The 134,692-nt window shown below is 34.9% G+C and overlaps 10 protein-coding genes, 1 non-coding gene and 2 pseudogenes across 18 annotated transcripts; 5 read left to right on the top strand and 8 right to left on the bottom strand.

The window, feature by feature from the left end:
• Positions 1-7,349: 7,349 nt before the first annotated feature.
• LOC115950180 (G-type lectin S-receptor-like serine/threonine-protein kinase LECRK3) lies at positions 7,350-9,862 on the top strand. Its single transcript, XM_031067420.1, has one exon. The coding sequence runs from the start codon at positions 7,412-7,414 to the stop codon at positions 9,860-9,862; it is 2,451 nt and encodes an 816-aa protein (XP_030923280.1). The 5' UTR covers positions 7,350-7,411.
• Positions 9,863-30,540: 20,678 nt separating this feature from the next.
• Positions 30,541-32,828, top strand: LOC115950179 (annotated as a pseudogene). The gene is made up of 2 exons (XR_004083046.1): positions 30,541-31,614; positions 31,936-32,828. The product of XR_004083046.1 is annotated as a G-type lectin S-receptor-like serine/threonine-protein kinase LECRK3 (transcript).
• A 14,806-nt stretch (positions 32,829-47,634) lies between these two features.
• LOC115950562 lies at positions 47,635-50,352 on the top strand (annotated as a pseudogene).
• A 7,920-nt stretch (positions 50,353-58,272) lies between these two features.
• On the top strand, positions 58,273-63,699 carry LOC115994108 (folate transporter 1, chloroplastic-like). Of its 2 annotated transcripts, none has more exons than XM_031118136.1 (11): positions 58,273-58,586; positions 58,708-58,784; positions 59,261-59,337; positions 59,614-59,707; positions 60,355-60,448; positions 60,951-61,024; positions 61,307-61,420; positions 62,317-62,388; positions 62,487-62,507; positions 62,701-62,768; positions 63,373-63,699. In XM_031118136.1, the coding sequence occupies exons 1-11, from the start codon at positions 58,439-58,441 to the stop codon at positions 63,503-63,505; spliced, it is 972 nt and encodes a 323-aa protein (XP_030973996.1). In that variant the 5' UTR covers positions 58,273-58,438; the 3' UTR covers positions 63,506-63,699. The 2 variants fall into 2 exon arrangements, with proteins under 2 accessions (XP_030973996.1, XP_030973997.1); XM_031118137.1 differs by having other exon boundaries at positions 58,274-58,586; positions 61,310-61,420.
• A 398-nt stretch (positions 63,700-64,097) lies between these two features.
• Positions 64,098-64,205, top strand: LOC115951118. Its single transcript, XR_004083243.1, has one exon. It is a non-coding gene; the product is annotated as a U6 spliceosomal RNA (small nuclear RNA).
• Positions 64,206-69,625: 5,420 nt separating this feature from the next.
• On the bottom strand, positions 69,626-70,135 carry LOC115950178. The gene has a single exon (XM_031067418.1). It carries the CDS (start codon positions 70,133-70,135, stop codon positions 69,626-69,628), a length of 510 nt encoding a protein of 169 aa, XP_030923278.1.
• Positions 70,136-70,806: 671 nt separating this feature from the next.
• Positions 70,807-71,304, bottom strand: LOC115950177 (uncharacterized mitochondrial protein AtMg00310-like). The gene has a single exon (XM_031067417.1). It carries the CDS (start codon positions 71,302-71,304, stop codon positions 70,807-70,809), a length of 498 nt encoding a protein of 165 aa, XP_030923277.1.
• Positions 71,305-74,039: 2,735 nt separating this feature from the next.
• Positions 74,040-75,179, bottom strand: LOC115950175. The gene has a single exon (XM_031067416.1). It carries the CDS (start codon positions 75,177-75,179, stop codon positions 74,040-74,042), a length of 1,140 nt encoding a protein of 379 aa, XP_030923276.1.
• A 344-nt stretch (positions 75,180-75,523) lies between these two features.
• LOC115950174 (pectinesterase 2-like) lies at positions 75,524-77,645 on the bottom strand. The gene is made up of 2 exons (XM_031067415.1): positions 77,450-77,645; positions 75,524-76,224 (listed from the first exon to the last, which is right to left on the bottom strand). Exons 1-2 carry the CDS (start codon positions 77,643-77,645, stop codon positions 75,524-75,526), a joined length of 897 nt encoding a protein of 298 aa, XP_030923275.1.
• A 940-nt stretch (positions 77,646-78,585) lies between these two features.
• Positions 78,586-81,037, bottom strand: LOC115949599 (epoxide hydrolase A-like). The gene is made up of 4 exons (XM_031066879.1): positions 80,606-81,037; positions 80,333-80,515; positions 79,629-79,870; positions 78,586-78,976 (listed from the first exon to the last, which is right to left on the bottom strand). The coding sequence occupies exons 1-4, from the start codon at positions 80,894-80,896 to the stop codon at positions 78,727-78,729; spliced, it is 966 nt and encodes a 321-aa protein (XP_030922739.1). The 5' UTR covers positions 80,897-81,037; the 3' UTR covers positions 78,586-78,726.
• A 1,071-nt stretch (positions 81,038-82,108) lies between these two features.
• Positions 82,109-84,821, bottom strand: LOC115993765 (epoxide hydrolase A-like). The gene is made up of 4 exons (XM_031117738.1): positions 83,845-84,821; positions 83,576-83,758; positions 83,196-83,437; positions 82,109-82,522 (listed from the first exon to the last, which is right to left on the bottom strand). The coding sequence occupies exons 1-4, from the start codon at positions 84,124-84,126 to the stop codon at positions 82,273-82,275; spliced, it is 957 nt and encodes a 318-aa protein (XP_030973598.1). The 5' UTR covers positions 84,127-84,821; the 3' UTR covers positions 82,109-82,272.
• Positions 84,822-94,385: 9,564 nt separating this feature from the next.
• On the bottom strand, positions 94,386-99,380 carry LOC115950665 (probable ubiquitin-conjugating enzyme E2 16). Its single transcript, XM_031067888.1, has 6 exons — positions 99,207-99,380; positions 98,934-99,037; positions 98,147-98,249; positions 97,954-98,017; positions 95,078-95,166; positions 94,386-94,840 (listed from the first exon to the last, which is right to left on the bottom strand). Exons 1-6 carry the CDS (start codon positions 99,234-99,236, stop codon positions 94,745-94,747), a joined length of 486 nt encoding a protein of 161 aa, XP_030923748.1. The 5' UTR covers positions 99,237-99,380; the 3' UTR covers positions 94,386-94,744.
• A 3,922-nt stretch (positions 99,381-103,302) lies between these two features.
• LOC115994300 (D-2-hydroxyglutarate dehydrogenase, mitochondrial-like) lies at positions 103,303-131,974 on the bottom strand. Of its 6 annotated transcripts, none has more exons than XM_031118388.1 (16): positions 131,777-131,974; positions 113,512-113,744; positions 112,865-112,966; positions 112,684-112,731; positions 111,652-111,722; positions 111,297-111,415; positions 110,885-110,980; positions 110,671-110,780; positions 109,882-109,962; positions 108,417-108,517; positions 107,722-107,830; positions 105,517-105,622; positions 105,065-105,150; positions 104,855-104,980; positions 104,634-104,735; positions 103,303-103,599 (listed from the first exon to the last, which is right to left on the bottom strand). In XM_031118388.1, exons 1-15 carry the CDS (start codon positions 131,898-131,900, stop codon positions 104,640-104,642), a joined length of 1,608 nt encoding a protein of 535 aa, XP_030974248.1. In that variant the 5' UTR covers positions 131,901-131,974; the 3' UTR covers positions 103,303-103,599; positions 104,634-104,639. The 6 variants fall into 6 exon arrangements, 5 of the variants coding, with proteins under 5 accessions (XP_030974248.1, XP_030974247.1, XP_030974246.1 ...); XM_031118387.1 differs by lacking the exon at positions 131,777-131,974 and adding an exon at positions 113,839-113,981; XM_031118386.1 differs by lacking the exons at positions 103,303-103,599; positions 104,634-104,735; positions 104,855-104,980; ... (10 more) ...; positions 112,865-112,966; positions 113,512-113,744 and adding exons at positions 122,745-122,872; positions 122,992-123,117; positions 123,202-123,287; ... (10 more) ...; positions 130,797-130,898; positions 131,444-131,679.
• Between the last annotated feature and the right edge of the window lie 2,718 nt (positions 131,975-134,692).

The raw sequence follows: 134,692 nt of genomic DNA, 5'->3' as shown, positions 1-134,692 counted from the left end.
CAGAACCAAGACCTTGCATGGTCCTCGGACTCAAGCCTATGGGGAAACCAAGTACAAAACATTATTATTATTAAAGTTTTGGACAGAACCAAGGCCTTGTATGGTCCTCGGACTCAAGCTTATGGGGAAACCAAGTACAAAACATTATTATTATTAAAGTTTTGGACAGAACTAAGGTCTTGCATGGTCCTCGGACCCAAGCCAGGGGGTAAGTATTACTTTTTATTGGTCTGCCTTATCATGCCAGGCACTTCCATTAAAGTTATGGCAATATCTTTTTATTATTAAGTATTTTGGTCTTAGTCGTCATTGATTTAGATGCTATATGATTGTGCCGAGCGGCGCTTACAAATTTATAAAAAACAAAGAGACAGAACATGCAAAGTGAAATAGAAACAAGTTTTATTAATATGAAAAATTATTACAATATACAAAGAGAGGCTTCAACCAGCCTATACAAAGAGAGGCTTCAACCAGCCTATACAAAAGAGGGGCTGCCGAAGCAGTACTAACATCCACAGTACAGATAAGCAAACGGTCAAGCGCCTTTTTAAACTCGTCTTCAAGGTCCCTCCGATCTCTGCCTCATAGCTGCTCATACTAAGAGAAGAACTCACTTTAAAAAAAAAACGAAGAAGAAGGAAATAGTAAGGAAGAAATCAATGAAGAAGATGGAGAACATGAGTAAGGAAGGAGGAGAAGAAGAGAGAAGAGATAAAAGAAAGAAAAAAGAGCAAAAGAGGGAGAAGCAGAAGCACTTAGCCCCTGCCTCAGCCCTGACTCCTAACACGCTGGTGCCATATTAGGTACGCTCGTGAGGAGCCGGGTGGTGCTGGTCTTGGTTGTTCTCGACTCAGTCACGCCGAGAATTCGACATGACGAGCCCCTGCTTCGGATTTTGGCTAAAAGAGAGGCGGGACAGATCTTAAGTCTGCGCCACCCTTGCCCTGACCGAGCCATTTCAAGTTTTGTCAGGATATGGTGTTTTGAGGAGGAGTGTGTCTCCTTCATCATTCGTTATGGAGGACGTGTACGGATATGATGTATAACAAACAGGCTAAGCAGATGCTAAAAGAGGCTACGGGTTTCAGATCTCAGAAGGAAGGGGAGGAGTCTGTACGAAAGTGATTGCCTCCTGCTTACCTTCTTATAGGAAGAACCAAACAGAGGGAATTAAACGCATTCAAAGTTTCCAAAAGAATCTGAAGAAAAAGAGGCGTCCATTCCACTTCCCCACCTTATCAGATGAGCCGCCGGACATAAATGAGCCTCGTAAAGGGGATTTACTAAAGGCGTTTCTGGGATAGTCAATCGGCAGGAGCAGATCACGAGCAGATTAAACGGACTCCCTTGAAAAACGGCTAACTTCGTGGACAGGCGGAAAACCGCTCACATAAATGCGAGGTCAAATTAAATGGGCCATATTGAGGGCCCGGGTTTGCCAAAACCCTCCTTTCCAACCCGGAAGTCGGACAGAAGGGTTTTGAGGGGCTATTGTGGGGCCCAACAATTCGTGGACCAGGCCCATTTATCCTTAGAGCGTCCGAAGGCCCAATCCGAGGAGAGCTGTGGCCCAAGCTCTACAACGTAGAGTACAAAACAATTTTTGGGAAGCAGCCGTGGACAGTTTAGTCCTCGGCAGATCCATAATCCCACCAGAATAAAGGGGCAAAACTAGAATAGGGACGAATTAGTAAGGAAATCCAGAATATCTTGGGGAAGTTATCCATACTACCCTTCTAGATAAGGCCCGACGCCTGACAGAGCCGTACTCTGCAACTTTATCAAACCATCCCCAACAATTCCGGGATTGGACTGATGGGACAAATGTCAATGTTCGTAAAGATTGACCCTACACGTGGACGAAGGGCAATGAATGCAAGCTAGTATAAAATAAGGAAGTAAGTAGATCTGGAGGAGGCCCCTTTTTCCACCTCCGAAAAAAGAGAGACTACATGGGAAAACATCTCAGGAACACCGGACTTCATGGAAGAAAGTCCGTCGTTGGGCAACCGAGAGAAGACCTCAACAGGTCCTCGGATCAACTCCGAGGAGCTCCATCCCACGGGGTACGACGCCTTAGGGCTTAAATGTTCATACCCAATTCCCTTTTTCTACGTAGATTCCTCTAAAGCCATGACCGGACAACGCCACTTGACCAACGGCTAGCTTTTCAAGCCCACTCTCTACAAATCATATTGTGAGGGATCTTTCGTACGCGAGCCCAACATCCTTATTGGGCCGCCAGAGAATTGTGTCCTTACAGTTTCATTTTCCAAGAACTTTGTCAAAGCCTTGCAAAAGAAATCAAAGTACATAACAAATTAAAAGAAGAAAAGTTAATATGGGGGATGTGCAAATTACGTAATTTTCTAAAAATAATTGAAAAAAAAAAAAAAAAAAAAAAGCTCTTACAAGTAAAAATCTACAATGTCAAAAAAAAAAAAAAAACACACACACACACTTATGTTTGGTTTAGAGAAATGGTTCCGGCATAGAGGTTGATAGGGAGAATTAGAAAGATTAAGAGGAGAGTGCTCATCACTATAGCGGGTTTTTATATTAGAACCACAAATATAAAGGCATGAACTTTAATTAAATCATCAACCTATTTGAGACTGTAATGTAAGGAGGGAAATCCAAACTTCAAATGGGAATATAACAAGAAAATTGTAAAAAAATGAGAAAAAATAATAAGAAAGTGAGATTGTTGTTGAGTTAGCAATAATCAAAGGAAATTAAATGAAAAAGAGATAAAAACATAGGTGTAGGAGGAAACTTAGTCTTGAACCCCAATCAGGTATTGTCCTTTTCGAGACTAAGTTTCCTCCCACAATAGGCATGGCAGAAATCCAAACTCGGACCAAGAAATGTCGGTGATCACCTGTTTATATGCAAGAAAAAAATCCTTTTTTATTTTATATTTTTTTAATTTTAATCTAACATAGAAAAATAAGTTATTCATTTTTTGAAATTAGGAATTATGTATTCATATCCAAATAAAATAAATTTTTTCCAAAACTCAATTTCCCCATAATTGATATCAACCACAATTTGTCAAAGAGCAACTATTAATTGACCAAGAATGTTAAAATGATTAAAAGCATCCAACCTAAATATAATTAGGATCATTTTTTAAAAAAATATTATGAAAAGAAAAAAAAAAAGTGAGAGAAATAAGTACCAAATTATTATAGCCACTAAATTTCTTTTTTTCTTCTCTTTCACCTTCACCTCTCTCTCACTCACTCACTCAATCTTGCTATTGATCCAGAGTCTAGATTCATACAGAATGAAAAATTAATTATCAAAATCATTTAGAATCAGTGAAGCTATAGAGAGAGAGAAAAAGAAAAAAAGAAAGGAAGTCATATAAAAAATAGATTCACATGATCAAACCTAAGGGTTAAAGGAAAAAAAAAAAGTGATAGACAATCATTTATAACCTACCCTGCTAGAGTTGAGACAAAAATTTTAATCCTAAAAGAACTCCTTTGGTGAGATTCAATACATTAACGAAAGAAACAATGTTTTATGGAACACCCCTTTTCTTTCTATTAAGAATTATTATAGGTCTCAGTTGATTCAGCAATTGGATCACTGGAGTTAATTCATTAAAACTTTAGAAATTAATATTGACAAACAATATCAAGAGCTTTCTAGTTCAAATGATTAACATTTCTTAGTGTTTTCAATGTACGCATCTAGGTTTAAATCCTACACATTTAATTACAGGATTATATTAAAAAATAATTAAAAAAGAACAATTAATAAGCTTTAGAGCATTAAAAAAAAAAAAAAAAAAAAAAAAAAAAAAAAAAAAAAAAACAAACAAACAAACAAACAAACAAAACAAAACAAAAAAGATGCAAAACACATTCTCTAAGTTTGACCATAATTAATTTCAGACTTATAATTTTATGCTTCTTAAGTTTCAAAATTGTTCATTCAAGGACTCCTGTTACCTTCTATTATCCTCCTTCCTTAAAAACATCCAAAACAAAGTTGTTTCGGTATTTTTAGAACATTAAAAAAAAAAAATTAAAAATTCCAGAAAAACAAATCACATGGATTGTTGAGAACCAAGTGAATCTGACAAATTTTTATTGGGAGACGTCGGGAAACAAAGAGCAAATTAAAGACTCAAAAGGTGTAAGTATTGGATGGAGAAGGCAAATCGAGTAAAAGAGCCAAAAAAGGGTTTTATATATTTATATTCTCAGAGTCAGATTTGAAGTCGGATTGCCGGCCTCCACATAAAGTGGCACACAAATAGTTAATTGCTATATTCTTACAAATAAGGACAAAGTTTAAACCTGTTAATATATAGGTGTAAATATACTTTTAGTCCTTATGTTTTGACTTTTTTTCATTTTGGTCCCTACATTTTAATTTTACCACTTTTAATCCCTAAATCAATTAACGCGTGTTATTTTCGTCTTTTCCGTCAGTCAACCGATGAAAATATCTAAAGTGGCTGACGGAAGAATTAAAATATTATAAAAAATGCCACATCAGCATCTAATTTTTTAAAAAATAATTTAATAATTTTAACTAAATAAAAAAAAAGAATTAAAAACAATAGAATACATAAATTTAGATCTAATTCATTTTGAATAAGAACATGATCACAGATTTAAACATCAACACAAAAACATAAAAGTACAAACCCAAAACCAAACACAAAGAACACAATAACAAACTAAAAGTGCATTTATGCCAATATTTTATTGTTCTTCATGTTCTTCTCCAAGAACATGGTTGCCCAGAAAATTAAAAAATTCAAGATTTCCTTCTATTTTCTTGCATTTTCTTAGCAACCAAACAGACAAAAACACCTACAAAACCATGATCAAACTCAGCAATGCTAACACAATCAACTAACAAAACCCAAACCATGGTCAGATCGAAAACACAAAACTAAAAATACCAAAACCCAAACCACAGTCAGATCAAAGCACAAAACCAAAAATACCAAAACCCAAACCAAAAATACCAAAACACAAGCCAATCCTCATCAATTTTAGATCTGATTTCCTCTAAACGATCCTAGCCAAAGAGAGAGATGATAAGATTTCGGCCATGGGTCTTTGGGCCTTCAACCATGGGTCTTTGGGTTTCAACCATGGGTCTCTGGGTCTTCAACCATGGGGTTCGGCCATGGGTCTTCAGCCATGAGATGGATCAGCCAAGAGAGAAGAGAGAAAGCCTAGGTTTGAGATGAGAGATGAGAGAAGAGAGAGCAAGAGAATGAGATGGGCCATGGGTCTTTGGGTCTTCAACCATGAGATTCGGCCATGAGTCTTTAGCTAAGAGATGGATCGGCCATGAGAGGAAAGAGAGCTCAGGCATGAGCCATGAGAGAAGAGAGAGTTTGAGATGGAAGAGAGAGTTTGAGATGAGAGAATAGTGTGTGGCCGTGTAGTTTGAGTTTGAGATGAGAGAATAGAGTTTGAGTTTAAGATAAAAAAAGAAAAAGTGTGTGGTCGGTTTGAGAATAGTGTTCAGGTTTGGATCTTATGTTAATTTTTTGGGTTTTTAAAATTTTTGGGTCGGTGTTCTTGTTCAAGAAACTTTTAGATCTTAATTCATGTGAATTTTGGTTTTTAATTCTGTTTTTAATTTTTTTTATTTAGTTAAAATTAATAAATTAATTTTTAAAATTTTTATGCTGATGTGGCATTTTTTATAATATTTTAATTCCTCTATCAACTACCTTAAATATTTCCGTCAGTTGACCGACGGAAAGGACGAAAATAACACGCATTAATTGGTTTAAGGACTAAAAGTAGTAAAATTAAAATGTAAAAACCAAAATGGAAAAAGACCAAAATGTAGGGATTAAAAGTACATTAGGTAAATGCACTTTTAATCCCTACATTTTTGGTCTATTTCTATTTTAGTCCATACTTTTTAATTTTACAATTTTTAGTCCTTAAAATAAAAAACGCGTTCCATTATAGTCATATTCTTTTCATTATTTTTTTGGTCATGTTCTTCGATCTTCATGAGAGTTCTTCTCCAAATATCAAGCTCTCAATTTTAATTTTAATTGAAAACAGTAAAAGACGTCTCAGCCCAAAAAAAAAAAAAAAAAAGTATTTCAATGCCAAAAGAGAGCCTACCCAAAAACATCAAATCCCTTCAACGCACAAAACCCATGACACCAAATTTTCTCCTACTCTTTGCCTCATCCACGAAAGAAAAAGAAAAGGCAAGAAACCCCAATATCAAGGCTAACAAGAAACAAGTCCCAGTATTCCACTCCAACCCATTTATCCAGCATCGTGGTGGAAGATTCCCATTGCGGCGGCGATCTCTGGTGGAAGATCCCAAGCTCTCTGTCTCTTCTCTCATGGCCGAAAACCCATGGTTGAAGACCCAAAACTCATGGCCGAAACCCATGGTTGGCTGAAATCTCATCCTCTTTCTCTCTCTAAACCCAGATCGATGGTGGCTGGGTGGGTCACCGTGGTTTGATCTAACCAGATCTAAAACTGATAAGGATTGGCTTGTGTTTTGGTGTATTTTATTGATGAGAATCAACTTTGGGTTTTGGTGTTTTTGGTTTTTTGTTTTTGGTCTGGACGTCGTTTGAATTTTGTTAGTTTATTGTGTTAGAATTGCTGAGTTTGATCATGGTTTTGTATGTGTTTTTGCCTGTTTTAATGCCCAGAAAATGCAAGAAAATAAAATAAAATCTTGAGTTTTTAATTTTTTGGGCAACCATATTCTGGGAAGAACAATCAATCGTTTTCTGGGGAAGAACATTAGAAAAATCTACATGTGCTTCCGAAAAAATAATGAAAAGAAAATTAGAAGTTTTTTGTTTTTAAAATTTTAAATTAAAATGCTGATTTGACATGTTTTAAATAGTAAATAATTTTTTTAATATTATTTTAATAGCCACGTCAATATTTATTGTGTCAATAATATACTCCATTTGTCACACTAGTAATTTCCATTAGTAAAATGATAGTAGAGACCAAAATGGTACACGTTTTTTATTTTAAGGACTAAAAACGGTAAAATAAAAATATAGGGACCAAAATAAAAATAGAGTCAAAATGTAGGAACTAAAAATGTATTTACATCTAATATTTATGTTAGATTTTATTCAAATTAAATTTTAATTATTATTTGATTTATAAACATATTTTTAATAATAATTTAAGAATACAAAAACTTTTTTTGAGAAAAAACTACAAAAACTTGAAAAATTAAACATGGAAGATATAATTAAAAAAATTGCATCTAACGATAAATTTATTTCACATCCAATAAAATGCAATCTTACAAATAATCGTGTTAACATTGTTCAGAATTGTGTGTAATAAACACAAAAGCGCTAGCAATTGCCAGTTAGCTGCCATAACTTAGAATCCTTAGTGGATGTAGGAAGCTTGTTGTCATGGTCGTTTGTTATCCTTCTCTCATGGCTTCCACATATACTGTTTTCTTTCTGCTCTCAATATCCTTTACATGTGGGGGAGCTCACCCTCAACATATGCAATGCAGTCATCCTATAAGCCTGGGCTCTTCACTTCTTATCCCCTCGTCATGGCCTTCCCCTTCTCGTCAATTTGCATTTGGATTCTATCCGGAAGGCAATGGTTTTATGGTTGGAATCTGGTTGGTGGGTATAGACAATAAAATCACAGTTGTGTGGACAGCAAACCGGGATGATCCTCCGGTCACCTCAAATGCAACAACATTGGATTTAACGAAGAGTGGTAAGCTTCTTTTGAAAACTGATGAGCAAGGAAAGGAGAAGCCTATCAGCATCAGTACAACGTCGGACTCTGCTTCTTTTGCCTGCATGTTTGATTCTGGCAATTTTGCTCTCTACAACAAAAGTGATTCCATCATTTGGGAAACTTTCAGATATCCAACTGATACTATTTTGAAAGGGCAGATTCTGCCCTTCGGTGGTCAATTGTTCTCTAGTGCATCGGAGACCAACCACTCAACTGGACGGTTTCGTCTGAAGATGCAGTATGATGGAAACCTTGTTCTAGAACCGGCAAACACGGTAGAAGATGCAAGTGAAGTTTACTGGGAATCTTCAACTGGTGGAGAGAGTAGAAATCTCCTTGTTCTCAAGGATGCAGGGCTTCTACAAATCATCAATAGTACTAGTGTAAGTGTTAAAAATTTTACTTCCTTAGATAGCAATAACAGCAAGACCATTTATCGTGCAACTCTCGATGTTGATGGAGTATTCCGGTTGTATTCACATGCCTTTGACGAGACTACTGGCAAACTAAAAGCATCAGAAACTCAGTGGTCAGCATTGGAGGACAAGGATATTTGCGAAGTGAATGGTTTCTGTGGTTTCAACAGCTTTTGCACACTCAATGACGACAAACCGTACTGTGCTTGTCTTCCTGGAACCGATTTTGTTGACGCGATTCATAAATCTCTCGGCCGCGTGAGAAACTTTACAGAAGAAGGCAGGTGCGGAGGTGGCAAAGATAACATCACTACTACACTAAATATGATGTGGATCAACGATATTCCATTCACATATGAACACACTTCAACGAAGGAAGAATGTCTCCGATCTTGCTTGGAAGACTGCAATTGTGAGGCAGCACTGTTCATTCCTAATTTGTATTCGCAAAAGAATTGCCGGAGATACAAGCTTCCACTGAGATATGTTAGAAGGGATACAAGCATGGATACCGTAGCTTTCTTCAAGGTGGGCAAAAGAAGCTGGAATGAAACCATCCCAGTGAAGCCTCCTGTCATCGTGTTCAAAAGCAAAAAGGTTATAGTACAAATTCTTGTTTTAATCTTAGCTTTTACTGCGTTCTCCTGTCTTGGTCTTGGAATTTCTGGTGTTTACATGTTCAAAATTCGAGTTCTAAGGTATAAAAGACTGAAAGAGAGTGAAATACTGGGCCTGACTAAGGGGCTTACTTTAAATTTGTTTTCATATGATGAGCTCAGAAGAGCAACAAATGGCTTCAAAGATGAGTTGGGTAAAGGTTCTTTCGGAACAGTATACAAAGGGGCTTTATACAAAGGTAAAAAACTTGTTGCAGTGAAGAGACTAGAGAAATTGGTGGAAGAAGGTGAAAGGGAGTTTCGTGCGGAGATGCAAGCAATAGGAAGAACCCACCACAAAAATTTGGTTCAATTGATAGGTTATTGTGCTGAGGGCTCAAAGAGGCTTCTTGTCTATGAATATATGAGCAATGGCTCCCTTGCCGATGTTCTTTTTAAGGGTGTAAGGCGTCCAGACTGGGATGAAAGGGTAAGAATAGCACTGGATGTTGCAAGAGGGATTCTCTATCTACATGAGGAGTGTAAGGCCCCGATTATTCATTGTGATATAAAACCCTCAAACATTTTGATGGATGATTTTTGGACTGCTAAAATCTCCGACTTTGGCTTGGCAAAATTGTTAATGCCAGATCAAACAAGAACCTTCACGATGGTCAGAGGAACTAGAGGGTATCTGGCACCTGAGTGGCAGAAGAACACCCCTATATCAGTGAAGGCGGATGTTTATAGTTATGGAATGGTACTTTTGGAGATTGTATGTTGCAGAAGGAACATGGATGTTAATGCATCAATACCAGAAGAAATTGTTCTTTCTACTTGGGTATATAAGTGCTTTGTTGCTAGAGAATTAGAAAAGATTGTGGGTAGTGACGAAGTAGATAAGAGAACCTTGGAGAATATGGTTAAGGTGGGACTATGGTGCATTCAGGATGAACCATTTCTTCGTCCTTCCATGAAGAGTGTTGTATTGATGTTGGAAGGGATAACCGACATATCTGTTCCTCCATGCCCAACTAATATCCCATGTAAACTTTCTCTATGTAAGGAAAATTCTATATCTATTTTAATGTAGTTTTCTTATTGTTTTATGTATATATTTTTTTCACTTTCCCATTCATGTAAGGGACTCGTGTGACAACATATGTAATTTATTTGATAACTCAAGTACTATCTTCTCCCATATGCATTCTCCAATTTTCTTTAATATTTATCTAGACATAAGACATGTGGCATACAAAAAATACGATGGTATTAAAAAACATATATAAAACACAAAATGCCAATTAAGTATCTATTAAAAATTAAAGGGACGCGAAGGCTCTAATTTAAATGTAAGGGGATCCTATTCCTAGAGAGATTAATTAGTGAAGACAACAACATTAGGGTATTTAGTACTAGACATATAACTATTACTAAATACCCTAATGTTGTTGCAGTTAGTTTTTGTGAGGTCTAATATTATAGTTGTTGCAGTTTGTTAAGGTTAGTTTCAAATGATTTAATTTGTTATATATTACAATTTTGATATGCGATTGTAAATTAATTAGTGTGCTCTACTTCTCTATTTAAAGGACGTGTTAAATTTATTTAGTAATACGAGACCAATTCTCTTAATTTTAGTTAGACTTTCTTAAATTTTAGCATTCTCTTTGTTCTAGTTTTTGTTTTGTTTTTGTCTTTAAAGGAGATGTAGGCTTATTTAATGACAATTAAATATTAATAAATGGAAGTGTATATTGCTAATTTTTCTTGTTTGATCATGTTTTCTTTATGTTATACAAATTATTTTCTTTTATTTTAATAGTTGAAGTGTTCAATTTTAAACATAAAGTTTACTTTTCTTTTTTTCTAAATATTAAATTTATAATATGGTATAATCTCCTACATGAATATGAAGAAAATGAAACTTTAAAGGCCTATTTAGATTGAGGGGAGAGGAAGAGGAAGTAGAGGGGAGTAGAGTAGAATTGGCTGAAAATAGACTAATTTTGGGCCAATTCTACTCTACTCTGTTCTACCCCTCCTCTCTGCTCCTCAATCCAAACGGACCATAAAGAATTCCACAATAGTGTGGGAAAATATCATAAATACCATAAACAACAAAATGAATACTTTAAAAAATATATATAAAAATGATTTCCAAATGAAATTACAAAATATCCACGTATCGTGCTGGATATTACCTAGTAAAATCTAACAGTGCTGGGTAGGAGTATCTAGTAAAATCTAAAAACGGCCTCAATAATTTAATTGCCAAAATATCTGTAAAGTATTGACAAAAGCAAAAATCTAAAACCTGAGTTGCGTAAAATACCAAACAACATAATAGTTAAGATTGATCTTATTCCAAAAGCAAAATTATAAGCGCTTCTTACGTGCACAACCTCAATGAAAGTCCCAAAATTTGTTACTCCTCATAATCTGATAAGGAGGTAAAAGGGGGAGAACTTGAAAACTCAGTAAGTAACCAAGTTTCTAGCTAGCCAAATCAAGCATAATACAAAAAAAGTAAACATTTCTTAATTTCTTTTAATCAAAGTTCCTTTTCACCAAGAAAAAGAAGAAAAAAGATAAAGAAAAAAAAAAAGAAAAAGAAAGGCCAAACAAGAGCCATGAGAGCTTGGGTTGATGCTGTTCCTATGATATGTAGAAGGGAGGAGAGCTGATTCGTTTCCAACACATATGGCCAAATTAAAACAGTGTGAAGCAACTCTTCTAACCAAGGTTGTCAAAATCGGGATCCTATGTAGGATCGTCGAAGGTAGGTGAGATCGTAAATCGTAGGATCGGATCGTGAATCGTAAGATCCTATATATTTTCAGATTTAAAGCAAAAAACACATTGATAATGACTTTGTATGTTGAATAATTACATAAATTATTAATTCATCCATAAAAAAACTTAGATTTGCATCATATGATGTAATGTGCATGTCATACATCGCTAAGTCTATACTAACAAAACAAATATATTTAAGTTTTGACTTAATGTATCTAAAAAGTTCAATAAATATTTAATTAGCAACCAAATACCAAAATATTTATCAAAACATAAGGAAAATATTTTTAGGTTCTAAGTTCCAAATTTGAAATCCAAAATAAGTTAGCAAATGGAAACTAGCTAACTACAATATGAAATCCAAAAGTAAAATGAATATTAAGATAAAGTGAATATTTAATTATTCCCATTCTAAGGTTTTTATAACCACCGTCCTAAATTCCTAATCATCATCATTCATTTCATCATCTATGTAGACATTATATATTTGTATACTAGAGTTGTAAAAGATATCAAGATACAATTTCACACTCAACTATTTAAGTTATACCACTCAGCAACAATTAAAGAGTATACTCAAAAAAATCAATCAATCTATATACAAATACAAGCATAAATGATAAAATTATATATATAAAAAAAATATTTTAGTAATATTAGAACACAAATTAGTATATTGATCAAACAAATTTAATAATATTATAGCTTAAAATGCAGCAAAGCCAAGCCAAATTCTTCATTTAGAAATGATGAAACATTCTTTCATTTTGATTACAAGTGAACTAGAAACTAGAAAACATTTGCTTAGGTTGACATAATTTTATAAAATAAAAAATAAAAAGTCATACCATCACAACATGAAAAAATAAAAATCCTTAAAGCTTCGTCAAAACAAAAAATTTATCCAAAAACAAAAAAATTATGTTTTTGGTATGATCGGTAGAATCCCATACGATCCTACGATCCTATACGATTCTACACGATCCTACGTACGATCCTACCATTTTTACGATACTAGTACGATTTTAATCGTTTTGGTGAGGTGGGATCGTAAAATCGTGCGATCCTACGATCCAGATCACGATTTTGACAACCATGCTTCTAACCTTCTTTTTCTACTGGCATATTAGGGTTTTCAAGCATGAAATATGTTGGAATTGGGGTAGAGAAAGCCGAATAGAAATGAGAAGGATGTCAACTTTTAAATTGATTTAGATGATGGTTCTCTAAACATGTACTGGGGCAGGGGGTTACTACTTACTAGGACAGTCAGTGGAAATTGGGCAATTGGATCGTCATTAACTAGCTCATTCAATTGTTGAGATACACTGCATACATTGTTTAGTGTCAAATAGATTGCTTGTCACATGGCAACTGACAACAAATACATGTTATTTTTATTAAACATGGAAGATGAGTTTAGATGTATCACATAAACATAACCAGCTAATTTTTCAAGGCAACAATGTCAAACATTTAATTATCAATGCAGTGTTACTGAGCTACTGTACTGGTAAAATAATGCTTGGCAATTTCAAAATCTGATCTTTGGTTTAGACTTGCTGGGGGAAATGATGAAGAACAAGAAGAGCGAGACTTTAATATCGAATGGTTTGTCAACATCAAGGGACGTGGCTGATGTTAATATATCTCACTTGAATTACTATTGGCATGTTATAGAGATTAGTTTTAGGTTCCTTCGTAGTTCAGGTATTCTTTGTTATAACTGCTTTCCTTATTTTCTTTCACTTAATTGCAAAAAATGCATCTAAAGCAAGTTATGTTCAGTTGTCCTTTCGATTTTTTAACACCTATTCTGAAACTGGTTTTTGAAGATGAATTCATTCATCTCATGGACTATTTTAAGAATGGCAAAACTACAATATTGGTCTCTCAAGTTTACCCTGTGTGCGCAATTGATTTCTTAAGTTTCAAGTGAGCATAATTGTTCTCTTAAGTTTTAGGACTGAGCGATATTAGTCCTTTTACTAACTACTTAGTGGTGTTACTTAGGTGCTAACGGAACAATGACTTAACATTTTTTTAATTAAAAAATTACAAATTAGTTTCCATATCAAATCAAATCTAAAGCAAACTGACCCAATTTAAATCAAATCTAAAATCACAATCCAGTTCCAAAAAAAGTCACATACGGTTTGTGATCTTGGATTCACAAACGCACAACAAAACTGTGCCCTTGGCGTACAATGGTCCTCGCAAGGAACTGTCCGAAGTTTCCAAATCCAACTATTGCAACTTTTAGCTTTGAACTATCATCAATAGGTTTGGAGATCTGACCTTTGTACTCATAGGGTTCAGTGACATCCTGAGACCTGAAAGTTTGAATCAAAACATGTGAATCAATAATTATAAATATGGTTTATGCAGCATGACTTCAATTCAAGAGACTTCTATTCCAATCTCTCTTGTGCCATCGTGCGTATGTGAATCCAAAAACAAACGTATGTGATTTTATTTGGAACTGGGTTGTGATTTTAGATATATTTGATTTAAACCGGGTTAGTTTGCTTTAGATTTAATCTAACATGGAAGCTAACTATTGTAATTTTTTTAATTAAAGAATGTCATATCATTAAAAAAAAATGTCAAGTCATTGTCCATTAGCCACCTAAGTAATACTACCAATGGCAATTAGTTAAAAGATTAATACAACTTATTTTAAAACTTAAGGAACCAATTGTGTTTACTTGAAACTTGAAGGACCAATTGTACATATAAGATAAACTTGATGGACCATAGTTTCACCTTTCGAGAATTATACCTTACATCAAGTTACAGTGGCTTGTTTCTGCTGCCAAGAATAACCTGGCCCCTAGTCATAACTGAATAAAAGGATGCCTGATTTACCTTCTATTGAACTAGTGTTAATTACCGCCTCTTGAAGAGTCACACGATTTTTGTCTAAATCTTGTGAGTTAATCGACTGTTTGGTTAGGGGTGTTGTCGCTCCAAGTCAGTATTAGTGCATTAATTAGTTTAATGTTTCCTCTGACTGCAGGGTCCTCTTTGGCACACGAATAAAATGAAATATATGAAAAAAAATTACATATCCATTAAGGTTGAGTGCCAAAAATGTAATTAAACCTTTCAAGTTTCTACTCATGGCCATGGGTCTTCTTTCAAAGTATTGTGTTATAAAACAATTTAGTGTTCCATGCTTGTTGATTGTGATATCTCACGCTAGATAGAGTACCAAGCTTCTAACTAGGAAGACCGAGGGTTACAATAAACATATAAATATTTACGCATTTTGGGAAAATCTTGATGGATTTTAGGATGGTTGAATTGTAATGAAATATGGATGGTATGATTTATTTATTTATTATTTAGTTTGAATAAATTGTGAGAATAACCAACCGGATATTTCATGAAGTGTACAAATGTTCTTCTGTAAGTAAACTTTTTAAACATTTGAAAAAATGGTTAACCTTTTGTATTGTTCACATCCACTATTATATATAAACTAGTCACAAAACCATGTGATGCATGAGAATAAATAATTATTTTGTATTGTAATATAATGTATAATTTTTTTGAAGATAATTTTTTTCTCCTTAAAAATTAAACAATTTCTATTTGGTTCAATTAGGTCTACTTCGGTTCAATTCATTCCACTCGGAAAACTTCAGTTCATTTTAGTCTAATTGGGCCTTAAATTGATTCATTTTGTAAGTTTTCTTTTCAAGTTTAGCTCAAAATTTCATTTTTTTTCTTAATTTTTGGGTTTAACAATATGCAATTTTATTATATTTGGGCTTAACTCTCTAGTTTTGAGTTAACAAAATACAAATAAAATACTAAAATAGACATTAAAAATTAGAAATATGAACCTTAAAAATGCAATAAAATTGATAAATATCCAAAAGTCTTATTCGGTTCACATTGGTTCTATTCAGTCCATTCTGTCATCTTCGATCCAATTTGGTCCTATTTAGTCCATTCTGTCCACTAAAGTTCTATTCGGTCCTTTCAAACATATTCAGTCCACATTGGCCCTATTTGGTCCACATTGGTCCTATTCAGTCATTTTGTCCCCTTTGATGCACTTTAGTCCTATTCGGGCCATTCAGTCCATATTGGTCCTCTTCGGTCCATTTTGTCCACTTTGGTTTTATTTGGTCCATTATGTCCACTTCGGTCCACTTAGGTCCATTCAGTCTTATTTAGTTCTATTCGGTCCATTCGTTCTTATTTGGTCCATTCGGTCCTATTATGTCCATTTGGTCCAATTTAGTCCATTCAAATCACTTTGGTTCATTTTGGTCCAGTCCGATCTATTTTTGTGTACTTACATGACGGGAAAAGACATATTTGGGTTGAAAACACCTAATCTAAATTCAAGTTTGTTAAAATATATATGAATTTCAAACTTGTAATATCTAAAATTTTAAGCATAATATTTATTGTTACTACGATTTTGTTAAATCACATTTGTGTGGGGCAAAAATAAACACCAAGGCCCAAATGCAAGCCCACTACGATTAATTTGTAGAGATGGGTGTAATGGACCGACACACAAGCTCCTTAACCCAATGGGCTGAAGTCAGAGAAAATGTCCTGATGGGAAGAAGTAAAAACTAACAAGTAAAAAAGAAATAAAAATGTGCATTGGTGTTTCCTCAGTTAGCCGAGGGAGCTTGTTACACTTTAGGAATTACAAGTTTGGGTGATTTCTCTCTAATTTCTAGTTCTGATCCCTATTCACTGGGATCTCTCCCCCTTTTATAGTGGCTACCCTTTCATCTTGACCCTCTACAAGAAGGGTGGTTGATTTCCCTTAGATACTTGTCTCATCTCACCTTCGAAGGAAATGCTAAGTGAGCTACAAGCTATCCTGGCATTATTTAGGTGTCATTTAACCTATGCGGAGGTGATGGGTGCTTCCTTGACAAGTTTCCCATTCTCTCTCCTTCCACACTAGCCACGATTGCCTCCCAGGCAGGGCCCCTCTCGCTTAGCTTGGGACAATCACATCTGAGGTGCTTCCTCAGGTTGTTAAGGGCCCTCGTCCAAACCCTTCTTTCAAGTTGTACCTGGTTTCCCAGCACATGATCTGCTTGCTAGGCTCATACGTTCCTCGAGTATGGTCCAGTAGGGATGCTATCCTTGAACCCCCTACAACATTAATGTAACATTTCAATCCACTTCAATATGGATAAATTTAAGTGAAAGTCTTTCTAAACATCAAGACTATGAATATACAAATGTAATCTTTAAGACAATTATTCATTTGTTTTAATGTCGTTATTGTTTAATGAATTGTATGAGGTTTATTATACATTTAAGTAAAATAAATTAATATATACATATTTCTATGTGTGTATAATTTTTATTTAAATAAATTATTTATTCTCATAAAAGAGATTATCATGATAATCAAAACTCATATCAAACTTATACTAAATATGTATAATTTATTCTCCAAATTTTATTGTAGAGAGAGAGAGAGAGAGAGAGAGAGAGAGAGTACTTGTTATGGGGAGCTAAAAAATACAACACCAAAACATATAAACCCAAAAAAGAGTTTTAAAAAATCACAATGATTTATTAATATAAAGTAAAGTTGCAAGAAAGAATAAAAAATAAAGAGAAAGAGAATAACCAATTTTTCAAGAGAGAATGTGAGAGAGACTAGTAAGAAATTTATAGGAATTGAAATAATATGAGAAGACAGAAAAAGTAAAAAAAAAAAAATGTAATAAATACGAAATTATCCAAGTCATGTTATGTAATAAATTAACATTATATTCTTATTTACTATTTTTATAACATCTATGAAATTAAAAAGAATAAAAAAAAGATAACAATTTAAAAACACAAGATTTAATCACATCAACCTAAAGTAGAGTTCTAAATTATACAAAAATTCATCAACCTAAAGTAGAGATGCAAGAAAAATATTTTTAAAAAATCCACCAAAAATGTGTGTGTGTGTGTGTGTGTGTGTGTGTGTGTGTGTGAGTGAGAGAGAGAGAACCTTTTATGTGTGAAAAAACTATGAATAGAATGAAAAAGAGAATTATAAATTTATAGTAAGAGGAGGGGAAAAAAAAAAACAAAAGACAAAGGAAAATAAAGGGATAGAGGAAAATTGATATTAAAGTAGATAGTAGTAGGGAGATGAAAATGTTAAAGGGATGAAAAAAGTTAGAAATAACATAACAATAAGTTGGGAAATTAATAAGAATAAAAAATAAGAGAGAGAATGTTAAAAATGGGTGGCTGATGTGGCTCAACAAAAGCGTAACAATAATAAATGATATACTTCAGTTTTTAGATATTGTTAATGGAAAAATTTTTGATGTTCCCAAATAGAATATAGGGTAGCCAAGCCGAAACTCGACGGTGAGCCCTTGAAATAAAGCCCAAAGGATTTCGTTGTTGTGTAAGTCCGCTCAAGCAAGAGATGAAGGCTGCACCATGACAAGAAGACAACAATAAAACCTAATAAACATATTACTGTTGTTAGTTTGTTATATTATTAGTCCTTTTTAGAGCATCATAGTTCAAATTAGTCCTCTAGTGGTATGGTATTATTTCCAGCGGTAGGATAATTTCAGGTTAATAAGTGTGTTTAGATGGTAAAAATCATTTTTTTTTTCCTTATTATTATTAAGTCAACATAAGGGAGAACTTCCATAGTTTTCAAAACATTATGGCCTTCATCATAATAATACTAAACAAGGATTAAAGGCTTTATAGTTACAAATAAAAGAGGAAAAAATGATGGAATGAAGGGAGAGAAAGCATGCCCAGCCGTGTGCATCGGTTGGTTAAGTTTGTTCCCTTAATCATGCACTTAAATGATCTTCCCCATGTAATGCCCTTTTAGTTTTTTGTCAAACATGAGTGAGTTCATGCCTTTCATAAGAATAACTTTAAGTATTAGCAATGTATGTCTTCAATGAGAATGATTTTAATATGAAGTCTTTGTGCCTTTTAAGAGAAAGGCCTTAGTATTGATGTCCATATGCCTTCCATGAGAAAGGGCTTTTGTAATGTGTTCTTGGAAAAGTATTTTGATATGTTTTGAGATGTGTAGAGATGGTGAGAAATATATATATATATATATATATATATACACATACATTAAGCATGTTGTCCAAAAAGATGAGGATGAGAACCCCATCTTTGACGAACGCATAGGAAGAGGTGTTCCCGACGGAGTCAATACCCTGATCTATACGATCATGAAACACTTCGTAGGTAAACCCAGCAATATCACATCTAGGATTTACGACTAGTTGAGTAACCTTAGATGCAAGAACCTTGGCGAATACAGGTAGTATGAAGATGTGTTCACCACCCGTGTCATGCATAGAAGCGATTGTAACTCTCCATTTTGGAAGGAGAAGTTCATCAATGGCTTACCTACATTATTTGGATAGAAGGTCAAAGAAACTCTTGCTAGCCCTTTAGGTGTCATAGATTATGATAACCTAACCTATGGAGACATCTTTAGCACAATCCGAAATGAAGGAATGAAGATGTGTAGAGATCTCAAAATCCAGAGCCAAGCCAATAAGAGCAAAGCCAAGTACGAAATAGGAAATTTTTGTACTCAATATGGCTTACCTTCAGTCATCCCCAAAAGAAAATCCAAACACAAAGGAGAAGAACCCTCTGAGAAATCCCTTTATAGCTGGAGGAAGCCTTGAATTCTTTCAGGAGATTGCGGGAATCACGGAGCGTGAAATGCTTTTACTCTGGGTGAATTTCTTTTTAGCCAAAAGTAAACAGTAAACTCAATGATTCTGTCAAGGTACTGTTTGGTGAACAGTAACGGTCACTGTTCATGAATAGTGTTCTGTCCCCTTGCTTTTCTGAATAGTGATTTTGCATAGTGTTCTAGTACTATGGGTGAACAGTAGTCTGTCGGCAACTTTGCTGGTGCGGGTACTGTTCTAAATAGTAACTGGGTTGTAAAGGTGGTTCTTAAGCTACTCTAGGGCTTTTGGAGCTGTTTTGGAATTGCTTAATCACTGAGGCAGGAGAGGGTTCTTACTTCTGATTCGGTGTCCTTAATCTCTTTCTGGAGATCTTGGACGGTTATCTCTTTCTTGGATTTGGTAAACCTATTGTAGATTTTCTCCAAATCAACTTTGGGTTCCTGGATCCTAGGTTTGGATGTACTAGCTTCCTTAACTAGGGTTTTGTGAAACTCACTGAGTTTTTGAGCTTTGGTGACTGGGTCTTTGATCTGTTCTATGAGATCTAAGAGCAGTTCTTCTTGCTTAGAAAGAACATTTATAATTTTGTTTCTACAACAACTATCTGTGCAGGCTAGGATTTCATCTATGCTACTAGAGGAACTAGAGGGGACTCTAAAGTCATCATTAATGTACACAATAGTATGACTGGAGAATGGATTGAAAATCTCATTCATGATGTTTTGGAATTCAGAAGGTGCATTCTTAAGACCAAAGGGCATTACATTCCATTCGTAATGGCCGAAGGGTGTGATGAAGGCTGTTTTGTACCTATCAAACTCTCTGATTTGTATCTGCCAAAAACCACTCTCCATGTCAAAATTATTGGAAAACCACTGCTTTACTAAGCCTATTAACTAAGTCTCTTTTGTTGGGGGATAGGATACCTTATCCATTCTAAGACCTTGTTAAGGGGCTTGTAGTTGATGACAAGTCTAGGGACACCTTTCTCAATCTCAACATTTTTTTGGACATAAAAGGCTGGGCAAAACCATGGTGACCTAGAGTTTCTGATAATTCCCTTTTTAAGAAGATCCTATATTTCAGCTTTGCAAGTATCCATAAGTTCTTGGCTCATTTGGATAGGTCTGGCTTTGGTATGGATGTTCTTTTCATGGAAATCTTTGACATAAGGTAGAGCAACTTCGTGTCTTTTCCTATGCCAAAAGGCTATTGGGAGATCAGAGCAGACTTCTTGCTTAAGTTTTTCTTCAAACTTTCTAATCTCTGCTTGGTAACTCTTGCAAGCTAATTGCTCATCAATCCTTTTGTAACCTAGTTCATTACTAAGGTACTTAAGGTGTTGGGTTTTGGCTTTGATGAGGTTAAGGGTCTTGGAGATAGAGACTTCTTGGAGATTGTTAATGTCTTTAGGCTCTGGGATCCTAAAAAACTTAAACCTAACTGGCTGGCCAAAAGGATGGGTAGTGATACCTTCACTATCCATGGTGAAAGGATACAACAGACACATGAAGGGGTTTCCTAAGATGACTTTGTCTATCATATTTTTGACAAGAACAAATGTGGTTTTGAAGCACGCATTGTCTTGGCAAACATGTGCTTTTGGGATTTTGAATTCAATTTGCATTTTTCCTCCATCCGATAGTAAGTTGTAAGTTATTGTTTATTTTTGAATCAAGTTGGTCGGTACAACCGCCATAGTTATCAATTATTTTGTGCATTATACATTATTTTAAGTATGTTATCTCTAACAAATATTATTTTGTTTTACATTTATTTTCTGATAGCACTTCCACTCCCATACTTGACATTCTTCATCTATTATTTCTTCTTAGTCTTTGTTTACTGTAATCTCTTTTGGTGGTAGGCTAAGCCTCCCATTTAAACTTCTGTCTATTATTCTGTTATTATTTGTTTAAGCTAATCAATTGTTTCCCAGTTATCTACTTTTCCATATCTCTGTTTTAGCCCAAAGTTTGTTGCAGATGTGTACTGTTGAGACGAGTAAGTCCAGATCTGTGTTGTTTGTAACCTAGTAAGTCCGAGAATATTCCAAGCTGTGAGAATTTGCCCAAAGTCCAAACAGTAATGCTCATTAAGCTAGGAGAGCGTTTAGGGTTTGAGCGGAAAAGGGTTAATAGGACGCTAGTAGGGAATAGAAGGCAATCAGAGGTTGCAATAAGCATGAGGAAAGGCATTAGTCCCATTGAGAACACCCTATTTCAGATCTAAAGGTTAGATCTAGGAATTTGGAGATAAAGGTAATTAGGATATAATTGTTTAATTTAAGCTTTTAATTCAGAATGATGAATAGGATGTTTAAAAGGAGTGATTCATCCTCTAGCATTAGATCTTGCAGTACAACCCTCCTTGAGATTCCTCAAGATGATGGAATGATAAACTCGGAGTCGTACCAACTATCAGATCTAGATCAGAAGTTAGGAGATTGAAACATACCTAAAGTACCCACAAACCAGGTCTATAAGTCATCATCGTGGTCCTTGAAAAAGACTTTCAAAACAGACTACCATGTTAGGACTATAGAACAAGTTTACAGCATCAACAAGGAGTATGAAACATGCTACTTATTATCCCCTACAACAATGAAAGCTCACAGGGAAAAAGATCATAAATTCCTCCATATTGGTTTAGTCCAAGTAGGAGTAAAACCACTGATCAGAGAAGGGTTGAACAACTCAATCCTTATGGCCCTTAGAGACACTCGTCATGTTAGATTTGATGATAGCCTCCTAGGTACCATGGAATCCAGTCTAAGTGGTGGACCAGTTCATTTCAACTGTTTCCCCAACCTCACTGTAGCACTTGACGACCCTCACATCTTGAAGGTCCTCACTCTCAACATCAAAACCCATGGAACTCTCATGTTACATGGAGCCAAACAACTTGCCCTTATTTATAGAGTGTATTATAAGTGCATGAGAACAAACATGTCTATCCATGCTATAGACAAAAGGAAGGCTGGTGAAACCACCCTTATCTAAACTCCAGACATTAGATTCACAGTTCAGGTACCCAGAACCCTGAAATGGTTTGAAGTCACTTTTCTAGCACATTGGACTATAGATAATGAAAATCATCATCTACAGATCCAAAACCCAGGCGACGGAACAGTTAGACTCAGCTTTGACCAGTCTAGGTACAGGACACCCCCTGAATATGTTGAACCCAGGCCCAGCTCTTCGACAGATCTGTACCAAGATCCCAGGTCTAGATCCTCATTAGATCTACGCCAACCTTTTAGGCAGCCAACTATCTTTCTTAAAGATAGACCTTCATCCCATTATAGTTCATCTAGAAACCTAGCTCACCTCTCTAGAAGAGACCTAGGACCAGAGCTCCAAGGTGTAAAAACCCATTCCTAAGTTAGTACCCCTTGTTACATAGCCAAGCAAGACTCAGTTGCTGATCAAGAAGAAGACAGCACTAGTCAAGAAGAAGACAGCACTAGTCAAGACGAAGACAGCACTAGTCAAGACAGCCAAAAGCCTCCTTCACCATCAAGAACTGATATGAGAAATCCTACTCAGCAAGAAACTGAATATGATTATCAACTCTTAGTGTTAAGGAAAAAGTTCACCCCCGATATGGATGCTCTAACCAAGGATTTTAACTCTTAAAGAAATAGAGCCAAGAGAGAAGCCTATAGAGCCAACCATCCCAGAGAACAAAAAGAGGAAGTTTTGGAGAAATGGAAACTATTCATGAAAGAGGTATCCAGTAATTATCCTTTCTTTGAATACTTTGAGAAACATTTCAAATGGCATAAAAAGCCTTGTGCCAAAGCCAAACTTCCAGCAGATCCTCACCAACCAACAAATACTAGGAATCCATCACAAGAAGTAGAGAAACCAGTCTCCCCTTCACCAAATATTACACTTAAAGTAAATGTCTTAGTAGCTCACATATCCTCTAGCAGTTCTAGTCAACCCTCCTCAGAAGATGAAAAGGAAAAAGACCAACTAGATGACCAGCTTCAAGATTCATCCCCGATCCTTCCTAAGAAAAGGATATCCAAATACAGAGGAAAAGAAACCTCTAAAGATTTCCATAGAAAGAAAATAGTTTCTAGACAATATAGAAAACAGAAGTTCAAAAACGATGATTTCTATAAGAAAGGAAACTCCAAGTCCATATAAAACCTCAAACCTAAAGCAAAAGGAAAATGCTTTAATTGTGGGAAAATAGGACATTTAAGAAAGAATGTCCAGGCAAATCCCCTACCAAATCCTTAATCAGTGAAGATATCTCCAAGATTTTAGAACTTAACCACCGAAAAAGTGAGTCCCCCAATAGTTCCATTAACCGAGAAATCTGTTAGATTTAACAAGCATCATCCTCTGAAACCTCTAGAGTCCCCTCTAGCTCCTCTAGTCGCACGGATGAAATCCTAGCTTGCAAAGATAGTTGTTGTAGGAACAAGACTATCAGTGTCCTTTCTAAGCAAGAAGAGCTGCTCTTAGATCTCATAGAACAGATCAAAGACCCAGTCACTAAAGCTTAAAAACTTAGTGAGTTCCACAAAACCCTAGTTAAGGAAGCCAGTACATCCAAACCTAGGATTCAAGAACCTAAAGTTGATTTGGAGAAAATCTACAATAAGTTTACCAAATCCAAGAAAGAGATAACCATCCAAGATATCCAAAAAGAGATTAAGGATACAAATCAGAAGTGAGAACCTTTAAGCAAGAATTAATCATCCTTAGGGTTGATCACAATCTTATAAACCAGAGAGTCAAACAGTTAGAAAACACTTCTCATCAAGGCAATGAGGAAGGCACCTCATTACAGAACCCTACTGCAGATATGGAACAAAAACCAACCAATGAATCGTTCTTGTGAACCATCAGTAGAATTAACTTCCAGAAATGGCACTCCAAAGTCAAGATTGTCATCAGTAGAGATTTTCAATTCAAGGTAGTAGCCTTAATAGATTCAGGTGCTGATCTCAATTGCATTCAAGAAGGAATCATTCCCTCTAAATACTTCCGAAAAACCAAAGAAATTTTAACTTCCACAAGTGGAAGAAAATGCAGATTGAATTCAAGATCCCAAAAGCACATGTTTGCCAAGACAATGCGTGCTTTAAAACCACATTTGTTCTTGTCAAAAATAAGACAGAAAGAGTCATCTTAGGAAACCCTTTCATGTGTCTGTTGTATCCTTTCATCACGGATAGTGAAGGAATCACTACCCACCCTTTTGGCCAACCAGTCAAGTTTAAATTTCTTAGGAGCCCAGAACCTAAAGACATCAACAATCTCCAAGAAGTTTCTATCTCCAAGACCCTTAACCTTGTCAATACCAAAATTTCTTTAGAAAATCTAAATCAAGAAAAGAACCTTGATCACTCTATATCCTCCATCCTCTTCACAAATGATGATTCTTTGAACCTCGATCAGTTTCATAAACCTTCATCATGTGTCATTTCATGCATCCAACATAAAAGTATTTGCCCCATGACATCTCATGATTTTAACAAAAATGTTTTAAAAAATAACCATTTTGTTAATACATGGCAGGAAGAAAAGCAAATAAATCATTTTTGTACCACTAGTAAGTGGAAAATGGCTTCTTCAAGCAAGAACAAAGGAAAAGCTCCTATCCAGGGTTTTCCTTATCAAAGGCATGAAGGCGCTTCTTTTGGATCAAAACCCAGGGAAGCAACATCCCTTCAAGAACGTGTTCCACTTAAAATAATATTTTCTAGTGGTAATGTGGCCATCACCTTACAAGAAGTTTTATCTAAGAATTTCCAATTTACAAATGGAGTGTACACAGAACTACCACCCTCCATCAAAATTATCCTTGATAACCTTCAAAGAGCCTTTACCCAAAGCAACCACCGCCTTTTTCAAAAAACCCTTAAAGCACTAGAAATACACCTAGTAAATCTTGAGGCAGAAATTGAAATAAGTCGAATTACCATTAGTCAACTCTTTGGCAAAGAGGATATCCATTCAATGGATAAAATGACTATTATGGGCATGGATTATGCTAGTTTAAGTCTTAAGACTCAAAACCAGCTAAAAAGTGTTGTTGCCAACTTGCCTACTGACATACAAGTTCGTATCTTGGGAAGCAAGGCTATGTCTGAATCATGTGACCTATGGTTCAAACATTTCAAAATCTTGGTCACCACCCATTTCCCAGTTTATGGTGAAGACTCAGATGATATTGATAATGCCTTCATCCAGTCAACCTGGGAAGAATACTTTGGAAGCAGCCACAGGGTCTATGAAAAGAAACATCCCTTCCCCGGCCTAATAATCAATTATGAAGATTGGTCCGTTGAAGAAGATCCAAGCTGGCTTTCACAAATGTTTGAATATGGCTTTATCAAGCTTATCAAGCTAACAAGCCATAATTAGATCAACCAATTTCCCCAGATTATACAACAGGTTGTTTCAGAAGTCAAAAGTCCTTTTGTCTCCATCAGATGCTAGAGTACTCTCCCACAATGGGACATTAACAATTGGATGATTGTCCAACCTACACACCATCTCATACTCATTAATGGGTACACCCACAATGGCCCCTGGTATGAAGGAGACTCTTATCTCTTTTATGAAGACCCAGATGCTCTTACTGATTGCTGGAGAAGTTACTTCAATAATGAGATTATAGATGTCACCAGTGAGCTATGGCAGAATTACCATTTTGTTGGAAATACTGGCAAAATTTCAATATTCACCACCAGACCATACTCCACAGCTCTCCATACCGAAAGAATAGATTACATTGAGCCCAAACAGTTAGTAACACAAAAAGCAGACTATGAACCTATCCTGTATTGCGGTTTTTGTAATCAATATGCTAAGTATCATGAGCATAATTGTGATTACGATCCTCCATGGGATCCCTTTGATGGATACCCATCTGGCCATGATACTGATTAAAGACTAAGAAGATAGAGCCAGAAGAAAAGAACTCTCCTGCCTCAGTGATTAAACAATTCCAGAACAGCTCCAAAAGCCCCAGAATAGCTCAAGAACCACCTTTGCAACCCGGTTACTATTCAGAATAGTACCTGCACCAGTAAAATTCTCGACAGACTATTGTTCATCCACAGTACCAGAACACTATGCAGAATCACTATTCAGAAAAGTAAGGGGATAGAACACTGTTCATGAACAGTGACCGTTACTATTCACCAAACAGTACCCTGACAGAATCATTGAGTTTACTGTTTACTTTCAGCTAAAAAGAAATTCACCCAGAGTAAAAGCATTTCACCTTCCGTGATTCTCGCAATCTCCTAAAAGAATCCAAGGCTTCCTCTAGCTATAAAGGGAACCCTTTGCTTCAGTCTTCAACAGGTCTTCTACCAAAAGCCAAATTGCAGTCTCTAGAACTCAGAAACCTCCCTTCTCTTTACTATTGTAAACAGATGGCTTTCTTAGTTTGTATCCAAGTTTACACTTGTAACGCTATAGTCTTAGCCTTCACAACTGTAACCTTTTATTTATACTTCCGCATTGTGACGGCCTCAGTCGGCCCTCACCCCCCCGTCTGTAACTTACCCCCCTTTTGGTATCAGAGCCAAGTTTTGGCCGATAGTAAGTTGTAAATTACTGTTTATTTTTTAATCAAGTTGGCCTATACAACCGCCATAGTTATCCATTATTTTGTGCATTATACATTATTTTGAGAATGTTATCTCTAACAAACATTATTTTGTTTTACATCTATTTTCAGATAACACTTCCACTCCCATACATGACATTCTTCATCTACTATTTCTTCTCAGTCTTTATTTACTGTGATCTCTTTTGGTGGTAGGCTGAGCCTCCCATTTAAACTTCTGTCTATTATTCTGTTATTATTTGTTTAAGCTAATCAATTGTTTCCCAGTTATCTGCCTTTCCATATCTCTATTTTTAGCCTAAAGTTTGTTGCAGATGTGTACTATTGAGAAGTATCAATCCGGTTCTGTGTTTACCTGTTGCCCAGTGAGTCTAAATACCAGAGTTGAGTTTTGAACCTGAGCCAAACAGTAATTCCCATCAAGCCAGGAGATAGTAAGTTGTAAGTTACTGTTTATTTTTGAATCAAATTGGCCGGTACAACCGCCATAGTTATCCATTATTTTGTGCATTATACATTATTTTGAGTATGTTATCTCTAACAAACATTATTTTGTTTTACATCTATTTTCTAATAGCACTTCCACTCCCATACTTGACATTCTTCATCTATTATTTCATATATATATATATATATATATATATTGTGAGATATGGTGTTTGTAATATGTATAGGAATAATATATAGATACTTTGTTGGACATGGATCTTGTATATGTATACTTTGTGAGATATGGAGTTTAAAGATATATGAGAAGTATGCATGGGTATTTTGTGAGGAATGTGTTTGTAAATATATGGGAGTGTGAGATAGATAATATGAAGGTTGAATATAGTAAGTACATGAGATTATTTGTGTTATGGGTTATGTTGTTTTCTAAGAAGGGATATTTTGTATGAGAAATAAAGAATAAGATAGAGATGTGTTTTTGGGCAACAAAAATGATGAAGTTTCAAAATAATGGAGTGTGGGAAAGATGGGTAATGGGTAATGGATAATGATGTGTTGTAATATGTGTGTTGTGTTGTTATCTATGAAGAGGGATTTTGTAAGAGAGATGGGGGAGTATGAAAATGTGTATATGGCAGCAAAATGAGTGAGTTTTCAGAATAAGGGGGTGAGAGAGGTATGGATCCCCCCTTTTGTGTGTAGCTTGGTCCTTTTATATAGAGCCAAGCATGTAACTAGATCAGAACTTAGTTGAAGGGAAAAATAGCAAATAAGGAAAAATCTTTGACAAAGTAAGTGGTTTCATTAGAGGGATTTTGTTTTTTAACCAAAAGAAGAAAGTTAGAGGCTTTAAGGTTGATGTTATAGCTGTAACAGCTGTCAATCACAGCTGTTACAGCTGAAAGATGTCATTTGGGCTTGGAGGAAAAAAATATTTGGCATTAAAGTCATGGTTTGGCCTAAAATGGCAAGATAATCTTTATGGGATCCTTTTGTTTCTGACAGGCAGTTGCTAGGATTGGGCATTAATGGGCAAATGACATCATTTTAGGACGTATGTCAACCTGCTGGATCTTCTACAGCTTCTATTGGAACTGTTATAGCTTCTGCAGAAGCTGTTTGCAGCTTCCGTTGGAGCTGTTACAGCTTGTGCAGAAGCTATTGCAACTTCCGCTGGAGCTATTATTGGTATTTTCGACTAAGTTTCCTCTCTTGAAAAATTATATGTTTAGTCCATATATAATTTTGGTAAGTAATAGACTAGTTGGTTGATGTTTGATGAAGTCTTAGAGATGTAAATATGGTCTTTTTGTATTTTAACCAAATCTTGGAGAGTAAGGAGAGCATTTAATGCTAGATATGAGATACTAATGTATATTTAGCCATATGCTTGGAATTGATTTATATGAAAATAATAATATAATTAATATGAAATGTCATAATTATATTTTAAAACTCATATTATATGACATTAATTTTTATGTAAAAAGCATGGGGAGTTTTATCATTTTAAGTGTTATGTGATACAAGAGGCTTACCAAATGTTACCTATTGCATACTAACCCGTCAGAGTTCAAGGAATTGGGGAAGACATACCAAGCAACATGCTTTCCTTTATCAACTTTGAACCACTGGAACTTTGCTGAACATACTTCTTGGTCTTCCAAACCACGACTCCCAAATTTCCCCCGATGAGACTCATGAGCTTGGATCATGAGCCAAAAATGAGATGTTGTACCATGAGCTCGAACTATGGGCCTTGATGAGATTATATCACCATGAGTTTTGGACCATGGGCTTCGGCATCATTTTTGTGAATATGGACTCTTTTGGGCTTTAAAATAGATTTTTCCCAAAATCCATGATAGTTTTGACGTGGTGCGGGTCGCCAATGAAATGAAGCCGTGTGGTGTGGAAAATTTGTCCTCAACAGATATATATATATATATATATATATATATATATATATAAGATATATATAGATATAGAAATATTAATCCTCTTTGATCTAATATATTTTATGGTTCTTCATGCTTATTTAAATATTTAATAAAATGTTATATAGGATTTATGGATTATTGTTATGCTTTAAGTAATGCTTTACTTAGTTCTTCCGCAAGCAAATACTAAGGAACATAAACATATTGCTACCAAGTCTTTAGACATTGTGTTTTCATTCTTTCTTCTTTTCTCTTTTTTTTTTTTTTTTTTTTTTTTTTTTCTCTTTTAATTTTCGTGAATGATAGAAAATCCTAATGAATATACTTAAAAGGTAATGTAATTTTTTTGCAATAAATAAATATTTGAATATCTTGATCAAACACACACATTATGCCTTTATATAATAATAAATAATAAATAAATAAAATTTCGTGTTTATATATATAAATAAATAAAGTCATCAAATTTTCTGAATGAAATTACAATGATCAAATTTTGTGGAATTCTAATTGCAGGTAATTAATTGATTGATGACCTACCACTAGCTTGGTCTTTTGTGGAATTCTAATGGCAGGTAATTAAGTGATTGATCATAGTAATTTCATTCTGAATAAACCTAGCACTAGCTTGGTCTTTTGTGGAATTCTAATGGCAGGTAATTAAGTGATTGATCATAATAATTTCATTCAGAAAATTTGATGCTAATGTTAGGCATGGGGACTATACAGCACAGATGAAAAGTAAGTCAAGTCTGGTCTAGTGTATGGGGCAGCTGCCACCAATAAATGAAGTTGGTTAGAAAATTCTTTCATTCTGCGTAAACTTGGGGGCTTTAATTCGGTTAATGGGTGGCTTTAGGATATATACATTAATCATCTATTTTATATTTTAGAAAACTTTTTATAAAAAATAGAAAAAACTGTTAATCACTTTTTCAATTCACCTAACCAACCCCGCTTCTCATATCTCTTTCCCTCACTCTGTCTCATGGGTTCTATATCAGTTCTCTTCTTAGTATTCATGTTTCTACTTGCCGTTGATGTAAAAGCCCAACAAAACCATTCCAATGTGATACCCTTAGGTTCTTGGCTTTCCCCCATTGCTAACGTACTTCCTGGCTCTCCCCTTCTGGCCTTTTCACTTTTGGTTTCTACCCACAAGGCCGCAAAGGCTTTGCTATTGGAATATGGATGCATAGTCAACCAAAGAACACTATTGTCTGGACTGCAAATCCAGATGACCCGCCTGTCTCCTCAAAGCTACATTGAACTTAACAAGCGATGGTATGCTGCTCCTTTGCACTGAGCAAGGTGACGAACATTTCATAGCTAACTTTCTAGATGAAGAGGGCCCAGAACCTGCTGATTCAGCTTCTATGCATGATTCTGGTAATTTTGTTCTCTACAATAACTCTTCTCATGTTATTTGGCAAAGTTTTGATAACCCAACTGACAACATATTAGGAGGTCAAAACTTGTCCAAAGGAGACGAGTTGGTGTCTAGGTCAGACCACTCAAGTAGACGTTATTGTCTCAAGATGAAGACCAATGGAAACCTCGTTTCCTCCCCTGTAAACAGTACAGATGGTTCACAAAATGCCTATTGGTACGTGGACACTTTCGATTTCTCTGGTGTTAAGCTCAGTCTTAACGAAAGGGGTTTTCTACGCTTAACCACTTACAGTTCCAGCTTAGTCATTTTGGCGAATAATTCTTACCCTGGCAAGAAAGAGACTAGTACTATTATCTATCGTGCAATACTTGATTCTGACGGAATTTTTAAGTTGTATTCACACCACTTTTGGGGCAATAGTAATACTAGCTCAAATGTGTCCTTGGAATGGTCATCTTTGCATGATCAATGTGAAGTCAGAGGTTTTTGTGGCTTGAATAGTTACTGCACGGGCACTGGCTCCAAAGCAGAATGTCACTGTTATCCTGGATTTCATTTCTTGAACCCCAAAAATAAGTGGTTGGGCTGTTACAACAACTTCAGTGAAGATGGTTGCAGCAAAGGTCCAGTGATACACTACAACATTACTGCTTCACCGAATATATCTTGGGGTGATTTTCCTTATTCAGTGCAACTTATAAATCCGGAAAACTGTTACAAGTCTTGCCTTGGAGACTGTAATTGTGGGGCTGCTTTTTATTTCTACGTGGATGGCACTTGCAATAAATTCAAGCTTCCACTTAGATATGGTAGAAGTCAAAATTTATCAGTTATAGCTTTCTTTAAGGTGATTCAGAGAAATGGTGGAAGTTTAGATGATCACAATCCAGTTTTCCTAAAGGATAGCAAAAAAAAAATCATTTTGATTCTTTCCCTAACTTTGGGTTCCATTGCATTGCTGTGTTCTGTAATTGCAATATCTTGTTTCTTCATATATAGGCATCAAGTTCATAGGTACAGAGAGCTGTCTCCGGAAAATGTGAATGTGGAATTTGCTGAAAATTTTACTTTGCATTCGTTTTCTTCATGGTTTTAAAAACCGAACCGGACATAGAACCGTTTTTTTTGAAATTTCCGATTCAACCCCGGTTTTTGACCGGTTTTTGGCCGGTTTTCCGGTTGTTGACCGGTTATTGACCGGTTTTGAGGTATTTAACCGGACCGGATTGACTCCCGGTTCCCGGTTGAACCGGTCGGACCGGCCGGTCCGGTCCGGTTTTTAAAACAGTGGTTTTCTTACAATGAGCTTGAGAACGCAACAGACGGATTCAAGGAAGTGTTAGGTGAGGGTTCTTTTGGATCAGTTTATAAAGGGTATATATCCGAAGCTAACAAAACTATTGTTGTTAAGAGACTAGAGAAATTTGTGGAAGAAGGGGAAAGGGAGTTTCAAGCTGAAATGACTACCATTGGACGAACTCATCATAGAAACTTAGTTCAGTTGCTTGGTTTCTGTATTGAGGGATCTAGGAAGCTTCTTGTTTATGAATACATTAGCGGTTCACTTGCAGATCTTCTCTTCAAGGCTAAGAAGCGCCCCCTTTGGAAGGAAAGAGTGAGAATCACACTAGAAGTGGCTAGGGGGGTCTTCTATCTACATCAAGAGTGCGAGGTCCATATCATCCATTGCAATCTAAAACCTCAAAATATACTCATGGATGATACTTGGACCGCAAAGATCTCAGATTTTGGATTGGCGAGGCTATCTGTGCCGAATCAAACAAGAATTTCAATGGGCATTGAAGGGACAAGTGAGTACTCTGCACCTGAATGGCAGAAAAATTCCCCGATATCAGTAAAAGCTGACATTTATAGTTTGGCGTGCTGCTTTTGGAGATTGTATGTTGCAGAGGCAGCATAGAAGTAAATGTTTTAACAACAGATGAGATACTTCTTTCTAACTGGGTATATAATTGCTTTGTGGCTGGACAGTTGGATAAGCTTGTGGAAGATGAAAATGTAGACATGAAGACACTAGAAAGAATGGTGAAGGTCGGCTTGTGGTGCATTCAAGAAGATCCAGCTTTGCGTCCTCCCATGAAGAATGTAATCTTGATGTTAGAGGGGACAATGGATGTAGCGGTCCCTCCATTTCCTAAATTGCAAGTTTTTGTAATTTAAAATTATGCTCAAAATATAATCTTATAGATCATATAATAAATAATATCCAATTGACATAAAATTTAACATGTGTATTAAGAGTTTAAAGAACATGCAATTCAATGGTTAGATTTTCAAAATATATTGTAATATTTATTTTATTGAGTGTGTTAGGTTCTAAAGTGTAGGACTTTATGTATTTAGAATTCTAATTTGTATTATTGGCAAACCATGATCAAAACAATGTGTTTAGAAGTGTTTAAAGCTAGCTCAAAGTTGTATGTCAATGTAAAGTTGGAATCGAGTGTAAAGCAGAAAGCACTATGGCTTTCGGCCTGGCTCGATCGATCGAAGTTTAGACTCGACTGATCGAAGCTCGAGCAGATTGCTTTTCTGCAGATTTTTCCAACTCAGCCCTAGTTGTTTTTAAAACGTTTTTAGGGTTTCTTATTTGTCTTAAGTATAAAAGGTAAACCCTAGCCACGTTTTAGTGTTGCTCATATTGCGGTTTGTGTAAATCTCTTGTGAGATCTAGAGGAGCTTTCCTTTACACAAACTTAGGGTTTTCAAGGAGAAGAAATTCTCTACACCTTGATGATCAAAACAGTTGCTGCCATTAAAGCTTAAAGAATACACAAGCGGGGGTGCTTGTAGCTGGTGGGAATCCAAGAAAGAAGGAGTCCGTGGATTCGGAACTTACACATGGTCTTGTCAGTAAGTTCTACTGGTTGGTAGCATTAGGAAGTCAAGCGGGGGTGCTTGTAAGTCCTTTTGTATGAACTTCGATTCTTTCTGATAGTGGATTCAAGTATACCTTGAGGATAGCTAGGTCAAATCCTCCCCAGGTTTTTACCAGTTTGGTTTCCTGGATGATCATATCATTGTCTTATTTATTTTCCGCTGCTATGCATGATATGATTGTTTGATTGTGATAACCTAGACTTGTAATTGGACTAAGTAACAACTTGACTAATTAAATAGGTTTAATCAATTGTTTAAGGGGTCTAAAAATTGTCAGAGTGAGTTTGTAACCTTATGCTACAACCAATTTTGTAACTAAACTTTATCCTTATTTAAATTAAGAAGGGGCCAACAATTTTAAAGTAGAGGAATTTAGCAACAAAAATAAATAAATAAGTAGGGCAGGGCATATTTGAATCTTGTATGCCTTTAAGTAGACATTTATTTAATAAATTTAATCACACACATATTGCCCTAATCCTTAAAAGAGAAAACCCCAAAGTACTACAGAATTAAGGCCAATCTCATCTCCGAAGTGCTAGCAAACAAGTTGAAGAGGTCCTCATTTGGGTGACAAGTGACTCTCAAAGCATTTTTGTCCTAGTGCGTTTGGTTTTTGACAACATATCGATGGCTTACAAACTATTTTACACAGTGAGGAATGTTAGGAACCTAAATGGTCTTTCTAATGGGATGGATGAGGATTGTAAGAAAATGCATGGAAATTGTAAAGGAATTGACTTAATTCAAAGTAGTCATCCTTCATAGAGAAATATTAAGAGATAGAGAAAATGTATTAAGCTTAACATAATTTAATTTACATGACATGATTTAATTGGACTAACTAATATATCTAACAATTTTATGTGGAACTTAATGGCCACTTCATTAACAGAGATGAGGGAAATGGCTTGAATAAAAATGATATATAATGGTATCGATCAAAATTTTCAAACATTAGACGATAAAATCAAAATTACTTCAAACTTTAAGGATTTAAGTTAAAATTTAGTGAAAATTAAAATAAAATAGTGCTAATTTTTTTTTTTTTTTTTAAATATGAACAAAGCAACATATCACATTAAAACTTAATAGTTTTCAACTAAAATGACATTTAATCGACACCTCATTAACTATATAACAGAAAGGACTCTTTTCCAAACACCCTCTCCCCTTCTTCTCCTTCTTTCCCTCCCTTCTTTATCTACTTTTTCTCATCTACTAATTTTTTAATGGCTTTCTCATGTTTTCTTGTTCTTTCTTCTCCCTGTCATTTCATTTTATATCTACTTTCTATTATCTCTTATTCTTGTTTTCTCTCATTTCATTTCAATCTTTAGGAAATTTTTTTATAAGAAATATGATAAGCTTTCAATAGACTGATTAACATTCATTAGACTGGGTTGAGACCCAAAACATTTACATCACAAAGGATTTGACAAGCAATTGCAGGTATCTTCCACCCAAACTGTATAACCAAAAATTTCCTCGGCATGCCTAGCCAGAAGATAAGCAGTTGTGTTGCCTTCCTTGCGGGTGAACGAAGAGTTCCAAGCACTAAATTTAGGTGTCCAAGATTTGACACTTGCAATGAGATGCTGAACTTGAACTGGGGCAGGGCCGGGGCTATCAAGAGCATTCATAATCACCTGAGTCGCCTTCAAGGATGATATCTCTAAGACTGCATTTGTTTCAGGTGTAAATGGAATTGGGAAAATATTTTACACTCTTGTGCGTATTTGGGTGCACATGTAAAATAAAGTCAAACTAAAAATAAAAAAGTTAGACTGTAAAATATGCCCCCTGACCTGTAAAATAGATTACACATCTATTTTACCTTCAAACAATTTTCAGACTCACACAAGCCAAGAGAGAGAGAGAGAGAGAGAGAGAGAGAGAGAGAGAGCTACTCACACCAAGCCCATGCCGAGAAGGAAGGAAAGGGTATCACCGGTGAAGCCCTGAACCAGCCCCCAACCCATGACCTTGTTGTCATGCTCGAAGCTCGTCGTTGTTGCTGCCTGAAGCTTGTCGTCACCGCCGCTCTGTAGCTCATCTCCTCCACCTCTCGATCTCGTCGCCGCCGCCTCTAGATCGACCCCCCTTGATCGGATCTCTATTTCTTTCTCAATCTAGATCTCTCTTTCCCTCAGTCTCTCACTATTTCTTCCTCCCTCTCTCAGTTTCACCGAGTTTGAGAGTTTAACGATTGGTTTTATTTTGATTTTTGTTTCTTTAAGTTTATATATTGAAATTTTCAATTATAAAATTTGTTTGGAAGTTGAGAAAATGTGAGAAATGTAGAAAAATAGCATTTTCAGAATGTTACCAAACACCTGAAAATATTTTCCAATACAATTTTTAGGATGCAACCAAACACTTAAAAATATTTTCCTTTCTTAAAAATATTTTCACCGGAAAATATTTCACACTCGGAAAATAATTTATATGTTGCCAGACACAACCTAAGTCCCAGCTCCCAAGCAAAAATTGTGCCAATCTTAGCAGCCTTTGCTTCGGTCCCAGCAACAATCTTTTGGAATCTACTTTTTCTTATCTGTTACCCTATTACTGTATTTGGTGAATATGAATCTCTCTTATTCTTTTTTTCCTCTCTCCTTTCATTTCATCTTTTTGGGAGTCTCCTTTTTCTCTTTTTTGATCCACCCTACCATTTACGTTTAATTATTGTTTTCTCTCATTTTATTTCAATATTTTAGAATCTACTTTTTCATATCTATTACCCGATTACACTCTATTTGGTGAGATGAAAATAGGGTAGATGGAAAACATAGAAAAGAATCGTGGTAAAAAATAAATAAATAAATTTTTAAAAAAAAAAAAAAAACCATGGGTGTGTAGACAATCGATTTTGCACAAATGATTTAATCAAGGAAGATGACTGGAATGACCATTTATATACCCAAAAATCATGATTGCATTACATACATTAATTTGTTCATTGCATATCATAAAAATGGTCTTAAGGTTCTAACGGTCACAAAGGTATGCCCAATTTTCAAATCGGACCGTCGGATTAAAAGATATCGCATGATCAAGTTTGTACGGTCAACATGCATTGTGTTTAGGTAGAGTCAACCATGCATGATTAATTTAAATTGATTCTAATTGGTTAAACAATTAAAATTAATTAAATAATTTTGTGATTGGTTGATAATTAGTGTCAAAAATAGAATTGCTTGCATGGGAATAAAATGGATAATTAGATAACAATAAAATTGTGGATAATCTAGATTTTATCAAAATTTATTTTAGAGTATTTATCTACAAGATAATTGTTGCTAAAAAGACCTGAATTATCCATAAAAGAGTTTAATTTTTAGAATACGAATTAAAAGCACGTCTAAGTGCAAGTCCCGGATCAAGAAAACCTAAAAAAGGAGTCCAAAACGCGCCTGAACTCGAAAGTGCGATTGGCATCCAAGAGTGCCAATCGGCACTTTCAAAGTGCCGATTCTCCCGAATGGCACCTATTAGGGTTTTGGCCCGATGGTCTTCAAGTGATGATAAAACACATCCTTTTTTACTTTTTACCAGAAGGACGTGTCCCGGTTCGTATTCTAATCGTCTAAACTATTTTTTTGAGTCTTCTAGCCTCTATAAATAAAGACCGGATCTCAAAATTCAACACACTTTTTCACGCTCTCAAATTTTCTCATCTTTCTGACCCCCCTTTCTGATATTCTCTCTCTTACGTTAAAGAGATTCTAGAGGCTTTAGTCTTAAGAATTTCTTTTTTGTAAGCAAGGATTTTTAGGTTTCAAAGACAATTGCACAAATTTCTTTGAACCCTAAAATATTCTCTTGAGAAAAAGAGCACGTCCATGCAAGAGGTAGCTTTTCTTTTCTTTTCTTCTTCTATCTCTTTTAATTTTATGATGCATGAATAAATATGTGTTTAGTTTGATTTTCCAATGTTCATCTCATATGTTGTCAATATTTTCTTTATTAGAATATGTTCATGATGCTTTTATTGTTAAGATCTATTTTTTTATTTCAAAAATCTGCTTGTGATCATATCTTTTCTTAATCAAAAAAACTGATATGCATCTTCATTAGATGCAGATCTGAATTTTTCTCAATCAAAAAACTAATTTACATCTTCATTAGATGCAGATCTGAATTTTTCTTAATCAAAAAACTGATTTGCATCTTCATTAGATGAAGATCTGAATTTTTCTCAAATAAAAAAACTGATTTGCATCTTCATTAGATGCAAATCTAAATTTTTCTTCAATCAAAAACTGATTTGTATCTTCCATAGATACAAATCTAAATTTTTCTTATTTAAAAAAATGATCTATGTGTTCTTTAGATGTAGATCTGATTTTTTTAACATGGCAGATTTTGAAATCAAAAAGGTGATCATGAATGGTTTTGTTTGTTTTGTTTGATGCATGTAGCATAGAATTATCTCATGAATATAGCCCTCTTCTCAAAAAAAAAATCTTTTTCTTATTTTTGCACATATAAAAACAGATCAATTTTTTTTTTTTATAAGCCAAAAACCAAATTTTTTAGTTCTCAAAAATAGATCTAATTTTGTTAAAACCAAAAGATTTTGTTTATTTAATAAACACAGATCTGACTTTTCTTTACCAAAAACCATTTTGTCTATACATAAAAAAATAAAAAACAGATTTGATTTTTTCTAAACCCAAATCAATTTTTTTTTTTTTATCACAACACAGATCTGAATTTTTTTAACAAAGAAGAGGATGCATTCATAAATAAACTTATGTGATTTAGTTTTGTTCATATGTGCAACATATCACTCATGTCAGCATAAAGGGGTACATTGGTCACAAGAGTCTAGAAGACCAGACTCTGTCTGGGCAGAATGGGTGCCTAACACCTTCCCATTTCGTAACTTAGCCTCCAAATTTAGTGTCTTTGGATAGATAGACCTAGGCTTTATCTTTGTTTTTATTTTGGGTAGTTTGTAACTAGGACCAAAGCCATGTAATGTTCAATTTATCAAACATGTATTCTTTTTTGTTCAATCAATGAGAATGGAACAATTCAGTCATGTATTTTTTATTTAGTTTTTTCTTTTTTTTATATAAAAAAATAAGTGGTGACTCCACACCACTTACCCAAAAAGAGAGGTGTCTTGAAAAAGCTCTCAAAAATCTCTTTTTTTTAAAGGCGCTTTTGCGGTCTCTCACAGGGTGTTCTATTGCTTGGTTCTCTAGAAAAAAGGAAAAGAAAATGGGGATCCAAATAGTTTCTACCTTGACTCATAGTTGTCAAAACGTGAATCATATTGTGAATGGATTTTTTATTTTTTATTTTTTATCTTGTATCGTAAGAGACACAGACACTTAATAATAATTATAAAAAAATTTATGTGTATAATATATATATATATATATATATATATATAAAGGGTATATTCATTATAAGTTTTGAATATATCCAACTAATGACTAATTTATTCATCACTTATGCAATAATATATAACAAGCTAACTAAATAAATCAAACTAGCATGTGTTTATAACATATATATTCAAATTAATTAAACTCAAATGTGATAATATGTTACAAATGATCCAAAATAACAATTTATTTTCATCATCTTGCCTAATCAACTCCTGGGCACGAGTGTGCCTCTAAGGGCAACGCACTCATGTCCGACTTGCATGAATACGGTGTGCAGCCGTTGTCACGGCTGCACGCACATCTATCATGAGTCTTTTTTTTTTTTTTTCCAATTTTCAACTCGGGCCAATTTGGTCCAAAACGAGACGAAACAGCCCCAAATCGATCTGATTCAGGCCGAAATATGTGTTTTTTTATTTTTTAAAAAGAAGAAGAAAAAAGATTGCATTAAAACCCCAATTCAAAAATGAGATTTGGAAGAAAGTATAAAAATGATTAATTCTGAAACAATTTTTGTTGTGCTCCCTGCATTAGTGTATGTCAGTGTGTGTTCGTGTGGGTGCATGTCTAACTGTCTTTGTGGATGAACATACATATGCATACACAAAATTTTTTATCTAAATGATATTTAGTATTGAATGATAAACATTTCTTAATATATGATTTCATTTTTTTTCAAATATAAGCTCTATTTTAAATTTCTCAAGAGGCCGCATGTGCCATCCAAACTAGTGACGGATGAGCAGTCTTGTACAAAAATGTCATAAATAATTTTCTAATACATCCAAAACTTCAGATTCCCGATCTTCAATAATGCAAAGTAAAAATCTCAAGTTGGTCCAGTGGGGCTGCTGTTTGTCACTGATCAATGAAAGTAAGTCAAGTCTACTGGGGCTATTGCCACTAATAAATGAAATTGGTTAGAAATTTCTTTCATTCTGAGTGAACTTGGGGGGCCTTTCTAATTCGAAAAGTATGATAAATCGCTTTAGTATTTCATTTCAAATTTTTAATTCACTTAACCACCCCTCCTCCTGTTTTCTCTCTCTCTCACTCTTTCTAGAGGTGGCAAAGTAAGCCCAAACCCATTTGCCCACCCAAACCCACCCACTCTAATTGAACCCAAACCCACTCAATTATTAGTTGGATTAAATGGGCATCAACTCAATTAGACCCAGTGATTATTGGGTTTTAACTAAAAACCCATTGAACCCCATTTAACCCAAAAACAATATAACCAAATTCAATCCAACCTTTCCCATTAAAAAAAAAAAAAAAAAAAAAAACCCACGACGTTTTAGTTTTCTTTTCCTTCATTTTCTCGGCCTCCAAACACTTCTCTCTCTCTCCGTCACACTAAACTTCCCAATCTCCAGTGACAAATGCGCTTCCGGTGAAGAATACACTAGAGTGGTCGACATGCGCTGCACGTTTTTAGCACAATAAGAGGACTGGTCTCGCTAGCTTTCGAAGCACAGGTCCTTGCGACCTTGCGTGGCAGGCTATAAACCCAGGGTTCTTGTATCACCTCACCTTGGGCCGAAACCCTAGATTTGGTGTCGGAATGGTTGGAGTTTGGGGTTTTAGGGTATTTAAAGAGCTTTGAAGGTGGCGAGGGGTTTGAGATTGGGGATAGGGATTGGAAATTGGGGGATCTGATAGTGAGGGATTTGCGGGATTTGGAGGCGGAATGAGAGGCCACAGCAGAGTCGATTACGGCCCATAAATTAGTGTCGTCGAGGTCCCTATCATCGGCGACAGAGTGAGGAACTATGGAGGCCATTTTTTTGGATTTGTCAAGCTTCAGCGTCGAAGTGGAAAAGGCAACCAAACATAGACAACGACAATAGTATAGTTTTTGGATTTGTGTTTCGACCCACATTATATCTCAAACACCATTACTAGGTGTGAATTTTTTTTTCTTTTTAAATTTGGGTAATTTAAGAATGGAGTAATTGATAAGGATGCATTCATTTTTCTCTTTTTTTGGTTCAGAAGAATTTCTATTCGTTTCAAGGACAGTTGCTTTCGAAATTCCAAGAAAGTTTTGAGCTTGAAATGACATTTCTTTGTATTTGTTGCACTGTTTGGTTGCCAAGAAAGTGAGAGAAAATAGAAAAGATAAGAAAATATTTTTATTTGGATTTTTAATATAATTGCTGATATGGATGTGCTTATGTGGAACTTTTTAATCCCAAGAATGGATACTAGAGAGAGTGGAAAAGGGAATACAAGATAGTGTTGGGATTTTCACTTTAATGACTTTTTGGTAATTTTGATAATTGGGTAATTGGGTGAGTTGGGGTTTACCCATAATAATTGGGTTAGGTTGGATTTGGGTTAGAAGCAATTAGTTTAATGGGTTTTAATGGGTAAATGATTTTTATATACCCACCTCAATTATGCCCACTCCAAACCCACCCATTTGACACCCCTAGTATGAGGGAGAGAGGAGGATGAGAAGTTCATAGCAAAAGGTGTTGGCATATCAACAAGACATTTATTTCTGAAATATATATATATATATATCCTTTCTTCCCTAGACAAGACTTATATATATATATATATATATATATATCTGTGGGGGGAAAAAGACTAATAGGCCCGTTTGAATATCTATACTGGGCCAGGGGCCCAGTCCATGGAAAAACCCCTCCTCGACCACGAAAAAATCCTACTGGGATGGATAAAGCCGAGGGCAAAAGAGGTAACAGACCATCAATGGCAAAATTCCAGACCGTTCCACAGGGCAGGGAAAGCACGAAAGTGGAGAAAGACGACAGATAGAACGAATGCGTACAAAGGAAGGCAACCTTTATTGTACTCAGTGCCTTGTGCTTGACATAGCCATGCTTTTTTGTCCTTACAACCATTCCCAATAACTGGAGGTAAGGGCAGATTGGACAAGTACCTACCCTGGGGACCCCAGTCAGGAGGAGAAAAACGACTATAAAAGGGGAGTAAAGAGGAACAAGATGGGAGGAGGCCAACAGAGGGGAGGCACCAGAAAAAGCTCCTCGGATCCTGCCGAGGATCAAATCTTCTCTATTAAACTCGGCCCAAGAGAGATACTGTGTTGGTCATTGTTCATACATTAAAACCCAGCTCTTTGGCCCACACTCTACAAAATTCATTGTATTAGGCTCCCTGGTCTAAGGATCCATGCATCCTGGGCTTGGCCTGAAAAATGTGTCCCTACAATATCCTTTCTTCCCTAGACAAGACAAGTTAAGAGAGTAAGTTACAATATTTCATTTACCATTTTTATTTCTATTTTCTAATATCCTGCCAAGTTTAAAATTTTATTATCTACTATTGCTCTAAAATTAGTATATATGTTTATCATTATATGAAAAAATATGCTTAGCAATATATAAAAATTATAAATAAAAATTTATTTATAATTTATTAATAAACGTATCCCACCGCACCCGCACCATACTTTTCAAAAATTGCCGAGTTGCAATACCGCACCTAAATCCACACCCGAACTCAAATCTACACCCGTGCTTCCTAGATCAACTCTATCTAAGTCAATATTATCATCATGTTCATCATTTTGCAAACTTATTTTTTCATTGAAATTTTCTTCATCATCATCAACATTTACTATTTGCTATTATTCTTTTATTTTAATAATTATATATATATATATATATATATATTTCTTCTTGGCATTCTAGTTTCTTTGAAATGGAGTGTGCAGAAAATGTTAGTTAAAAAAAAGTCATCAAGTTATGAAATGAAGTGTTGAAGATGTGTCCATAAAATTATTTTCTCTCCCTTATGTTTTTTTCAAAGTAGATATTATGAGAGAGTAAAGAACAAGAAAAACAGGTAGAATTTCAGTCAAAAATGAGGAAAAAAATGAAATCCGATATCATGGGCAATAATTATAAAATTGACCAAAGCATCTTGAACACGTAACAAATAAAGGTGGACCTTGGAACCATAGAAGTCAATTAAACTCAAATGTGATAATATGTTACAAATGATCCAAAGCAACAATTTATTTTCATCATCTTGCCTAATCAATTCTTGGGAAGCATGAGTGTGCCTCAAGGGCGGCACACTCGCGTCCAACTCGCACGGACACAGCGTGCGGCCATCAATGCGACTACACACGCGTCTGTCACGAGTCTTTTTTTCCTGATTTCTGATTAGGCCCAATATGGGCCAATTCAATCCAAAACGGGCCAAAACAACCCCAAATCGATCCAATTCGGGCTGAAATATGTGTTTTTTTATTAAAAAAGAAAAAGAAAAAAAATATTGCATTAAAGCCCCAATTCAAAAATGAGATCTTTAAGAAAGTATAAAAATAATTAATTCTGAAACAATTTTCAATGTGCTCCCTACATTAGTGTATGTCAGTGTGTGTTCGTGTGGGTGCGTGTTTGACTGTCTTTGTGGATGAACATACATATGCATGCACAAAAATTTATATAGATACTGTGAATGTGTATGAGGGGGAGAGGAGGATGAGAAGTTCATAGCAAAAGGTATTGGCATATCAACAAGACATTTATTTCTGGAAAAAAAAAAAAAAAAACCCTTTCTTCCCTTGACAAAACAAGTTAAGAGGGTAAGTTACAGTATTTCATTTAACATTTTTATTTCTATTTTCTAATATCTTACCCAGTTTAAAATTTCCCTATGTTATTATCTATTATTACTCTTAAATTGGTATATATTTATCATTATATGAAAAACTATGCTTAGCGATATATAAAAAATATAAATAAAAAAATATATTTATAATTTATTAATAAATGTATCCCACCACACCCACACCATACTTTTCAAAAATTGCCAAGTTGCAGCACCGCACCTGCATCCACACCCGAACTCAAATTTACACCTGTGCTTCCTAGATCAACTCTATCTAAGTCAATGTTATCATCATGTTCATCATTTTGCAAACTTATTTTTTCATTGAAATTTTCTTCATCATCATCGACATTTACTATTTCCTATTATTCTTTTATTTTAATAATTATATAATTTTATATATATATATATATATATATATATTTATATATATATATATTTCTTCTTGGCATTCTAGTTTCTTTGAAATTGAGTGTGCAGAAAATGTCAGTTACAAAAAAGTCATCAAGTTATGAAATGAAGTGTTGAAGATGTGTCCATAAAATTATTTTCTCTCCCTTATGTTTTTTCCAAAGTAGATATTATGAGAGAGTAAAGAACAAGAAAAACATGTGGAATTTCAGTCAAAAATGAGGAAAAAAAGAAATCCGATGTCATGGGCAATAATTATAAAATTGACTAGAGCATCTTGAACGCGTAACAAATAAAGGTGGACCTTGGAACTGTAGAAGTCAATTAAACTCAAATGTGATAATATGTTACAAATGATCCAAAATAACAATTTATTTTCATCATCTTGCCTAATCAATTCTTGGAAAGCACGAGTGTGCCTCTAGGGGTGGCACACTCACGACCAACTCGCACAGACACAGCGTGTGGCCGTCAATGCGGCTGCACATGCGTTCATCATGAGTCTTTTTTTCTTGATTTTCGATTTGGCCCGATACGGGCCGATTCGGTCCAAAATGGGCCAAAACAACCCCAAATCGATCCAATTCGGGTTGAAATATGTGTTTTTTTATTAAAAAAGAAAAAGAAAAAAAATTGCATTAAAGCCCCAATTCAAAAATGAGATCTGGAAGAAAGTATAAAAATAATTAATTCTGAAACAATTTTCGATGTGCTCCCTGCATTAGTGTATGTCAGTGTGTGTTCGTGTGGGTGCGTGTCTGACTGTCTTTGTGGATGAACATACATATGCATGCACAAAAATTTATATAGATACTGTGAGTGTGTATGAGGGGGAGAGGAGGATGAGAAGTTCATAGCAAAAGGTATTGGCATATCAACAAGACATTTATTTGTGAAAAAAAAAATATATATATATATATCCTTTCTTCCCTTGACAAGACAAGTTAAGAGGGTAAGTTACAGTATTTCATTTAACATTTTTATTTCTATTTTCTAATATCTTACCAAGTTTAAAATTTCCCTATATTATTATCTACTATTACTCTTAAATTGGTATATATTTATCATTATAAAAAAATATATATGCTTAGCAATATATATAAAAAATATATATATATATATATTAATTTATTAATAAACGAATCCCGCCGCCCCCGCACCCTACTTTTTCAAAAATTGTCAAGTCATCACACCGCACCCGCATCCACACCTGAACCCGAATCTGCACCCGTGCTTCCTAGATCAACTCTATCTAAGTCAATGTTATCATCATGTCCATCATTTTGCAAACTTATTTCTTCATTGAAATTTTCTTCATCATCGTCAACATTTACTATTTCCTTTTATTCTTTTATTTTAATAATTTAATATATATATATATATATATATATATATTTCTTCTTGGCATTCTAGTTTCTTTGAAATTGAGTGTGCAGAAAATGTCAGTTACAAAAAAGTCATCATGTTATAAAATGAAGTGTCCAAGATGTGTCCTAAAAATTATATTCTCCCCTTATGTTTTTTTTTTTTTTTTTTTTCAAAGTAGATATTATGAGAGAGTAAAGAACAAGAAAAACAGGTGGAATTTTAGTCAAAAATGAGGAAAGAAATGAAATCCGGTATCGTGGGCAATAATTATAAAATTGACCAGAGCATCTTAAATGCGTAACAAATAAAGGTGGACCTTGGAACCGTAGATGTCAATTAAACTCAAATGTGATAATATGTTACAAATGACCCAAAATAACAATTTATTTTCATCATATTCATCATCTTGCCTAATCAATTCCTGGAAAGCGTGAGTGTGCCTCCAAGGGCGGCGCACTCGCATCCGACTCACACGGACGCAGCTACACGCGCGTCCATCACAAGTCTTCTTTTTTTTTTCGATTTTCGATTAGTCCCAATACGGGCCGATTCGGTCCAAAACGGGCTGAAACAGCCCTAAATCAATCCAATTCGGACGAAATATGTGTTTTTTTTTTTTTTTTTTAAGAAGAAAAAGATTGCAGTAAAACCCTGTTGAGGTATAAAATATTACAAGTAATGAAATCCAAAACTAATGGGCCCTCAAAGATAAGAAAGGCCCAATCTGTGAGCCAAGGCCCATTAATCAGAGCAAAAAGAAGCATTAAAGAGAGTCACTAAACCTCAAAAAGATAGGGAAAAGAGAGACACTGTGAGGGATCCTGTGATAAGTACTTGAGGATACACTTGGATTCAAAGGGATTCAAACCTCACAATTCTTCGAAGCCTACAAAGAACTTTCTAAGTCTGTGACTTTTGAACTTATTTGAACCTCGTGACATATCCCAGTGAGAAATAGGGTCCAATGTACTAAAAATTCAATATATGACATATCACTTTATTTTCTGAGGATCCCAGACGTCCTTATTTGCACCTTTTAAATAATTATTTATTGTTCCTCAGTCACTTATTTTACAATATGTATATGTTTGCATGTATGAATGTGTATGTGTTGTAAGGCCCATGTTTTGTGCACAAATTGGTTCATAATCAGCCTAATATAGCTGCGGTGAACCAAGCCCAGTCCACCAACAAACAAATATAAAACTTTTTGGAGGCCCAAGATACTCGTTATCACTTGGGCCTGGGTACTAACCAAAATAGGAACCCATAAACCCCAATTCAAAAATGAGATCTGGAAGAAAGTATAAAAATAATTAATTCTAAAACAATTTTTGTTATGCTCCCTGCATTAGTGTATGTCAGTGTGTGTTCGTGTGGGTGCGTGTCCGACTGTCTTTGTGGATGAACATACATATGCATGCACAAAAATTTACATAGATATTGTGAGTGTGTATGAGGGGGAGAGGAGGATGAGAAGTTCATAGCAGAAGGTGTTGGCATATCAACAAGACATTTATTTCTGAAAAAATATCCTTTCTTCCTTTAACAAGACAAGTTAAGAGGGTAAGTTATAGTATTTCATTTGACATTTTTATTTCTATTTTCTAATATATTGCCAAGTTTAAAATTTTCCCACATTATTATCTACTATTGCTCTTAAATTGGTATATGTTTATCATTATATATATGAAAAAAATATGCTTAGCAATATATAAAAAATATAAATAAAAATATATTTAACAATTTATTAATAAACGTATCCCGCCGCATCCGCACCCTACTTTTTCAAAAATTGCCAAGTCTCTGCACCACACCCGCATCCACACCCAAACCCAAATCCACACCTGTGCTTCCTAGAACAACTCTATCTAAAGTCAATGTTATCATCATGTTGATCACTTTGCAAACTTATTTCTTCATTGAAATTTTCTTCTTCATCATCAACATTTACCATTTACTATTTCCTTTTATTCTTTTATTTTAATAATTTAATATATATATATATATATATATTTCTTCTTGGCATTCTAGTTTCTTTGAAATTGAGTGTGCAGAAAATACCAGTTACAAAAAAGTCATCAAGTGATGAAATGAAGTGTCCAAGATGTGTCCTTAAAATTAATATTCTCTCCCCCTTTTCTTTTTTTCAAAGTAGATAGAGAGTAAAGAACAAGAAAAACGGGTGGAATTTCACGTTATCGTGGGCAATAATTATAAAATTGACCAGAGGATCTTGAACGCGTAACAAATAAAGGTGGACCTTAGAACCATAGAAGTCACGTTCACGTTTCAAAACTCCAATGTTTTACAAAAAAATTTATTGCTATATCTTTCACAAATAATTACTAGTAATTTAGTTGATGCAGGAAGCTCGTTGTTAACTTGTTATGGTCCTTTGTTATCCTTCTCTCATGGCTTCCATATATATTGTTTTCTTTCTACTCTCTATATCCTTTACACGTGGAGGAGCTCAGCCTCAACAAAATCAATGTAGGCATAGAATAAGCCTGGGCTCTTCACTTCATCCCACAACTCCCACCAGGTCATGGCCTTCCCCTTCTGGTCAATTTGCATTTGGATTCTACCAGCTAGGCAATGGTTTTATGGTTGGAATCTGGTTGGTGGGTATAGACGATAACACAGTTGTGTGGACAGCAAACCGTGATGATCCTCCGGTCACCTCAAATGCAACGACACTGGATTTGACACAGAGTGGTAAGCTTCTTTTGACAACTGATGAGCAGGGAGAGGAGAAGATTATCAGCGCTACGATGTCAGAGTCTGCTTCTTATGCCTGCATGTTTGATTCTGGCAATTTTGTTCTCTACAACAAAAATGATTCCATCATTTGGGAGACTTTCAGATATCCAACTGATACTATTTTGGGAGGGCAGATTCTGTCCTCCGGTTGTCAATTGCTCTCTAGTTTGTCAGATACCAACCACTCAACTGGACGGTATCGTCTGAAGATGCAAATAGATGGAAACCTTGTTGTATACCCCGTAAACACTTTAGACATTGTAACTGAAGTTTACTGGGCTTCTGGAACTAATGGATATACCCTTAAGTATCGCCTTTATCTCAGTCATACAGGGCTTCTACAAATCATCAATAGCACTAGCATGAACAATGTTCAACATTTGAGTTCATCATTGGAAGGCAATAGCACCAACACCATTTATCGTGCAACTCTAGATGTTAATGGATTTTTCCAGTTGTACTCACATGCCTTTGACAATACTGGCAAACCAAATTCATCAGTAATTGAGTGGTCAGCATTGGAGGACAAGGATCTTTGCAAAGTGAATGGTTTCTGTGGCTTCAACAGCTTTTGCACACTCAATGACAACCAACCGTATTGTGTTTGTCTTCCTGGAACCGATTTTGTTGATGAGAATCATACATCTCTCAGCTGTGAGAGAAACTTTTTAGAAGTAAGGTGTGGAGCTGGCAAAGATCATGTAGCATCATATAACATCATTACCACAGTGAATATGATGTGGAAAGATATTCCTTACACATATGAACCCATGTCGACGAAGGAAGAATGTGACAAGTCATGCTTGGAAGACTGCAATTGTGATGTAGCACTGTTCATTAATTCATATTGCCAGAGACAAAAGCTTCCACCGAGATATGTTAGAAGGGATACAAGCCAGAATACCGTAGCTTTCTTCAAGGTGGGCTGAAGAAGCTGGAATGAAACTATTCCCAGCCCAGTGAAGCCTTCTGTCTACATGTTCACCAGCAAAAAAGTTATAGTTCACATCCTTGCTTTAATTTTAGCTTTTGCTACATTCTCCTGTCTTGCCCTTGGAATTTCTGGCCTTTACATGTTCAAAATTCGAGTTCTAAGGTATAAAAGGCTGAAAGAGAATGAAACATTAGACCTGACTAAAGGGCTTGCTTTAAATCTGTTTTCATATGATGAGCTCAGAAGAGCAACCCGTGGCTTCAAAGATGAGTTGGGTAAGGGTTCTTTTGGAACAGTATACAAAGGAGCTTTGTACAAAGGTAAAAAACTTGTTGCGGTGAAGAGACTAGAAAAATTGGTGGAAGAAAGTGAAAAGGAGTTCCAAGCAGAGATGCGAGCAATAGGGAGAACTCACCACAAAAATTTGGTTCAATTGCTAGGTTATTGTGCTGAGGGCTCTAAGAGGCTACTTGTCTATGAGTATATGAGCAATGGCTCCCTTGCGGATGTTCTTTTTAAGGGTATAAGGCGTCCAGACTGGGATGAAAGAGTAAGAATAGCATTGGATGTTGCTAGAGGAATTCTCTATCTACATGAGGAGTGTAAGGCCCCTATTATTCATTGTGATATAAAGCCCTCAAACATTTTGATGGATGATTTTTGGACTGCCAAAATCTCCGACTTTGGCTTGGCAAAATTGTTAATGCCAGATCAAATAAGGACCTTCATGATGGTCAGAGGGACTAGAGGGTATATGGCACTTGAGTGGCAGAAGAACACCCCTATATCAATGAAGGCAGATGTTTATAGTTATGGAATGGTGCTTTTGGAGATTGTATGTTGCAGAAGGAACATGGATGTTAATGCATCAATACTTGAAGAAATTATTCTTTCCACTTGGGTATATAAATGCTTTGTTGCTAGAGAACTAGATAAGATTGTGGGTGGTGAAGAAGTAGATAAGAGAACCTTGGAGAATATGGTTAAGGTGGGACTATGGTGCATTCAAGATGAACCATTTCTTCGTCCTTCCATGAAGAGTGTTGTATTGATGTTGGAAGGGATAACCGACATATCTGTTCCTCCATGCCCAGCTAATATCCCCATGTAAACTTTCTCTATGTAAGGAAAATTCTATATCTATTTTAATATAGTTTTCTTATTGTTTTAAGTATTTTTTTCTTTCCCTATAAAGTAAGGGACTTACATGAAAACATATGCAGTTTACTCGTTAGTCCTATCAGTATGATCCCCTCCCATTTAAATTATCTAATTTCCTTCAATTTTTATCTAGATATAAGACACGTGGCACATAAAAAAAAAAAAAAAAAACTGTATAATGGTCTTGAAAACCCATATAAACCACACAAAATCAATTAAATGTTATGAGTCTCACATCTAGCTAAAAAATTAGGAAAATGAAGGATTTAAATGGAAGGGAATTTTATCCCAAGAGGAGTTAATTAGAAAAGGCAGTCATTTTAACTTTTTTCCATCATTAAGATTATAAAGAACATTTATCACTTTCCATTTGTCTTGATGGAAAACCTTTTTTATGTTGGGAAATGACTCATTTTTAGAAAACATTTTCTGAAAAAATGATTCATTTTCCTATGTTTAGTAGAAACCTTAAAAATGTGCTGGAAAACATTTTCTAATGCTTGGAATAGTCAAAATGTCAGTAATATTTCTTGCATAATTGAAAATATGTAGATCACCTATATTGTGTAAACCAACTACACAATCAATATAAAATAGTTCATAGACATTATAAATTAAACTACAAAAATCAACCATTCTACTCATAATTAAAAATAACCACATTCTTCATTCAAAATAATTTAAGATGCCAAGCCAAATAAACATCACAAGTAGGCAAATCCAAATTCACAACTTCAAGTTGAGTTAAACATTACTATGAATAAATTTTTGGGTCAATTGTAAGAAACCAACCTAAACTAGTCATTGGCACCTTTTCCAGATTTATATAATATTAGTAGGACAAGGGATGCTTCGGTCTCTGAGGTTATGCACCATGCAAATGGGAGAATATTTTGGGACTTACAGTTTCGTCGTTTAGTGAATGATTAAGAGTCACAATCTTTAGATTCGTTTATGGTTTGATCTATTCCACAAAGGTGCAGGGTGTTGGTTCTAAAAAACTTTGTTGGAAGCCAACCAGTGGTTGAGGTTTCGAGGTGAGTGGGTATTATCATTCTTTATCCCCTTCTACTGTCATTTCTTTCCCATGGAAAATGGTGTGGCAATCGAAGGTTCCTCCTCAGGTAGCTTTTTTCTCTTGGACTGCTGCTTTAGGCAAGATTCTAACTACAGATAATCTTCAGAAGAGGCATTTTGTTGTTCTTGAGTGGTGTTATATGTACAAAAGGTATGGGGAATCTATAGATCATCTCCTCCTTCACTGTCCTATAGCATATGAGATGTGGAGTATGGTCTTTTGCTTGTTTGGTATTTGTTGGATGATGCAGCAAAGGGTAGTGGATTTGTTGGATTGTTGGTCATGCAATTGCAGGCGACATCGTAATATAGCTATATGGAGGATTGTGCCACATTTTTTGATGTGCTGTATCTGGCGGGAACTGAATACTAAAAGTTTTGAGGGATGCGAATGGTCCATTCTTGAGTTTAAGTCTTTTTTCTTTTTTACTCTTCTCGAATAGTGTTTAGTTTTACCTTCTTTTTCTTGTCTTTCCCTTCCTGTTTTGCTTGATCATTGTAATTTGGTTTCTTGATGTTTTTGCCTCTTTAGTACATTTCCTATGTACTGGGCTGTGTTCTTTTTAATAAAATTTATATGTTACTTATCAAAAAAAACTAGTAATTGGCACCTTGCATTCTAAATTTTGAAAACGGTTATTTATGGTGTATTGCAGAAGCAGTTATGTAAAATAGATAAAGTAATGTTTTGGTATTCTAAAGCAGTGAGTTTTTGCAAAACCAGATGTAAATGCTTTAATTAAACTAAGTTAATCAAATAGAACTCTACCTGTCTGCCATCCAAATAAAGGCTAAAGCTAAAGGCCATGTGACACGTGACCCCATAAAATTAAAAAGAAAAATTTACCCTTACATCCAACAATGATGCCTAAATAACAAAAATAACCTCACAAACATAACATTTGGTACAAAATAGCCACCTAGAAAACTTTGTAATTAATTAATAATTTCCTAACTAGCCAGATTATGCATAATACAAAAATGTAAACATTTTTCCAATGCAGTGTAAGATTCATAAGCTTTGCAACATCATTTCAATAAATCAATGGTTTTCAATGAAGTAACAACTAGGAAATTTCTTTGGATTCAAAAGTCATAATTACACTAAGTTCATATACTAAATAATCTAGCAATTATGGTCACGCTAAATCCCCATGACCAAGCCCAAAATCAAGCTTGTGATATGTTGAGCCAACGTTCCCCCGTGGCAGGGTCCATAGAACAATCAGATAGTGTAATAGATTCTAAAACATATACAATATCTTTCAATTTATATTCAATATCACATTTGGAATGACAAAAGCTCAATAAAAGATTTCATACAACTCTTCACAATCTCACACATGCTTTTGAAAAATGCAGAATTTTTGAAAAAGTCAGTTTATTAAATTTTTTATAATATTTGAGTAAGGAATCAAATACAATTATTTTCATAAAATCAAGAAGCAAAAATTATTTTGAAGAAAAATTATAGCTTTCTAAATAAAACATTTATTTCTAACAATTTTATGATAATCAGGGAAAAGATCACTTACCTCAAAGTGGCGCCTACTCCAAAACTCCTTTCAAAATTTTAGCATTCTCCAAACTTGACCTAAAATCAATTAGACATCAATTTAATTACTCAGAGTGTGTCCAAAATACTTTACTTTATTATTCTAAGATCTTCTCAGTGATATATGATCATTCTTGAAATTTCCCAAGATAATAAATATTGATTCTTGATGCGAAGACCTAGCCAAATCTACTAATATTCAATCCCCAAATCACAAAGAAACATTAAAAAAAAAATCAAGACATGTCTAAATCTACAAAATTGCAATTAAACTCCCTTCTAAATGGTTGTCTACTGCTTGAAAATCCAAAAAAGTTAAACCAAAATAATAATCATTAGATCAATAGTAAAAATAGATTTCTAAGGTACTTACCTTAATAATCTCAAGAACCTTCAAGCCTCTTTCTCTAAAATTATTAGGTAGTCTTCTCTCTAGGGTTATCTACTTTTTTTTTTTTTTTTTTTTTTGGATAAATAATAAGTTTTATTGATATCAAAAAGGAACACCCTAGTACACAAGGAGTGTACAAGGGATCAACATATCAAATACAAAAATTGCAAGAATCTAGGAAATCAATAAAAGAAGGGAATGATTGTTTTTGCAAAGCAAACAACCAATCCAATAAAGTTCTAAAAAAGAATAGCTTGAGGTCCAGAATAAATCTCTCAAAATCTTCAAAACATTTACTATTTCTCTCCCTCCAAAGACATCACATTAAGCAATGAGGAATGATGGACCATCTATAACCATTTCAATGATGACCAAAGCTACCTTGCCAACACCCTAACAGCCCCAAAACAGTATGCGGCATAACCCAAGTTACTCCAAATAAACCCAAAACCATAGACCATAGATCCATAGAAATAGGACAGTGAAGGAAGAGATGGTCAACCGATTCACCATTACTCTTGCACATGTAGCACCAATCCAATATCCACACCTTCCTTTTTTGTAAATTATCAATCGTCAAGCATTTCCCTAAGGCAACAGTCCATACAAAGAAAGCTACTCTAGAAGGAATCTTCTGTTTCAAAATACTTCTCCAAGGAAAACCATAGATAGTAAGGCCAACTAAAATTCTACAATAATCATTCACCATGAACCCCTTATCTTTGCTAGGTATCCAACACATCTTATCCTCACCAAACCCCCTTATTGAAGAACCATTTATGGTTTCCATGAAGCTTGACATAGCCTCTAATTCCCGAACATGCACACCCCTTAAGAAGCGCACATAGCTTGACATAGCTTCAATAACAACTAATGAGTCTAAGGATGGCAAGGATTTATAATTTCGAGTAATATATATTACTAACCCCAATGTCAAAATTACTAAGTGGACCCTTAAATTTTTTTTTCTTTTTCTTTTTTATTTGGTTATCACACAACCCCACCCTTTACCACTCGGAGTCATCATTTCCTTTTTCTTTTGAGCCAATGAAGAAAAATACATCAAAGTACCCAGCAGAAAATTCAAAATTCTTACAGTCATAACAACTCAAGCAAAATAAGCAGTGAGATGCTCAGGGTTACTTCATGTCAAAGTGCTAATCAAAGATCCTTCCAAAAGCAAAGTGTAAGCATGTGAGGACCTTAAGATAGTTTTTCTTTTTTTATCATTAAATCTTCCACTTCACCTACTTATCCTTCAGCAATATTTCTAAGCTAAATCCCACTATTAACCTACCTCTTTATACAAAGTATTTTTGGTTCCCAAATTCATGCCAAGGACCACAAAAATATATCTTTTCACATTGGAAGAGGCATTTATAACTTTAGTGGGCCAAGCAACAAGAAAGTTGATGTATATCCGTTTATGTTCAGCATTAGGTCCGTCACAGAAGCACTCACCCAGCCCCTTCCTCAATGAGTCACAAGCAAGCTATCCCACATTACATGGGAACAATGGTTTTTCTTTATGATAATACTAAAAGCTAGAAAAAGCTTATAATGTTGAAACTGGCAACTTATTTCTATAAATTCAAGCAACAAACCTCTCTATACTACCAGGTAGGGATTATACCCTCAAATTTACAATACCAACAACCACCGATATTTCACATTCAATTAATAGAGTTGGCAACAAACATCTAATCTTTACGCATTCAAAATTACAACCACCAATTCATAAACAAACAAATAGGAAAAATTTATGATCTTTTATTTCTTTGCATGTTAACAAAGATAAGAAATAAAAATTATGATCTTTTATTTCTTTCCATGTTAGTTAAAGATCCAAGTTTGAGACAAAGTGCTGAGGGCAGTGAGGGGTTCATTTGACAATATCTCAACAACAGATATGCCTGCTAAAAGCATCTCCTTCAGTCAACATAGTTCACATTGCTTTTGTCTATGAAGCATCCATTTAAAAGGAAAAGTAAAATAATTCTCAAACATTATCAAAAATCAAAGCATATTAGAAGTTTTCAAGAGCTGATATTTCCTTTCAAGCATTCTATCAAACACGTCCAGGACATATTCATTTACTGCAATTCTTCAATATATAATTCAGCAAGACGAGACCACTACATTCAGTAGAGCTACAAATAAGAAAGTGAAAGACAGAACAAAATGGACAATTCTTGCAAATACAAAAACAAAGTATAAAGAGGCACTATCTTCTTAAATATTATATGAAGTAAATTCACCATCAAGAATATCACCAGAGAAATTTTTACCTGAACGCCGCTGATCTATTCGTTCTTGCGGTAGGTATCTTCGTCTTTGTGATGGAGCTGCTGCGGCTGAGGCGGATCAGCGAGGAGAGAGAGAGAGAGAGGAATGAGAGAGCTTGCTCGGAAGAGAAAGAGGGAGATTGTTTGCCGCCAAAACTTTCCACTTTCGGAGCTAGTATGAAATCAAATTATTATTAAGTTTTGGGCCTAATTTCGAAATCAAGGGTTCGGTCCGAAGCAAAATAGAAAATACCCAACTCTTTTACAACATCACGAGTTTTCAAATCCGTCAAATTGACCAATGACATTGATCTATATAAATGGGTCACGTGATTTTTCCGTTCATAAGAATTATAAAAATTAATATATCAAGTGTCAATTTGGAGAATATGAAAATTTCAAAGAATTATAAAGAAAAATTGAAACTTTAGGGGTGTTTTTGCAATTGCTCCAAAACCAAGAAGAGTTTTTGCATTTTGGCCTAATTATTTTTTATTATAACTTATAAACCTAGTTTTAATAAACAAATTACATTTTTCTACCTTAAACTATAACCTTGATTTCACTTAACCTTCTAAATTATGATATGCACAATTGACCCCCAAAATTATAACATCATTTCAATGTCACCCTATCGTTTGTTTGGAGTTAAGTATGAAAAAATTTACCATTGAAATATCAATTTATTCATCTTGCAAAAATGGATTGACAAATAAATTAGTCTTTTAATATTAAAATCAATCAAAATTAACAGCAATAAAAATAAAAATAAATAAGTTAGAGCTAAGTGTAATGCATTTCTAAAATTTGGGGGAAGGGGGGCAGTTAGAGTTAAGTGTCTTTCAAAATTTTAGGGGGATTAAGTGTAATCAAGGTGATAGTTTAAGGTAAAAAACATATAATGTCAATAAGCTACAAGACTCTTACTATGAATCACAATATTATCAATAATCAATCATAATAAAATATTTTTCAAAAAACATTTCCATCCAAACAAATACAATGAGATGAATTTAGAACATAATAAAAATAAAATGTTTATGATTGGTGTTGGCATTTCATTTAGGGGTATTTTTTAAAATATTTTTTTTGGCATAATTTAATAGTTGGGGTAGAAAATTTTGAACATGGATGTCTCCCATTAAAAACACCAAAAAATGACAAATAGTTGAACTACATTGCTCTTGGTTAGAAGATTATAATTCTAGGTATCAGATTTGATATATGTGATGTATAATGTGATTCAAAACCCTATTTTCCTTTCTCCAATATATAAATGAATAATAATAATAATAAAATAAAAAAGAATAGGGGATTTAATTTTTCATTTTGAATATTTTAATGGAGGGCCTAATGGCAAAAACACTCTTTACGATTTCATTTCTTCCTTATCACACCATAAGGTTTTTTTATTTGTCAATTTATCAATTCTTCCTTTTTTATTTTTCCTTATCATTTTTGTTATTATAAACAAAACAAAAAAAAAAAAAAATGTAACCATCACATGATTAATGATGCAATTTAGTTGGTGAATTTTCTTTAACTTAGTCTGGTGATTTTTTAATCTATAAGAGTTAACAAAAATTACTCACTTTGACGAATATGAAAGCCCCAGTAGCATGCTTTTACAATTGAGAGCATTTGCACGAAACAAGGTGTAGGGATAGGGGCCTAAAATTATCTATTGGGCCTTGGGTCTTGGCCGAAAGCATTGATTGGTCCGAGACCAAATAAACAATAATGAGAGTGTTAAGTTCAGAGTCCTATAAGTACCATGCGAGTGTAAAGGTGATCCGAGGAGGATTGTCTCCTTGGATAAATGAATTGTAGATCAAATGTATATTTTATCACTCAAAATGATCTTCCAGGAAATTCCATTAAGAGGAATGTTCATCATGAACATACTGGAAGAATGAGAACTTAGAAATATTTTAGGGAAAGCTGCTACCACTACATTAAATGCTTTGCAGCTAACTCTTTGGCTGCATTAATGTGGAGAAAACTCCTGAATAGTGCTGTTTTGGCTACCCCAACTCACAGAGAGCCTGAGGAGATGTCTGATAGGACAAATACTCAAGTAGTGGCTTAAATGATAAAAAAAATGTAGGACCAAGATCGTTGAAAGGGGACTATATAATGTAAGAGACTCTCTATGAAGGGTGGATCGAGAAATCAAAAGAGGAACACTGTAACAATCAGGAACCAACTGTGTAATCAAACTTGTAAGAAATATATAAGAACTGACTTCCTTGGACTTTGCCGAGGAGGATTTTCTTTGGATCTATTCAGTCTACTTCCCTGTTTCTGTCAATTGAGTTTACTTTATTTGTTGTCCAACTCATTTTAACCCAATTTTCCCATCCACTTTCTACAAATTCATTGTTTTGCACTTTTTGGATCTAGGTCCATCCATCATCCAGGCTAGGGATTCAAATAACTCAATTTTACACATTCAAGCCCCAAAGTCACCAGCTAAAGATAAGTAAATATATAAAGTTGTTAAAGTAATCGTGCTGGCATTATTTATTTTAGTTTTATTTATTTATTTATATATATATATATATTTTATATACCCCGATGATAAAAAGAAAGTGGACAATGGATGTGTGAAGAAAATAAACAATTAAAATATTTTAATGAAATAGATTTTTTTTAATTAAAAAAAAAAAAAACCCTGATTGTGTAAGAAAAAAGAAAGAAAGAAAGAAAAGTTGTAAGCCCTTAATGTCTTAATGTCTAACGCCTAACCTCAATGTAAATCGTTAGTTCCCGAGTTTTTGGGACCCTAAACGGTGGCAAACGACCGCCGAGGCCGAGCAAGTCACTGAAAAGTGAAAAGGCACAATACGCTAGTATTGTAACTACTGTTTCATCAAAATGCCCATAAAATCACCAAATTTCCCTTATTGTTAGTCCAAACAAAAAACAAATGTCACAATCGCAGCCACAGCCACAGCCACAATCTAAATCGAAGTCGGAACAGTGGCAATGGGAGAACGCCACCGCCGGAGCCGCTGCCGGATTCGCCACTGTCGCCGCCATGCACCCCCTCGACGTCGTCCGTACTAGGTTTCAAGGTACTATCCTCTACTTTGTTTTATTTATATTTGTTAATGTTTTTGATTTGAGGTTATGAAGTTGTTTGAATCGAATTGGTTTGGTTTTGTGTTTGTGTTTTTTTTTTTTTTTTTTTTGCAGTTAACGATGGACGAGTTTCGACTCTTCCAAGTTACAAGAACACGGCTCACGCTATTTTCACCATTGCTCGCTTGGAGGTTATGTTTGGTTTTATAGTTACTTTTTAGGCACTTAATACTTTATTTTAATATGATTATAGTCATTGTTCAAACTTGACCATGCTTAGGTACATTTACAATTTTTCCTTCCATTTGTTCTTTATAAGAATCATACAGAACCTAAGTTATCTTGGAAATGCATCTTAATTTTATTGCTAGGTGCTACCTTGTTTTGTTGATGTGGGCAAAATGTAACAGATTTCTATTCATAGAAAAAGAAAAAAAAATTATTACAGATTTCTATCTACATATTACTGGGTTTGCCTAGTTCACTTCCCGTGTTAGAACTTAGGTTTGGTGCTCGGCACCGTTACAACTATGACTTATTTTATTTCCTTCAATTATGAGCCTGGTGTTTTGATTTATGATTTATCATTAGTACTTTATTTGAATTAAAACACTTATTTCTATTTTATACTATTTTCTTGATAGGAATGTTATTGCTTTGTGTTCAGGGTCTCAGAGGGCTTTATGCAGGCTTCAATCCTGCAGTTATTGGGTCAACTGTTTCATGGGGTTTATATTTCTTCTTGTAAGTACCAATGCTTTGGTTGTCTGAGATTTGAGTGTTTAGATTTTTCTAGTCCTTTACGTGGCCAATGCCTGTTTGAAACACGTAGAGTTTTAGCAGGTAGACAGTCAAATGTAAAACTTGTTGTCACACCTTATATACATTTAATAAACTTGTATTCACACCCTAAAATTGTAAGTACCAATGCTTTCACTTGTAATTTATGATTTAATTTTTTGAATAATTTTTTACTTTCATTTTTAAATTTATTAACAAAAAATTTTGTTTTATTTGTAGCTATGATAGAGCAAAACAAAGGCATTCTAAAAACAAGGAAGGGAAGCTTAGTCCTGGTCTTCATCTTGCTTCTGCTGCAGAAGCTGGAGCTTTGGTGAGTTATGCAAACTTCTAATATATGATTGGGAAGACTAACATAGGATATCAATTTTTTTTTTGGTTAAACACATTTTGACGGCTGTTCATCAAAAAGTGTTGTACAAACCTGTTGTCATTACCTGCTTTACTTGTATCTGGCACATGATACCCATTTTAGCCCACATGTCCTATTAATGCTTTTATTTCCAAATCTTTGCACTTGTTTAGCCTGGGGTGTGGCAGGATAGAGGAATTTATCAATATTGAAATTATGTAATTAATAATTGGAGATTAGAAATGAAATTTGTGGTCTGTAAACTGTGTAGAAATGAAAGAAGTACAGTTTATTGGGTACACAGTAACAACCATGAGGGGTATTATAATCAGCTGGAAATCACGCCTCATGAAGCAGAGGTCATTGGTTTGAATCCCCCTCCCTGTCCTTCCATACTCGGGGTTGAAGTGTTGGCATTGGCTCATTTTGAATTGTTATTGTTTTATTAATTGTTGTCACATTATCACTCCATATCCTGGTTGCTTTAGTTTCTAAGTGTTTAATGAGAAGAGAATACCTTATTCCTTACCTATGGCATTTTTATGAGGTAGATACAGGTGTTACGTTTGGTTTTCTTGCTGATGATTCCAAATATGTGGCTTTGCCAGGTTTGTTTGTGCACGAATCCTATTTGGCTTGTAAAAACAAGATTGCAGCTGCAGACACCTCTTCATCAAACTCAACTATATTCTGGGCTTTATGGTCTGCTCTGCATCTTACATTAAATTGCTAATAATCTGCACTCTCAGATATCGCTTTTCCTTGTGAGTCATATCAACTTTGGCTCTAAGTTGTAGCATCACATTAAACTTAACTATTTTCTCTTGTGCCATATAATTTCTTTTTTTTGAAGAAACATCAAAGCTTAGACTTATTCCAATCCCACCCTGCACCTTAATCATCTCAGCTAAAGATCATAGTGATGTTGATTTTTATTATTTGGAAGATAGCCTTTTTTATCAGATTGATTTTATTTTAGTTGTTTTTAGTATAATTTATAATATCAAATTTTCCATCATGATCGCTTTGTTTAGATGGAAATAATTTTTTAAAATGAAGTGCTAATAAAGGATATTAATTGTATGTTGAACTAGTTTGCACTCTTTTAGTTGATTTTATTAGTTTTTTTAATTATCTTTAATTTTTTATTTTGTTCTTCACTTGGAAACCAACTGATATGCTTATATCTTTTATCAACTTTCAGATGCCTTAAGAACCATAATGAGAGAGGAAGGCTGGAGTGCACTTTATAGAGGGATCATTCCTGGTCTTTTTCTGGTATTTTGTTGTCTCTTATCTATTGCCTTATGCTTTTTTTTAGCTTGTATTATTCTCTTTCAATTTTGCCAATGTGCTCAAGCAGAAATGAAATTCACAATTTTAATACAGCAGGGCAGAGAGAATAAAAAATTATTCTAGAATGATGCTTATGTATATAAATTTGGATGCATGTGAATATTAAAGAACTACACGTTGTCAGCATTAGTAATGCTACAATAAATTTTTATGCTTTTTATTGCTTTAGATTTTTCCCACTTACAGGTGTTTGTGCTGCTTCAGCAGGTTTCTCATGGTGCTATTCAGTTTACTGCGTATGAGGAACTTCGTAAGGGTATTATTGACTTCAAGTCTAAAGACAGAAAAAAGGATTCTGAAAGTGATGATAAACTCTTGGTAAGTCACTACAATCAATGCTCTTTGGAATTTGGGTCTGCATAACTGTATAAATGTGCATATACTAGAAGTATCAATGTACTCTTCTGCATTGACAAATGGGTCCCTTACTCCCTTTTGGCAAATCTGGAAATTTCCTGTCCTGTCATGTTCTTGAAAATTCAAGTCCTAGTTTAATGGAGAGATGCCACTAACAGAAATCTGTATGTTGAATCTGTGGGTCTATTAGTGAATTGGATAGGGCGTGTACATGCAGGATTGTATAGTGGATTTTAGTTTGTTTCTGCTGGTATTTGCTTTACCAATGGTCATTTGGCCTTGATGTAGGTGGATATAATCTAACAAAATCTACCAGGGTGAGACGCATGATAACTTGGATATACCTTCTTGCCCATGTCACACATCTGTCTGAATGGATCTCCTGTCCATAATTGAGATTCCATCCTTTTTTTTTTTAAAGAAAAATAAGTATATAGGAGTATTAAAAGGTAGGATTTTGGTGCTATGGCTAGTGCCCTCTAAGTGTATAGGAGTATTACAAGTATGTTCTCTTGCCCAGGAATTTATATCATACTTCATCGTTATTTATCTGTAATATTACTCCTCTTAAAAGAAATAAGGCACAATAAGTTTTAATGTCAACTATAATTTATCTAAAGCATTTGGAACATGGGGAATTCTGAGTATTGTATACGAGGAGTATTTTAAGTTTAAGAAAGACACATTGGAGTTAAGTGTAGGCTTTTGCACTGCTTTTAAAACTCTGTAAGTTACGCATAGTTCCAGAAGTATAATTGCTTGCTTTGTGATATTATTAACTGGCGTTTGTTTGTATCTCTGATATGAATGTTTGATGGTATATTAATTCTTACAGTCTACATAATTTTTTTTCCCAGAATTCAGTGGATTATGCTATTCTAGGTGCATCCTCAAAAATTGCTGCCGTTCTTCTGACATATCCATTCCAGGTAGGCATTTGTCTTGGGTGGTGTTAGACTATGAATTGTTGATTTCATTTGTTAGTTGATCATTGCTTCTTATATGGTTGGGTGACTTGATTTTCCAGGTTGTACGAGCTCGATTGCAGGTTTGACAATGTGACACTTTAATTCCTTTTTGTCTCTATATATGTTGTGTACTTATCAAACATATTGAAGGAAGATGACTGATCCATTCATCATAACTATTAAAGTTTCCCCTTGAAATACTGCATAGCCTTTAGTTTCATTTGTATTTTTTATTAATGGCTGGAATTTGGTCATATCTGTTTCCCTCTGCAGCAAAGACCTAGTAGTGATGGAATTCCAAGATACATGGATAGCTGGCATGTTGTGAAGGAAACTGCACGGTAAGTAATTTAGCGCAGATTTAATTTTCATAGCCAAAGAAGGAAAGCTCTAACTGGAGTACAAACACATTCCTCTTTTGTAAATTGTAATTGATTGGTCATGCTTAACAGCTTGGCGATTGAGGTTATATAATCTTGGTGAATAAATTACTGTTCTCTGCTTTGGTCTATAGTGGATCCATGTTGTTGGAATTCCAGTCACCATATAGATGGGTGATATTTTTCCTTCCTTAAAACCACCACCCCCCCCCCCCCTCTCCTTCTCTCCCCCCTTTTTGGGACTGTTAACATGAATTTTAGTAGTCCATATCCTTTACAAGAAAACTCGACAATGCCAAAGAGAAACCCTCCACTGAGCATTTGTTGCTCCAACGAAGATCAGATGAGCTGATTTTTCTATAGGCAAAATACTAAATCTGTGCATTTTCTTGCAAATGCTATAAGAGAATAAAGAGATATTGATCTCAAGTTGTCAAGGTGAGAGATTTTGGCTCACCCCAGTGAGTAACAAACTTAGACAAGGTTTTTAGACGTTCTTACTTTCATTATAAACCTGAGACATTTCCTCATTTATAAGGCTAATCTATTCTGTTGGGGCTTGCAGGTTCGAGGGTGTTCGAGGTTTTTACAAGGGCATTACACCAAACCTCCTGAAGAATGTTCCTGCAGCTTCAATAACATTTATTGTGTATGAAAATGTCCTAAAGTTGCTAAAAATGGCCAGAAGGAAGGACTGAATTTCTTTTTGTTCTAGGTTTCTTTTAGATTCTTTGTTACAGGCTTACAGCCTACTTTGATCTGAGGGTGAAATTGAGGAAATAAAAAAGTTTTGGTATATACAGTAGTCTTAGTAAATTATTTTTCCCTTGCATTGAATGTTGAATTGGCTAGAGACATCTTGATTGCTTAATGGATGCATTATATGGACACTACTGATGGACTCGCTGTTATTTGGTAGAATAGTGATATATGCTTACACGTGACTGTACTATCTGCAAGTTTCGTTTAGAACCATTTAAATGTGACTTTTCAAAAAATTTAGTACCACGAATAAATGCACAACTTTTGTCACAACTTTCCACATGACAAACTATGAATGATGGAGAAAAAGTTGTGGGCCTATATGAAAGTGACAGGTAGCTTGCCACATATTAGGGTTATGAAAAAAGTTGTGAATTTATTGTGATACTAGAAGAAGAAGTGAAGACTTAGGTAAGACTTTGTTTTAGACTAATGTTTGATTGGACCAAAAACAAATTTCAAGGACAAAAAATAATATTTCAACCAAAAAACCATCTCTTTATAAGAGAAAACAAGGGAAGTAAGAGTATCCTTTCAAGGACATCCGATAAAATTGGAATGATATAGAGAAGATTAACAATGCCCCTGGGCAAGGATGACATGCATAAAACGAGGGATGGTTCACAAAAAATTTCTTCCTATTTTGCCTTCTCTGCCTCTCATTTTGGAAGTCAAATTCAAAGGGTAAGCTCGCATTCTGCCCATCCTTGTACGGTTAGAGTTTAATCACTTGAAGACAGAAAATTCCTGTATGCTGTTACTTTTAATTTGTATTTCCTTAGCTGTTTTAATTTCAGAAATCAGAACACACTGATGCTTGGGTGATTTTGAACCTAGGTAATTGATATTCTTCAATGTTGAAGCTTTTAAGGTAGTCCCACATCTTAAATTTGTTGGGAAGCTTTTAAGGTAGTCCCACATCTTAAATTTGTTGGGACTTAATGAGGGTTTTTTTTTGGAGAAAGTTTGTTAACTCTTTTTTTTTTTTTCACCAAAAACCATATAAAGTATGACCTTCTTGGCTAATCACTTATTCAGCTAAAGGGTTATTTTCCGCATATTCAGGCTGTTAAGCTATTAGAAAATATTGTAAAATATGTACATGCTGATTTACTTGTTTTTCTCTTTAGCTAAACATTTGGTGATGAGGTTCTAGTTTGATACTGTTTTAATGATTTAGATAGGCCCTAGACAATTCTTGGTGCCACTTGTTCTACAAGTTATTTTAAGGTTTACAGTGACTATAAGTTTGTAGTATTGGTCCCAGATGTGGATGGCAGCCCTGTTAGGGTGAGAATCACAGACATAAGGATTTGAGTTTGTAGAGAATATATTTTGTTTTTCAAGTATATTGTCTAAATGAATGCCTAAAGGTATTTATAGGCAAGCACATATTCCCTGGAAAAGAGATATTTGTTGTGAACAGATATATCAATTTCAAGAGTTATACACTTACACAAATACCATGCAATTAATAAATCTCTACATAAACAAATTTCGCATATGTGAAGCAATACCATCCACCAAGTGAGAAGTGATTGCACATATAAGGATATATCATAATATGGTGTGATCATCCGTCGCAATTATACACTAACATGCAGTTCCATATGTATAGTGCTACTAGTATTAATCATGTTTTAATAAATTGCAAGGACTAAAGATTCAGCAAGGCAATGAGTCTAGGCTCAGGTTGGTTAAAATTTGTGTCTGAGTTGAAAAATTGTTCAGTAAGACAAAATTGCAATTTTTGCAAACAAAATAACCCTAATAGATTATCAACAATTTTTTTTCCTAATTGGTCCAATAAATCATTGTTAAGTTTTATTAAATTTTTAGTTACGTCTTTGGTGTTTTGGATTGTAAGGAAAAAAAATGGTTTGAGAAAGTTTGTTTAAAAATTAAAAAAAAAAATTTCCAAATTTTAGTAAACTTCAACGTGCAAGCTATGTTATAAATATTAGTACAATTATTTTCATGACCATCTCCAAGAGAAGACATCTCTAAGAAAATTAACCACTGCCTTTTCTCTAAGTAAAGCTTGCCTAAGGCTTGTGCCCATATGACAAAGCTCAAGGCAGGATATAAATAAAAATAAGAAAATTTGCAATCCTGAAGCTTATGCATGCAGACATACTTGCTACACAAGGTTTTTTCACTCAAAAGATATTCGCGGAGTAGCCAAGTTTACAACCAAATTCTGGCTCTATCATTTTTTGCCCAAACAGGATTAAAGAAAATGGAAACTAATCAAATTTTCCATTTAGGAAGGGTAGTCAGGCTTGGACTCGATTTAATTTGGGTTGTGAGTGCAAAGATTGATCGGCTGTCTATGTGCTTATAAGCATGTTGAACTCACCCCAACTTGAGGTATGTACATGAGCTGTCATAGTCATGAGGGCCACCAGTGGAGTTGCAGACATTAGTGACAGACTCTGATGACTGGCCTTCCTTAGCAATCAGATTCTCTAACCTAGTGCCAATGTGTCTTCGATCATTAGATATATTTACCACCTTAGCCAAACTTTCAATTAGCAATCAGAGAAGGAGAAGAAGAAAAAGAGAGACTTCATACTTGAAAGTTCAAATAGTGTGTAAAACACCAATGTACGTTTAGATCCCCAATTTAAAAATACCAACACAAGCTTATAAACAAACAATATATGTGCGGAATATGAATATAAGCTAAACTCAAATTGGTAAAACACTCTAATCCATAATTAATCACAACCACAGCAGCAATTAAATGATAAAGAGTAAGGAAAGAAGGATGCAAACATAAAGATAACACGATGATGTGTTATCAAAGAGGAAACCAAAGTATTCGGCGAAAAATCTCTCCGTCGCCCTCCAAGCGGTCAATAATCCACTAGAGAATAAAGTTGGGATACATGAATAGTAGAAGACCCTCCAAGCCTAATCTACCCAGTGCATCTAAGCCATCTAATCTTCTTGCTCCAACAGGGTTACGCCGAACCTTGTCTTCTCTAACTTACCGGATCCCGCAATCACCCATTGAATCAACCAAAATGAATTGGTCCCTTCTAAACTGCTTCCCAAGCACCAAAATACATTCTCACTAATATGGGTATGGTGAGATAAGGATTTGACTAAATGTACATCTCAAGGATATGTCAATGGAGAGGGTGAGAATAGAGGAATTTGGATAATCAAATGATAAAAATTATAGATGAGTCAATCTTTTTTTTTTTTTTTTCTAGGGTTTCTCTCTCAAAATTCTCTCTGGAAGCTCTCTACATTTCGTGGGTATAAGGGTATTTATAGTAAGGTGTGTGAGGAATGCGAAAGGTCAGTTTTCATCAAACAGGGCATTCTAACGACTCGACCCCGCGACTGAAACGAGTCGCGAGTTTGAGTCGCGAGCTAACTGCTTGGCCAAACTGGAAGTTTTGTCTTGTAGTGCTCCAACTGGCGTGACCCTTCAGCTCCCCCTACATGCTTCACACGGGTGCCATTCTGGCGACTTGCCAGTTGCGAGATCCAGTCGCGAGACTCCCTTGAATTGCACATTTCTTGAGATTTTTTCACACTCTCTCACACACTACCCTTACATAATTCTCACCTAAATACAGGGTATCTAATTGCTAAATTACAAGTAAATTTGGCACGGAATAAAGCCAACACATGATTGAATAAATTCAACCTTACAATACTTGTTGTCTTAATCACTCATTCTCTTCCTTCAATTGCATCCCTGCATGATTCATGAATTCAAATAAAGGTATGACAAGAAAATGTCAAGCATGTTAGTACAAAAGTTTAACAATCTAGATAATTATAGAATATTCTTGCAATTACATGGATGTTCTACAAGAGCTGCTCTTTGCTTTATGTGCATGCCTATGTCAAACCATAAGGGTCTGCAACTTAATTATACTAGCTGAGATCCCGTATGTTGTGCGGTACAATATATTATTAATTTTCTCTAATATTTCAATAATTTTTTTCAAAAATATTGTAGTTTAATTGGTTATCATCTCATAATATTTCCAACAGAGATATTCAAGGCTAATTCAATGAACTAATATTTTGATATAAATGCAAATGTTATTGAAGTAAATGCCTAAATAAAGAAAATATCATAAAATGCTTCACATGACACAATCTCATGCTTTCCAATATGAGGCTTTTGCTTATATATATATATATATATATATATATATATATATATATTTGATTGATTACAAAAGAGTTTTATGGTTGACAAGTCTAATGAGGATCTGACTAATTAAAACAATCTATGAGAGGCTTCAGTCTTACCCAAATGCTTAAGTAAGCAACAAAGTCATGTTCAACTTTGAGGCCAATTCGTTTTGTGGATAATATAGTGTCTATGTTTAGGGGGGCTGAAAGGTGCTGAAAGGTTTAGATCTAACGGGGCAGCTGCCTCAATAAATTTTGAGCGATGACAATATTTCAATGACTAATAGCTATTTGACAATATAAATTTACTGGGATTCTCTAGAATTGGTCTTTTACATAACAAGATAAATTTACTTCTTTTTTGTACCCTTTACCTTTTTGTAGTCATTTTCATCTTTATGGTGTATTCAACTGAAAACTACAACTCTAACGGGCCATGGAGCTGATGAAGGAAACAACTAGCCCTACTTTTACTGTAATTGCATCTTACGATGATATTTTGGTTTGGCTTGGTTTTTAAGGCCACTATAGTTTATAGAATCAGTGTGTTATCAGATGTAGGTCCTTGTTCATAATCAATCCAATTTAATCAGATTTGATTTCGTATTAGGTTTGTTATTTTTTAAAACTAACATAATTCTATTCAACACTATTTGTAACTCTAAGAATCAAATTAAAATGTTAACATGGAAAAATATGGGCTTTCAAAAGTTTACATAGCAAAATTAGAAAAAGTCATAAAAATAAAAGGCTTTGTATAATAATTATAATAATAATAACAATTGTACGGTGTACGGCCATAGACCCACTTACATTGGGCCCAGGCCCGAGGAAATTTGGATATCACCAAGCCCAAGACTAAAGTTAGGATCGGCTCATTGCTCATAAGCTCGGTATACGAACACACCTTGCACATAAGGTGCTCGGGGAGTATCCTTACCTTATTCAACAATACGCCGATATCCCGAGAATGCCCTTGGGAACCACGCTGCCAAACAATTTTTGGAGGCTAGCACCAATTCTAACGGTTTCAACCCCATTTCCGATGGAGCATATTCCAAGTCAGGAATAATCAACTTGGGCCCCTCCCACACGAGTGGGATTAGGGGGGCAATGATGATCCCTCCACTATCCTAAAGCTATAAATAAGAAAGAGCAAGGAGGGAAAAGGGGTTGGACAATTGGAAGGTAAGAGAAGAGAGAGAGAAAGAGAGAACACACAAGCACGAGAGCATAAGGGAGAGGAAAGGCATCACGACAAGAGGGTAATTCCTCTTTGAAGCTCACCTGGGAGCTACGCAGGGTAGGAAACCCAATACCCACAATATAAGTAAATTGTAAGCCCAAAACAGTAAATCCAGTTAGGGAGGAGGAATCTTGGGTACGTACAATAATAATAATAAAGATTAATTTCTCATAATTAACCTCATTAAAGTTCTATTAAATTTTTCTAGATTATGCACGCAAGATTTTAATTAGTTTTTTCAATGAACTAGTTATCATTTTTATTGTTGGACTTATTTGATATTAATAAAGTACATAAAAAGTACTACTATCATTGTATCATTCAATAATTTATAAATTTACCACCCCACATTCTTAGTGCGATAGTCACTTTACAAGTATAAGTGCTTGTGAGGTGTGAGGGGCAAGAACCGGGGTTCAAGTCTCCAGGAAGGAGTTTCACACATATATACACTTAGATTAGGTTAGAGTAGAATTCTATCTTATATAAAAAATAATAATAATTTATAAATTTTAATTCACATTAAGTGCTACTTAAAAAAAAAATTAATTCATACCTATTCACATAGCTACATATCACTTTTTTAATTCATATTGTCATTTAAGTTTTCTATAAATATTTTTTTGAAAAGGAAACTTTCATTCAATTATAATAACGAAATATCATGAAACAAAGCTGCCAAAGCGGGTGGAGGAGAATCCTCAATCCAAACTAAATCCTCATCTAAATCTCTAGCAAATTGGGCAAGAACATGTGCCACTGTATTCGCTCCCCTCCTAATCTGATTAGTCCTAGCCCAATATAACCCATGTATCAAGTGGCGAATATCATCCACCACACATCCAAGATAAGAATTGTTAGGGAGAGACGAAGAAATGGCTTGAATGGCATTAGCATTATCACCCTCAATTATCAAACTTGAAAACCCAGCATCAATAGCAAACTCCAACGATCTTCTACAGGCCATCAACTCAGCTTCTTCACTGTTTTCTGCACTTGATCCAATAGCAGACATTGCAACCATAACCTCCCCCTTATCATTTCGAATAATGGTACCTATACCTGTTCTGTTCAGCCCCGAAAACACAGCAGCATCAAAGTTTAGCTTGTAAACATCCGGCGGTGGAGGTTGCCACTGATCAGAAATATTTTGCATAGTTCGAGCCACTGTCAACTACACCTGAGCTTGCTAAAATTCCAGAATATAGTCCTCTACTCGCTTGTTAAGGCATTTAGGATCCTTTAATTTACCTCCATGCACAACACAGTTTCGCTGGTTCCAAATAATCCAAGCCTGCACCAAGAACAACTCCAGCTCTTCAACCATTAACCTGTCCACTAGAAACTCCATTAGTTGAAGTGTATCACGAAAAACAGAGGGACCTTTCTACAACTTGGAAATGCTACCAGCCCATACGTCTTGCACCGCAGCACATTCCCACAAAGCATGAGCTGTTGTCTCCACCTCTCCGGTACACAGTTGACAATTATCTTCATTTATGATTCTCCGGCGTGACAAATTGTAGGATGTTGGTAAAATATCATGGCAAGCTCTCCATCCAAATATTTTGACTTTATTTGAATTTTAAGCTTCCACAATACCAGCCAAATTATTCTCCTAGCACAGCCACTTGAAGTCTCGGCCTTGTCTCCATGGAGTTGAAGCTGTCTAGCAAGCTTATATGCAGACTTAACAGAAAAATTACCGCTCCTGTTGTGCAGCCAATAAATTGAGTCTGGAACATTTCTTTGACTGAGGGGGATTCTACAAATAGCCTTAGCATCTTCTCTATGAAACATTCCCATAATCATGTCTCTCCTCCATATCTATAATTCTGGATCAATCAAATCAGATACTGCTAAATCTCCAATCAGCTCATGTCTTGGGTACAGAATTTTATTAGTGGGATGGTTAGGAAGCCACCTATCCCCTACAACACTTATAGAAGACCCATTACCAACTCTCCAACAAGAACCCGATCTAAGAATAGGCAAGGCAGCCAATATACTTCTCCACACATAGGAACACCCAGGCGATTCTTTGGCCTCTAGAAACGAAGTCCGAGGGAAATATCTTGCTTTGAAACACCTGTATAGCAAAGAGTCATTCCCTTGGATCAAACGCCAACCCTGTTTAGCCAACATGGCTAAATTAAAATCTCTCAAGTCCCAAAAACCCATACCACCCTCCTTCTTTGGAATTGACAGCTTATCCCACCTCTTCCAATGGATTTTTCTTTCATCACCCACTTGACCCCACCAGAATCTGGCACACATGCTATTCAATTCATCACAGAGCTTCCTAGGAAGCTGGAACACACTCATTGTGTAAGTAGGAATAGATTAGGCCACCGCCTTTATCAAAATTTCCTTACCGGCTCTTGATAACACTAAACATTTCCAACCTTGCAGCTTCTTCCAGATTCGATCTTTTAAATAAGAAAATGTATGATATTTAGCTCTTCCAATCTAAGTTGGCAGCCTTAGATAAGATTCAAATCTCTCCACCTCCTTCACCCCCAGAATCTGCAGCATTTGTTGCCTTTGACTTCCTGTGGTATTACTGCTGAAATAAACTGAAGATTTCTCCAAATTCACACATTGCCCTGAAGCCTGTGCATATGTTTGAAGAATTTCCATTACAGCTTGCCCCTCATTCTGTACAGCTTGACAAAACAATAGAGAATCATCAGCAAATAATAAGTTAGTAATATTGGGTACCCCTCTACATATGGAAACCCCTTTTATCTTCCCTTCAATTTCTGCTTTTGCCAACAAAGCCGTAAAGCCTTCTATACATAAGAGAAACAGATATGGTGATAATGGATCACCCTGTCGTATTCCTCTTGATGAATGTATCATACCATAAGGTTTACCATTCACTAGGATAGAGAATGTTGGAGTAGTGACACAACTCATCACCCTCTCTATCCACAATGCTGGGAAACCCATCCCTTCCATAACCCCTTTAAGAAACTGCCACTCTACACGATCATAGGCTTTGCTAACATCCAATTTCAATGCCAAAGACCCTTTCTTCCCCTTCTTCCTAGCATGCATTGTGTGTAGTGTTTCATATGCCACCAAGACATTATCTGTAATCAATCTCCCTGGAACAAAGGCACTCTGGGTGGGCGAGACTATAAATGGAAGCACCTGTTTCAATCTGTTTGCCAAAACTTTTGACATAATCTTATAAATCACATTACATAAACTTATAGGTCTAAAATCAGACATTTTTTCAGGATTTTTCACTTTCGGAATAAGAACTATGTTTGTGTGATTTATCTCAGGTAACATGTGACCATTATTTAAGAAATCCAAAACAGCCATAACAACATAATCACCCACAATATGCCAGAATCTTTGAAAGAAAATGGCATTCATACCATCAGGTCCAGGAGCTTTTGTAGGTCCCATCTGAAATAAGGCCGCCCTCACTTCGTTTGCAGTAAACTCCCCAGACAAAGTCTCCTGCATTTCTTCAGTCACCATCTGTGGAACAGCATCCAAACACTCCTCCATCCGGTCACTTGCTCCTGCCTGAAATAGGTTTTCAAAATAATCAAAGGTTACTGCCACCACCTCCTCTAGGTCTTCTACCATTTGCCCTTGGCTATTTTTGATACCCCGGATATGATTCTTTCTCCTCCTTTGTGAAGCCTTGGAATGAAAGAATTTAGTATTTTTATCACCATGCCGCAACCATGAAATTCTAGACCTTTAGGCCCAATAAATTTCCTATTTTTGGAGAAGCTCGTCCATCTTTTTGTTCAACTCTAGATATTCAGCCTTGCTATCAGGGGTCATCTCCTTTTCATTTAACCTATCCAGCCTCTTCTGAATCTCTTTGATTGCCTCTTCATCCGGAGTTGTTCTGACCGAGCCCCATTTCAGTAATTCTGAACCACAAAATTGTATCTTCTTCAAAGTTGAAGCCAATCCCTGCGCTACAACCAACTCACTATCCTAGGCCTCCTTTACTGTAGCCTCACAGTCCTCCATGAGTAGCCAAGACTCCTCAAATTTAAATCCTCTCTCCCTTCTTTGTGGTACAAAAGATTGAACCTGCAAAAGAATTGGTAAATGATCTGAGGCATGAGTGGAAAGGTGCAGTACTTTGCTCATTTGAAATTTCCCAATCTAGTCTTTATTGGCCACAGCTCTATCCAATCTGATTTTAGTATTTGCCTCACCCGGTCTCCTATTATTCCATGTAAAAGGATATCCTTTATAGCCCAAATCCTGCAACTGACAAGACTCCAAAGCAGCCCTAAATGCATCAACCTGTGAATATTGTGGTGGTCTTCTACTTTTCTTCTCAGAGGCATGTAAAAAAGCGTTAAAATCCCCTACAACCAGCCAAGGTCCTTCCACAAATGTCTTCAAATATTCCAACAATCTCCAAGACTTTTCCTTCTGTTGAGCCTCCGGCCATCCATAGAAGCAAGTCAAAAACCATCTAACGCCATCTTCCTCTGTAACTACGGCCAAAACATGGTTCACAGTGTAGTTAATGACCTCCAATGTGATAGAATTTTTCCACAAAAATGCCAATCCTCCACCCGAATCAGGATGCTTGACAATAACTTTATTTTGATACGGCAAATTTCCATATAAACTTTCAAAACCATCTCTATCCAGTCTAGTTTCCATCAGAAAACAGACTGTGGGAGCTTGTTCCCTCACAATCTTGCGAAGGCTACGACCTGTCCAAGGGTTCCCAAGCCCTTGGCAATTCTAGCTTAACAGCCTCATTGCTTCCGGCAAGGGTGACTGACCACCCCCGCCGATAAATCTTCTAAAACTCCACCTGCATTGACTACCTTCCCTCTCTTGTGTTCATTCCCATCAACCTGCTCACCAACATCATCTCTTATGTCTCTCTTCCCAAGTGTTGGGAGTGTGATTGCACGGGCTAAACCACTAAGCCCAAACTCCATTCTATTAAACCGGGTCCATGTAGATTTGGGCTTGAAATTAGGCAGCCCAGCTTCATCCAAATATAGCTGATTGGTGTGTGGCACATGCTCAACAAATTCCACTGACTTGGACATTACTTACTCCTCATTCATAGTAGCACTTTTAACTTCATTCTCAGTCCACGTATTTAAATTAGGCATGCTATTGTATGTTAGCTGAATATCCAGGTTTAAAATTACTGCCCCAGACTTATGCTCCTCCACGTCAGCACGTTTTGCATCCAATACGATATCAGCTTGCATGGAATCCGTAGCTAGTCCTGATTTCTCGGTGTCCACTTCATCAACTTCCTTAGGGTTTTCAGCCGTCGTCTGCATGGAAGCAGCCACCGAAACTTGTACCTGACAATGGACTGCCTCTTCGCTGTTTCCAGTGACTACAGCCGGACTGACTTGCCAAGACCTTTCCTTTCGTCGGTCCACCTCCACTCTAACCTCTTCCCTGTCGTTTATCCTACGAGAAGGAGATCTAGTCCGATTTCCCATGGCCTTAAGCCAGTCCCCATATTGACAAAAAACCTCCTCATCGTTCTTGGTTGCTGCGAAATAGAGAGCACAATGCCTTAAGTCATGGCCGAGCAAACCACAAAAGTGACAAAACAAAGGGAGGCGCTCATATTTGAACGTGACCCAGTGACTCTTGCCATCAGAACCAGCCAAGAAAGCCCCTCGCCGGATTGGTTTTGCTATTGGAATAGCAACCTTGACTCTCATAAAGTAACTCTGTCCCTCAACCCTCTGTTTTTTCTCAACCTCTACCACTGAACCTAATCTACTTCCCACAATTTCTACAATTTTAGGCGACACCAAATCAAACGGGGTGCCCCAAATTTGCACCCAAAGAGCAACTGAATCAAACCTAACATTATTTGCCATCATCCCCGCTTTCCAACGAGTCAACAACAAAACCTGATTATCAAAGGACCACGGCCCTCCCTTAAACACCCGATCCATCTCAAACTCAGTTTGAAACTTGAGTTGAAAAAGATTTGTTCCCACTTCTATCATCTGCAAACCTTCCTCCAAACCCCATGCTCTTTTCAACGTAGTTATGGCTGCCTTCCTATTAAACGACCGACAAGTGAGAAACTTTCCAATCAAACTAAGTGCACAACTCTCCATCCCTTCTTTGCGCCCTTCCTCTGGAATCTCGATGACCTCTTCCTCCTCTGAAGTCAACTTCATCTTCTCCAAAATACTCGTAACATCGTCTGCCATGGTAGCCAGATTAAGAAAAGAAAAAGCAAGCCCTTAAGAAACCCTAAGGGAGGAATATCTCGTACTACCGAGAGAGAGAGCTCCTACAAACGAGGAGAGCGAGTTATTTTTCCATGACAATTTGTAGTTTAAGAGAGAGAGAGTAATATCTATGTATAGCACGAGTTATAAGCTAGTATAAAATAAAAGAAAAATAATGAAATTAAACAAAAACCATTTAAAAAAAAAAAAAAAAAAAACTTAAGATATTCAAAGGGAACAATTATCATAACTTATTCAACACATTGTAAATTATTTTATTGGACAATTGTTGATTTTTATTTTAATATATACAATATTGATCACTATCCTATTAGACCGGGAACAAAAGGAATTCCCGAACTTGGTAGCCAAATAGTTCCATTGATAAAGTTTTCAACAGTATAGGGTTTCACTTCTTCAGAGTTTTTGGCAATATGATACCCAGGCCATTGAACCCTTCCTTTAGTATTAGCTCCTGGGCCACGGTTGGCATATTCTATGTAATTTAGTGTGGACAATGCTTTCTTATCACCACTCTCAAGCCACCCTTCAGGGTCTATCAACTTATCAAGAAAACTTTCCATTACAATGGTTTGAGAACAGTTATACCATGGCCTCCCTAAGTAAGCTCTGGTTTGGTTTAGGTAGGGTTCAAGATCTTTGTCAGCCTTAATAGTGCAATTGTGTAGCACTATTCCATTTGTGTCATTGACCTTTCCACGACCTTGGGCTGTAATCACAAGTAAGTTGCCTGAGTTTGAGCGTTTTCTCAGATAAATGTTACAGTTTTGGAAGACAACATGTGCGAATCCAAATATGAAATCTACTGTGCCATAGATATCACATTCGCGGAAGAAGTGAATGCCATATGCAGTCAACAATGTATCTTGGTATCCTTGTATAGAACATTGATAAAGTGCAATTCTGTCACCGGCTAATCTAAGTGCCACAGCTTGGCCACCATCGGGTCCTACATAATTCACAAATCCGATGCCTTTGACCAACACATCGTTGGCACTAATATCTGAACGAAGAAACATAAGTAAAAATAATCAATAATTGGGGAGGGGGAAATCCTTTTTACTTAACAGAAAGAAAAATTCTAGGAATTAAACGTTTGTACCATAACTCTTATCAGGGACAGACCTAGAATTTTAAGCTAGCGGAAGCCGAAGTATAAAGTAATTAAAAAAAATTTTAAAAAAAATCTCCAAATAAGCATTATTAAAAAATTATAAATACTCAAAATCATTATTTCTAAATACATTAAGATGTAATCATTTACTAACAAAGACAAAATAATACTTTTTTTTTTTTTAATACTAGGCTGGCTAGGATTTTTTTTTTTTTTTTTTTTTTTTGTGTGTGTGTGTGTATGGAAGTTAGAGCATTCACAGTGGTAGTGCTAAAAATTTTAGCTATTAGCACCTCAAAAAACTACTTTATCTATTTGACTACTTCACTTTACAATACATCCAATATCAAATGTTCTATTTTTTTTTTTATCACTTTATCTAAAATAATATAAACAACTCATTAAAATAATAAAGGAAGAGAGAGAATTTGAGTTTTTTAATTGAAGAAAGAGATATAATCTTGATAAAATATTGTATTTTATTTTCAACAACTTGCTATAGTCAACTGGTATTTATACCAGTTTAGCAAAAATTTTAGCTTTAACTTCTCCAATAACACATGATTTTTTGGTTCTTTGGTGATAAAATAGTTTTGTTTTGCTAAAATACAATCACCATTATAAATGTTTTTATTGTTTTTGTTAAGTTTTTAGGTTAGATAGTTGCTACTTGGATGATGCTAGCTAGGCTTATTGAAGAGAATGGAGACTTAAGGTTTTAAAAGGGCTTAACTACAAAAATTATACATATAATAACTATAAAAAATAAAAATAAAAATTGGACCCAGGGCGGCCCAGGCCCCCTTAGGCCCCACATGGGTCCGTCCTTGACTCTTATGTAGCCGATTGTAAGTGGTGGGTCCATGTGAAAGTAATTGTTTGCCACTCATGATCATTCACTTCAACAAATTAGAGCTAAAACTGTGACCAATGGTATAGCCATAGGAAAATTGTTGTAGAATGAATAAGGTTGTATATAAATATAAAGATGTACGTAAAAATACAGTAGCTGAAAATTAATAAGTGAATAAGACATTACCCACTGTAGCCGAATCTGAAGTTGAGTGAACAGTTTTTGCGCTATTGTTGAATTGAATAATTGTTTTGTCCATACCTTCTCCAATGAGGACTAAATTTGACTTATTTTGTCCTATAAAAATGGCTTCATTGTATGTTCCTGCTTTTATTAAAACCACATATGGATCATTTCTATTAACTGGTATCTGTGAGATGGCTTCGCTGATTGTACCAAAGTTACCACTGCCATCAGTGGCAACTGTGACATTGGGAGTGCCATAAGTGGCAACCATGACATTAGGAGGGCAAGAGAGAAGGCTACCAAACAGGGAAAATAGTGTGAATGCAAATACTAACATATTAGTATTTAGTGCCATGGGGAAAACAAGTAATCAGAGAGACCGAATTTGAACTTCTAAATTCTAATGTAGAGTGTGCAAAACCATGAACAGTATTACAGTCTATTTATAATGTCAAGGGAAATGAGAAAACACTATCTCCTTGTGCACCTGTAAATCCATAAACTCCTTTGTTGACGATTTCATTAGTGTGAAAAATTATCTTTGTTTCTCATCATTATTACTTTCTAGTAATAATTAATATTATGGGAGTCCCTTTTGCTAGTTTAAGATAAAGAACCCCCCTAACCATTACTGATGGAAGCATTTGATTGCATGGACATTTCCTATCAATACAGTTTTTTTTTTTGGGGGGGGGGCGGGGAGGGGGGGATAGATAGAATTGCTGCATGGAAATTGCCTATCAAGATATGTTATATTTGATAGATAGGATTACTTGCATGGAAATTGGGCTATCATATCATAGCTTTTTTTTTTAGATAGGATTATTATTCATAACAAGTACGAATTTCTTTTGAAAACTGCGAAGTTTTCATAGTCATGAAATATTAATTTCTAGTAGTAGTTAATATCGTGCATCCCTTTTATTCGTTGATGATAATGAACTCTCCTAATAATTAATGACCATGAGATGCATTATACGTACTGATGAAAGCATTTGCTTGCATGGAAATTGCTTACCAAGGCTTTTTTCTTTTCTTTTTTTTGGTTATAGATAGGATTTGTTTGAATGGAGATTAAGCTATCAAAGGGCTTTTATTTTTTTGCATAGATAGGATTGTTTCTTTTGCATGGACATTAGGCTATAGATAGAATTTTTTTTGTTTTGGATAGATAGGATTATTCATAACGAGTACAAAAAATTTGTAAGTTTTCATAGCATTGATTATTAATTTCTAGTATAGAATAAACATGTATGATGGAGAATATCTAATAATCAAAGATTGCCTACATGTATAATAATTATTGAAGAAGAAATTAAGGCACAACTCTGCTTCAAACACCAGGAAATCCATTAATCCATGGTAAATTTGCGAAGGAAAGAAAGTATTTCATCCGAGACTTCTTGAGCTTTCTCCTGTTGGATAAAATGGTGTCCATCTATAATAACAACTTCGAGGTTGGGGACAAATCTCTTGAAAACATCTCCCGTCACATATTCCCTTGTACCAATGGATTCAAAACCAATATCTTTGTCACCTATTATGAACTTTGTTGGGACAGTAATTTTTGATCCTTGCCATGGTGCCAGAAGTTCCCAATTCCTGTCACATTTTGGAAGTAGCTGATTAAACATAGTAACGGTACGGGCCTCCAATGTTCATAAAAATTTAGGAGATTTAAGTTTATGTGGGATTGACCAATCCAAATTTCAGTCAGTATAAGATGATTCATTTCTAGGAGGCTTGTAAGTTTTGACTTTTGAGCATTTAGAATTCAGTTTTAGATGACTTGGTCAATAATATCTCCTTAATTATACCCAAATGAACATTAGGAGTCAATGAGGTATATCTCCAGCCAAGTAATAAAATAAATAAAAACCTATGCTGCGATTTTGCAGACACAATTTGTTTATTTATTTGTTAAAATAATTAATGAGAATGAGAAAATTAAGCATATGAATGACCAGGTTTAAGTTCCAAATCCACCTCAATCTAGAAAAATAATCATTTACTTTGCAGAGAAATGTATTTCGATTTTTATTTTTATTTTTTTTGCATTCTGCATTTTGCTAAATGTGCCCAGAATTTGTTATTTCATATTGCTACTCCTTTTAGTTATGCTGCAATCCAATATTTTTATTAGATGCTGTTATCCTAACTCAAGCTCATGGATTGAATTATTGAAAGTAATTTGCTTGATTGCATCTCTTTTGAATGTTAAAATTAGGAAGTCCCAAGGTGTGTATGGACTTACAGGTTCATGGCTCGATAATAATTGAGAGGACCTGTGAAGCCAGACTCTTGGAACTTGTCAGCATAGACCTGGAGTTCTTCCTCAGTAATCCATTTTGGCAACACTGATTGTGTCTCTAGATAATCAATGATTTCCATCCCCGGAGGAGCTACCAGATAATCTGTCTTGGTTAAGAGCAAGAACTTCTTCATCACAGTCAAATAATCATACCTTGCAAAAGCCCTCTCTGCTCTTCCCGGCTCCTACTCAACCAAACACATCATTTAGACATTTACCAACTAATTATAGTCGCATACAATACAAGTATCTAACATATGTACATACATTATACATTACACATGAAAATGTATTTCTGAAGTACAGCTAATGTGCTATTCCAAGTCCAAGCCAATAAAAACACGTCACCTAATATACATATGTGCATCTCTGTGTTGAGTAACACAGTCAAATAAAAATCTTATGTTTTACACTAAATGTTACATTTTATACTTCACCAATCATAGAGTCTCATACTTTTTTTTCTTTTTCTTTTTTTCATGTTATAAATTAACCATAATTTAAAATGTATACATGTATATATATATATATATATATATATATAAAGACAGATGACATACTCTTTGTTAGTGAAGCATAAAGTGAAATATAAGAGTGGGATAGACGATATGTATTTCACATACATATACAAATATAGGCATATATACCTGGAACTGATAGACGTAGCAACCATCACCAAAAAGTTCTCTGCAGTAATCAACAACTCCAGAAGTTTGAGATCTTTGAAAGTATGGAGCAGATAGATTAACTAGCGCCTTAACTCTATCTGGCCTGAACAAGCTCAAATACCACCCAGCAGTCGCTCCCCAATCATGACCCACCACAAATACCTTTTCAGTTAATAAAATTATTAAGACAGAGATACATGCCTATATAGTTATATTGATATACAAATCTATATGCATGCATATAAATCATACCTGTTGTTCACCAAAATGGTCAAGTAGGCCTATGAGGTCACCCACAAGATGTATTAGAGAGTATGAGTTGGGATTGAGAGGTGAGTCAGAGTCACCATAGCCTCTTAAGTCAGGTGCAACCACATGATAACCATGATTGGCCAAGAAGCTGATTTGGTGGCGCCATGAATACCAAGTTTCAGGGAAGCCATGAAGAAGAAGCACTAGTGGTCCTGTCCCTTGCTCTGCTACATGTATCCATATCCCGTTGGTTTTGACCCTTTGGTGATTCACATTGATTAACTCACTCATGGTCTCTCTCTGGCTTCTCTCAAACCCCACACAGAGGGAGAGAGGGAGAGAGAGAGAAAAAAAAAGAGAGAGTGGTGCTCAATCAAATCAATGGCGGCTCAATCAGCATGATTGTGAATAATTGAATTGTATTGTATTAGAAATTTTTAGGAGGTTGGTGAGTTTGGTTGTAAAAGTCAAATTTGATAACTTTGACGCACGTACACTAGGCAAAGAAATGGAATGACTAGTTTTATGACCAACGCGCTTTTACACGCTTGATTTTCAAACCACGGAGGGAAATAATCAAATAGAGCTTTCACATTCATATTCTCAAAAAAATAAGTAGAGCTTTCACATGTCAATAATATATGAGTTGAAATGGTTCTAGCAAAGCTGAAATTTATTGTGTATTCTTTTTTTTTTTTTTTTGGATAAAGGTGTACTACATAATTATTTCACATAAATTTGAGTCTTATATAAAATCCATTTTCATGTGAGTGAGGTATAGTATACTAAATGTACGGAACAATTTCTCCTAATAGCGGGCTGTGACGGGAATACATGGAAAACAGTATGAAAAATCACTAGCTGGTGAAGACAAATACCTAGTTGAATTCCTATATATAAGGCTGGCCATTTACAAATTTGTACACATAAAGCATAGTCCCCGACTGGTACTCTAAAAATCAACCTTCATTAGCTAAAAGGTTGTCTGTATTTCAAATTCAAAAAAGTGAAAAATAAAACAATATACATAAATCCATTCCATATTTTTACAGCACATTTGTTGAAAGCAAGGTGGTTCTCAGCAACAGGGAAAGCTTCAAGATGCAGCTGTGGCAAGTAGCGGTGATCAAGTGGTTACTGATGAATCAGGATGGGCTAGCAAAGAATTAATGGACCTGATTGAAGCAGTACCTTACTATGATCAATTCATCCGTTCATTCGAGGAGATGAAGTAGTTGCAAAATTGATTAGCTAAGACACACGTATACCATTTAGATAGGATTTGTTGTAACTGCTTTTCCCTCCATTTTGGGAGTTTGCTATTTTGTTTAGCTTGCTTAGATCATGTATATATAGGAGTAGTGGTAGTGAATTATATTCATTGGATTGTATTCATTTTCTCTGATCAATAAAATTCAGTTTTCTGTTTAGAGAGAGAGAGAGTTCTGGAATTTTACTACATTTTTGGAGCCAAGAGAGAAGAAGATCAATTACACTAAATTTTTGCCTCAAGATAAAGCTAATGTAACTTGTTAATAGGCAGCCATCAGAAATTGTTTGTGCTATGTATAAGAATTAAGAAGTTGAATTTTTTATTCAAGATTGCTTACATGATATAATTATCACAGATGCAGGTTACAAATACAATTAAACTAAAGACAAATCCATTAGTCCACAGAAATTTTGGAAAGAAAGGAAAGAATTTCGTGTGAGACTTCTTGAGCTTTCTCTTGATGGATAAAATGGTGACCATCTAGAATAACAACTTCGAGGTTGGGGACAAGGCTCTTGAAAACATCTCCTTCCACATATTCCTTTGTGCCAAGGGTTTCAAAACCAATATCTTTGTCACCAGCAATGAACTTCGTTGGAACGGTTATTTTTGATCCTTGCCATGGTGCAAGATACTCCCAATTCCTGTCATCATTTCAATGGTAACATAACTAAGGCATGGGCAACAATATAGGTAAATCAAAGGCTTAGGCTGATGGACCTTATTCGGAAAAATCATGGAGGACCTTATTCTGATGTTATTAAAGAAGACAAATATTAACATGCCTCATCTTTATACTAGCCCAAACATTGCCATTCTTCCTTGCCACTTCAAAGTATAAAATTTTATTTCTGTTGTTCCAATGAAATTGTCTTGGACAATAATTTACAAATATTTCTCAAATGATAATTTCTGAAAAGGTCATATTGGTCCTATGCTAGTCTGCAAATATTTCTCTCAAGAAGTATCTGTTGTTTCGTGTGAGAATTTTACGGTAGATATGGATTGATTGTTGTTGTTGTATGTGGATTGAACAACTACTTAAGTTGAATCTTGACAAACATAATCATTTCAAAGATGAATTAGAGCTTGTACATTCCGGGGGGTCAATGGTCAACACACCTTAAAACAAATCAGTTGTGCTCATCAGATGGAAATATGCTCTAGTGATAGAGAAACTTATATGCAAACAAATTAAGATGTAAATTAGATAATAACGTGTGTGGAAGCTTTCACAGCAGACGTTCCAGTTTTATTTCAGAAATCAATCTTAGATTAAAAGGGAAATTTTTTTTGAAGACTAGTGATTATACTTACAAATCCATGGCACGGTAATAGTTGAAAGGACCAGTAAAACCAGATTCCAGAAATTTGTCTGCATAGACCTGGAGGTCCTCTTCAGTTATCCATGATGGCAACAATGATGGAGTCTCCAGATAATCAATGATCTCCATGCCTGGAGGAGCTACCAGATTATCTGTTCTGTTTAAGAGCAAGAACTTCTTCATCACTGTCAAATAATCATACCTTGCAAATGACCACTCTGCTCTTCCTGGTTCCTTCTCAAACAACCCCACAAAAAGCTCCAATTATATACAATCCTATACATGTCCCTATATTGTAGTGGTACATGCATACATGAAAAAATCAAAAAGGCAAGCACATATGAATGTTGGCATATGGGGAAGTAGGAGTACCTGGAATTGAAAGACATGACTTCCTTCTCCAATCATTTGTCTGACAGATTCAATAGGTTTAGTATTTGGAGATCTTGGAAAGTATGGAACATTTAAAGTGACTAGTCCCTTCACTCTATCAGGCCTAAATAGGCTCAAATGCCATCCAGCAATTGCTCCCCAGTCAGTTCCCACCACAAATGCCTTCCCAAATCACAAAAATTAGAACAGTTAAAATCCCTCTTATTACAAACAAACACATACATATACATATAAACATAGTATAGTACCTGTTGTTGACCAAAATGGTCAAGAAGGCCAATAAGGTCTCCAACAAGGTGCACGACCGTGTAGGAGTTGGGGCTGAGTGGAGAATCAGAGTCCCCATAGCCTCTCATATCAGGTGCAACCACATGATAGCCATGGTTAGCCAAGTATGTTATCTGGTGGCGCCAAGAGTACCAAATCTCTGGGAATCCATGAAGCAGAAGAACAAGTGGCCCTTTCCCTTGTTCTGCTATATGCATCCATATCCCGTTGGTTTTGATCCTTTGGTGGTTAACTTCACTCATGATCCTAACTCCTCAAATTTCACACGCATACATACCCAAAGACAAGAATTGTTCAATGATTGCAAGCCATGGTAAGGGTCTTCATAAATGATTTATAAAAATTGCATCTTGCTTTGGAGAAAGACGCAAAAGTTGTTTAATATGATGGCAAAGCATGATGGCAAGAGTCAAAGGCGAGAAATTTGACTTTAAATTAAGGGAAAAGAAGTTACTTATCCCATATATTATTAGGTGGGAGCACGGTCCAAGTGCAGTAGGTGATCCGCTTATAAAATGAATCCATGTGTCATGCACATAATTTTTTCTCACATTGAATAATTCTTTCTTTTACCAAATTCTGAGAGTGAGACACACTTCAAGTGAAGCAGAATGCAGCAAACATGCCAAAAGGCCCAAAACTCCCTTTACTAAGGAACTATTTCAATTTCTCTACCCAAAAAAAAAAAAAAAAAAATGAATTACTTCAATGGTAATTGAAAACTTTTACAGAACAATTATACACACGACAAGCATGTATACTATTGAAATGAGAATGGTAAGACCACTTTGCAGCCAAATCAACAGCAGAGACAAAATTTAACCGTGTGGACATTAGCACCACTTTATTATTAGAAAACAGAAAAAGGATCAATGGATTAAATTTATGTGCAGGTATTGTACCAAACACCTCTCATCTTCTCACCTGGGAAACAACCCCCCCCCCCCCCCCCAACAAAAAACATATATATATATATATATATATATGAGGAGTTCATTAGCAACCAATTGTTGCTCTTCCTTTACATTCAGACTACAGCTACTGAGAAGTGAGAACAAAAAGAACAGGAACAAATTTTTAGTAGATTAATGATTATCAAAGTTTTATGGACATTGATTACACAACTAATGATGGAGAATCCTCCCTTTACACATAAATCCTTCCAACCCCCAATTCTTCAATGTCTAGGATTTTGATCATTGAACTATCCAAGCCTAAAACTTTGTCAAACTAAAAGCCGTTTAAAAAAAAAACAATTGATGTATATCTCCAAAAATCAAGGACTAAAACTTCTCAAACTACTCACTAAAATCAAAGAGGGGGGGGGGGGGGGGGGGGTGTTAATAGAGGGGAAAATATTTGCACACACAGAAAAAATGCAAACAAACCTTAGTCCCACACCGCCCAAAAACAAAAAACAAGACCACTTCATATGCGATAGAGTCCAACTTGCCAATCGCCGAGCTCATTAGTGTGAGCTTGTAACCTAAGCAGGGGCATAAGGGTAATGGAACAATGGTCCAACTCGAGTGGTCAAGTGCGAGGGGGCTTAATGCTAGCTCGCCCGTTCCAAGCCAAGGGTTTGAATCATGCGACTTGAGCGAAGGCTCTGGGTTTCGTGGTTCTTAGAGAGGAGGGCATTGCGTCAGGCTGGTTTCACAGAGCAGCGACAACCTCCCCCGCCCCTGGCAGTGGAAGGATTACGGGCTGGCGCCTCTCCGTACCCATCAAGGCCCGATGAGTTGAACCTGAATGGACCAATACCTTTTTGTGAGACATTAGATTTTTGCTTTATCTTCTCTTTCCTCTAGAAAATTTTGCCAATCGTGGTGATTTTATGTTTTCCATTCACAAAGAGAGATAAAAAGGACAAAAAATAATATTTCAATAAAATTTTTAAAGGAAGATTATGAATTAGGTTTGTGAGGGGACGAGAATTCGAGAATACAAATAAATGAATTAAGGACAATGATGAGGAAACGAACTTTCAGAAAGCACCAGCAGAATGTCCCCGGAAAAATACAAGTGACCTTATGCAAGTACAAAAAGAGTACAATGGACGAGGATTTTGAGAATGCCAACATGCCCTCAGAAACCCGAGAACCAAGGCTAAATGTTGTCGGGTGCAAAACGCAGGTGAAGAGAAAGATTTGTCGCTGAGCGAGGAAGAAAGGAAGGAGGATGAATAAAGCAACCATCACCTTTGCATTTAATGCACTGTAACCTCTTAGTTAGCCTGTATTAATGGAGAAATGACCTATGAATAGTATCCACTTAGCTTATACCTTAGGGTAGAAACCTTTTAGTAAGGCATTGATGGGACAAATATCAAGGAAATTTGATCCTAACCTTCCAAATGTAGGGCTCAGATACATCTTGGTTGATTATATAAAGCCAAGAAGCCCCTGGATCGAGGGATGGATTTCTTGAGACTTAAAAACTACTTATAACCTCTATCTCGGACTAAACTCGAGGACCACGATATAAGCACTTCAAGATTGTTCCTTATCAAATGTCACTTGTCTACACTTGGAATTAATTCTAACACACCCATTTAAATATTTTCATCTTGTTAAGGGCATTTAAGGTTGATTGAGCATCTCATCTCTTAAAAATTAATTGTGTGAGCAAAAGTAGCAAGTTAATACCCGACATAATCCTTACTTTTTGCCCGCCACAAGGTTGAAATACAATTATTCCCAAATTTTTAAAAACAATGTTATTTTCATGCTAATAAATTTGTTTCAAATCACTCCCAACTTCTTTGAATATTTTTGGACAAAATTGCAATTTTGATCAATTGTTATGTCTCAAATCTTATTTCCCCCCTTTTCTTTTATAATGTTGTGGTGGGCCTTTTTGAATCCTAGGCTAGACTGTTCCTACCGTACTGAGGCCCAGTAGTTCTGGGGTAGGAGAGTCGGTACTGACTTAATTGAAACTCACCTTAACCAACTTTTGCACAAACTAGGACCTCTTTGCATAGATCTTGGTTACGTGCTCACAGCAAGAGATGCTGTCATAAAAATGTTACGGCATGAGACACACAATATAACATGATAATAAACGAGAATATACTGCCAACCAAAAATAATATTTAAACAACTTAGCAAGAGGAGAATACAATAGTATGAGTACAGCAAAAATAAGTTAGCAATAATGAAAAGAATAATGTTAAATGCTTAAATGATCATGATAAAAGAAAGGAAGGAGATTAGTCTGCTGAACTTGGCTTCTTAGCAAATTTAAGTCCAAGAAATGAAACAATCTCCAATGTGGGCAATCTCACAGGGAAATTCTGCCATAGAAATTGCCTATTTTGAAAGAATGGGCCTAAGTGGCTTATTCTCAAATACTTTAACTTGCTAGAGAGTAGGCTATTGAGAGGGAAAGAAGGGAGTAGCCTATTGGTACATCCCTTATTACACTCTTACTTTTCTCACTTCATTTCCTACTCTCTTGTTTTTCTTTCTTTTTCTATTTATCCTCTCTGTTCTTCTTTTGCTTTCTATTTCTCTCTTATTTCTATGTTTCCTATTGTTCCTCCTTGTTTTTCCATTTTTGTTTACTGTGCACAGTTAAGGCCCTTTTATACTACCTGTCGTGATGAGATTTACCATTTTACCCCTCAAGTACTTTTGGCTTGGTGTGGGTGTCCTTCCCAAGCCATCGACTAGTTTGCTGGCTGCTCAGCCAACACCACTACCCTGCGCTGGCTGTGCCACTTTCTATTCCCAGACAAAAGGAGTTTTGTTTTATTTTCTTGCTTTCCATGGCATTCCCATCTGGATAATGATTGGGTATTCTCTCTTACTAACTCCTATGGCATGTACCTAGTGATTCCAACTCATCTTTTCCTCTTTTGGGTGGTATGTCATCCCAGCAGGACATTTTCCCTAAAAGAGGTTAAGCGGGATTCCCAAAATAGACTACCCCCTTCTCCCCACCGCCAAACTATACCTTATCTTACCTCTGACCCATGGCCCACCGCACCTGTATTGGCTAGGTAGAAGTGGGTAGTGCTTGAGCCTTGTGTGTGCTCCACTCCCATGTGAGTCCATGACTTACCTGCTGTTCATGCGTTTGCCATTGCCTGGGGTTTGTCTGGTTTTGTTGCGCATTCTAGTGCTTATTTTTAACCCTTTGTGGTGTGGATGAATCATTGGGTCTTCATTCTTTGTAGCTCGTTTCTTCTTTGGGCTAGGTCTTGCTTGGGTATGGGCCCTTTCTTCTTCATTTCAGCCCCGATCTCCTTTTACTTCTGGTTTGTGGATTGACTAATACTTCTACCACACCACTGTACTGCTTCTACCATGATATCGCTTAACTATGCTTGCTAGGCCTCCTTTGGGCCTGCCATGTTTTTTTTTTCTTCACTTAGTTTGTGTTGCCCAGCATTTCTACTGGGTCAGTTTTCATATTATCCTGGGCTTCCTTGGCCTATTTTATATCTTTGGGCATCCTCAGCTTGCTTCATTCCTTTGGATATTCTTGGCCCATTCCATTCTTTCATTCCCATAGGTTCTTGCTAAATCTTTCGGGCTTCCCCGGCCTAATTACTATATCATTTGCTTTTGGGGTTTGTTGGTCTTTGCACCAACCCCCTTTACTAATTTCTTTCTTTGGGCTCTTCCAACCCATCTTTGCTCACTTTCTACTTCTTATGATTCCTATGAGCTTACTACTTCCTTCTCTGGGCTCTCCTGGGCCCATTTGCTTTCTTTAGGTCCTTTTTTTATTGCTTTATAGGGCTGTGAACTATTATTCCTGCCATTAGGACTTAATGATTTTTTTCTTATTTTACTAATTCTTCTTTCTTCGCTCCTTTTTATATTGTTCGGCTTCTTCTTATTATTGGGCCCTTTTGCCAAAGTGGGCATCAACAAATGTAATTCAAAAATATATGCGTTAAGAAAAAGTTATGGAAAATCAAATATCACTTTTACCTTATCACCTTATGAAAGTAAATTTTTAATTCTTAAGCAATCCTTTGCAATTTGTATATTTTAAATTAATAGAGTATTATAATTATTGATTTTCATGTTTAAATACTAACACCATTTTAAGGTAAATACAAGTATGAGATCCCGAATACTAGGAATGCAACTTTTTCATATCACCGAATGAATGTTAGATGGAACAAACTGGAGATGATTAATATAAGTTAAATATGAATATATCAGCATTGAGAAACCTAATGGAGACATCATTGGAGATCTAATGGAGTATGGGTGTTTGGCTTCAGTACTTGTTGAGGCAATTGGTACATCTACATGTGTTGAAGTGGAACTCTAGGCCTTGCGTGATGGTTTAAAAATCCGTTGTTCTTTTTCAAGCAGTTGAAATTGATCTCGATGCTAAAGTAGTGATGGAGTGGGTGTCAGGTAGTTCTTATAGTAACTCTGCTCACTATACTCTCATTTCGAATTGCAGGCAACTTATGAGACATGCCCCAAGAATGAAGAATAAGCACAATTTTCGGAAAGCAAATCAATGTGCAGACAGACTAGCAAAAAATGGAACAAATTAACAGTAGGATTTTATGGTTTTTACTAATCCACCTACAGATATTATTTTATTGATGTATTATGATTCAGTGGACTAAGGGTGGTAAAATTGGATAGACCCGCAAATCCAACACGACATAACATGAAATTAGCAGGTTATGAGTTGAGGTTTAATGGGGGTTCATGTCATATTTAAGTTGACATGACTGACCCATTTATTAAATGGGTTGGGTTAGTGTTCAACATATGGAACCCGTTTGACCTGTTTGACCCGTTTAATTAAATGACATTTTACTAATATACCCATTAAACTCTAGGTACATAAACCTATTAGTGATTGTGGTTTATTTTCTTTAACATATTGTGATTGATTATTTGTGATATTTAGATATGTTTTAGTTTTGAGTGAATATTTGTGATGCAATTACTTGTTAGTTAAGAATTTTATATTAAAAATATTTGTTTGTTTGTTTTTTCATAAATTTTTTTGGGCTCATTGTGATAAAATCTGATAAACAGGTCGACACGACTAACCTATTTAATAAATGGGTCATGTTAGGGTTGAGGAATCTTAACCTGTTTAATAAACATGTCGGGTTAGTGTTGACCTATATAGTCGAATACTCCAAGAGTTGACACGACACAAACCCAGCACGTGAACACAAATTGCAACCCCTACAGTGGACTCTATTATGAGAGATTATTCCTTTAACTCTTTAATGTTAGTTTAATGCAACCTAATGTAATCCATCTCAACCACTGTAAAGTGGTGGGCTATGCTAGTAGTGGTGGGCTGCTTCCTGCTACACTAGATCCAAGTTTTCTGGATAAGGGAGTTGGGACTAGTCCAGCTGCAACTCAATTTGGTCCGGCTTGTGCGCAAACTATGCCTGGTTTGCCACAAATGTGCTTGCGGCAGGCAGAGCTGTTTCAGACAAATTGTGGCAGACAGACAAAATAATAAAGAAAATAAAATATCTGGCTACTTAGTAGGAAATGACCGAATGATCCCCAAACACAATCACAGTAATAATAATCACTTTTATAGAAAGAAAAGAATGGAACAAAAGAGAGCAAATAGTAATATGTATGAGTTAATCAAAAGATGAAGAAATTAACTTAAATCTGGTCCGCAGGAGCAAAACTAGAGAGGAAAGAACATTCCTTTTCAACACAATTAATCTCTCAGGAAAAGTCCTACCATGGAGATTAACTACCCTGAGGGAAACAGACCTGAATGGTTGATGCACAGAGACCCCTTTTGGTTTTAACAGAAAACAGGATTTCGTGAGGGAGAGAGGGAATAAATCTACTAGTGCATGCCTGCCGTTCTAATTCTCACTTTATTTTCTTTCTAGTTGTTTTCTTTCTTTCCTTCCTAGTTGTTTTCTTTCTTTCTTTCCTTCCCACTCGTTTCTTTTCTATTTTCTGGTCTCTCTTTTTGAATTCCTATTTCTTAGTTATGGTTCCCGTTGTTACTGTGTTTTTTTATTCACGGCAAGGTTCTCTTTTTATAGTGTCTGCTGTGACCGGATTTTACTGTTTTAGTCCTCAACCTCCTTTGTCTGGTTTGGGTGTACTGACCGACCACCATTGGTTCGTCTATATGCCATCCCCCCCATCACCAGACAATGAAGGGTATTTTGTTTGTTTGTCTACCGCGGCACCCTTTCCTGCTACGGTCTGGGTTCTTTCTCTCTTTCTCTATCCCTCATGGCATGCACCTAGTGGTTCTAACTTAGCTTGCTTCTTTTGGGTAATAAGTCATCCCAACTAGACACCTCCCCGAAAGAACCTAAGCCGGAACCTCAAAAATAGATTTTTCCCTCTCCCCACCACCAAACTATGCCCTTTGAATCTCTGACCCACAACCTCACCATGCCCTGTATTGGCTGGGTACAGGCTGGTGGTGCCTGGGCCTTGCGCGTGCCTCCCTTCCATGTGTGTCCAAAATCTGTCTGCTGGTCATTCGTCTACCGTAGGCTGGAGGCTTGCCTGCATAGTTTGCTGTCCGTTCCTTTTGACCTTTTATGTGAGCTGCTTTTCGATTTCCCGCTCCCCTGAGGAGCTGGGCTTTATTTGATACTAGGTTTTACATTTCTTTAGGCCCATTTCTTGATTATCCTCATTTCCTGCCATATTACTCTGTCACTCCTGTTGTAATGACTCAATCCTGCTGGGCCTCTTTAGGCCAGTCGTTTACTCTTTCCCCCAGTGGCTTGGTATGACCATTGGTTTTCCTACTTATGGGCTCCTGTGTCCTTTTGGGCATCCTTGACCCACTTGCTTTCTTTGGGTTTCCTTGACCCTTTTATTAACTCTGTATTCTCATGGGTTTTTACTAACTTCATTGGGCTTCCCTGGCCCAATTACCTTATTCTCATCCTTGGGTTTATGGGCCTACCATTAACCTCTTACTTTCTTTGTTTGCATTACTTTGGACCTGCAGTGACCCTTTCTCACTTTTCTACATCATATACTGCCCATCGGTATGCTATTTCTCTTTTTCCAGGCTTCTTTAAACCCACTCGCCTCTTCAAGGCCCATTTGTTTATTTCATGGGCCTGTGATCCATTATTTATACTGCTTGGGCCTAATGATTTTACCATCTGTTTGCTAGTTCTTTGATGCCCTTGTTGTTGGGCTTTTTTCTTCCTACTTGGATTTTCACAAATGACCCTCAACAACCACCACCACCACCACCACAACAACCAAAAATAAAATAAAATAAATCATATCATCATTGTCACACCTCCCATTGACACCAAATTTATTGTGCACATTAATTGAAACAGGCCACATAAGCAATTGTCAAAAATGTATTAAAAGTTGTATCCTACGACTTATTTTATGAGTTCACTTTTTAATTAGCAGCACTTCAGAAATTCTCACGTTTTAAGTTCAGAAAGAGCCAAATAACATTATAAATGATGGGAAGGACTAAATCATCTAATATAGATAATAGATACCATATAAAATTACAAACTACTTTAACAGTTAACAACAAAGACATGAGTTTGTTTGTCCCACACCGCTCACAATCACAAACAAGAAAAAATATAATGTCAAAGAGTCCAACTAAAAAAATCGCCAAGCTCAGTCGGTCACTCGATCGGTGGGCTAGTGGGCTCTATGTTTGCTCGCCTGTAGCAAATTGGTTTGGACCGTGAAACTTGGGCGGACTCTCATGGTTTCATTTTTCCGATTTAGTTAACACAAAATTTGACATACTTGTTAAAAATATAAAGAATATATAATTCAAATATTAGATTTTCAAAATATGTAAGTCATGTTAATTTTTTTAATGAAAATTATATCATTTATTGTCTATAATCAAGTTCGTTGTCAAATTTTGTCTTTAAAAAATAATATTTCAACCAAATTTATACAAGGAAGATTAGAAATTAGAATGAAATCCAGTTAACTTCAATTTAAAAAAAAAAAAAAAAACAATTATTTCAACCAAAAATTTTTAATGTTTGTGTCCTTAAAAAATAATATTTCAACCAAATTTATACAAGGAAGATTAGAAATTAGAATGAAATCCAGTTAACTTCAATTTTTTTTTAAATGCAATGTTATTTCATCTCTAAAATTTTTAATGTTTGTACTTTTTAATATTCCCGAAGGACAAAAACAGTATTTCAACCAAATTTATTTAAGGAAGATTAGAAATTAGGATAAAATACAGTTATCTCAAAAAAAAAAAAAAATTAAACCCAATGTAATTTCATCTCTAAAAAGGTAATTCAAACTATTAAATTTAGTCCAAATCACCCCCTTCTTTTTAAAGTACCATGTTAGGACTCCATTTTATAGGTCAATACTTTCTTTAAATTTTTTACGACAAACCTGCAACTTTTAAAAATTTGATCAATTGTTATGTCTTGTAGCTTATTTTCTCATTTTTTATCCAATGGTTATTGTAATTCAAAATTGAGACTAGTTAACGGGTGTCCTTATGTTAATTTTTCAATGAACCATTTTAAGAAAGTTATAATACCACTTTCATGTAAAATATAAAAAACTATCAAAGAGTCGATTACTTTTTTCTTTTCCCATAACAAGTTTCTAAAAATGTTTTCTAAACCACCCTTAGAGCATCCGTTAACTTTCCCTTTCAAAATATACACATAAAGAAAAAGTTTATGGAAAATAAAATACTCCTTTTGAATACAAATCTTATGTATCACATTTTGTGAGATTCAGATATTCTAGATTTTCTAGGGTACTCTACTAATAAATTTCCTTAAATCCTAACCACTCTTTTATGATTTAAAGTTCTAAATTCTGCCATGTCAGTATTCCACTAACAATACTCTTAAAATAATAAAATGATGTTGCAAACAAAACAATTAAGATTATTGTTAGTGAAATGCTGACATTGCAAAATCTAGACCATTAAATCATTATAGAATGGTTAAGATTTAAAAAAAAAAAAAAAATTATTTGGTAGAGTGCCTTAAGAAATCTAGAGAATCTGAATCCCATTTTGTATTCCACTTTATATTCCATCAATCGTAACTTGTCATGTGTTTATATATTTATTTTTCATTTTAAACTATGACTATTTTATAAGAAAAGTTAAACAAATACTTGGCAAGTTATAATTGGTATAGCATAAAATAAAACACAAAAAATAATTCAGAGCATTTGTATTCATTGCTTTTACCCATCAACTTATGAAAGCAAAGTTTTAATTTTTAAGTAATCCTTTCCAATTGAGTGGGTCATAATTATTGATTTTCACATTTAAATAAAATATCATTTTAAGGTAAATACTAGAAAAAGATTGAAAATGCTAACAAAACCTTTTTATATCATTTTTTACAGCTTAGGTAATAAATTACAATTAGAACATCATCATTTTCACATGACCCATAATTAACACTTATTATGCACGCCAATCACAAAATTCACAACAGGCCCCACATAAACAATTGTTAAAAATGTTTGAAAAGTTGTATCCTTAAGACTTATTTTATGAGAGCACGTTTTAAAATAGTAAGCATAAAATAGTAACACTTCACAAATTTTTACGTTTTTAGTTCAGAAGGAGCCCAAATATCATTAGAAAAGATCGGAAGGGCTAAATCATCTAAATTTAGATCCCATACCAAGTACTCTCACTGTTAACCACAAAGACACGGATTTGTTTGTCCCCTTGCTTTGAAACACAAATTGTCAATCTTCCTTTACAAATACCAGGCATTGCCAATATACACGAGTTATTACGCATTTGGACAAAATCCTGGTTCAGAATACTTTCTTTCTTTGCCTTCATCTTCCTTTAAGAAGGCTAGCCACCCACTATTTCTTGAGCAACCGATTAAGGAAGAAGATGCTTTAATTATTACACTTTATCATCATGGAACCACCACCTGGTCTCCTTGGGAGATCTGCCATTCTTACAGTTCTTTACATAGCGATCATTATCTTCAGGGCGTTGCTGTAAGCAAGGTTAAGAAAATTAATGATTTAGATACAACAGGAATTAAGCATGCGCCCATCATTTTACCAAAACATTGTGCGCTCATTCTCTGGTTATAACAATTTAGTACAATCATATTTATACTCTCATTGATCGGTAGTAAAATGCAACACAAGAAAAATATGACCCAATGATTTGGAAATGGAAGGAACTTGAAAATTCCTAAAAGTTAAAAGCAGATGATTAGGTACAAACCTTCACAGTTGAACTTGAGAGCATGGAGAGAATGCTGATACAGATGGAACTAACAGTCATGGCTGGGGACCATGAGTCGTACAAAATATCTACAAAATGCCACATTCAGGTAGTAAATTAAATGTCAGTCTTGCTGCAAGGTAATCAACTGCAGATAATCCATATACCTCAAGTCAGAAAAGATTTTTTTTTTTTTTTTTTTTCAACATGATTTCATTTAATAATAATAATAAAATAAATAAATAAAACACTAAACTAAACTAAAAATTCCCTGATATTTCAAACTCATTCAGGATGAGAAAGTAAGAAAAGGCAGGTTTTGATTACTCTGCCCATATGCTCATGCACAGACAGAAATCTTACATAGTCATTATTTTTGAGTAGCAAAATGACCAATTGAAATACCATGCTTCATTATGAGCTATCATAAATAAATATCATTCCCAACTTTCTCAATGGCTGAAGAGATTATGATTTTGATGTTCCATGCATAACTGCAAGTGACGTTAATCTTAAAAATGTAGGATAAATTTAAAATAATGATAATAATAAATAAACACAAATGTAAAACCCTAGCAATTCAAAACTGAACTCGTACTAAGATTTTGGAAAACTGATACGTTCATAATTTAAATGTCAATAACAGGAAGAAATCGGCACAATTAAAACTATCTCCAGGAAGAAAAGATAAATAATACAGCATACATAATAATATAATATACTTGCTTATTGTTACTTTGATGTTAACCATAATGTCATCTAAAACTGATTAAGTTAACCTGCAGATACCATAACAGATATAAAGCCAATTGGCACTGCCCTAATTAATCATAACCATATTAGATAAGTATAAGCTGTGAAGCAATTGTAACTAAAATTTTAAGCTTTACTCTGGAATTCTTTTCCTCTTATTCCCAAACCTTTGGCTGCATATCAGAGGCCTGTCCCATATAATTCCAATCATCCACCTATGTTTAAACTAAGCACAAGACAGAGGGACAGGAGCAGGGGAGATGGGGATTTGAAACAGTTGAGTATAAAAGTACATAAGCAATTATGGGCTAAAATTCATGACCCCAAGATTTTGAATAAAAAGCAGAAATTCAACTTCACCCTTCCTGTTTGATGCCAGTCATGAATAATGTAGAATTTCTTATAGTCCCAGTCACTTGTTTCAAAATCTCCTTTTTGGGTCTTGAATTATCAAGGAAAGAAAGCAATTCAGCTGCTCAAAGAATGGTGCCAATTATCTGAAAAGTTATTTCATTACCCTCGTGACTCTGAACAAATTAAAGAAAAGAAATGTTCACATGTATTGTAGAGACACTGTTCATGGGAACTGTTCACAAAGCACTGTAGCAGACTAGTTTATTTCAGGTTATTTAAATGTTGGGTCTTTTAGGTTTATTTTTTATGGTACATCAAGGATTAGTCTAAATTAATTAGAGGATTCTGAGGTTCCTGTCATAGTTTGACTTGTATTATCAATAAATGAATAGATTTTTATTTTTTATTTTTTTTTATTTTTTAAGATTAGTTGTTATTTACAAAGTCCTCTCAAGAACATGATGTTTGCTCGATTAAACACTAAATAAGAGATCTTCCCTTGTTTCCCTCAAAGAAGCTAAGATTCCAATGGACAATATCAAAGTAAACCCTTGTCTCATCCCGCTCCCAAGTCCCAACTCAGTCAGTTAGTAGCAAAGCTGAAAACGATCTATTGCTTTGCAACAAAGTAGATTGCAAGAGATTAAACTCCAAATGGAATGGAAATTGGAGTGGATTTGTAAGTAGATTGATGAAATGGAAGCCTGTATGGACATTCCAGAAAACGATGACAAGTCCTTTCATGATGCCTATTTTATTAAGCTCTAGTAAATTTGCTGTTTGCTTGATAAACTTTGTACTCTTTAAGTGTCTAAGCTTTGTACTATTAGGAATTCAATGATGGTTATGTTGATTTTCTTTCAACACAAATAGCCCACATAGCTAAATAAGAGAAATTACATTTTATGTAGAAGACTTATTACTACAAGATCAAACAAGGCAAAGTAGTAAATTAACGTTTATGTGGGGAAAATAATTGTTCATGTATATACAGCGCACCACTCATGAGGACCATTCATGCAGCCGGCAGCACTTAGCAGCCTAGACTTGGATCTTCTTGCCCTTGGTTTGTTTTTATTATATATTGTTAGGATTAGTATAAGTTAATTATTTCTTGGGTTTTAGGGTTTTGTCTTCTTATGAAAAGAAGATTATGAGGCTCTTGTAATAGCATTTTTATTATCAATAAAATTTGTCTTTGGCTTACAGTTTGTCTTAAGAACTTAGGGTCTGATACTCTGATTGATTAAGCACCCTAAAAAATAATTTTCCTTTGCTTCCCTCTAAGAAATGTAGGAAAAGGTAGAAAATCAAAGTAAATCCTTGTCTCATCACACGTATATTCCAATACTTAACCAACTAAGCATTCAATTCATTTGTGCTACCTTTAGTTCAAAGGAGGTTATTCTTATCTCATGTCTCGGAGAGATTTAAAGCTATGTATATATATTTTTATAAGCATTAAGGCAACATATATTAATTTCATATCCCTTCAGACAATAACATTGACCTCATATCTAAAAACACATGAAAATCTACCTTAAAAGAAAAGAAGTATCAATATTACGCAAGAATTGGGGACAAAACCATACCAATCAACAAATGAATTGATGCACAAGAAGGCGCAAAAACACTCATGATGTAACTATAATAAATCATAAATCAAATACCAAAAACCTCTAAGAAAGAGCAGGCCATAATAACAAGGATGGTATGTATGCTAAGAAGGGGGGAAAAGGAAGCTAGTAATATGATTTCCACAAAATTACCTAAACAAATATGGCCATTGCTGTAAATGTGAGGATGGAGTGGAGCAGGATGCAGAAATATCACCTGTTAAACCCACCAACAGAATAAAATATATATATATATATATATATATCATCACCAAAAACAAATACACTAATTGAAATCTACCCAAGGTTAATTACATATTATGAAAATAAACGGCTTTATGCAAACCTGTGGGGCTTCCATTGGGTAATGCTCAGGAAAGTCAACCTGAAGTTGATAAGTTTCATTTGCATAAAGAGTTCCCTGAGCTCCATTGACTTCAATAACCCACCTTTGAATCCAAAATTCCCACAAAATAACAAATCAAATTCAAAAAACTAACTGAAGAAGCAGGACATCATAGAAACTTAAAGTGGAATATGCATGAGACTTGAAATTTCCACAGCCACAAAAAGTCTGGTCATAGTTCTGACTGAATACAAATTGTAGAAGGAGTTCCATCTGGCTGACCTAGTGTGCGGCAAGCACTTCAGCCCTAAGCCAACCTATACATATATATATGTTAAGCTACTCATTGTTTTTCACAAAGAGAGAGCAGACCCATAAAAGAAAAGATCGTTTTCTAGTCTTGTTCTTTTTTGAAAAAGAGTCTAGGGTGTATTCAGAGTTTGGGTTTCTTGAGTGAATCATTGTGTCACTGTTGTAAACTTTATCCCTATCACCACCCGTGGACGCAAGCACATCACTGCCGAACCACGTAAATTGCTGTGTTTGTTAATTTATTTAGTCTTTATTACCATTATTGGTTTTGAATCCTACCCTACTTTGCACAACATTCCAATAATTTGAATTATCAAGAACCAAAACATACATACACATAACTCAATTCAACAACCCTAATATCACTATGTTCCTAAATTTTGCTTAGTTATGAACAAAAGAAACCAATCAAAACCCAAAGAATCAATCAAAAAAAAGCAAAAACCCTAAAGAAGGGAAGAGAAGAAAACAAAACCTTTGGAGGTTATCGGTGACTTTGTGTTTGAAACCAGCGGGAGGGTTGACCTGCCACTCCAGAAGCTCCTTCTGGAGCCGATTGCAAGCAATCTTACTCAGAGCCTAACAAAAGACCCAAAATTCACAATCATCATTAACAAAATCGAACAAATTTAAGGTTTTTGATAAGATATATGAAACACATATATTAGTATTTAGTTTCTATAGTACATAATTAACAGCTGATTGAAAAAGAGTACGATGTGTGAAAGCGAGGAAATTAGGGCAAAACCTTGCGAGCGTTGGCGGAGGAGCTGGTCATGGCGAGGTTTCTAAAAATGGCGGAGAGTTAGAGAGAGAGACAGAGAGAGAGAGAGAGAGAGATTGTGATGGTGGTGGTGTTTGACGAAATAGACAAAGAGGACCAGCGACCGTTTATAATGTTAATGAAATATATGTATGAATGAATGACCCAAGGTTGTGTTATTTTTTTGTTTATTGTTGTTGTTCCTTGTACCCCACCATATCTTTTCCTTTTTTTTTTTTTTCGATGTTTCTGTTCTTTTTTACTTCTAATCTTTTGCTAAGGCGACTTTTCGTGCATATAGGGCATTACTACAACTTTATTTGTAATGCACTCGTCTTATTTCACAATTTGAGATAAGGGACACCAAAGCTATGAGTAAACCATTAGTGTTTTCAAATCGAGCTACTACTACTACTACTAATGGACATAGTGTGCTTTTATTTTTCACCACTCATAACTTATCATTATGGGTGTCACTTTTTTTTTCGTACTCTAATAATATTCAAATACTCCCTTTAATAAACCTTTAATTAACAATGTTATATTTTAAGCTCTGCACTCTAATCCCTCATGTAAGGATGACAATAGGACAACGCAAGATCGGATTAACGATGTCTTCTTTTTAGGATGAGGAAAACTCATGTAGAGTAGGAGCGATGCAAGGTCGATTATAGGCAAGTTGAAGGAATTTGGTCATCCTTGATGCGGCGGCTTTGACATTAGGTAGATATGAAGTTACACCAATTATTGAGCATAATGCACACCCATACAATTTTGGGCTGCCATAAAACATAAAGCACATATTTAGACACAACAAAGTTTTTAGTACATAGTGACCAGACTATGCAATTGAATGCTAGAGCCATGACTATTGTAAGAGAGATAAAGGGAAGAGATAACAACTATTTTAAGGGATGATAATAGAGTATGTTGAAAAAATAAAGTACATATACACATTCAGGCATGTCGAAGCAAATAAAACCTATCATCGTCACGTCACCTCTTAGGATAGGGAAATCCATGCAAAGAGAAAATTTATCATATATCGGATACATGCATCTACTATCTCACATTTGGGTCGGTCTCACAAATGTCAAAATCTCTATGTGAAAGGATGGATACATGTAATATCACCTTTCATGCAAGGGAAAGTAAGACATAATTGACCAAATGAGATAGAGAATTTTTGTCATCCCTACTTCATGACACATGAGTGTCATATGCAATGTGCACAATATTTATATTTTTATCTTGTGTCCCTACCCTACACATGGGCCCCACCACAAATTACAAGTTAAAAATTTTTAATCATCTATATGTAGGTTAATTAAGGAATATTGTAAAATTGTTGTGATTTTTATTGTGTCTTACAAGTCTTCTTTTTTTTTCTTTTTTCTTTTTCGGTTCCCATTTGCCACCATCTATTGATTCTGTTCACTCTTTGGCGTTTGGCCACCAAAAAACGGGCAATTTGTTCTAACATTTGACTTAGAATTTTTCTTTCATCAGTATTAGATGGTAATAAATAGTAACTTAGGCTCATTACTACTGTCCAATATTTCCCATTAGGAGAAATGGAGAATCTAGTTTGATTCTTATCCCTCACTTCTTGTAAAGGAAAAAAGAAACTCTTACTTTTTTCTTTTTCATATAGTATACATTTAGAAAGAACACAATCATGCCAGCTTTATTCTTGTTTTAGCTCGCCACGCTATAGCTATTGGCATTTGGGTATTGCATTTCTTGCGTTGCATTTTTTTTTTCTTCCTAGACGCGCGTCTGGCACTATTCGTTGTCCATAAATAGTGATGTTAGGCTTATGAACAGTGCCAAACGCGTGAACAGTAACTTTTTTATTGTTTTCAATTTTCAGCAAAATAAGCGGTATCCAAACGGATTCTAAAACTCTCCATCTCTAACTTGGAAGAATTGAGCTCTTAAAGTTGGCAACCGTTGCACAAGATTAGAATTGTTACATGCAAGATCTATTAGGAGTATTAGTTTGACAGGTTTTATTATTGAATAATTATCCTCTATTTTGTATTTTCAATCGGAAATAAGTGTTATATTCTCTCTTTGTTTTAGGATAACTTAAGTTTAACTTAAGCAGAAAATTAATCAATAATCAGTAGTAATGCTATTTGGGAGGTTTGGTATTTCTTTGAACTAAAACCATTTTAATTGCTTTGTGATCCTGGTGACTTGGGTCATGACAAAGAAAGCCCCTACTTACACCAAAAATCAATTAATGTCCTGGTCTAATAATAAAAAACTATTATCAGGAGCGAACATCATAGGTTGAAAGCTGAAACTCTCTAAAAGAAAAGTATTCATATTCAACATAACTTGTAGTTTCCATCATAACATTACAGATTAGTGTCAAATGTACCAAATTAGTATATGGTTGGATGGTAGATAGCATTATTATGTCAAATTTAACCGATTAGTTCTATTAATTATCAATCTCCATCACAACCATCACAATTAATTTGTTGATTTTAACATTGATCTATATTGTGGGGTTGATAGACAACTTAGAATATCTTTTTCGAGTAAATTAATACAGATTTAGGGGCTGTTTGGTAAGGTGTTTTAAGTAACAGTTTTCAATGTTTAAACAATATTACACGTATTTCCACATACTTTTTCATCCACACGTATTTTCAAAAAATACAAACAACGTTACTAGAACAACATTACCGAACGACCCGTTAGTGTTTTTTTTTTTTTTTTTTGGTTCTAAATCAACTCTCATGCTATAATTTCTAGAGTGTGCAAACAAAAGACAAGTCAAACTGAGAAGGCAGCCCGTTTGTGGATTTGTAAGTAAAGGTGGTAGCAACTTTTTAGATCCTTTTACTTCGTAGTTCGTATGAGGATTGTTTTATGTCCCAATTCCTTCTTATCCAGCACCAACCACGAAGCAATAAAGAAAGAAACCCATTTTCTAATTACTTTGTAACTTTTTCTTTTTTTTTTCTGCATCTTTTTAGGTATTTGTATGCCCTCCCTTTGACTTTAAGTTTATTCTCATACCTCAATCAATTTAAAATTCGCGGGTCCGTATAATTTAGCATTAGCATATTCCAGCCTTGATTAATGGAAATGTCCCGTACCAATTTGTCTATTGGAAAGGCCTCCAAGGTAAGGACCTACAGGTCTATTTTTAAAAACTAAAACTAAAAGCAGCATTCCGGGCTGCTCAAATTTTATTTTTAAAGAATAAAATTTAATTAGCAATATAAAATTCATTTTTGGCTTTGATTTCTTTTTATTTTTTTAATTAAAACCAACAGAAGAGGTATTTCTGTTTCAGACTTTTTAGTTCACTTCCTTTCCTTTGTTTTTTAATTTCCCCTGAAAGTTGAAAGCCGAATATGAAGATGCGGATTTCATAATTTGATTTTGCTCCATTCATTAATGCTATATATATTTTAAGACATTTTCTAAAAGATGACCATAAAAAATTAAGAGATGGTGCCTAATAAGAAACGCATCTAATATGAGTTGGATGAAAAAAGTTATTCAATTATTCCTTTACGATTGCTTTTACATCTCTCATAATTCTGATGCCTTTTCGAAAAATGCATCTTTTTTCTAAAGGCATCAAGCAGCAAAAGTTTTAACAAAAAAACGAAAATGCTTTCCCAAACTAAAGAAAACCGTACAAGGAGTCATGGGCCCACAACCAAACCACTTCATTGATCGAACATCAACATGCACAGTCAAGATGTGCTGAACAACTTAGATTTTGCTGTGACTCGATACATTTTGTCCAAACACACATTTTACCACAACTTAATGACATGTGCAATTGATTGGTGAATCATCACTTTCACATGATGAACTCGCCACTTTTTTCTCCAGCACCACTTTTACATGATGAACTCACCACTTTCTTCTCCGCCACAATCGCACATGTCTAGGTTGTGACAAATTTCTGTGTAAAGCACTGTGCCAACAACCGACCGGTCTATATGAACTCAGAAAATAGCTTATAGAGGCATTATCAAATCGAAGAGAAAATTTAAAGTGACTGAAGCCTCAGTCAAAAGATTAAAGTGAACCTGAACATAGTGGATTCATAGGAATATGCTTTTATTTCATTTAATCTTCAGTACTGTTTAGGTACTCATCAACTACACAACTCATTGCCACGGCATGGAGATTACTATCTTCAAGTGCCATACAATTACTAGTGCTTTCTATTTAATAGAACTTGCTCCTTCTCCAATCAGATGCCAGATAGTATTGAACATCTCTAACTTCATAGTTTAATAGAATTGCATCCCACTGAGCTGTAGCTCAGTTATGTCCACTTGCTACAACTTGAGACAAAACCATCATGCTTGCTACCTCAGGGAATGTTGAATTTCAGCTTTGGACCGCATTAGAAAAACATGAAATGACATCAGGTAAAAATAACACAAAATAAGACATAATTCTCTAAAGTATTACATTTGAAAGGCCTGAACAATATTATTTGGTGCTTTCAGTTTAAACTGGTTATATAATATGAGTCATATGCATCTTGCATATTATCAATTGATTTGCCACATGGTGTTTTCAAATCCAGATTGTTAAAAGAACTGAAAATGCGAGAATCAAGATTAATGTCCCATTGAAGTTCTAACATCATAAATAATAATAAAAATACTAATTAAAGAACACACCAGTCTTTCATTGAAAAAATGAAGGGAAAATGTTTTAAAAAGAAGTGTTGCAAGTCCCGTATTGAAAGAATGAAAGAAGACGTTATGATTCTCCTTGTTATAAGGGTAGGATTGCTTAGCCAAAAAAAAGGTAGGGTTTTAACAAGAAGCGTTACAAATCCTATGTTGGAAAAATAGAGGAAGATGTTATGTTTCTTCCTCTATAAATAGCACACTCATTCAAGTATCTTAAGTATTGAACACATGGACTAACTTTTACTTGGCTTAGTATTCTTAAGTTTGATGAATAGCTTAGTCCATCTATTTTTAGTATAATAATAACAATAATGTATGTGAATATTTGATCTCTTTTCCTCAATTGCTGGTTCAGTTGCTAGTTGCTGAGACAGGCCCAAAAACAAGAGAAGGATATCTTTGTTCTTAAAAATTGGAGAAACTTTCAGTGTAAAAATGAACAAAATGATTCCCTCTCCCTGCGTACACATATAATTTGCTTTTTGGGTTGAATGGACTTCATAACAGGTGAAATTTTTTATTCGGAGAATTTTGCAAATTTCTTTTTAATGTCTATAGTTATCATTGAAATAAAAGAACAAATGGCCCGTCATTCCATATTTCAGCTGCCTTAGTTCACAAAAACTTCAAAAGCAAATTTGCAAGCCCTTTTCAGGAGTAAAACTTCAAACACAAGTGTGAAAGTTCAGAATGAGAAAAAAAATAAAAAATAAAATAAACAAACCTTATCTCAGATGTAAGAAACAATTGAGTATGGAAGAACTTTATATGGGTTCAGTATCCCATTGGGGTCCATCAACTTCTTAATTGAAGCCATTAGTTGCACCTATACAAACAGATTCTTATTTTAGACATCAGTATAAGAAAACTTGACATTCTAAATCTAGAAATTAAAAGAAGAACAAGAAGCACATCTTAGATGTCTAGCTATTCACAAATTCTCACGGTTTCATGTGACTTGCTGTAGAAAATCTTATTAGCCTTCATCAGTCCCAAGCCATGCTCTGCACTAATACTTCCCCGCTGCTTAGATGTCCATTCATAGACAAAGGGTTCAATTTGTGCTAAAATCTGCAATTTATTGAAGATATCAATACAAAGCTATGTTTTACAGAATAAACACACAGCTTTTTAGGGTATGCTGAAGGAAATCACCGCATCATCATACTGTGGAGTTGAAATATTAAGATGCAAATTTCCATCTCCAAGGTGGCCATATCCAATTACTTTAGCTGAATTACCTGATATTAAAATAATAATTAAAAAAGTGGATTTATATACCAACCCAGTCATAGTCTGTGACATGCAAGATCATGATACTATTAGCATAAACAATTTTTCAAGTTCAAAGAAATAGTACTGTTTTCACAGGAATATCTTGCAACAAATTTGAAACTGCACACTCTTAACAAGTTAAGGGCACATGAAACTGATGTTTCCGCTGTTCAAATTATTCTTTTGAAATTTACTGTTTCTGCAAGGACACCCTTCAGTTTCACATCCACACCTATCCTACCCAACCACTAAAGAGAATACATCTGATCACCAAAGTGAGAAGGAAAACAATATTTCAAAATGCATGTAGCCATAACAAAAAGTTGTCTTACCAAGTATTGTTCGCATTTCCTCTACAAGATTGTACATCGTTTCAACAGGTAATGACAAGTCATATTTGTAAACAGCTCCTGCTTTCATGAGTGCCTCTGGTACACCCTATGGTGGGGAAGAAAATCCACTGAAGAACTTATAATGATTTACAAAGACATTTAGGTTATAAATGATTCCAAAATACTTGACAGGGATAATCACAAGTTAAGATGAATAAATTTGAAGAAATGGCAACTGTAAGTGGCCGTTGAGGATCAGCAAATGGTTAGTTTTTGTTACACAATAAAGGTCGGAATCAAAAGGGAGAAGCATCCAAGAGAAGCAAAAGGCAGAACCAATTGCCAGATAGATATGAGAAAATCCACTAAATAATTTGCTTATGATCAGCAAAGACCACTTAATCACCATAATAATAATAAGTAATATCATTTAAGTTAAAGGAACTTTAAAGATGCGCACGACAGAAAAAAAGCACAGGTTTCCATCATAAAACAAGGGGTGGGGTGAGATGATCATTGTATAGAAAATATGATCCGGACAAATAGTAATAAGAAAGGAGTTGTAAAGCTGAAGAACCGGACTTCTCTTAGTATTGGTCCACAACAATAGGTGAAATAACTAACAGTGGAATTTATAGAAGTAATTCATTACCATATGAAGACTAGGTGTTCTTTCCTGAATAAAAAGGAAATGACGAAACTACACTATTAGTTCCTGAAATTTACCTTGTGAGTGCAATTGGTCTCTTAAGTTTTAAGTGAGTACTATTAGTCCATTAAGTTTTAATAATTAGCATTGTTAGTCCGTTTATTAACTGCCGTTATTATTATTATCTATGTGACATTTTTTTAATTGATGTGGCACTATGCCACATCAATGATAAAAAAAAAATTAACAGATCATATTTTAGATAAAAAATTCATAACGATTTCCTTAAAAAACTCATTAAAAAAAAAAAACAAAAACAAAAAATAGATCAGTGGCAAGCAAGTCCTACAGGTCAGTCTATCTGTGTCCTCCCAGGTCTTTCCATCAATGTCCAAGCCTCCATCTCACTGCCAGAGCCTCCACGCTTCTTGACCCTTAAAATCCTTATGAAGCTGTTCAGCCACATTCCAAACATACATATTGCCTTCATTTCCATCCACCATGGCAATTCTTCCATAACAACTCAACTATCCATATCCAGAGATTCTCCACCAACCCAAGTACCAAATTACTCAAACATCTCCATCCCATAAATAAGTGGAAAGCATAGAAAGGAATTGCAAATGTAACAAAGTAAAAATCGTCAAATTATAATTTATGTTTCTCAAACCATACAAGGTTTAAGACATTATCCTTTTTTATTTAAAAAAATCCTTCCAACCTCACTAGGTTGATAATTATTATTATTTATAAAAAGGCTAATAGCTGGTTCATCTGAATGAAATCCAATAATCATGGATTCTAAAAGCAAATTCTCATCAATGCCTCTAGCAAGCAAAGCATATCTTTACACAACACTCTGGCCAAACCAAATATCATTTGCTGTAGTAGATTAAAATGCAATATCAAGAACAGGACGATGATAGCCAGTTTAGATACAGGCTAGGATGTGGTGGATACTTTGGCAGTGAGGTGGAGGTTTTGACAGGTCGAGACCAGTGAGGACGTGGGTGGATAGTCATCAATGGTGAGCAAGTCTTGAATGTGATGCCGACAAAGAGACTTTGCGAGGAGATGGACGGTCACTTGAATGATTTGGTGTTTTAAGTGATTTTAAAGATTCTAATGAATTCTTTAATCTTAATAATCTGACCTGTTTTCTAAATATAAATAAATATGACTTGTTAATTTATTATTTTAATCTTTCAATATGACATCATGCCACATCAAATGTATCGAGTTTATTAAAATTGAATTTTGTAATATTTTAATTTTAAAAATTCCATATAAATTTAAAATATGTCAAGTCACTATTCCGTTAGCCACATAGGCAATAAAACTCAAGGCAATTAACAAAAGGATAACAATACTCATTATTAAAACTTGAGAGACCAATAGCACTCACTTAGAACTTAAAGGACTAATTGTGCTCACATGGTAAACTTCAGGGACCAATAGTGTAGTTTCGCTAAAAGAAATACATACTGACATTATTTAAGTTTGAATATAAAGTACTCCATGTATAATGAAATTCAATGAACTGAAAAAATGGTAACCTCACGAATACGCCAAAATGATGAAGCTTGGTTAATGTCTTGTGCAATAACACCATCAGAAATCAAACCATCTTCCATTGACCGAAGTAGGAAAGCTTCAAGCTTTTCTCTGGATATGTATAAATAAAACTGTAGGGTCTTAGAAATTCAAACATGCCATTGATTCAGAAGGCATTTAAGAAAACATTATATTCTAAAAATATAGCTACAAAAAACACTAGACATTACAAAGCGAGGATGCTATTGTTGTCCATAAAACAGAAAACTGAAGAACATGTTAGTTTGAGAATCTGTAGTTGATTTAAGCATGCAGTAAAGGTTCATGGTGGAGAATTCCAGGAAGGAATCCAATCTAGTTTTATGTGAGGTGACATTTCAGGAAAATTAGAAAAATATAGAATCACTTTCCATTTTCTCCTAGGGTGCAGTTGGACGCTATATGTCACACAACCTTTCCATGAGTTCTATCTAAAAACTGAAGAGTCACAACCAAAATGAGAAAAGCAATTACACAATGTCTAGATGTTATGGATTGGTTTGTGAACCTTCGAAAATTTTCATTTTACAGTTTTGTTTGTACTAGTCAATGGATAGGGGTCCAGTAGGAACTAAATTTCAATACTAAAAAATATTTTTCACAAGAATATAATCATTCTCATTCAAGAAGATAAACGATCAAACTTAAAGGAGCTTACTTGTCATAAGATTCATCACTGCCTGTTGTCTCAATCAGAACATAGAAGTTGTGCATTGCGGGAGGTAATGGATTCCTTACACCTTCTAAATGATTCAGAGCCTGTTACATAAAATACAATGAGTATGCTTCAAAAATATAACAATGATAAAGTAAAAATGCCATGCCATTCACTTTCTCTTCAAATGTATAAGTGGTTCTTCAGAAAAAAGTTCTTAAAATTTTAGGAATAAGAATAATTTAGATCACTTTCCAACTGAAAACAATGAAGATGTAATCTGTAATTTCTAACAATTATCCTCATAGTAAACTCCTACAAAAAACGAAGAGCAATTTTCTTAACTACAAGAAAAATAAACAAGAACACACAACCCCACTAAAAAACTAACATAAGATATGGTTGCCCATGAAAATTGAAAAATGAAAACTTTTTTTATAAACACTGAAAATTTTGTTAAAAGAAAAAAGGGAAAGCCCAAGTACTTGTGAAGTACAAATTACAAAGATAAAAAAACCACAAACAAGAAAAACTGAAATCCCATATGATCTTTAGCCAATCAAACAAAGATCTATGAAAGATGAACTTCAAATGAAGCAGGGATTCAATCCCTTCAAAAGACCTAGAATTATGTTCATTCTGAATACACCACACAAGACATAGAGGAATAGCGTTTCACATATTGGTGATTTGATGGCCCTTGAAGCCACCTCTCCAACAAAATAGAAGGTCTTTTACTGAATAAGCCATGACCAAAGAGACACAACATAGAGAAGAAAAATAAAAAACAAGACCAAAGGTCCCTTGCTATAGCTCAATGAAGAAAAATGCGGTAATGTTCTCCCCATCCCTTTAGCACATACAACACCAATCAACCATGTTGATCTTTCACTTATGAATGTTATCCATATTAAGAATTATACCATGGGCAGCTGTCCACACAATAACAACAAAAACCAAGCCTTAGTCCCAAAATTTCAGGGGTAGCTGTCCACACACACAAAAAATAAAGAGCAACCTTCCCAGGAAGTTTTAGACTTCCAAATTTCTCGCCAAGGAATATCCAACATAGGGTCACCTCAAAAAGCTCCGTAGAAGGATTTTACATCAAATTTGTGGTTATTGGATAAAGTCCAATACATCCTATCCAAGCCCCTCCTGGAAATATGAGAAGTATAAAGAGTATCAAAGAAATTTTCAGCAGTTTCAAGCTTCCAATCATTCTAGGCCTGAGAGAAAGTAGGAAACCAGTGGATTGCATCATTGTCTATGCATATACCCAGAAACAGTAGCTTGTTAAGGACCGCAGAAAACTGTGAACTTCCTTTTTATGGACACATCACATAGACAGTATATCTCCTACTTTCATAAAAATGTAAATTGAGATTCACAATTAAAATTACATAGGTAGAAATGAGAGGCAAACTTAAAAAATTCTCATCAATTACACAGCCATCAGAATGCTTACCAGATTCAGTGACTCATTATCTAAAAATTCAAATGCAGATAAAATCTCCCCAAGTCTTCTCTTCGCTTCAAATAGAAGTTTCTGACAAACATTAAGACAAAAGGTGAGGAGACAGCATAATTCATTCATTTTTCTTGCTTAGAGTCAAGAATAATTAAGGGTGCATAAAGGTGTAAAAAAAGGTTAAAATCTATATTTGTAGCTAAATATCGGCCATTCTAGAAAACACAACAGAAGTCGATATGGCTATTAAACACAGGAAATTTATAATGGTATAAATTTCAGGAAACCAAACTATTATAGCTAGACATTAAGTGACAATTAAGTCAATAAGGTTTGAACTAGAGCATCAAGTTCTGGTATACAGGATATGATGAGACATAAAACTCCAATTTTTTCATTTAGCACATGTCACAGAGGAAGATTTTCTTTTTTTCTTTCTGAGGGAGGTGGGGGTGAAGAGAACTTTGTTGTTTCAGAATTAAACTATCATGATCTTTCTGGCTTACCCTTACTAATAACTTATTGTTCTATTTGAAGATTACTTTTCATTGTTCTTAGGATTCTTTTTTTTTTTCTCCAGATTATTATTGGTCACTGTTTCTTTTCAGTATAATCTGCTGAAAAAGAAAAGAGAATGAGACTGTAAATTGTAATACTTTCTGTAATGTATTTTGGCATGTAACTGATAGAAATATATTGTTGATTTTGATTGCTTAGGGCATCAAACTTATGGATAAAATATTACATGTAAGCAGAAGAAAATTAAAGGTAAAAAAATAGTCATACCTGGCAGCTGGAATAGTCTTTACATGCAAGAAAAGCTAGATTCACCGAAGATAGCTTTGGAGGAGTGAGAATGGAAACCTTAGTTACAATTCCTAAGGATCCTTCACTTCCTGGATTGATGATGGTGAAAGTTAATTCACTTGCATTATACACTTAAAATTACAGTTGTTTACTGTAAAATATAAATACAGTTTATAAACTGTTTGATACATACCTATAAACAAATGCTTTAAATCATACCCAGTATTATCTTTCCTGAGAGTCCCTAGCATGTCAAGCACATCGCCATTTGCTAAAACAGCCTCAATGCCTGTATTATTAGTGGAAAAAATGCTTCAAAATTAAGAAACTAGAGCAGCCAATTTTACCAAGTATCTGCAGTTAAAATTGCAAGATATTGTCAATAGCAGCACAAATACTTTGGATACTGAGATGGCTATGCTTTTCTGCTCATGGAAATGAGCTAGTATGTTTCAATTGCTAAGTAGCCAAGTGCATATTAAATCAAAAAAAAGATGAAGATTGAAACAGAACAGACAGTAGTCCATTTTGTGCATTAGACTTTAATAAATTCCAGATTTTTTTTTTTTTTTTTTGAAAGTTTAATAGATACCAAATATCCTCACCTAGTACAGTTCCATGAAGAGATCCATAACGGACAAGACGTAAACCACCAGCATTAGTTGAAACATTTCCACCAATCTGGCAGCTTCCTTTTGCACCTAAGTCCAGTGGCATAATAAATCTGAATAGAAGCATATATTACTAAAATAGGACAACAGAAAAAATGTCAAATTTCCATGTTGTATAATTTAAATGGACAAAGAGCCGTGACAGCCCACCAGTTCAACATTCCGACAAGAGTATACTTATGTGACGTCTCTTAACACTGTACTTCTATGAAATTTGAACTATCATTCTAATAAACATAACACATTACAGATCTTATGAGAAAAGAAATGATGGTTAATAGAAAATTACCCCTGGTTGTCTAGGAAAGAAACCAGATTTTCCAAAATGCATCCTGCTTCACATACCAATACACCACTGACCTGAAAAAGGTGCAAGGAGAAAAATATAAAATAAGCCCAAATTTGTGATGCTGAAACCATGCTTAGCCTCCGTTTGGATACCAATGAAAAATGAAAATTATTTCACTATTCAGCTTATAGTTGCTACTATTCATGGGCCCCACTGCACTTTTTGGTACTATTAATGGGTCCCATTGTACTATTTCAGCTAACTTTTACCTTTATCTACAGTACTTTCAACAATAAGTTTTCAGTTTCAGCAAAATAAGCAGTATTCAAACAAACACTTAATATTGGTTTGGGAACACTACATTACTCCAAAATGCATCTAAAGGTAAAATTTATTGGTGAGAGTCTTCAAGACAAGGATAGCAAGTTATCTCTCTCTCTCTCTCTACCAGCTCTTACACCCCTAACTTTAGGGTCTTCAAATTTCATTCAAGGCCAACAAGCTACAAAGAGAACTAGCACTAGTAAGACAAGAAGAACAACCATCGGAGAAGGAAGGTGTGAAAATGTTGTGCTATAACTCCTATGAAATGAACAATTGAGCAAGTTCAAAAACTGAAAGTGTTCACAGCAACAGTCCCAAAAGTAAGAGCAAGTACTACACATGGAAGGAGAGAGTTCAAAACAAGGACAACATAATGATAAGAATCATAACTGCAAGGCATAGCGGGGGAGGTCATAAGCGTCTATACTCTAAAATCTATTTTAGACAGAATTGTAACCATAGTGTTAAAGACTGAATGCCTCATTGTTTTCAACTGTGTGTTGAATACTGTACAAGAGACTGCATTTATATAGGTAGAGTATGAGTGCTATACAAGAAATTGATGTGCAGTACAAGCGAATGTAATAAAAAATATTACAATGGGCCTAAAACCAAATAGGCTTATATTCTAACACAGAATACGAACACGAACATAATCAAAATGCATTAATTTGTTGCATACACTATGGAAAATGGTGCAATGTCTACCTTGTCAAAAGATATGACCTGTTTCATTGAACCAACATTGATAATGACCTGTAGAAGATATCATAGAACAGCAATTCAGATGTATGATAAATGAGAAACATGATGTTTGTGAACTGTTATTCATTGAATCCCACAGAAGAGAGAGTCAAAGAAAGCGAAAAAACGGAACAAATTACATTACTTCATCAAAGACAGGAACACTTCCGCCTACAAGGCCAGTATTTCCACCTTGAGGAACAACAGCTAAGCGTCTCGAATTACAGTATTTAAGAACCTCAGAGACCTGCATCACCAATGCAAATAGTCAATAATAATAATAAGATTAAGGTGAAAATGCAAAACTCGAACTCTAAGATTCACTAGAAATCATTTCAGACTTCTAACTTTGCTTCCGTTAAATTTAGAAGACTGAAATAAACGAAAGCAAAGTTAGAGGACTGGAATGAGAATATTCTCATGAAACATAGTGGGCAAGTTTTTCATTTTAGCCTAAAATTAAATTACAAACTGGACACTCTAACTTTACCCAAAATTCAAAATCCTTTAAATTCCAAGTTATTCATTTCAGTCCTTTAACTTCCATTTTTTTTTTTCAATCAAAGGAGTAGCCGTTAAGTGCCCCTCAAACAACATAGTTTTAATATTTTTGAATTCCCAAAACAACTTAATTTTTTAAGACACATAACGGCACAATGTGACAGAATAAGACGGAATGACTACGTTGAATAAAAGTGAAAAAGGTTACAAGATTGAAATGAATAAAACAAAGTTAGAAGGTGAAATTTGAAATTTAGCACAATATTAATTAATAAAAGAAATATAAAGGACCTCTTGAGTGGTTCTAGGTTGTAGCAAAAGCTTACTGGAGCCCTTATACTTTCGCATCCAATCAGTGTTTGCAAAGAGAAGCGTGTCTTCATCTTCAATCACATTTTTATCGCCTAATATACCTTTGAAATGGTTGATATCATCGGAATTCAACGTTGAAAACGATGGGTTTCTTTGAATCATCGCTGTAGCAAAGTGTCTGTAGTGGATTCTGCTTGTCCATGATTCAAAACCTAGAAAATATATATAGCATAGCACTTAAGAGGGAATTGCTTTTAAATTTATGTGAGCTAATTGTAATAGGTTATATATATATATATACAGTACCTGAGGAAGAGCGGGAAATTGTTGTGGAATGATCAGAAATTGGATTGGATGGAGGATGATCAAAGCGGGACTTGGATGAGTAACTGTTGAGGAGGAGACGACATGTAGCTCTCCACTTCTGCATTCTACTTTGTTTTTGCTTTCCAAATGGTTGTTGCGGTTTTTTCTGTCCGGAATGGGGATTCACTTGGAGGCAAGAGCAACTAACTATTTAGCAATACGGACGCAATGACCATAATGCCCTTGGTGAGCAAACCTGTGCAAAAAATTCTGTCTATTTTCATCGTATGAACCTACTTTTTCTATATTGCGCACTTAGGGTATTTTTGGTCAATTGTAATAGACACTATAATGTAACAACTATAGAGAGGGTTGAGGTGTCCTTTCTAGCTAGCTCGGAGCAAGAAATTCACTCTACCGTAAAGGTACGCTTTTCTAACTTTAGCTGGTTGTTCTCTGCTGTGTATGCTAGTCCTAGAAGTGCTGAAAGATGTATTTTGTGGAATAATTTATCTAACGTAGCTGATCTTCATAAGATGCCCTGGGTCATTGCGGGTGATTTTAATGAACCTCTTATTGGTGCGGATAAGTTTGGTGGTAGAATGGTTAGCATAAATCGGGCTCTGTTATTTAAGGATTGTCCAGATAAATGCAACATGGTGGATTTAGGATTTTCTGGCCCGAGGTTTACTTGGACGAATGGTAGGGAAGTTCAGGATCTCATTCAGGAGAGGATTGACAGATTCTTTGTGAATTCAGACTGGTATCTAAATTTCCCGGAAGCTAGAGTTACGCATCTCACTAGATGCCATTCCGACCATTGCCCTGTGTTATTGGAAACAATGCCTCATAATAGGGTCCAACTTGACCGGCCTTTTAAGTTCCAAAGGTATTGGCTTTCGGATCTTTCTTTCCCCCAGATTGTTGTTCAAGCGTGGGGGCAGCCCACTCGTCTTCATGAAGCCATTAAGAAATTTGCTGTTAATGCCTCTGACTGGAATAGGAAGCATTTTGGCAATATTTTTGCTAAGAAGAATCGGATTAGAGCTCGGTTGAATGGAATTCAAAGGGTTATTGCTACCAGGCCTTCAAGTTACCTTTTAGAGCTTGAAAAGATGCTTATTCAAGAGTTGGAAGTGATTCTTAACCAAGAGCACGAATTGTGGGCTCTTAAATCTCGGGTGAATTAGATGGTGCAAGGGGATCGTAACACAGCGTTTTACCATGTTTCTGCGTTAGTAAGGAGAAATAGAAACAGGATTACTGCCATTAAAAACAGTGTGGGGGAATGGATAAACAGTGAGGTGGAGGTAATGGAGTTTATTCGTAGGGGGTTTTGTGACATTTATGCTTCTTCCCATACCTCTTCTAATTGGCAGATTAGTCAATTCCATGCAGGGCAGGTTAGCCTAAATGATGAGGAAAGAGATAGTTTATGGGATTTGGTAACTGATGAAGAGATTAAGGCTGGGTTATGGTCGATGAAAGCGAATAAAGCTCCTGGCCCGGATGGGCTTCATGCGGGATTTTTCCAATTATTTTGGCCAACAGTGGGAGATTCGGTAATCCGGGAAGTTAAGCAAATTTTCGCCTCTAGGACAATGCCAGAGTATCTTAACCAGACTCACATTGTTCTTATTCCAAAAATTCAAGGGCCTGAAACTCTTGGGAATTATAGGCCAATCAGTCTTTGTAACACAGTTTATAAAATCGTTACAAAGATTATTGTAGCTCGCCTTAGACCTCACTTGGAGAAGCTTGTCTCCCCTCTCCAATCGGCTTTTGTGCCTGGTAGAAAAGGGGTAGATAATGCCATTATTGTCCAAGAGTTAATCCACTCGATAAGTAGGAAGAAGGGTGCCGTAGGGTACATGGCAATTAAGATTGATCTCGAAAAAGCCTATGATAAGCTAGAATGGAGTTTCATCCGAGAAAGGCTTATGGAGATAAATTTGCCCACAGAGTTAACTGATCTTATCATGAGTTGTGTGTGCTCAGTTTCTTCATCTGTGCTTTTTAATGGTGGCCGGCTCGATCCTTTCTTTCCTTCAAGAGGAATTAGACAAGGGGACCCCTTGTCTCCTTACCTCTTTATTTTATGCATGGAGTATCTTGGTCATCTTATAGAGGGGAAATGCAGTCAGAAGCTTTGGAATCCAGTGAGAACCTCGCAAGGTGGGTTACCTTTCTCACACCTCATGTTTGCTGATGATGTGGTGCTCTTTGCTAAAGCTGATGTTGGCAATTGTGTGGCCATAAGAGATGCTCTTGATACCTTCTGCAATAGAACTGGCCAAACTATTAGTGAAGCGAAGACTTGGGTTTTTTTCTCTCCAAATGTGGATAGAGATATTAGGGAGTCGCTTTGCGACGTTTTGGGGTTTTCATCAACCTCAAATCTAGGTAAATATCTCGGGATTCCCATTAAACACCCAGGTTCTCCTTTGGATGTCAGTTTCATTCTGGATAGAGTTAAGCAAAAATTGGCAGGTTGGAAGGCCAATCTGCTATCTCCTGCGGGTCGTGCTGTTCTCATTCAAGCATCGGCTTCAACAATCCCCGCCTATGTCATGCAATGTAATCTTCTCCCTAACAAGGTTCTGGAGGGTATTGACCGGGTCAGCCGGAATTTTTTATGGGGGTCGTCTGATTCAGCTAGAAAAATCCACTGGGTGGGGTGGAATAAGGTGACAATTCCAAAGAAAGTAGGTGGTCTTGGGTTGCAAAGTGCTAAAGGCAGAAACATTGCTTTGCTAACTAAATTGAATTGGAGGTTTCATACTGAAAATGAAAGCCTTTGGGCTCGTGTGATTAAGGCAAAATATTGCTCGTCCCGAAGAATTAATTCTAGGAATCCTAGCAGCCTTCCTTGTTCTCCAACCTGGAAAGGGATAAAAAAAGGCTCAGAATTTTTTCGACAAGGTTCTAGGTGGGTGATTGGCAGAGATAGCAACTTGAGTTTTTGGTTTGATAATTGGACCTAAAAGGGACCTCTTAGGCAGCTGGTTCAAGGCCCTCTTCCTAGAGGGGTGGCCGAGTGGAAAGTAAAGGATATTGCCTCCTTGGAAGGGTGGAGCTGGGATAGTATTCCTTTTGTCATTCCCTAAGACATAAAAATGGAGATTCAAGCGACTCCATATGCGCTCGCTGCTAGCAGTAAGGATAGATTAATGTGGAAGGGCTCGCCGAGGGGTGACTTTGATATGAAAAGTGCTTACAATATGGCAGTGGGGGTGGACCGACTACCAAATTTTAATGGAGGTTGGATTTGGAAGCTTAATGTTCTTCCAAAGATTCAGTTCTTCTTGTGGAAATGTGCCCATAACAGTATTGGAGTCAATGAATGTCTTGTTGGCAGGGGTTTGAACATAGACCCGCTATGTCCGCTTTGCCGTAAGGAGCCTGAGTCTATTATTCATGCTCTTCGGAATTGTGAGAAGGTAAGGTCAGTTTGGGACGAGTTGGGAGCAGTGGGGTTTGACAGGGATTTCTTCTCATCAAATCTTGAAGATTGGATGGTGCTCAATGGGAAATCAGATACAGCTCACAGTAAATATTTTCCTCCATGGAAAATAACTTTTTGCTTTGCCATGTGGTTGATTTGGAAGAATAGGAATCAAGCTGTGTTCAAGAGGCGTCCTTTGAACCCAAGGTTAGCAAAGAGTATCTCCGATTATGCTTTGGAGTTTTTCTTTTGTGCTGGCCCAACCAATGGTATTCGGAATCAGGTGACAAACTTGGTTAAATGGGTTAGGCCGGAGTGTGGTTGGATGAAATTAAACACCGACGGGTCGGCATTGGGAAATCCGGGAATTGCGGGTGGAGGAGGTGTTATTCGGGACTGGGCTGGAAATTGGGTTGCTGGCTTCTCTAGGAAGATTGGTGTAGCGACGAGTTTAGTGGCGGAGCTGTGGGCCATTCGGGACGGATTGATGCTCTGTATTGACCGAAGATTGACCATGGTTGAGGTAGAGTCAAACACTAAGGTTGTGGTGGATATGTTAGGTGATTCCCACTATTCAAATATCGTTATTGCCCCTCTGTTAGAAGACTGCAGGTTCCTTCTTTCACAAATACCTCAAGTTAGGATTAAACACTGTTACCGTGAGGCTAATAGGTGTGCGGATAAGCTTGCTAGGAAAGGTGCTAACCAGTTTTTGAATTGTGTTTTGTATGAAAATCCGCCTGTGGATTTATGTGAGTTTGTGGTGGCTGATCACAATGGGATCAATGTTGCCAGGCAGTGCCCTGGGAATTTTGTTCTGCCTTAGTCTTTCTTTTAATGTATCCTTTTGACCCAAAAAAAAAAAATTCTTATAATTTAGCTATTTAATAGTTTGGTTATGTTTTTATTACAGGGAGTAGTCATTTTTTATGAATAGCTATTCTTCAAGAGTTATAACAGTTATTCCTTAGTAGATGTAATAATTTCTAATATTAATATATTTCCAAATAAATAAACTTTTTGTATCCACCTAACAATTATGAAAATATAAAATCATCAAAGAATAACTTATCTCTCTAAAATTTAAAATATATTATTTTCTAGGAAATATAATTGTATGAAAGAGAAATTTCCTAAAATAGATCATAAGTTCTATTCTAATGTTACAACTCACAACCAAACTAATAAATAGGTTTAGTTATTCAATTACAACACATTTTATTCTCAATAATAAAAATTATCATTCATGTTGTAATCCACATTCAGTGTACCAAATGTATTCTTACTTTTCAAAACACATAACATTACATTTTCATTAAAATACTATTTCCTTATTGAATTTTTATTAGAAAAATGCTAAAATCATGAACTATTTTACAAAATATGTTACAAATTGATAATGTGATGGGTAGTTATTAGTAAATAAAAAAATGATGTTAATGGTAAAGACAATTTGTCATATCAACCGTTTATAAAAATGTTGTAAAATAATTTGTAATTGTAGCATTGTTATTTTATTATTATCTCAAATCATGAAATCATAACTCTCTCTTCCTCATGGGGTGAAGTAGAAAATTATTAAAATATGCATTTGTAAAGTTGCAGTGTGGATTTAGACACACCGTTATTGTAGAAAAAAATGGATTTTTGCACAATTTTATATTAATTAATGTAGGAGGTTTTTTGGGTTGGTTGGGTAAAATGTGGGATTTTTTCTATTTTACATATGTAAATACTCTTACACATTGTAGAGATTTACACTTAAAAAAAATAAAAATAAAAACCACATAATTGGATAAGGTTTAATTTGATTCCTTGCCTGTTAATGGTAACAATTTAGTCTCTTAATTTTTAAAATTAAGTCATGTCATCTTAGGTTTCCTCTTCAAAATTAATAGTTGAGTGATTTAATGATGCAAATGATCTTATAGGATCATTTGTCTAAATGATAGCTTTGGAAGACTTGCAAATGATTACTCAATTGGAGAGCACTGGTCTGATACTAACGTAAAATTTTTTGATACTCAAGTAAGAACTCAGTAAAGCTCAATTTACAAAAAGCAAAAGAATCTTCTATGATTTTTCTCATATGTTGGAGCAGGTGTGGGCTGTTGTTTACATGGGGTCATTTCTAATCACAACTTCAGCAACTTCCTCCATATTCTCACGGTGTAATGAGTGTTGTGACATTAATGGAAGGCGAGAATCTCATGATTTATGCCCATAATTGAAGATCGTGGATTGATAGAGCGAGAATCACACAACTAAACTCAAGAGACTATGTCTTTTCATGAATAGGAACCTTATTATTCCTCCCTTGTCCATGCCTAGTTGGACAAGGCAATATTGTATATGGCTAAAATGAACAAATTTTGGTTACAAAATTGGTTGTAGTATTAGACTACAACCTTATTCAATATCTTTTCATTGAAGGTAACTTTTGACAAATCCATCATTAGATTACATCTTCTTCTTATATCCTTCATGCTTGCAAAATTTCTAGAAAATTAAAGATCAATAGCTATGTTATTAATAAATTTTTTAAGCTGCAAGTTTTTGTAATTTAAAATTATGCATAAAATATAAACTTATAGATCATATAGTAAATAATACCCAATTCACACAAAATTTGACATATATATATTAAGAGCGTAAAGAACATGCAATTTAATAATTAGATTTTCAAAATATGTAGTAATATTTATTTTATTGAGTATGGTTATAGTTTAAAGCTATAACTACTTTTGTAGTTAAACTTTGTCTAGCTAAAATATTCTCAACGTACAACATTCTAAAACAAGGATGAGTGGATGGTTGGTTCTCATCAAAATTGACTTGATTTTGAAAATTTTACACTTTTCACAATAATCTTTTAATGTATGCTTCATTTCCATATTCATTATTTTGTTAAAATTTAAATGAAACATGAGATCTAAGGATAAAATTGATTTGATTGTGAAAATTGACGGACTAAATTGAAAAAAATTTAATATTGGGGTGACAAATTTCAACATTTTTCCAATAGTTGCGGCACCATATGAATTATTTAAGTCTTTTCCTTTATTTATTTGTGAATTCAATAATACGTCATGTCGTTTACCTATTCTCCGTGAAATGGGCTACTTGTTTCTAATGCCTGATTTCGGCCCATCGTGGCCCATGATCAAGTCGATTCCCTATCCAATTCCAACTCTCTCAACACAAAGCTCACACACACTCTCTCTCTCTTTCTTCAATGGCGTCGTCGTTCTCCTCCGTCCTCAGCCACAGTCGATGCGGCTTCAGTCTCAGGTTTCTCTCCGGAAAGAAGCCCCAGGCTTCCTTTTCCCGGTGCTTCTACCACCGCACGCGACGGACACTCCGAAAAACCATTCCTCTCACTCTCACTCTCTCCAGAAGCTTCTCCCAAGCCCAACTTTCGGAGGGCCCAAGCCTCCGCCACTTCATCGCTCAAGCTTCTCTCACCTGGCAGTCACAATCAACAAGCCAATGGCTATGCTGTTGGAGTTTTTTTTTTGCTGGGATTCCTGAAAAGACAGTAGTCTGGACAGCCATCCGAGACAAACCTCCGGCTCTCGCTAGTGTTACATTGAATTTCACTAGTGATAGTAGACTCATCATGCAATCGGCTCAAGGCGTAGAGACGGCCATTGCCGATCTCCCTGAACGTGCAGCAACAGCATCAATGCTTGATTCGGGAAACTTTGTTCTCTATACTTCGGATAAGAAGATTATATGGCGAAGTTTTCAATCCCCAACGAATACCCTCTTACAAGGTCAGCGTCTCACAGCTGGAAATGAGTTGCTTTCAGTTTAAACTGGTTATATAATATGAGTCATATGCATCTTGCATATTATTAATTGATTTGCCACATGGTGTTTTAAAACCCAGATTGTTAAAAGAACTGAAAAAGAGAGAATCAAGATTAATGTCCAATTGAAGTTCTAACATCATAAATAATAATAAAAATACTAATTAAAGAACACACACCAGTCTTTCACTGAAAAATGAAGGGAAAATGTTTTAAAAAGAAGTGTTGCAAGTCCTGTATTGAAAGAATGAAAGAAGACGTTATGATTCACCTTGTTATAAGGGTAGGGTTGCTTAGCCAAAAAAAAGGAAGGGTTTTAACAAGAAGTGTTACAAATCCTATGTTGGAAAAATAGAGGAAGATGTTATGTTTCTTCCTCTATAAATAGCACACTCATTCAAGTATCTTAAGTATTGAACACATGGACTAACTTTTACTTGGCTTAGTATTCTTAAGTTTGATGAATAGCTTAGTCCATCTATTTTTAGTATAATAATAACAATAATGTATGTGAATATTTGATCTCTTCTCCTCAATTGCTGGTTCAGTTGCTAGTTGCTGAGACAGGCCCAAAAACAAGAGGAGGCTATCTTTTTTCTTAAAAATTGGATAAACTTTCAGTGTAAAAATGAACAAAATGATTCCCTCTCCCTGTGTACACATATAATTTGCTTTTTGGGTTGGGTGGACTTTATAACAGGTGAAATTTTTTATTTGGAGAATTTTGCAAATTTCTTTTTTAGGGTCTATAGTTATCATTGAAAAAATGAAGAAATGGCCAGTCATTCCATATTTCAGCTGCCTTAGTTCACAAAAACTTCAAAAGCAAATTTGCAAGCCCTTTTCAGGAGTAAAACTTCAAACGCAAGTGTGAAAGTTCAGAATGAGAAAAATAAAATAAAATAAACAAACCTTATCTCAGCTGTAAGAATTTTGTGCGGGCTCAAGGCCTAGGCCTAAGGCTCCACAACAAATAAAAAAAAAAATTCCTACTTAAAAAAAGCCCCCTTTCCGTTAGTAAAAAGCCTAAAATTTTATAAAAATAGAATATTTTTTAAATAATTAGTACTTTTTTTAAGAGTGATGCTAAAAATACCACAAATTTTATTATAGATTTAATTGACATATCACCAATTACATAAAAAAATAATTCAAACACAAATAAATTAAGTTGTTAAAATTCATCAATTACAGTCATAATCATATTTATTGTGAACATTTTGTAGTATTTTTAGTATTTTTCTTTTTCATTTCTAACAAGGCTTTTAAAATAGGAGACCAATAAAAATTTAACCCAATTGAAACCCTAAGATGTTTCAAATAAAATGCCGCAAATGTGATAAATCACCAATGATGACTAATCTCCTACTAAGCTACACACCAAATAATATCTATCTATCTCTTTCTCTTAAAAAGAATATATAAAATTAAAATTTAGATTACAACTGTATTTAACTATGCATAGTCATATATCTAAGTTAAAGTAAGTTTCTTTTGATTCAACTATAATATTCAATCTTTTATTTGAAATTAACCTTAGTTTAGCTAGTATTATTCATCAATTTCTGTATTTACATCAAATTAGTCTTAATTTAATTAGTATTATATAATTTTATTTAATTAATGTTTACATATAAAAAGGCCCCATATAAAATTTTTGCCATAGGCCCCAAATTTTGTTGGGCAGGCCCTCTTAAATTGAGTGTGGAAGAACTTTATATGGGTTCAGTATCCCATTGGGGTCCATCAACTTCTTGATTGAAGCCATTAGTTGCACCTATACAAACAGATTCTTATTTTAGACATCAGTATAAGAAAACTTTACATTCTAAATCTAGAAAATAAAAGAAGAACAAGAAGCACATCTTAGATGTCTAGCTATTCACAAATTCTCACGGTTTCATGTGACTTGCTGTAGAAAATCTTATTAGCCTTCATCAGTCCCAAGCCATGCTCTGCACTAATACTTCCCCGCTGCTTAGATGTCCATTCATAGACAAAGGGTTCAATTTGTGCTAAAATCTGCAATTTATTGAAGATATCAATACAAAGCCATGTTTTACAGAATAAATAAACAGCTTTTTAGGGTATGCTAAAGGAAATTACCGCATCATCATACTGTGGAGTTGAAATATTAAGATGCAAATTCCCATCTCCAAGGTGGCCAAATCCAATTACTTTAGCTGAATTACCTGATATTAAAATAATAATACAAAAAGTGGATTTATAAACCAGCCCAGTCATAGTCTGTGACATGCAAGATCATGATACTATTAGCATAAAAAAATTTTCAAGTTCAAAGAAATAGTACTGTTCTCACAGGAATATCTTGCAACAAATTTGAAACTGCACACTCTTAACAAGTTAAGGGCACATGAAACTGATGTTTCCGCTGCTCAAATTATTCTTTTGAAATTTACTGTTTCTGCAAGGACACCCTTCAGTTTCACATCCACACCTATCCTACCCAACCACTAAAGAGAATACATCTGATCACCAAAGCGAGAAAGAAAACAATATTTCAAAATGCATGTAGCCATAACAAAAAGTTGTCTTACCAAGTTTTGTTCGCATTTCCTCTACAAGATTGTACATCGTTTCAACAGGTAATGACAAGTCATATTTGTAAATAGCTCCTGCTTTCATGAGTGCCTCTGGTACACCCTATGGTGGGGAAGAAAATCCACCGAAGAACTTATAATGATTTACAAAGACATTTAGGTTATAAATGATTCCAAAATACTTGACAGGGATAATCACAAGTTAAGATGAATAAATTTGAAGAAATGGCAACTGTAAGTGGCCGTTGAGGATCAGCAAATGGTTAGTTTTTGTTAAACAATAAAGGTTGGAATCAAAAGGGAGAAGCGTCCAAGAGAAGCAAAAGGCAGAACCAATTGCCAGATAGATATGAGAAAATCCACTAAATAATTTGCTTATGATCAGCAAAGACCACTTAATCACCATAATAATAATAATAAGTAATTTCATTTAAGTTAAAAGGAACTTTAAAGATGCGCATGACAGAAAAAAAGCATAGGTTTCCATCATAAAACAAGGGGTGGGGTGAGATGATCATTGATATAGAAAATATGATCCAGAAAAATAGTAATAAGAAAGGAGTTGTAAAGCTGAAGAACCGGACTTCTCTTAGTATTGGCCCACAACAATAGGTGAAATCACTAACAGTGGAATTTATAGAAGTAATTCATTACCATATGAAGACTGGGTATTCTTTCCTGAATAAAAAGGAAATGACAAAACTACACTATTGGTCCTTGAAGTTTATCTTGTGAGTGCAATTGGTCCCTTAAGTTTTAAGTGAGAATTATTAGTCCCTTAAGTTTCAATAATGAGCATTGTTAGTCCTTTTATTAACTGACGTTAATATTATTGTTTATGTGGCTAACAAAATAGTAACATGACATTTTTTTTAATTGATGTGGCATAGTGCCACATCAGCAATAATAAAAAAAATTAATAGATCATATTTTAGATAAAGAATTCATAACGATTTCCTTAAAACACTCATTTAAAAAAAAAACAAAAAAACAAAAAATATATCAGTGGCAAGCAAGTCCTACAGGTCAGTCTATCTGTGTCCTCCCAGGTCTTTCCGTCAGTGACCAAGCCTCCATCTGACTGCCAGAGCCTCCACACTTCTTGACCCTTAAAATCCTTGCGAAGCTGTTCGGCCACATTCCAAACATACATATTGCCTTCGTTTCCATCCACCATGGCAAGTCTTCCATAACAACTCAACTATCCATATCCAGAGATTCTCCACCAACCCAAGTACCAAATTACTCAAACATCTCCATCCCATAAATAAGTGGAAAGCATAGAAAGGAATTGCAAATGTATCAAAGTAAAAATCGTCAAATTATAATTTATGTTTCTCAGACCATACAAGGTTTAAGACAATATCCTTTTTTATTTAAAAAAATCCTTCCAACCTCACTAGGTTGATAATTATTATTATTTATAAAAAGACTAATTGCTGGTTCATCTGAATGAAATCCAATAATCATGGATTCTAAAAGCAAATTCTCATCAATGCCTCTAGCAAGCAAAGCACATCTTTACACAACACTCTGGCCAAACCAAATATCATTTGCTGTAGTAGATTAAAATGCAATATCAAGAACAGGACGATGATATCCAGTTTAGATACAGGCTAGGATGTGGTGGATACTTTGGCAGTGAGGTGGAGGTTTTGACAGGTCGAGACCAGTGAGGACGTGGGTGGATAGTCATCAACAGTGAGCAAGTCTTGAATGTGATGCCGACAAAGAGACTTTGGGAGGAGATTGACGGTCACTTGAATGATTTGGTGTTTTAAGTGATTTTAAAGATTCTAATGAATTCTTTAATCTTAATATCTGACCTGTTTTCTAAATATAAATAAATATGACTTGTTAATTTATTATTTTAATCTTTCAATATGACATTATGCCACATCAAATGTATCAAGTTTATTAAAATTGAATTTTGTAATATTTTAATTTAAAAAATGCCACATAAATTTAAAATATGTCAAGTCACTATTCTATTAGCCACATAGGCAATAAAACTAACGGCAATTAACAAAATGACTAACAATACTCATTATTAAAACTTGAGGGACCAATAGCACTCATTTAAAACTTAAGGGACTAATTGTGCTCACATGGTAAACTTCAAGGACCAATAGTGTAGTTTCGCCAAAGGAAATACATACTAACATTATTTAAGTCTGAATATAAAGTACTCCATGTATAATGAAATTCAATGAACTGAAAAAATGGTAACCTCACGAATACGCCAAAATGATGAAGCTTGGTTTATGTCTTGTGCAATAACACCATCAGAAATCAAACCAACTTCCATTGACCGAAGTAGGAAAGCTTCAAGCTTTTCTCTGGATATGTATAAATAAAACTGTAGTGTCTTAGAAATTCAAACATGCCATCTATTCAGAAGGCATTTAAGAAAACATTATATTCTAAAAATATAGGTACAAAAAACACTAGACGTTACAAAGCGAGGATGCTATTGTTGTCCATAAAACAGAAAACTGAAGAACATGTCAGTTTGAGAATCTGTAGTTGATTTAAGCATGCAGTAAACGTTCATGGTGGAGAATTCCAGGAAGGAATCCAATCTAGTTTTATGTGAGGTGAATTTTCAGGAAAATTAGAAAAATATAGAATCACTTTCCATTTTCTCCTAGGGTGCAGTTAGACGTTATATGTCACACAACCTTTCCATGAGTTCTATCTAAAAAATGAGGAGTCACAACCAAAATGAGAAAAGCTATTACACAATGTCTAGATGTTATGGGTTGGTTTGTGAACCTTTGAAGATTTTCATTTTACAGTTTTGTTTGTACTAGTCAATGGATAGGGGTCCAATAGGAACTAAATTTCAATACTAAAAAATATTTTTCACAAGAATATAATCATTCTCATTCAAGAAGATAAACAATCAAACTTAAAGGAGCTTACTTGTCATAAGTTTCATCACTTCCTGTTGTCTCAATCAGAACATAGAAGTTGTGCATTGCGGGAGGTAATGGATTCCTTACACCTTCTAAATGATTCAGAGCCTGTTACATAAAATACAATGAGTATGCTTCAAAAACATAACAATGATAAAGTAAAAATGCCATGCCATTCACTTTCTCTTCAACTATATAAGTGGTTCTTCAGAAAAAAGTTCTTAAAATTTTAGGAATAAGAATAATTTAGATCACTTTCCAACTGAAAACGATGAAGATGTAATCTGTAATTTCTAACAATTATCCTCATAGCAATCAATTTCTAACCTCCTACAAAAAACGAAGAGCGATTTTGTTAACTACAAGTAAAATAAACAAGAACACACAACCCCACTAAAAAACTAACATAAGACATGGTTGCCCATGAAAATTGAAAAATGAAAACTTTTTTTATAAAGATCAAAAAACCACAAACAAGAACAACTAAAATCCCATATGATCTTTAGCCAATCAAACAAAGATCTATGAAAGATGAACTTCATATGAAGCAGGGATTCAATCCCTTCAAAAGACCTAGAATTATGTTCATTCCAAATACACCACACAAGACATAGAGGAATAGTGTTCCACATATTGGTGATTTGATGGCCCTTGAAGCCATCTCTCCAACAAACTAGAAGGTCTTTTATTGAATAAGCCAAGACCCAAGAGACACAACATAGAAAAAAAAAAAAAAAAAAAAAAAATCCAAGACCAAAGGTCCCTTGCTATAGCTCAATGAAGAAAAATATAGTCATGTTCTCCCCATCCCTTTAGCACATACAACACCAATCAACCATGATGATCTTTCACTTATGAATGTTATCCATAGTAAGAATTATACCATGGGCAGCTATCCATACAATAACAACAAAAACCAAGCCTTAGTCCCAAAATTTCAAAGGCAGCTGTCCGCACACACAAAAAAAAAAAAGCAACCTTCCTAGGAAGTTTTAGACTTCCAAATTTCTCGCCAAGGAATATCCAACATATGGCCACCTAGAAAATCTCGATAGAAGGATTTTACATCAAATTTGTGGTTATTGGATAAAGTCCAATACATCCAATCCAAGCCCCTCCTGGAAATATTAGAAGTACAAAGAGTATCAAAGAAATTTTCAGTAGTTTCAAGCTTCCAATCGTTCAAGGCCTGAGAGAAAGTAGGACACCAGTGGATTGCATCATTGTCTATGCATATACCCAGAAACAGTAGCTTGTTAAGGACCGCAGAAAACTCTGAACTTCCTTTTTATGGACACATCACATAGACAGCATACCTCAAACTTTCATAAAAATGTAAATTGAGATTCACCACTAAAATTACATAGGTAGAAACAAGAGGCAAACTAAAAAAATTCTCATCAATTACACAGCCATCAGAATGCTTACCAGATTTAGTGACTCATTATCTAAAAATTCAAATGCAGATAAAATCTCCCCAAGTCTTCTCTTCGCTTCAAATAGAAGTTTCTGACAAACATTAAGACAAAAGGTGAGGAGACAGCATAATTCATTCATTTTTCTTGCTTAGAGTCAAGATGTCATTAAGGGTGCATAAAGGTGTAAAAAAAGGTTAAAATCTATATTTGTAGCTAAATATCGGCCATTCTAGAAAACAAAACAGAAGTCGATATGGCTATTAAACACAGGAAATTTATAATGGTATAAATTTCAGGAAACCAAACTATTATAGCTAGACATTAAGTGACAATTAAGTCAACAAAGTTTGAACTAGAGCATCAAGTTCTGGTATACAGGATATGATGAGACATAAAACTCCAATTTTCTGATTTAGCACACGTCACAGAGGAAGATTTTCTTTTTTTCTTTCTGAGGGAGGTGGGGGTGAAGAGAACTTTGTTGTTTCAGAATTAAACTATCATGATCTTTCTGGCTTACCCTTCCTAATAACTTATCATTCTATTTGAAGATTACTTTTCATTGTTCTCAGGATTCTTTTTTGTTCTCCAGATTATTATTGGTCACTGTTTCTTTTCAGTACAATCTGCTGAAAAAGAAAAGAGAATGAGACTGTAAATTGTAATACTTTCTGTAATGTATTTTTGCATATAACTGATAGAAATATATTGTTGGTTTTGATTGCTTAGGGCATCGAACTTATGGATAAAATATTACATGTAAGCAGAAGAAAATTAAAGGTAAAAAAACTAGTCATACCTGGCAGCTGGAATAGTCTTTACATGCAAGAAAAGCTAGATTCACTGAAGATAGCTTTGGAGGAGTGAGAATTGAAACCTTAGTTACAATTCCTAAGGATCCTTCACTTCCTGGATTGATGATAGCGAAAGTTGATTCACTTGCATTATACACTTAAAATTACAGTTGTTTACTGTAAAATATAAATACAGTTTATAAACTGTTTGATACATACCTATAAACAAATGCTTTAAATCATACCCAGTATTATCTTTCCTGAGAGTCCCTAGCATGTCAAGCACATCACCATTTGCTAAAACAGCCTCAATGCCTGTATTATTAGTGGAAAAAATGCTTCAAAATTAAGAAACTAGAGCAGCCAATTTTACCAAGTATCTGCAGTTAAAATGGCAAGATATTGTCAATAGCAGCACAAATACTTTGGATACTGAGATGGCTATGCTTTTCTGCTCATGGAAATGAGCTAGTATGTTTCAATTGCTAAGTAGCCAAGTGCATATTAAATCAAACAAAAGATGAAGATTGAAACAGAAAAGACAGTAGTCCATTTTGTGCATTAGACTTTAATAAATTCCAGATTTTTTTTTTTTTTTTGAAAGGTTAATAGATACCAAATATCCTCACCTAGTACAGTTCCATGAAGAGATCCATAACGGACAAGACGTAAACCACCAGCATTAGTTGAAACATTTCCACCAATCTGGCAGCTTCCTTTTGCACCTAAGTCCAGTGGCATAATAAATCTGAATAGAAGCATATATTACTAAAATAGGACAACAGAAAAAATGTCAAATTTCCATGTTGTATAATTTAAATGGACAAAGAGCCGTGACAGCCCACCAGTTCAACATTCCGACAAGAGTATACTTATGTGACGTCTCTTAACACTATACTTCTATGAAATTTGAACTATCATTCTAATAAACATAACACATTACAGATCTTATGAGAAAAGAAATGATGGTTAATAGAAAATTACCCCTGGTTGTCTAGGAAAGAAACCAGATTTTCCAAAATGCATCCTGCTTCACATACCAATACACCACTGACCTGAAAAAGGTGCAAGGAGAAAAATATAAAATAAGCCCAAATTTGTGATGCTGAAACCATGCTTAATATTGGTTAGGGAACACTACATTACTCCGAAATACATCTGAAGGTAAAATTTATTAGTGAGAGTCTTGAAGACAAGGATAGCAAGTTATCTCTCTCTCTCTCTCTCTCTCTCTCTCTCTCTACCAGCTCTTAAACCCCTAACTTTAGGGTCTTCAAATTTCATTCAAGGCCAACAAGCTACAAAGAGAGCTAGCACTAGTAAGACAAGAATAACAACCGTCAAAGAAGGAAGGTGTAAAAATGTTGTGCTATAACTCCCATGAAATGAACAATTGAGCAAGTCCAAAAACTGAAGTGTTCACAGCAACAGTCCCAAAAGTAAGAGCAAGTACTACACATGGAAGGAGAGAGTTCAAAACAAGGACAGCGTAATGATAAGAATCATTACTGCAAGGCAAAGAGGGCAAGGTCATAAGCCTCTATTCTCTAAAATCTATTTTAGACAGAATTGTAACCATAGTGTTAAAGACTGAATGCCTTATTGTTTTGAACTGTGTATTGAATACTGTACAAGAGACTGCATTTATGTAGGTAGAGTATGAGTGCTATACAAGAAATCGATGTGCAATACAAGCAAATGTAGTAAAAAATATTACAACGGGCCTAAAACCAAATGGACTTATATTCTAACACATAGAATACAAACACGAACCTAATCAAAATGCATTAATTTGTTGCATCCAGTATGGAAAATGGTGCAATGTCTACCTTGTCAAGAGATATGACCTGTTTCATTGAACCAACATTGATAATGACCTGTAGAAGATATCATAGAACAGCAATTCAGATGTATGATAAATGAGAAACATGATATTTGTAAACTGTTATTCATTGAATCCCACAGAAGAGAGAGTCAAAGAAAGGGAAAAATCGGAACAAATTACATTACTTCATCAAAGACAGGAACACTTCCGCCTACAACGCCAGTATTTCCACCTTGAGGAACAACAGCTAAGCGTCTCGAATTACAGTATTTAAGAACCTCAGAGACCTGCATCACCAATGCTAACAGTCAATAATAATAATAAGATTAAGACTAAAATGCAAAACTCACACTCTAAGATTCACCAGAAATCATTTTAGTCTTTTAACTTTACTTTTGTTAAATTTAGAGAACTAAAATAAATGAAAGCAAAGTTAGAGGACTTGAATGAATTCTCGTGAAACATAATAGGCAAGTTTTCATTTTAGCCTAAAATTAAATTACAAACTGGGCCCTCTAACTTTACCCAAAATTCAATTCAATCCTTTAAATTCCAATTTATTCATTTCAGTCCTTTTAACTTCCATTTTTTGTTTTCAACGTTGTCGTTCCATATACTTACATCAAAGGAGTAGCCGTTAGGTACCCCTCAATTCCTCAAACAACATAGTTTTAATATTTTTGAATTCCCAAAACAACTTCATTTTTTTAGACGGAATGACTACGTTGAATAAAAGTGAAAAAGGTTACAAGATTGAAATGAATAAAACAAAGTTAGAAGGTGAAATTTGAAATTTAGCACAATATTAATTAATAAAAGAAATATAAAGGACCTCTTGAGTGGTTCTAGGTTGTAGCAAAAGCTTACTGGAGCCCTTATATTTTCGCATCCAATCAGTGTTTGCAGAGAGAAGCGTGTCTTCATCTTCAATCACATTTTTATCGCCTAATATACCTTTGAAATGGTTGATATCATTGGAATTCAACGTTGAAAACGATGGGTTTCTTTGAATCATCGCTGTAGCAAAGTGTCTGTAGTGGAGGATTCTGCTTGTCCATGATTCAAAACCTAAAAAATATATATATAGCATAGCACTTAGAGGGAATTGCTTTTAAATTTATGTGAGCTAATTGTAATAGGTTATATATATATATATATACAGTACCTGAGGAAGAGCGGGAAATTGTCGTGGAATGATCAGAAATTGGATTGGATCGAGGATGATCAAAGCGGGACTTGGATGAGTAACTGTTGAGGAGGAGACGACGTGTAGCTCTCCACTTCTGCATTCTACTTTGTTTTTGGTTTCCAAATGGTTGTTGCAATTTTTTCTGTCCGGAATGGGGATTCACGTGGAGGCAAGAGCAACTAACTATTTAGCAATATTATCTCAAAAAAAAATAAAAATAAAAATAAACTATTTAGTGATACGGACGCAATGACCATAATGCCCTTGGCGAGCAAACTTGTCCAAAAAATTGTCTATTTTCATCGTATGAACCTATTTTTTTTATGTTGTGCACTTAGGGTATGTTTGGTAGACTGTAATAGGCACTGTAATGTAACAACTATTTCTATAGTTTAACTATTCAATAATTTGGTTATATTTTTATTACAAGAAATAGTCATTCCTTATGAATAGATATTCTTCAAAGAGAAATGATATGTCTACAATATTTCTACAGCATTTTTACAACAAATCCTAAGTAGAAGGTTGTTACTGGTTGTTATTGTTGGAGTAAAAAAGTAATCTTAGTGTTGGTTTCAAATTTGAACCAATAACAACTAACCACTTGTGATTTGTTGTAAAGATATTGTAAAAATATTGTAGACGTAGCATCTCTCTTCTTCAAAATGAGGAATAACTATTCCTCTCTAAAAGAGTTGTAATAACTGTTTCTTAGTAGATGTAATAATCTCTAACATTAATACATTTCCAAATAAATAAACTTTTTATATCCACCTAACAATTATGGAAATAAAAAATTATCAAAAAATAACTTATCTCTCTAAAATTTAAAATATATTATTTTCTAGGAAATATAATTGTATGAATGAGATATTTCCTAAAATAGATCATATGTTTTATTCTAATGTTACAACTCACAATCAAACTAATGAATAGATTTAGTTATTCAACTACAATACATTTATTTACTATTCATGTTGTAATCCACATTCAGTGTACCAAACGTACTCTTACTTTTCAAAACACATAACATTACATTTTCATTAAAATACTATTTCCTTATTGAAGTTTTATTAGAAAAATGCTAAAATCATGAACTATTTTACAAAATATGTTACAAATTGATAATGTGATGGGTAATTATTAGTAAGTAAAAAAAGATGTTAATGGTGAAGACAATTTGTCATATCAACCGTTTATAAAAATGTTGTAAAATAATTTGTAACTGTAGCATAACTATTTTTATTATTATCTCAAATCATGAAATCATATCTCTCTCTTCCTTATGGGGTGAAGTAGAAAATTATTAAAATATGCATTTGTAAAGTTGCAGTGTGGATTTAGACACACGGTTATTATAGAAAAAATGGATTTTTGCACAATTTTATATTAACTAATGTAGGAGGTTTTTTGGGTTGGTTGAGTAAAATGTGGGATTTTTTCTATTTTACATAAACTGATGTAAATGCTCTTACACGTTGTAGAGATTTACAATTAAAAAAAAAAAAAAAACCCACATAATTGGATAAAGTTTAATTTGATTCCTTGCGTATTAATGGTAACAATTTAGTCCCTTAATTTTTAAAATTAAGTCATGTCATCTTAGGTTACCTCTTCAAAATTAATAGTTGAGTGATTTAATGATTTAATGATCTTATAGGATCATTCATCTAAATGAAAGCTTTGGAAGAATTGCAAATGATTACTCAATTGGAGAGCACTGGTGTGGTACCAACTTAAAATTTTCTAATACTCAAGTAAGAACTCAGTAAAACTCAATTTACAAAATGCAAAATAATCTTCTATGATTTTTCTCTCATATGTTGGAGTGGGTGCCGCCTTCTATTTATATGGGGTCATTTCTAATCACAACTTCCTCCATATTCTCACAGTGTAATGAGTGTTATGACATTAATGGAAGGCGAAAATCTTATGATTTACGCCCATAATTGAAGATCGTGGATTGATAGAGCGAGAATCACACAACTAAACTCAAGAGACTACATCTTTTCTTGAATAGGAACCTTATGATTCCTCCCTTGTCCATGCTTAGTTGGACAAGGCAATATTGTATATGACTAAAATGAACAAATTTTAGCTACAAAATTGGTTGTAGTATTAGGCTATACCCTTACTCAATATCTTTTTATTGGAGGTGAATTTTGAAAAATCCACCATTAGATTACATCTTCTTCTTATATCCTTCATGCTTGCAAAATTTCTAGAAAATTAAAGATAAATAGCAATGTCATCAATAAATTGTTTAAATTGCAAGTTTTTGTAATTTAAAATTATGCATAAAATATAAACTTATAGATCATATAGTAAATAATATCCCATTAATACAAAATTTGATATATATATTAAGAGTGTAAAGAACATGCAATTTAATAATTAGATTTTCAAAATATGTAGTAATGTTTATTTTATTGAGTAAGATTGTAATCTAAAACTACAACTAATTTTGTAGCTAAACTTTGTCTAGCTAAAATATTCTCAACGTACAACATTCTAAAACAAGGATGAGTGGATGGTTGGTACTCATCAAAATTGACTTGATTTTGAAAATTTTACACTTTTCACCATAATCTTTCAATGTATGCTTCATTTCCATATTCATTATTTTGTTAAAATTTAAATGAAACATGAGATCTAAGGATAAAATTGATTTGATTGTGAAAATTGACGGACTAAATTGAAAAAAAAATTTAATATTGGAGTGACAAATTTCAACATTTTTCCAATAGTTGGGGTACCATATGAATTATTTAAGTCTTTTCCTTTATTTGTTTGTGAATTCTACAATACGTCATGTCGTTTACCTATTCTCCGTAAGATGGGCTACTTGTTTCTAATGCCTGATTTCGGCCCATCGTGGCCCATGATCAAAGT

The sequence above is a fragment of the Quercus lobata genome, chromosome 6 (assembly GCF_001633185.2).
Source record: "Quercus lobata isolate SW786 chromosome 6, ValleyOak3.0 Primary Assembly, whole genome shotgun sequence".
In the NCBI taxonomy this organism is placed as follows: domain Eukaryota; kingdom Viridiplantae; phylum Streptophyta; class Magnoliopsida; order Fagales; family Fagaceae; genus Quercus; species Quercus lobata.
This window is presented reverse-complemented; position numbering and strand designations above follow the sequence as displayed.

Bases quoted from the DNA above. Each gene is read 5' to 3' on its own strand.
- LOC115994108 (XM_031118136.1), top strand. From the start codon at position 58,439: ATGTCACAATCGCAGCCACAGCCACAGCCACAATCTAAATCGAAGTCG. The intron at 59,708-60,354 runs GTGAGTTATGCA...TGGCTTTGCCAG, and splicing joins CTGCAGAAGCTGGAGCTTTG to GTTTGTTTGTGCACGAATCC. The intron at 61,025-61,306 runs GTATTTTGTTGT...GTGCTGCTTCAG, and splicing joins TCATTCCTGGTCTTTTTCTG to CAGGTTTCTCATGGTGCTAT.
- LOC115950178 (XM_031067418.1), bottom strand. From the start codon at position 70,135: ATGCAAAATATTTCTGATCAGTGGCAACCTCCACCGCCGGATGTTTAC.
- LOC115950174 (XM_031067415.1), bottom strand. From the start codon at position 77,645: ATGGTTGCCACTTATGGCACTCCCAATGTCACAGTTGCCACTGATGGC. The intron at 76,225-77,449 runs GTATGGACAAAA...TTCTTCGTTCAG, and splicing joins TTTAGTCCTCATTGGAGAAG to ATATTAGTGCCAACGATGTG.
- LOC115950180 (XM_031067420.1), top strand. From the start codon at position 7,412: ATGGTCGTTTGTTATCCTTCTCTCATGGCTTCCACATATACTGTTTTC.
- LOC115949599 (XM_031066879.1), bottom strand. From the start codon at position 80,896: ATGAGTGAGTTAATCAATGTGAATCACCAAAGGGTCAAAACCAACGGG. The intron at 80,516-80,605 runs GTATGATTTATA...TTAACTGAAAAG, and splicing joins ACCATTTTGGTGAACAACAG to GTATTTGTGGTGGGTCATGA. The intron at 78,977-79,628 runs GTAAGTCCATAC...AAAATGTGACAG, and splicing joins TATTATCGAGCCATGAACCT to GAATTGGGAACTTCTGGCAC.
- LOC115950175 (XM_031067416.1), bottom strand. From the start codon at position 75,179: ATGGCAGACGATGTTACGAGTATTTTGGAGAAGATGAAGTTGACTTCA.
- LOC115993765 (XM_031117738.1), bottom strand. From the start codon at position 84,126: ATGAGTGAAGTTAACCACCAAAGGATCAAAACCAACGGGATATGGATG. The intron at 83,438-83,575 runs GTACTCCTACTT...TTGTTTGAGAAG, and splicing joins GTCATGTCTTTCAATTCCAG to GAACCAGGAAGAGCAGAGTG. The intron at 82,523-83,195 runs GTAAGTATAATC...AAATGATGACAG, and splicing joins TATTACCGTGCCATGGATTT to GAATTGGGAGTATCTTGCAC.
- LOC115950177 (XM_031067417.1), bottom strand. From the start codon at position 71,304: ATGAGTGTGTTCCAGCTTCCTAGGAAGCTCTGTGATGAATTGAATAGC.
- LOC115994300 (XM_031118386.1), bottom strand. From the start codon at position 131,900: ATGCAGAAGTGGAGAGCTACACGTCGTCTCCTCCTCAACAGTTACTCA. The intron at 126,683-128,002 runs GTAAGCATTCTG...TTTATGTAACAG, and splicing joins ATAATGAGTCACTAAATCTG to GCTCTGAATCATTTAGAAGG. The intron at 123,118-123,201 runs GTAATTTCCTTT...AATAAATTGCAG, and splicing joins CTCCACAGTATGATGATGCG to ATTTTAGCACAAATTGAACC.
- LOC115950665 (XM_031067888.1), bottom strand. From the start codon at position 99,236: ATGACCAGCTCCTCCGCCAACGCTCGCAAG. The intron at 98,250-98,933 runs GTTTTGTTTTCT...TTGGATTCAAAG, and splicing joins GTCACCGATAACCTCCAAAG to GTGGGTTATTGAAGTCAATG. The intron at 94,841-95,077 runs GTTTGTACCTAA...CCTTGCTTACAG, and splicing joins TCTCAAGTTCAACTGTGAAG to CAACGCCCTGAAGATAATGA.